General features: G+C 50.2%; 2 protein-coding genes and 1 long non-coding RNA gene across 10 annotated transcripts; 1 reads left to right on the top strand and 2 right to left on the bottom strand.

Annotated features, from left to right (window-relative positions):
• Positions 1 to 13,385: 13,385 nt before the first annotated feature.
• On the bottom strand, positions 13,386 to 31,013 carry Tollip (toll interacting protein). 2 transcript variants are annotated; one of them, XM_059264377.1, is made up of 6 exons: positions 30,850 to 31,013; positions 22,388 to 22,537; positions 21,635 to 21,817; positions 20,392 to 20,544; positions 19,323 to 19,413; positions 13,386 to 13,937 (listed from the first exon to the last, which is right to left on the bottom strand). In XM_059264377.1, exons 1-6 carry the CDS (start codon positions 30,880 to 30,882, stop codon positions 13,723 to 13,725), a joined length of 825 nt encoding a protein of 274 aa, XP_059120360.1. In that variant the 5' UTR covers positions 30,883 to 31,013; the 3' UTR covers positions 13,386 to 13,722. The 2 variants fall into 2 exon arrangements, with proteins under 2 accessions (XP_059120360.1, XP_059120369.1); XM_059264386.1 differs by lacking the exon at positions 30,850 to 31,013 and adding an exon at positions 27,218 to 27,295.
• A 43,421-nt stretch (positions 31,014 to 74,434) lies between these two features.
• Positions 74,435 to 79,495, bottom strand: LOC131898577 (uncharacterized). The gene is made up of 5 exons (XR_009375972.1): positions 78,621 to 79,495; positions 76,679 to 76,791; positions 76,292 to 76,451; positions 76,112 to 76,175; positions 74,435 to 74,546 (listed from the first exon to the last, which is right to left on the bottom strand). It is a non-coding gene; the product is annotated as an uncharacterized LOC131898577 (long non-coding RNA).
• Positions 79,496 to 80,886: 1,391 nt separating this feature from the next.
• Brsk2 (BR serine/threonine kinase 2) lies at positions 80,887 to 135,682 on the top strand. Of its 7 annotated transcripts, none has more exons than XR_009379477.1 (22): positions 80,887 to 80,991; positions 112,775 to 112,869; positions 113,993 to 114,078; positions 115,418 to 115,558; positions 115,884 to 116,000; positions 116,556 to 116,589; positions 116,745 to 116,813; positions 116,930 to 117,076; positions 118,401 to 118,432; positions 118,730 to 118,894; positions 119,092 to 119,189; positions 119,264 to 119,414; positions 121,414 to 121,479; positions 123,288 to 123,348; positions 124,133 to 124,340; positions 124,734 to 124,782; positions 128,032 to 128,155; positions 129,633 to 129,813; positions 129,890 to 129,979; positions 130,173 to 130,267; positions 132,235 to 132,282; positions 133,883 to 135,682. XR_009379477.1 is itself a non-coding variant. In XM_059264341.1 (21 exons), exons 1-21 carry the CDS (start codon positions 80,898 to 80,900, stop codon positions 133,900 to 133,902), a joined length of 2,442 nt encoding a protein of 813 aa, XP_059120324.1. In that variant the 5' UTR covers positions 80,887 to 80,897; the 3' UTR covers positions 133,903 to 135,682. The 7 variants fall into 7 exon arrangements, 3 of the variants coding, with proteins under 3 accessions (XP_059120324.1, XP_059120338.1, XP_059120347.1); XR_009379467.1 differs by having other exon boundaries at positions 123,767 to 124,340; XR_009379478.1 differs by lacking the exon at positions 121,414 to 121,479.
• The last annotated feature ends 4,635 nt before the right edge of the window (positions 135,683 to 140,317 follow it).

Here is a 140,317-nt window from a genome sequence, read left to right as displayed (position 1 = left end):
GCTTGGGTTCCAGAAGTAGGAATGGCAGGAAGGTAGCATGTCAAGAGGGATCCTATATGTGATGTGGGACAGAGACTATCCTAGCTTGACTGTGCAGGAAGGGTACAAGATGGCCTCTAAATGTACAGCAGAATGTGGTCAATGGTGGGACTATGACCTAGGAAGATAAAGACAGACACAGTGGCTAGCTATGGACCCAAAAGCCTCTGGAAAAGTAAGCAGAGGAGCCCTGCTATGGGCTGTGGGATACCCTGCTCCCCGGAAGTGAATGCAAACAGACCCAGTGTGGCAGAGCTCCTGTGCCTGGCGTTGGGGTCAAGGACCAGGCTCCTCACAGATCTGGCCAGTGAAGCTGCCTTTCATATGCACTTGTTGAGGTCTGTCTGGCAGGCAGCCCACTGGGGAAACATGGTCCAGAGACTGATGAGGCAGCAGGTGTGCCGTGGGGCCAACTTCTCTAAGCTTCTCATGATGTGGCTTCTAGGTCAGAAAGTTCCATGTCCCTGTCCTCATGAAGCCACAGCAAAATGTTTCTTCAACCTCTGTCATTCCAAGCACCATCGTTGGAGTCAAGGACATCACTTGACAGAGACACTCTCAAATGTTGAGGTCTTCCATGTCTGGGGACACTCCCGACTAAGGCCATATAGTGTGTGCTGCTGCTGTTCCACTGTACCTGTCAGGAAACAGGCACAAAGAGACGAGGAGCCTTGCTTTAGTAGGAACAAGGCCTGCTCCAGCCAGGGTGGTAGACTCAAGAGTCTACTCTGAAAATACAAGGCCTGACCAGACCCAGGGAAAATCACAGTAAGACACAAGGAACAAACCAACAGCTCTAGGTGCACTTTAAATATATTCCAAGAGGGATTTCTGCCTCCTAGATGGGAGAGTGGGCAACTCTTGCCCACAGACACTGACAAAAAGAAACTGCAACCAATAAGTGGATTGAGTTGAAAGCAGACATCACTCTGAAAGAAAAGGCATTAGCAATACACCAGCAATGGCAGGGCAACCCAGGGGTCCACATCAGGAGGCCCAATCCCCTTCCTTGTAGGGAATGTACACTTAGCTCCTAAGTCACCAGGCCTCTGGGTCCCTGAGTGAGGCAGAGTTCAGTAAACAAAAAGGGATCGAGCACCGGCCCCTCAGATTTGCAGGTAAGGTAGGGTGGTTTTAAAGAAATGACTTAAGATTATTGGTGATAGACCTGAAGTTCTCCCAAAGGAAAGAACTGAAAGGGAGCTGGGTGTGGTGGCACACACCTGTAATGCCAGCACTCTAGAGGTTAAGGCATGAGGAGGCCAACCTGGGCTATACAGTGAGATCCTGTATGAGAGAGAGAGAGAGAGAGAGAGAGAGAGAGAGAGAGAGAGAGAGAGAGAGAGAGAGAGAGAGAGAGAGAGCGCTGGCAGCATGTTCTTGCTGGAGCTGCAATCACCAGGAAGGAAGGGCACTATTCAGCCTGGGGAAAACTGTATCCCACATGCTTCCCTTCTGTTTCCACATAGCCACCCTGCAGCTTTTAAACCGATCTTGGCTGCAGGGTCCTGTTCCCATAGATAGCACAGTGGAGGTCTGCCGTCCACAAAGATGCTGGCGAGTTGTCTTCAAAATTAAATGAGGGGCTGGAGAGAAGGCGCAGTTGTTAAGAGCACTTGCTGTAATTCCAGAGGACTCAGGTTCCATTCCTAGTGACTGCATGGCAGCTCACAACCATTTGTAACTCATTCCTGGGGACCTGACACCCTCTTTTGGCCTCCATGGGCATAAGGTATGCACACAGTACACAGACACACATACAAGCAAAACACCCATACACATAAAATAATAAAAAATTTAAAAACATAAACGAGGGGCTGGGGCATAGCTCAACAGGTAAAGCCACTTGTCATACAAGCCTGGCTACCTGAGTTCAATCACTGGAACCTGCATAAAGGTGGCAGGAGAGAACTGACTCTAAAAATTGTCCTCTGACCTCCACATGCACATGATGGCACGCACACGCCCACACTTACATATACACCATACGCTCACACACAATATTAACAAATGAAAGTTAAAACTAACTAAATGGGAGACTGGGGAGATGGCTCAGTTGGTAGAGGGCTTGCCACATAAGCAGGAGGATTTGAGTTGAGTCCCCAGAACCCACATAGCAGCAGGATTTGGTAGCATGTGCTTTAGTATCAGTACTGGGGAGGTGGAGACAAGAACGTTCCTGGGACTCACTGGCCAGCCAGCCCAGTCTACTTGGCGAGGTCCAGGCCACTGAGAGACCCTGTCTCAAAAAGGCAGTGCCCAGCTTCCTGACAATCCTCCTCTTGGGGGTGCTTGGCATGCTCCTCTTATGGCCTTTGAACTTGTTCACTTGTCCCTGTGGGGCCACTCAAGCGTCTCCTTCCTGCCTAACTTTACACGGTGATTTGAATGAGAATGGCCCCCATAGGCTCATAGGTTTGAATTGTTGGTCCCCAGTTGGTAAACCATTTGAGAAGGATTAGGAGGTGTGGTCTTGTTGGAGGAAGTGTGTCATGGGGGCTGGGCTTTGAGGTTTCAATAGTCCATGCCAGGCCCTGTGTTTCTTCTCTGCCTGCTGCCTATGGATCAGGAACTCTCAGCTATTGCTCCATTGTGGCATTCTGCCTATCTGCTTCCTGTCTTGATAACAATGGACCGACTCTGAAACTATAAGCAAGCCTCCAATTAAATGCTCTTTTATTTTATAAGAGCGCCTTGGTCATAGTGTCTCTTCACAGCAATAGAACAGTGGCAAAGATACTTCTCTCTCCTTCCCTGCCCCTGGTGGAGCAGACCTTACCCAGCCGTGCTTGTGAGCTCACAAGAGTAGTGTGTGTCTCCTTGTCATCCACATTCCCCAATACTGTTTGTGGGAGGAAGGAACAGTGTCCACTTGTTCCCACTGCGCGGCCTTGGGCAGGTCCCCCAGGTACACAAGGCAGAGTTGCCGAGTGCCCTTTCCTGGAGTACCTACCTTCCTGCTTAGCATATTAGGCCTTTGAGACTACCTTGAGTGCTTAGGAGAGAACATATTTGTGGTTAAGTTCAGGCAAAGAATCAACATGACTCCTTTTATTTTTATTTTTGGTGTGTGTGTGTGGATGTGCAGGGGTGTGTGTGTGTGTGTGTGTGCCTGCATGTATATACATGTGTGTGCTGATACACATGCATGTGGAGATTAGTGGTCAACCTTAGATGTTGTCCCTCAGGTGCCACCCACCTTGATTTTTGGAACAGGGTCTCTCAGTGGCCTGGACCTTGCCAAGTAGACTGGGCTGGCTGGCCGGCCAATGAGTCCCAGGAGCCTGCCTGTCTCTACCTCCCCAGTACTGATACTAAAGCACATGCTACCAAATCCTGCTGCTATGTGGGTTCTGGGGACTCAACTCAAATCCTCCTGCTTATGTGGCAAGCCCTCTACCAGCTGAGCCATCGCCCCAGTCTCCCATTTAGTTAGGTTTAACTTTCATTTGTCAATATTGTGTGTGAGCGTATGGTGCATATGTAAGTGTGGGCGTGGGCGTGCCATCATGTGCATGTGGAGGTCAGAGGACAACTCTCTTCTCTCTGCCAGCCACTGAGATGAAGAGACAAGGAACTTGGGCCATGGGGGATGTGGCATTGTCTGAAAAGGTGCAGGACAAATGTGGGGCATGGAATAGGGTGCAGCTGTCAGAGAACAGAAACGTGGACCCAGCACCCGACCCTAACACAGGCCCTTACTCTGACTGTGCTCACAGGATGTTCCCAGGAAGAACTGTCCTAGCTCCCTGCTGTGCTCTGGCACTCTGTTTATTCTTCTACCAACCCATTGCTGATGTCCTGGATCCACTGTCTCCACAATATCTGGCTGACGGTGCCCTGACTCCTGGAACCTTCTTCTCAGCTCCTCCACTGTCCAGCTGTCTGGGTTGCCACCTTGCTGAGCCTGCTCTGTACCTTAGAGGCCAGGTGGACTCTCCTTTTTCTCTGGCATTTCAACTGTCCTGGAGCCTGAGGCACACAGTGACATGGTGAATCATTTATGCATCCTGTGATGCAATGTGACTTCATGCTCTCTGATGTCCCTTTGGATGTCACTGCTCCTGCCCAAGCCTTGTCAGTCCTATGATCCTGTTGTGGTTTACATGTGAAATATTCTCTACAGACTCAAAATGTTCTCTATAGACTCGGGTGCTAATTTCTCAATCCCTAGCAGTTAGCACTCTTCGGAAGGCTGTGCAATCTTTAAGGAGTAGATCTTCAAAGTAAGGCACTGGCTATGGGTCTTGAGGTTTTCCAGCCAGACCTGCTGTCTGCTTGTGACTAGATTCATGTGGCTGGCTTCTTCATGCTCACTTATGCCTCCTCTCCATGATGGCCTTAAGTTACTTCTTGTCAAGTATTTGGTCACAGCAACGAGACAATTAACAACTATGTCTTTTTCTATTCTCTCTCCTGGTGCTTATCCCGCCGTGGTGCTTGGAATGAACTTGTCATTATGTCCTTTAGGGGAGAACCAAAATGGTGAACACTGGCGAGAAATGGATACCACCTCTAGGTTCAGTTCATGGGATGTGAAAACTTATAAAGGATCTACAGAAAAGCCAGACAGAGAGACTTTGGGATTAGGGCAGAGAGCAGATGTAGATACGGTGTTTTCATCTACCCCAAGGGTCAACACTTAGAGAAGATGGGCTTAAAAATCCCCCAAGACAGCAAGATGAAAGCATGATAAAGTCTAGACAGGAAGGTAACAATGACGCTCAGAGCATATGTGAAGCTTAATAAACAGAAAAGTGAGTGCTGTAGAGGAGGGCTTGCCTCCTAACATGTTGACTGTACCAATTCCAGCACAAGGTCACCATGCTTTTCCTAAAGCCTAACTTATCTACTATGAAGTGTGTACATGAATCCTAACAGTAATAGCCTACCCAGAAGTGAAAAGGAAGTGACTGTAAGAAAGAAGATTAAAGTGGCAAAGGTCCTGTAGACGGAACATGGACAGGGGAGAGATGCAGTCCCTATATGTGCAGAGATTTAGAGTACAGTAACATGGAGGCTAAGGCAAAGGATATTTGTAGCTAACTGGATAATGGCCAAGAAATGACACCTGGATTTTGTTTACATATTCTGTCTTCCTGTTGTCATTTTTGCTGTGGGTGATGGACAGATACATGCATGCTAGACAAGCACTCAGCTGATGAACCACACATACTCTGGGGAACAGCCATTGGATTGGAAACTGTGGAGATTTGAATTAGAATGGCCCCCATAGGCTCATATATTTGAATGTTTGGTTCCTGATTGTTTGCAAAGGATGGGAGGTGCGGCCTTGTTGTAGGAGACATGCTACTGAGGGTGGGCTTTGAGATTTCAAAAGCCCATGCCAGGCCCAGTCTCTCTTTCTCTCTGCCTCCTGCCAGCTAATCAGGATGTAAGCTCTCAGCTACTGCTATAGGACCAAGCCTGCCTGCCTGCCTGCCTACTACCACATCTCCACCATAACGATCATGGACTTACCTTCTGAAACTGCTCCCAATTAAATGCTTTCTTTTAGAAGCTGCCGTGGTCATACTGTCTTTTCACAGCAATAGAGCAGTAACTAAGAGAACTCAGAAAGAGGCAGAAGAAGTTAAAAACTGTATGTGCATTAGGAGAAAACATGGATAAATTTCCTTAAAACCTGAAAAGAGAAAACGCTTTCCTAACTGAATAAAAATGTGGAAACAACACAGGGAAAGATTAGCAAACTTGGCAACATACAAAAAAAGAAAACCTTTCACGAAATAAAATCAACAACAGTATAAAAAGACAAGAGATGGGGCAGGCAAAACACCTGCAGCCCCTGCCAGAGTTAATGCCTGCGACATGAAGCTATGGTTTGGTTTTTGTGGTGCTGAAAACTGAACCCCAGGGCTTTGTGCATGCTAGGCAAGCACTCTATCCCTGAGCTACACCACCAGCCCAATGCCTGCAACATAGAAAAAGAAGCTGAGAACAGAGAAGAGACCACAGCCTCAAAGGAGACATGACCTGAGACTGGAAAAGACCTCACACAGGAAAGCAATGTTCCTCAAATGCACAGAACCTGCTCAGTCTTGCTCCAGGTCAGAGAAATTCACATAACAGCTGAGCTGCTTGAGCCTAACAGGGAGCCACAGAACCTAGAGAGGTATGCACATCCCAGGTATATCTTGAGCTTTTTATCTCATCATCCAGGGATCTATCCCTAAGATGGACATGTCACAGCCACACTGGGAACAACAGAAAAGTCCCCAGGAAGAGACAAGACACTACAGCAGTGTGAGTTGCAACTGAAAGGAGGAAGCCTGTATGGTAGCTGGGGTCTTCTGGGCACCTAAGCAAAATATTCAGGAGAGGGAAAAGAGGTGAAAATCTGTGTAGCTTGCTGATACTCAGCACACATTTATCAAGGAAGGACAGACAAAATAGTGCTGAGATGGTACCTATAGTAGGGTATGCCCTGGGGGAGTGGTGAGGAGAATTCAGTCTCTGTGGACCCACCCTTACACTTTGACTTTGAATCAAACAGTAGTTTACATGATCGATACAGAACAAAACCAAAACTAAAACCAAGGAATATTTGAAAACCAACATCAACAAATGTACCTATGTCACCAAATGCACAGCGTATAAAGAAGTGACTTCAAATGGCTTACATGAAGTGACTGGATAGACCCCAGTGAAGCCATGTGCCCCAAGAGAGCTAACTGCAAGGCAGCCTGCTAAGGACCTTGACAGAGATCCACGTGTCCTGAGCTCCCATACTGTTCATACACTACCTGGTCCCTGTACTTTTCTGGCTCACACCTGGGAGGAACTTCCTTAGGGGACTTTGCACCCACATGCTGAACTGGAAATGTCTAGAACTCCTCCCCTAAGTGGTCCTCAAGCCAAGGACTGGCTGGGATGGTCTGTGGTGGTATTGTGTTCCCCAAAATATTGTGCACCCTAATAAATTTATCTGGGGTCAGAGACAGAACAGCCACTAGATACAAAGGCTAGAAAATGGTGGCACTCACACCTTTAATCCTAGCATTCCAGAGGCAGATATCCATCTGGATCCCTGTGTTCAAGGATACAGCCAAGCATGGTGACACATGCCTTTAATCCCAAGAAGTGAGCCTTTAATCCCAGGGAGTGATGACAGGCAGCAGAAAGGTATATAAGGCATGAGGACCAGGAACTAGAAGCATTTGGCTGGTTAAGCTTTTAGGTTTTGACCAGCACAGTTCAGCTGAGAGCCATTCGGATATGAGGACACAGAGGCTTCCAGTCTGAGGAAACAAGATCAGCTGAGAAGTTGGCCAGGTGAGGTTAGCTGTGGCTTGCTCTGTCTCTCTGATCTTCCAGTGTTCACCCCAATAACTGGCCTCAGGTTTGTTTTTATTAATAAGAACTTTTAAGATTCCTGCTACAATGGTCTCTTGTCATGATCTGCAAATGGATCAACTATGTCCCTGCTGACCTGGCTGAGCAGAGTCTTTCTCTGAAGTGGCAGCTTGGTTGGGTGTCGCTGACAACCCCCAACCCCCCGCTCCCCGCAGTCCCTGTCTCTTACTAACTTCTACTGGGAGAGTATCCTTAATAGCCTGGCATTGGTGGCACACACCTTTAATCCCAGCACTTGGGAGGCAGAGGCAGATGGATCTCTATGAGTTTGATGCCAGACTGGTCTACAGAGCAAGTTCCAAGAGAGCCAGAGCTGCTACACAGAGAAACCCTGCCTTGAAAACCCAAAACAAAACAAAAGACTCACCGGCTTGAGTACCTTCTCTGGCGTGCTTCTGGGGATTATCCTAGAGAATAGGTAGTGGCACTGGAATTCTGGGAAGAACCTGAATCCCTCCCAGTCCAGATAGCAACAAGGGCCTCAGGTGCTCCACCTGCAGGTTCTTGAGATCGTCATCTGTGCTGAGTCGGGACAAGATGGACTATGAGGAGGTGCTGCTGGCATATTTCCCTGGCCCATGGACACAGGTGGTATCTTGGCAATAAAACCCACAAGCCTCCCTATGGGGTTAAATATGCTACTATTTGTATTCAGGACAAGATGGTTCCAAGTGCTGGCCAGCGTCTAGGATCAAGAGGCCAGACTAGGACAAAGTACACATGCCTCAATGGGCCTCATTTAAGTTCCTTGGCGGTTGGCTGATGGGGGTACAGCAGGGTGGACACAGGAGTTTGCTGATACAGCAAATGAATTCAGCACTGATCTAGTGTGCTGCTGGCTCCTAGAAGCTGCGAACAGTGTCCCAGGAGAAACCCCAGAATGCTTTATGGATGGTGAGGGGAGAGACCAAAGAACAGGGGAGAGAGCTTTTCTTCATCAGGTCTTGGAGGATGCTTTGCTCAAGAAAGCAGTGAAGAACACGAGGGGGTGAGCTGCCCTATATGGGATGGTCTTTGAAGAGGCATTGCTAAGATCAGGTTCTTCAAACAGCAGGGGACAGCAGGACTCTGAGCTAGCAAAGAAATGGAAACCTCTGTCAGAAGCCCTGAATAAGCTCTAGGTCCAAGGGCATTTCAGGAGTGTGTCAAGCAGGATCTGTGGCAACTGGTCCCAGACCATATAATTTTCAAGGTCAAGTTGACAAGGACATGTACTCAGAACCAAGCATCAACCGGACAGCAGAGGTTGAGGCCACCCTTCTTAGTGGGAAGCTCTGAGTCTTATTCATTTGCAAGCCTCAGGCTGACATGGAAGCATAGTTGAGGGAGAGGCAGGACTCCCTTGAGAAACATCATTAGATACCACAAGGCATTGGGTTTCCAGCCTCCCCAGAGCTGGGTATGCGTGTGGGTCCTAGTGTATGCATGGGGTAAGAATACCAGCTCAAGAGTGTTCGTGCAGACAGGCCATTGCTGACACTGGGATCATGTGGCACACCACTGTGCCCATGCTAGGCAGGACTTTATAGTCAGGTGCCAGGTCTGCTTCTGTCCACCCCATGACAGAACCCTGATCACTTCCCATGACTTTGGATGCTCAGCAGATGGTGTGTACCCATGGCCATTTGGCCTGTTCAATAGGAACTACTGCAGTTGACAGGCCATGCAGAACCCAAAACAGGTAAATCAAGTCCACATTGGGTCTGAAGTAAACAAGAGCCTAGGGTCCAGAGTCAAGATGCTAGGGTCCCTATATAGACCATAACTGAGAGCCTATAGTTGAAATGCTGGAGCCTGGCAACGTATGTGTCTTGCCATTTCAGTAGCTGCTCTGAAAATTTAACATGCTAGCTCACACACTCATCTCCTCTGCTTTGCCTCTAGTGAATCCTGTCTTTCACATTACTATTGCCAGACATTAAATACTATGGCTTTGTGCAGTTTACACAGGGTGGTTTCTTTTGTTTTGTTTGTTTGTCTGTCCTTTGAGCTTCTCTGCAATCCTTGCATCTTGTCAGTGTTCTCCATCACTGTCCTTTTGACATGCTGCCTCCCTCCCTAAACCCTGAGACTCCATGAAGGACCCGGTCTCCTCCACTGGTTTCTAATCTACTCACACAGTGCCTCCTCTGTGTGGCTCCATTTTCCAGCTCATTATTCAGTCTTGACCAACCTATATAAGTGAACTGGTCATGAAGAAGTTCACCTTAAGACTTGGTTTTTACCTCTCAATATTCAATTCAGTTCTTGCCACTGTTGTGTGCTTTTAGTAGTGTGTTGATTTTTGCTTGCAATGGTTTCTGTCCTGTTTTTAAAACCTTAAAGAAAAAAAAAAAAACCAGCATCCATGCTTCAACAGGGATTGAGAGGCATTGCTGCTTCTGCTAATCCCAGCTGACAATTTGCTTCTTAGTGATCCTAACTTTCCATTGCACTCGCATGTGGTCAGTGTTGGATGCTGGTAGGCCTGCATCAACCCCTGCTTCTCCAGAAGGAACACTCTTTTTATTTCTACGCACCTTGGACAGATTCTGGACTACATGACTGTGACCACAACCTAAGACAGCAGGAAGAAGCTAAACCATGAATTCCTGGTGTTCATCACTTGCTTTCTCCTCGTCCCTGTCAGGTCAGCTTTTACCTAGCTTGACCTGGGGATGAGGATCTTACTCTTCTAACATCCTAGCTTGACAACAGTCCCATTCTTGAGCCAAGGCCCTACACTGGCTGCAGGACTGCTATCAAACACCTTGCACCTGGGGCTGCAGACCTGTGTCCATCCACACATGCCTAGCACTGCCTTGTCTTGAGAAGCAGCAAACAGAGGTCAAACCCTCTTGGTCTGCTCAAATCTAATGCGATTTTCACTCTACCCTGAGGGTGTCCCCCACTTCCTGATGAGCACTTAGCGAAGTGTCTTTTGTCATAGAAAAGCTTTTAAGAATACATGCCCCTCATCAGCATCATGTCCAGTGCTGAAACACAACTCCTGTCAGCTGTGTGGAGCACAGAATTAAGGGCTGAGGATCACACTTTGCAGAGTACTGCTTTCAGGATGAGGTGGGAGATCCCAGCCAATATAGCTCACTACCCAGGGTGGCCTCCCCTGTGGTGCTCACTGCTAGGGTACCTTCTGCATCTACTTACCTACTTCAAAGAGTGCAGACAAAAGAGGTCATACCAGCTGCTGCCTCAGCACCTCCTTGCCTCGCCCAGTGTGGAGAGGGGCAGGTAAGTTGGGTGCACCCTACTTGCCTTCAGAGTTTAAAGACAGCTTGAGAAGGATACCACATGGGGACCGATGACCATGTGGAAAGATACAATGGGCCCTCTGAGAAATGGTGGGCACCCAGAATGGCCTGGAGAAGAAAGGTCAGAAGTATAATAAAGTCAGGAAGTGATACTTTCAGAGGAGTCAATAACACAGCCAAAGCACTGGCCTGCTGCCCCCCCCCCCCCCCCCCCCCTGCAGAGCCTGCTTCTCCCTGTAAACACCTATACTGAGTGCCTGGTTCATACAGAGCCTTAGGCTTGTCTCCTTAACCACCTTCAGTGCTCCTCAGCACAAGCCTGTAGGAGATCATGAACAAGGAGTTTACTGGTTCCCTGTACTGGGTTATTGTGGGCTTTGTTAAAAACCACTCAGGAACAAAACGGTAAACATTTCCTCAAGGGCTTTATTTTTCTATTTTATATAGACCACTTATTAAATTAGAAGGCTGAAAAGTAAAAATATATCATATAATCAAAGAAAAATTTGGACATGGACCCCATCCCCAAGATACCCACAGACACAGAGTTCTGAGAACCATTCCCATGAACCTCCAGACAGTGTATCAGATGACACCAGTATCTGTAAAGAGGGACCTGGGAGGGAGAGGGCAGAACCCAGTTGCACAACACTTCTCTCAATTGGATAGGTGTCATTCACATGGTGAGATGAAAGCCAGTGGCCACATCAGACCACAGATGTGCAGCAGGTTACAACTTCAGTCAACCAGCATGTCCAGAGAAGAAAATAGCCCGGGCCATACCCAGACCCATACCCACCCTAGAGCTGGCTTGAGATCAGGGGCTCCAGTGATCATCTTGTGAAACTCTGCTACCACCTTGAATCTTCAAACTTGGCAAGAGCAGCAATGACACCCAGTGAGAGCCTGGCCCCCACCTAGAAGCCTATCTACATCTGCTATGGCTTTGCCTTTGAGCTTCTCCTTCCAGGTCTAACAACTTTTCTTTCAAGAAGACCCAGGATGGGATGGAAGGCCAGGTAAGCCATGTCCTAATGCCTAGGCTCCTAGACAGGCACTGACAAGCAAATTCCAAGACAAGACAGCACAAAACCTAGGAGTGGGGTCTCACTCAGGCCTTATAAAATGTGATCTTTCTTCAATCTATTAAAAAAATAAAATGTTCATGACAAAGGGAAGAGTCTGTGTTCAGCTCAAGTCTTAAATCTGTCTTAAAACCATCATTTTCCCCATTTGAGCAAGCCCTTGCTCAGCCCATACCTCCTTAAAACAGTAGCTGATGCACACAGCCACACCTGAGACCTAGAGACAGGTGCTGAGGTTCCTGCTCTGCAGTGTCTCAAGTCTGCTGGTAACACTAAGTGCACCACTTAAGGAGGTCCTGTCCTGCTTGACTCATCCACCCTGCAAGAGGGCATCTGCTTACCAAGCACAAGGCCACACAACAGTCTAGAATGGAGACTTCCAGTGCCTGGCTGGGTTAAAGTGAGTGGTTGAATCTATTTAACAAACATTGGTCTTTCTTCTCCATTTTGCAGTTAAAAGGTTTAAAGTCCTACAGCTAAAGAAAAGTGCTTGTTACCACCATCCCATGCTCACCATCACCACATACTGCTTTTAGGCTTACAAAAATAAATACTTATGAACAATACATTTGACAAAATGCACCCCCATGGATGACAAAAAGTAGTATATTTTAGCTTACATTAAAACTTAATCTGTGTTTTTAGAGGGGGGAAGACCAAAACTGAAGCACTAACTTTCTTATTTTAAGTCTTTCACAAATAGTTCCAACTTCTAGAAGTTACCTCATGCCCATATTGGTGGATCACATACCTGAAGTTTGGGTGCAAATTCTTGGAAAAACAAGAAGCAACTGCAACGTAAGGCAAAACTGTAACACCACAAACATGTGACAATGCTCCCTAGCTTCTTAATGGTGCCTGTACAGTGTATCAATTCTGAGAAAGCTTTCAAGGTTCTGATTCTTAGGACCAGGTGTCACCCATTCTGTCCCTGAACAGAGCTACAGCCAGGTCATGGGCCCAAAGGTTTGCAATCCAAAATACAATACACAATATCCACTAGACGGGGACAGGCACCTCTGCCTCCATGAAGGTTTAATTTACACATAAGATTTTTATCACTCAGGCCGAGCTACAGTATGGGTTGACAGAGTCTGCTGCAGGTCAGTAGTGTCATGATGCCTGAATGCCTTTTAGTAGTAAACACATAGTACCACATCTGCCCATCTCTCTCGTTCACGTGACTCTGGGCTGTGTGATGAAGGCCTATCAACAAGAACAGCCCCTGGAGTAACAACCACAGTGCTGGTACTAAACAGAAGGAGGTGGAAAAAAAGCCTCTATCAGTGAGGGCCAAGATGGGGCCTGTCCAGCCAAGCACCAGGTCTGGACACCTTCTGCATTCAAGTTGGATTTCTGTGGCTGAAGCCTAGCCAGACAGTGACAGGTGAGCTAGACAAGAGGTCAGACCTGCTGGATATGGCTGAGAAGCGTATCTCACTGGCCCAGGACTAGGTGAGGGCCCAGGTTCAAATACGACATCAGAGGAAAGAAGGAGTTTTCAGCTTGAAGTTCTAAAAATAACCTGCAAGTAAGTGCACATGAGCTCAGTGCACCTTCAACAACCACCCCAGTTAGGCTGAGTAACTTCATGACATCCATCGACTTGGAAGGATGCTGTACAAACTCTAATGTCTTGGCAGGGGCAGCTGCTTTCTGTAAGAATGCTTTCCAGAATAGGGTGAGGAAGGGAGATGCAAGACCACTGGTCTGTGCAGTAACAGGGCCATGCCACCATCACCCAACTAGAGACAAGGAGGAAGCTGTCCCCCACCAACAATGAAGAGGACTGCCTGCCTAGAACCAAAAATCCACATGCATCCCCAAAGTAGGTGGGAAGGAGCGGCACAGATGTCCAAGGAAGGGGTACGTGGATGATCTTTCATTGGAATCTTTTGGGGATGGTGACCCTGGGGAGCCTTGGGTGGGCAAGTCCAAGGGTCAGTGGTGTGAAGCCAAGGGCCACGGTGGGTCTAGGACTCTTCACCCATTTGCAGCAAGGAATTGATGGCAGCATCCTTGTTCCCTCTCTGGGCTTCAAGCACGGAGCGGATTACTTCTCTGTCCATGTTGGGAAACATGTCCTGGATAGCCTTGAGGTCCTCCTCATTACAGCGGGGCTGAGGAGCCACAGCTGGTGGGGGCATGGCCACAGGCATCATGCCAGGGCTGCAGACGGCAGGCATCCCTGAAAACAAAAGATGAAGTTAGGTTAAAAAGAGTGGGGTCAATCAGGCGTGGTGGTGCATGTCTGTAATTCCAGCATTGGGAAATAGCAGGTGAATCTCTAAGATCAAGGCCAGCCTGGTTTACAGAGTGAGTTCCAGGACAGCTAGACAGAGAATCCCTGTTTCCAAAAAAACAAAAACAGTGGGATCACAAAGCTGCAGTGCCAAAGGAAGAAATAATTCATTTGATTTACCTCAAGGAGAAAGGCTACCTTGAGTCTGACTTGAAAACAGACCCAACAAGTATGCCCATGGCAGATGGGCTGGGATATCCTCCTCACCACTGATGTCTCCTCTTCTGATTTATTTCCTTTCTGAACAAAAATCCAAGTTGGATCTTTCCAATCAAAAATTACAGGGAGCAAGATGAAAATTCGGTAACTATATGTACTACTTCAAGAACTTAGGAGACTTGTCACAGATATGAGTCTTTACTGAGAATGGGGACAGCAAGGGACAGCAAAATATTATGCTTGTTACACCCCACACTCCAAAGTCTGCTTGTGTCAACATTCTAGAATTTACTTTCACAGCCTAGCTAAGACATTACAGTAACCATGCATGCATTGTAAGGTAAAGCTACATATAGCAGTCCCTAAACATTAACATTTCAGAAAGGCTACTAGCCTTTCACCATGAAGACAATACACACATCAGAAAGTGCATCAGTCTTCAGCAGCCTAAAGCACCAGGGGAGCCAATCCTTTAGCCATGTGAGCAACGAAAGCCTGCTGGCAGAGGGCTCAGCACTGATGCTACATGGCTCCCTGCACCCTGTGCTAGATGAAGGGGCACAAACTGAGAAACAAAAGGTTTCCTAAGTCCCTCTGGGCCAGGTCTTTACCTTCGTGCCTTTGTCCTGACTGACCTGCACAGGTTACAACCACATAGCCTCACAAGTTAGCATAATGTCATGCTGCTCAGCCTTTCAGTGGTAACAAAGAAGGGGATGGAATGCCACCTTCACTGAGGATAGTGGACTGTTGCCTGGCTCAGGTCTGAGACAGCAGCTTGTTCCTAAAAGGACTCAAATAACCTCAGGTGTATGGATAAAGTGCCTGTGCATACACACACAGTCACTGCAGCAACACAAGGAAAGGTGTATGACTATAAACAGCCCAGGCAGCTCCCTTTGGGTTCTGCTCAGATTGTTCCAACGTTTTTTCAGCCTAGCTGGGTACAGGGAAGAGAGGACTGGGAACTTCTGTAAAACCTATAGACTAACTGCATAGGGTCAGCACAGGAGAGCTGTCTACAGTCATCTGCTCTCATAAACCAGCTCCCTGGGGAGCAGGCCAATGCATACTTCTGGTGCTGGTGTCTTCCATCCTCCAGAGTGGATACCATAGGCCCAATCCAAGTTTGACCTGTCATCATGACTGAGTATGGACTAGTTTATCAAAACTTCCTTAAAGTTGTGAGAGTAGACATGGGGTAACCAGCCAACTTTGTGGGTAAAAGATGGACAGGAACCCTGCAGTACTGGGCCCCAAACGAGGTCCTCTCAGGTTCAAGTGGGTACAGGGAGGAGCCATACAGATGGAAATGAACCCATAGCCCATTCTAAAGCACCATGTTCAATAAGGGAAACTCAGTGACACCATCTTATGATGTGACGAGATTCTTCCTCTTCATAAACAGACACAAACTGATGGTGTAGGACCAATTCATTTCCAACAGCAGGATATTTAGCTACAAAGCACACACTATATAGCCAGTGGGAAGGCACAATTCAGTGAAACAAGAGCCTCTTCACCAATAGAATGCCTCAGAAAACAAAAGCAAGGGAGCTTTCCATTCAAGAAGAACTGGTGCTATAGCATGGCAGCACAGACAGCCTGGGCCCCACAATGGCCTCACAGCAATATCCCAGAACTGACACCAACAGCCAAAGGCCCCTGAAGCTTCCCTTGCTGACTACATGGACTCAGGAGCAGGCTGCATATCATGGGACTTTTCTAAGCTCTCAAACTAGTGGATTCATAAACACACAGATAACTCTTGATCCTTAACCTTCAGCTTCAGCTCTGCAAAAAAGCAGCTGTGATTTTTGAATCCAGAACCTCAGACAGAGGACAGGGTCTATGTTTCCTAATATGCAGAGGCAGCTAGCACTTACTGGCTATGCACTGCCCCCTGGGCATATGGCAGGGGTAGACCAATGGACAGTGAGAACAGGCTAACTTGTGAGTCTCCTCATTCCTGTTCTAGTGCTCACAGACTTACTTCACCCCACTGTCAGGTACTTGAGTGCAGTCCTTTTTCATGCATGGTCTGTTGTGTGTACCTAGCACCCTAAATAGTCAAGGGTGTGAGTCTTTCCCAAGAGAGCAAACTCTGTAGGACAGCTATGGAGCTAATATGAAGCAAGAAGGATCATGTGACTTGACCTCACTTTTGAGAAGTCAGAGAATAGGAATAAAAATGTACTCGGTGAACCGCTGCTCCTGCTTCTGTGGCCTAAGATACTCTGAAAGCAGCCACATAGACCAGATGGCAGCCCCTGTCAGTCTCTACACAGGACACTCCAAGTAATCTTATAGGATGGCTCTGTCATCACAAACATATAGGAATTATAAGAACCAAGCTGGGCATCAAGTTTCAACGAAGCAGTATGCTTATTAACTCTCCCAAGGATTAAGATAAATAAAAAACAAAAAACAATTCAAGAACTTTTCTAGAACTGATTCTCTATTAGTGGACGCCAGGGTTCAGGGAGAAGTGGCTAATTCCAGGGTGGAGGAAGGAAATGTACAAGATAGCCAGAGGTTTCCTGTGTCAAAGTCAGGAAGTTCACACAGCATGTGAGACATCAAAAAGCACACAATTCAGACTGAAGGGCTGGCCAATCTGGGGTCACTAAGTGACAAACAATATAGGAACAAATTATAGCTCAGAAAATGAAACAAAGCTCAAGCCCAAACTGCTACAGCTATCAGTGGACAGCTCAGTCTGACAAAAACACAGGCAGTAACTGTGACCTTGAATATAAGCCTTGAGCAGATACCATGATGTTCTCAAGAAACTGAAAAGGCACACTGTCACTTAACCAAACACTAGGGCGTGAGCAGCAGTAATGAAAGAGAGCAGTTTTCTAAGCAGTATCTGGGTACACCTGGCCAGACAGTGGACAGGGCAGCACAAAAAACTGCAGGGCCCGTCACAGGTTCTGGGAAGACCTAGCTCCACTAGCCCCATGGCCTGAGCTCCTTCACAGAACAAGTGGGGATGAACCTGGCTGCAGTCCTGCAGCAGGTTCCCCTTGGGAAGTGTCCTCACTTCCAGAAAGCATGCTTACATGGGGACAGAGCAGACATCAGAGGCTGGTCTTCAAAGGAAAATATCCTTTTATTTCTGTGGTAGCTTTTCTGTCAGTAGGAGACTGTTTTTAACTTTCAAAATGTACATCAAAAGCAAGGATTAAAGTCTATTTATAGAGGACCCTTCCCTAACACACAAATTCTAGAGCAGTCTAGAGGCATTACAGAGAATGAAGAACAGGGGCCAAGAAAGAGTAAACTGGTCAACAACTTTTATCTATTGTTTAGAAGTAGTTCTGGTGTCAGCAACTGGATAGAAGTTTGTCTCTGTTGCCTCCCTACCCATCTGCCACCATCAAAAGATATGCTCAAGTCCAACCCTGGTGCCTGCAGATGGGCCTTACTTGGAAAGAAGGTACCTTGTTAGGATGAAACCACAAAGGAGCAGTAGAGTCCTTGTTCAGTGATCATATAGGACAGAAACACACAAAGAGGGTGGTAACCACGGGAGTATGAAAACAGACTGGGGAGATGTGGCCAGAAACCAAGTAACGTCAAGAGCTGGAAGAAGTAGAAAGGGCCCTCTCTGGAGCTTCAGAAGGAATTGCGGCCCTTGTTTTGGACTACTGGCCTCAGAAACTGGGGGAAGAGATTTCTGCTGCATGGTCCCACCTGTGACCCTTCGCCTGTGCTACAATGGAGTACCCTTTGTGCTCACTACATTCCACTTGTTTCTCCCTCCTCAGACCTCCAACTCAGGACAGTTCAATGACAAATTTTGTACATACCACTGATGCATTGGACAGAGCACTGATGGTACTACAGTTCAAAAAGAAACCCAGGAGCCACTTTGGGAACCCAACTCTCAGACCTCAGGATCTGGTTCCTGAAAAGGACAGGTCAGGACTCCAGAGGGTACACATTGTGAGACCCCAGTCTCAGATCCCTAAGGCTCTCTCCTTGAAGAACCAACTGTTTTAAGGTCCTGGGTCATGTCCCATTGAACTGGTTTGCTCTCTACTGCAGGCTGTATATTCTGATCTCTGCTGGACTGGTGACAACCTACTCTACTCCAAATACTGCAGAGGCCCAGAGGCCTGTGGACTTACCCTCCCTCTCCTTTGCAGAGTGCTGCCCTTAGTTCCTGCAGGCAGATTTGTCCCAGGCCCAAGGTCTGTCAGGGTTGTTTTCAGGCTATGTGTGGTGGATCTCCTTCCCTAGTCCTTCACTGTCTCCCCTAGCTCAGCTCAGGTTAATGAGTCACTCCATTCTGGCTGTGTGGGACCCTCAGACCCCACACTGATAAGCCACAGTACCTTTGTGCTGTCCCAGCTCTGAGACAACATCCACCCTGAGCACTAGCAACCAGGGACCACGTGGACCAGATCCGACCCAGGACCTCATATTCCCTCTTGCCCTGGCTATCCCCACTGCCTTAGCCTTTGATCTCCTAGGGGTAGCAGGACCACCACTGTCTGCTTGGACTCCAGTTCCTTGGACCCTGACAGAGAATGGGGGGCGAGGGAGGGTGGGACTGTAGTACTGCCCTGCTGCCTACTCTCAGAGCCACAGTCCTCCTGCTGGCTCAAGCCAGGAAGCTGCTATGGTCTCATCTGGCTTGCCCTGTTCTAGTGGGAGGGCCAGTTGGGCACCAGGCACTATGAAAGCCACAGAAAGACTGGAAAAACTTTAAAAATACATAAAAGCCACATCTTGACTTTATGACCTAAGCAGATGTTAGTATTTACATAAGTAAATACTTTCAATGGAAGCCATGTGTTTTAAGATGCAGTATGCCTTGCTTAACAGGAACCAGGTTTTCTCATTCCAGTGACTCATGTGTGAAAATGTACATAGACTACATTTCTACACCTCCAAAAACTACTGGCAACTAGGGAAATTATTAATTATGCATAAATCATTCAAGCATGACACTATGAGTCAGTTTTAGAAGGACCTTCATTTGAAGTAGCCATCTTTACACAATTCTACACTACACAAACTTCATAGGGATGGATGCTGGGCCCCCTGCCTCCTCCAGTCCTACTCTGTCTCAGAATTGCCTAGTGAAGAAGCAGCACACACCTGCAATGGGCACATAGCCGACACCCTGCTGGTACACAGTTGGCATCAGGACCACAGGCTGAGGTGGCATCATCATGGCAGCTGGGAGAGACTGAAACACAAACAAAGAAAAACATGGGGGTCAAGGAGGACCATATCATATGTAAATCTTGTTACTTCCAGTCTCACAATAATAGTCCTAGCCACAGCCCAGCCATGAACACCCAAGAACATGCAGTCCTCAGAAGAATGTAGTGGCCTTGGCCGCTGGTTCCATCTGCACCAACACTCCAGCACACCACTTCCCCTTGGCTGGAAGACTTGGGCTAAGACACAGAACTACAGCTACTGATATGTGAATGAGAACAGGACTGGCCACCAATCTAGTGGAATAAATGAGCTCCAGTTTCAGTGAGAACAAAAGTCAGGGTGTTAACCGCTGGCTTCACATGAGCTTCCACCATTACCACTTTTCACACAAAGCTCACTTCAGGGTCTGTTTTGGAGATTGCATCAGTATCAGTAGCTTCTCACAGAAGTACTCAACTGTTTTGTTAGATTTATTTATTTAATGTGTCTTAGTGTTTTGCCTGCATGTATGTGCATCACATGTGTGCCTGGTCCCAGTGAAGGTTAGATGAAGGCATGGGATTCCCTGGAACTGGAGTTACAGTTGGTTGTGAGCCACCATATGGGTGCTGGGAATCAAACCTGGGACTTTCCACAAGAGCAGCCAGAGCTCTTTCCCACTGAGCCACCTCTCTAGCCCCAGCTAATCTTGAACTGTAGGTGAGCTGGTAGCAAATGGACCTGTGCTACATAAAGTGCCTGTTAAAGATAGGTAACACTAAACACCAGAAGGAGAGACATGCAGCTGATGAGGCCTGCACACAGGGAGCTTTATACTCTCATGTTCTCACAGGCTCGGTAGCAACTAAAAAGAAAAGGCCTGGATGATACCAAGGAGACAATGGAAGCCCAGACCCCCAACCCTGCCTCCCATGACTTCCCAAGGTTCTGGAAGCCATAGCTCCCTCAGGGAGGTTCCACAAACTCTTCTGAGCGTGGTCTCTCCCGACAGTGGACTCACCGTGTAGGACATGACCAGGTTGATCATGCCCTCCTTGTCATCGCCCTGCCTCCCACTCAGGCTATACCACTCATCCTCCACTTGGCCTTGCTTCAGGGACTCAGGGATGGTGATGTGGGTCCAAGCTATGCGATCGTCCATGGAGAAGGCTCTCTGAGGAGGGCAAGAGTGAAGTCACTTTGTCATGGCCCACAATGACCCATGTTCTAGAGACCAGCTTTCCCTATGCTGTCACTCCAACCGGACTCTTCCACCCTCCTCACTGCTCCAGCTTCCTTCAAGGAGATTCCCATTACACCACAATCCCAGACCTCCATGGATCATCTGTAACCTGACCACCACTTCTGCACCTTCTGAGTAACCATATAAGGCCAGGCCAAAGGACAGGAAAGAATCTCTGGGCTGTCATCCTGGCTCAGGGATGGACATTGTCCTCCCCAGTCCTTGTGGCCCTACTCCTAATCCACCAGATATAAACTGCAAGTCTCAAGCCAAGTACGTACAGAAGAGGTAAGAGCTCCAACCCACCATCCACATCCCTAAACCTCCTTTTCATATGGTCCTACTACTATTCTGAGGGCACAGAAGGAGAAAGGAACAAAAACCAAAACCAAAACAAACAAACAAAACCCCCCAAACAGAGGAAGAGGCACAGGGACAATACAAGGGGGAGGCTGCATCCTCCTGGCTGGGCTGCCCATGCCCAACTCCTCTCTGACCTACACTGTTTTCATTCTCTTCCACTTCCCTATGCTCTGGTTTAAGGAGGCAGGTACATGGTCCTTAGAACTAAGCTACCAGGAGATAACTTCAGCCACCTGCCCTGACTGCCCTCAAAAAGCTGCATGCCTAACTGCTGGTATGGCCATGGGACATTGCTGGCAGAGCCTGTGACTCATGCCTGCAAGAACAGTGCTCCCACCACTAGTGGAGCCTGATTTGCTTGAAATTTGACCTACCCATGAACAGCTATTTTCACACTCTGCCCACACTTGTATCACTGGTGATGGCTCCCAAAGGACACTGTCAAAGGAGCTGAGAGAGAAAAAAGCTGTACCTTGTCATTCAGCCACTAAATGCCAGGTGTCCAGGCAGGTCACACCCTGTCACCCAGCCACTAAACGCTAGGTACACAGGCTTGAGCACCAGTAGAGCAGCCTCATGACTGCTAGGCACACTGCAGCACATCTAAATCTATTGGATCCCAAACTTGGCAGACCTGTGACACTGGGGCATCCCTCACCTCATCGAAGATCTCAAGGTAGAACGAGTCCACACCTGGGGGCACCGTGCACTGGATGACCTTGTTCCAGCGAGGGTTCTTGGCACCGTTGTGTGCTGTGGGAGTTTCATAAACAGCATAGCCCAGACGCAGGCGGCAATATGGGTCCATGCGAGTCATGCCGTAATTCTTTGCCAATTTTGCCTGAAATAACACCAAGTTTAGAAAAATGAGGCATCCATCAGCAGAGAAGAAGGGAAGTGCTTACCTAAACTGCTTACCTCACAGGTATTTCCCAGTGTAAGAAAAAAACAGCCTTCAAGTTCACCTAACCACATCAGTAACTGGCTCCTGAACGTGGTGCCAGTCACTGCTGGACTCACACAACTCTGGGAACCTGGCCACACCTGGCAGAGAGCAACTTAGACAAAGTCTCTAATCTATCTGTGCACTGACTGTGTCATCCTAGGTCTTAGAACCATGGTCTGCAGGGCAGTTGTACACCCCAGCTGCTATAAGGGGGTTAGGGAAACTGTCCTCATGGAGGACAGTACCCAGCATGTACCAATAGTAATTGTAAGTACCTTAGGCAGATCCCTGGGAAATCAACAAGTATCATCAGATATTTTCAGGAGTAACTAGAATCAAAAAAGTTCTACTTGTTCACATGGGAAGTGAGTTGCAAAGGCTGAAATGCTCATTCTCATGCCCAAGCACAGTCTACTACCTCTTCTCCTCAGCCCCACCAGTCTTCAAAAGGAAACTGAGACCCACCTGTACTACAGTAATGCTGAGGCGGCCCACAGTGCCAACTGCTCCTCCATACTGCAGCTGTTGGGCTGCCTGGGCATCCAGTTGGATCTGCTGCTGCTGCTGTGTGGGCGTTATACGGAGGAAGTCTTGGGGGAGTTCACCAATGTACACCTTCCAGTGAGGATGCAAAAGAGTAGAGTCAAAGCATGTAGCCGAGCAATCTCACAGTACTATCCTACTTGCCTTGGACCAGTATTCACTCAAGCCCCGTCTAGCTCACCCTCACACCTCACCAAGGCCTGGAGAGTGCTTGGCCTGTTTTTTCACCCACAAGAGTTTCCAGCCAGCCCTCATCTGAGCTTGTTTCCCCTAAAGATGCACATCTTCTTATTCAGGGGGTGCTCAAAGCCCTTGGAAGGTTTAGAACATGTCTCAGTCACTGAAAAGGCTGGCTACCAGGGCTGGAGGGAGACCTGAACGGCTCTGAGAAAATAAAGTTTTTCAAGAAAAATAGGAGAGCAATGGAGAGGTTATCTAAAACTCCTAATAGTGGCCCTAGCTAAGGTTCACATTCTGGAGAGGACCATAGGAACCTACCACAGAGGGAGACCACAGGAATACATGCTGAACCAGGGCTTCCTAGCAAGAAAACACCAATTGGAAATGGCATACCTGCCTGGGGCTCAAGATGGGAGGGCCAAGGACCAGTGAGGGAAGCCTTGGGAACAAGCATCTACAGCTTCAACCAGGGTGACCCAACAGAAGACAGAACTGCTCCTTGCCCAGTGGGTACAGGTCTGAGGGTTACTAGGGGGTAACTACTCAGCAGCATGCCCCTCTGCACCTCTGGGGTCACTCAGTCCATCGCCGGGCTATCACAGGCAGAGGTGTCCTGGAAAGTAGCTGTGGCCAGTAACACCCTCTCTTACCAAGAGAGGCACAGCTCCCAAAGGCCAAAGCCTCTCTGGGACAGACAGCTTTTCCCAAGGCACATCACACAGACTTCCAGGGAGTCTAGGAAAAGCTAAGAAAGGCCTGTGGCACAAGAAGCCAAGAACCAGTGTCTATGGTATACAGAAAACATTGGGTCCCTCCTAGAGGAATTCCTGGCTCATACTTGTGCTAGCTGCAGTGAATGAATTTAGAGGGTGCACCTCCAAGATGCATAACCAGCTTTATCCATGCATCATAAATGGGTTATTAGCAAAACCAGACTCTCTTCAGTCAGGTTCTTGGGGTTAACCTACATAGGTCAAGTTCTCACTTGTCACAGGAACAATTACTAATTGTATGCCACGTATTACAGCTTTAGGGCCATAGCAGGGCACACCTGTGTCTCCTAGGGATACACCCAGGAGGGCAGACAGGCCAGTAGGTATTACAGTGATAGGTCAGGATAAAGGCAGTCATGGGGGCAGCTTCAAACATAGAAGTCAAGAAAGGTCATGTGGAGCAAGTCAGGGCTATATTTTATTTTGTTTCTTTCTTTTTTTTTTTTTTTTTTTTTCCGGTTTTTTGAGACAGGGTTTCTCTGTGTAGCTTTGCGCCTTTCCTGGAACTCACTTGGTAGTCCAGGCTGGCCTCGAACTCACAGAGATCCACCTGGCTCTGCCTCCCGAGTGCTGGGATTAAAGGTGTGCGCCACCACCGCCCGGCTTATTTTGTTTCTTATCTGTCCCCTTCTTGGGACTGGAAGCTTCAGACACAAAAATTTCATAGTATACTCTTCCAGGCTTTCATTAAAGAGAAAGAGACTATTGGGGGTGGGGGACAGTTAAGACAAAATGTGGTTAGAGGTATAGCTCTGTGGTAGAGCACTTGACAAACATGCACAATGCACTAGGTTCAAAGGTTTAATACCTTTGCCCTAAAAAGATGAAATTCAAATGTGCTATTTTTCAATAAGGATTTAGCCATAAAATTATAAATAGGAAAGGAAATTTTTAACAATGCGAGTTTAACAATGTTACTAAAGAGTAGGAAAACAACCTTACGGTAGAGAAAGCTAACTCACTCTGCCTTAGCCAGGTGAACCATCATTCAAGCAAAGGATATGAAAAAACACCCTGAATAATGTATCTTTTCAAAAAACAAAAAACAAAACAAAAAAGGGTAGCTTGAGAGATGGTCAAAGGCAAGGCAAGGTGCTGGGAGGTGCCCACAACAGTGAATGGAAAAGCTGAATCTGGAGCATGGACTGAAGCCAGTTTCATGGCAGTGATAATGGTCTGTGTCACGACAATAGGGGAAATAGAGTGATAAAAGGGGGAGCTTTTTTTCTATAGATTTTCCTTAAACATAAAATTATTCAATCCACAAATTTAGTAGAAAGTTTTGCCTTAACCCAAAGAGGGAGCAGGAAGGGATGGGAAAGACTGCAGCCCAAACTGGACAACAAACAATCTGGTTATACAACCAATACTTGCTGTCCTGGAAGGGAAAAGACAAGCCTGCCTGTTGTTGCAGGTCCCTGATGATTTGTCTAAATGAGGACACCTCATGCTACACCTAAAGGAAGCCACCACTGTTAGCATAGTGAGAAATGCTTCAAGAGAAAAAGGTGAACCCAGGCATCGGCGCAAATTCGATGAAGTCAATGACCGCACAGGAAAATACCATCAATAAACAGTTATTTTTAGTGAAGTTTTAAAATATGGGGCTAATCCTAAAATGCATTTTTGCCATATATTGGTGGTGGAAATGTTTGGCCACATGAAAATGTATATTTTTATCATGGCTTAAGACTTAAGAATATTAAATGATGAATTCTGCCAGCAGACTCACAGTGGATCTTTTTATGGTTTTACTTCAATTGAGTCCAATACTAACAAATGACTTTTAGCATGTGGGTTAAACAATTTCACTTCCAGGCACCAGTCCCACGGAAAAGCTTCAAGAGCGTAAGCATAGGGATGCTCACTCCTTGTGGCCTAGGAAAAAGAAAGAACCACCAAGCAATGTCTGACTTCCCTAGCCAGAAGCATCTGTGTGCCTCAGACTCACAGTCCTCAAAAGGAATGGGGTATGTCTGTGTCCCTAAAAGAATGCAAGGAACCCCCAGGACCCTGTCCAAAAGGAGGGGCCAGTAGGCAGGGAACACTGAGCTTTACCCTTGGCTCTGTGTAGCACTTGATGGCAAGTAAAAGTAGGAACAGGCAGACTAATCTAGTGAATGAGGGCATACAAGATACCCAATCCTTGCATCTGAGGCACAACCTATGGGATTTCCTCACAGACAGAGAAGCAAGTTGTCTCTCCTACGGTTGTCCAAAGGCTTTTGGCCTGCCCAGCATGGAGGACCTGCCTACTAGCATGTCTGGGACAATGTATGAAAAGGCAAGAAGCTGCTAGTCTAGATTTCAGGGAAAAAAAAAAAAGATAGACAAGGACACAGTTACTTCAGTGGGTGAGTGTGCGCATACATGTGTGAGCTGCATGCGTGTGTGCACATGTGTGAGGCAGTGGTACCACCAAGGCCAGAGGGAGCAAGGGAGAATTCTGAAAAAGCACCAGCTCATAATTTAGAGTACCTGTGGCAGCTGGGCAGAGGTGGCTCTGTTGCCTGGTGCCAAGACCAGGACAACCTTCCAGAGTCAGAGATCACAGGGATTCCTACACACAAGACTAGCTGGTGCTGTGTCTCCCTGCAGTCACCACAGCCAGCCCCAATCCCTGCCTTCAATAGGTACAGGGACCTGGCAACTGCACAACCCACCTGTATCCAGCTCCACCATCCCTTTGATGTCAAAGCAGAAATGGTATTCGAAAAGGAGTTGATCAAAGAAATAATCATGTTTTCTGAGAAATGAAAAAGAATCCATAAGGACTCAGTAGATCACTAGTTCATAGTACTTCCCTTGGGCTGGGCCTGGTGCACTCTCCACGCATAAACTTGGCACATCCTCACAAGCCCTGACAACAGTTCTGTAAATGGTAACTGGCTCTCATTCAGAACTGAAACTGCACTTAAAGGCATTCAGTGATTTACACTGAAACTCCAAAGAATGGAAGTGAAGTAAAATAGTGGCTGGGACGACAGCAAGGCAGACTTAGAGTGGACTGAAAAGCTACTGCCCTCTGAAACTCTTCACAGAGCCCCCAGGAGCTATAGTGAAGAACTCTAAAAGATTCTTACTTGAAAGTAAGGCAAAGGGATCCTGACAACAGACACAAAGAGGCTTGGGAAGAAAATGGCACATCTCAGATCTGAACAGCACTGACTACATAAAAACACTGCTGCTCAAAGGAAAGTAGAACCATCACATATGGCACAACAGCACCAGGTAGCCACCTGGCCACCACCAGCTACAGTCTTTGCACAGACTGGGAGAGACAGAGATGCAACCAACTTCAGATCTGCAATACTGTGTGTTGAAATTCCTAAGGTAACTCCCTAGAAAAAAGAAATACACCATACCTTTATCAAACTAGTGAAGAATTTACTACTGAACTGAATTTTTAAAAATTTATGCTTAATAAATCAAAGCAAGAATAGAAACACGTAGGACAAATGGAAGCCTAAAAGTGTTAAAAATATATGTATATATTTATCCTATATAAAATAAAGCTATTTAATAGATTCCAATAGAAACCTGTACTTCTTAGATTTGACTTTTAAGGAGACAGCTGTATGCTGCTGTGGGTAGATCCCTCTTAAACATAAATGTTGAATAAAATGTAAAGTCAAAAAACAAATGAAAGAAAGAAAAACTCTGTCAAATACTTTCTAAAAGGAAAAGCAGAGTAGCCATACTATCATACAAAATAAAAGTCAAGAAGTCAGTGGAGGTCATCATCTGGTAGCCACAGCCTGGTGCAGGGATGTTAACTTGTACCAGGGCATAGCCTCACCTCAGAATCCAGAGCAGACATTCCCAGGGACCCAGAGACACAGGGCTAGTGGCTAGCTGGTGAGCACAACCTCCTCTTGCTCAGGTTCTTCTACTCTGTGAGAATGCATGGACACAGAGGCTGCTAACTCACACAGGAGGACTGAAAACTACCAGTATGTAGTAACACTCAAAAAGAAAGCCAACATACACCCTAAAGAAGTGAACTCTTTCCTCTATTACTAGAAAATAAGAAGCCTGCATTTTGCTTTACTTTAGAAACTGTTTAGGGACAACCCAGACACCTCTGGCTGATGGGAAAAGCTTATCTTTAACAACAGACCCAGTTACCAAGTGTAGAACATATGATCAAATTCAAATATCACCCTTTTGGACCTGGACAGACATTTCAGTGGTTAAGTGCAGTGAGGCTGCTCTTCCAGAGGACCCAGGTTTAATTCCCAGGACCCACCTGGTTCACAACCGTAAGTAACTGTAACTCCAGTTCTGGGAAATCTGATCCCCTCTTCTGACCTCCATTGGCACCAAGAATGCACAAGGTATACTTACATACACACAGGCAAAATGTTCATATATATATAAAAACGAAAACAACAAAACAAACAAACAAACAAAAAACCTGTCATTTCTAATCAAGTCACTGGCTCAGCCACAATTATCAGGGAAGAATAGGACTGATGAGGCTCCAGACAGGCATGGGCATTAAGGACTACCCACAGAATAAGGAGGGGCAAAGCCAGAGCCAGTGGCCTCTGGCAAAGCTCAATGGTTAACCAGCATCTCAAGCAGGACAAGTTAGCGCCTGCTGGACTCCACAGAACACATCTATAAAGGAGGACCTTCAAAATGCCACCCCCTACATCTGATGCAGCCTCCAGCTAGAAAGACCTGCATGCATCCCCACAAGAAGTAGGGTCCTTAAAGTCACTCACTGTAGGAAAGGAACAAGTGTGTGGACTGGGTAGCAAAAGGGGTAATTTCAAAATACCAGCATTTTCAAAAGTGAGATGGATACAGGATAGGGTGTAAAGCCCTATGGTGGCTATTTAGAAGCAAACAAACAAACTAAAAACATAAAATACCAAATGTCCCAGGGAAAAACTTATTCCTTCACAACTATGTGGGTGCTGGCTGTCCTTCTCATACCTGCCCCCCTAAACCCTCTCAACCAAGAATAGAGAACCCTCCTAGCCCAGATGAGAGTGTCCTGCCAGGACACTGTTTGTCAGTCCTTTACCACTCATTAGGGGTGAAGGTCAGCTGCAGAGACAACTGCCCAAGCCTAAGTCCAGGCTCCTGGGATAGCGACTCTGAGCCATGGCCTAACCCACTGCTGGACCTACGCAAAGAAGGCTGCCTTTAGAACCCAGTACTGACCAAATGCATACTTTATCTATGTTTGGAAGCCAGCATTCTGTTTATCTTTAACAGCTCCACAAACCTGAGTATGACATGAATAGTAGAGAAGCACTACCACACTCTGACAGTTCTACTAGACCCTGACAACTAAAAAAACCTTTGCAAATACTAATGAATCCAGAGGCATATGGGTAGGTCATTCTAAGTGAAGTAGCCGTGAAAAGTTGAAAACTGAAAAAGGCATGTACTCTGAGAAATGGCACTCACCAGATGAAGACTCTAGCCATGACCCATGCAGTCCTCCCACACCAAGTCCATACCTTTCTGCTTTCAATGGTTAGGAGCACAGACCTAATGGTGACTGTTATTCTCTGGCTTACATGAGTCACCATGCATAGCTGTGTCCCTGTGTTCCATACTTGTGGCTCAGTGTCCATCAATTGCTATAATACTGTGTCCACTAACACTACAGCAAAAAGTCCTGCATAGCCCAAGCAAAGACTGAGATACGGATAACTGGTGACAATTTCTTAGAGCCCAGACCCAAGGTTACAAGTCATCAAGAGGGCTCCTAAAAACCACTCAGCTGTCTATGTTTATTTATATGACTATGTGGTCCCTAGAACACTGGGCAAGTAGGAAGATCAAACATCAGGACTTGACTCCACAGATTTCGCTAGTATGAACCTCATCTGACACTCCCAATTACTCATCAGAGTAGGTTATTCCAGTGTTGTACACACAGCACCAGAGTTTCCCTCAGCAACAGGCAATTAATGTCAGACACTGAGCTCACCATCAGATGAATTCAAATGCAGCCCAACCACAGAAGTAAGGACACTCTCAGACCACACAGTAAGGAAGGGTCCACTCTGCCTGGCCATCTGTCCACTTGGCAGGGGATATGAAAAGGGCAAAGCACTGGCTCCCTTCCTCTTCTGGCAGCCACTATCAATCTCCTGTAGTTTGCTGAGACACAGTGAGGATGAAGAAGGGTTACTGAACATAAGGGAACTCCAACTCCGGAAAGCTCCATATCAAGTATGACAGTGGGTCAGGAGGTCTGGCTTCAAAGCCCTCCATAAAAGCACCTTGCCTTACCTTAAAGGCATCTAATCAAGCCTGGGGCTTTCTTCAAAATCAGAAAATCAGCCATCTACCCCAAGGAGTTATCTGTTACTTATACACACACACACACACACACACACACACACACACACACACACACACACACACATACACACACACCTGTCAGCTCTGTCTGGGTGAGGGATCTGGGAAACCAAAGGCTTTGTAGACACACTTAATATTAACTTAAGGGAAAGGACAGTGGGGCCATCAGAACTGTGTTCTACTACACACAGCCACTGTTAGCCAGCAACATCCAATCCACACCAGTCTCAAGAGCTACTGCGAGGACATCCACACTAGGGGCAGGGGAGACAGGCAGTATCATGGAACCCAAGGCAACCTTTAGCAGACATCACTGTTGGGTCTCTTTTTTAGGAAAGAACACTGTTGGGCGTTCTCTGCTCCCTTCTCATTTACAGATGAACAACTGAGGCTTGGAAAGGTAGCCACTAGCTGGGCTCAAGAGGTAGTACCATGTTCGCTATAGGTGTAGGAAGAGGAGGAAACTGACACAACTAAGGACTGACTACAAAGTGGCATCTTTTGGATCTTTTACTATTTCTGAAACCAAGGTGACCAGGACATCACTCCTTCTGGGAGATCAAGAGTGTCCGGCTTCACTCCTCCGAGAGACCATGGGAGCCACGACTCCTCTGTTTGGGAAACTAATGGGGTCAGGACCACTCTCCATCTGGGGAAGCAGGAGAGTCAGAGCCCATGTACTTCTGGGGAAGTAAGGGATTCAGGGCCCCTTTTCCACCTGGGGAACCAAGGAGAGTCGGAGTCCCTCTCAGTCTGGGGAACCAAGGAGGGTTGAGGCCCTTCTCCCTTGGGTTGACCAATGGGGTCAGGGTTCCTCTGTGTGGGGGACTAAGGGATTCAGGGCCCCTCTCCATCTAGGGGCCCAGGGGCTTCAGGGCCCGTGAGCATCCAGGGAACCATCAAGCTCTGCCTTCTTCCACCCGCGAGACCCTGAGGACCAGGGTCGCTACTCCGTATGGGTACCCGAAGGTGGGACCTGCGCAGCTCCGGGATGGCCCAGCAACTCTCGAGGGGCCGCGCAAGGAGCCCCGTGAGGGGTGGGAAGAAGAGCCCGATCCCAAGCTCCGTTGCCCCAGTTCGGCCCTCGCCCAGAGGACTCACCGGCCCGCGCTGCGTGCTGACGGTGGTCGCCATGGTGCTGCGGCGGCGGCCCTGTGCCTCGCCGACCGCACAGAGACCCGCCGGGAGAGCCCTTCCGCCCCCACCACAGCCTGCGTCGCCGACCGTTGTCCCGCGAGGCAATCTGCTCCTCAGTCAGCTGACAGTCGCCCCGCCCCGCCCCACCCCGGCAGTCCCAAAGCGCAGGCGCTTCGCAATGGTTGACCCCGCCCCTTCCGGCTGCTCCGCGCACGCGTGCTCCGGGCGCAGGGGCGGGTGGCGGGTTAAGTCTCCCGTGTACGCCTGCGCAGTGGCTCACTCCCGGAGTAGAGTAACCCCTTAAAATGGCTGCCAGGCTGTCTGCGCATGCCTAAGCTTGAGCGCTTCCTGGCGGGCGTCAGTCTGTTCACCGAGGAGCAGGCACGCAGAACAGGGACGTTTATCTCACTTCTGTCAAATCACCACAGCGTCTAGTCACCTGGCTGGAGATGGCTATGAGACCACCACCTGCAGGTGCCTGATCCGCTTGAAGGAAGGTGAAAACTGATGTTTGGCAGCTTGAGGAGAAAGCAGATGGCAGTAAAACCAGCTACCCTCAAGCCCTTGAATTACCCCAAAATGCTGTGGGAGGAAGAACATTTATATTTAAATTTTTAAAAAAGAAACCAAGCTGAAAGAGAGGCAAGAGTGGGCTGGAACACTTCCACCAGTCTTGAATTTGCGAAATGAATGGAAGAGATGGAAGATATGTCCCTAGGAAACCCAGGCCACCCACTCTTGCCGCTTCAGAGCACTCTCCTCAGAAGGACCTTTGGCCAGATAGACTCAGTGTAGTTCCTGTAAGGAGTTTACCCTATGGTGGTCACCAATCTGCAGACCCCCTTTCATTGTGCTACAGTGGACTTGGTACTGCCATTACTCCTAGTACATTTCTTCACTCACACCATGTTCTCTTGTGTTTTTTTCATCTCTAGGACCACATCTTCTACCTCTGTTACCAGTCTCTGCCTTGATATCACATGGGACTGCATCTAGACTGTCCCTGGACAGCTGTCTATTTAGTTCTCACTGGTCTCCAGCTCCTGTCTATTCAGTTCTCACTGGTCTCCAGCTCCTGTTGCCAGAAATGTCATCTCCATGCTGATGAAGCTAAGATGGACCAGGACACAAGACTCAGCACCCAATGTGGCAGACAGAGTTTAAGAGACCCATGATCCCTTCTGTGGTGATATTGTGTTCCCCAATATATTGTGCATTCTAATAAGCTTATCTGGGGTCAGAGAACAGAACAGCCACTTGACAGACATAGAGGCCAGAAAATGGTGGCACACACACCTTTAATCCTAGCATTCCGTAGGCAGAGCTCCATCTGGATCTCTGAGTTCAAAGCCACACTGGAAACAACCAGGCATGGTGACATACGCCTTTAATCCCAGGAAGTGATAGCAGGAAGCAGAAAGGCATATAAGGCGTGAAAACCAAGAACTAGAGCTGGTTAAGCTTTTAGGCTTCTGAGCAGCAGTTCAGCTGAGGTCCATTCAGATGAGGACACAGAGGCTTCCAGTCTGAGGAAATGAGATCAGCTGAGGAATTGGTGAGGTGAGGTTAGCTGTGGCTGGTTCTGTTTCTCTGATCTTTCAGCGTTCACCCCAATACCTGGCTCTGGGTTTGTTTTCATTAATAATACCTTCTAACAATTCATTCTACACCCCTCCCGGTGTTCACATCCTTATACAATCCTCTTCCCTTGGTTATAGACAAAACCTGTGACTTGTGTCTAAAAGTGCAGCAGAAATCCTGTAAGTGGTGTAAGATTGTATCTGGATAGCAGTCTAGGAACTCCTTGTGACAAAGACCAGCTCAAACTGATTGGATTTGAGATGTTCACACATATGCCCTTCAATGGATCCCAAATCCCTCAACATTAGGAGGTAAAACAAACAAACAAAAAACCAAGGGGGAATTGTTATTGAGGAAAAACTTTATCCCATAAAATGCCCCAGTAAGTCCCCAAAGTCAGTTCAGGTGACACAGTCTGTCAGAGCAAAATCACAGCATTTGCTCTACATTGGCTTAAAGCTTTCTAGTGGTGGTAGTCACAAGACAGAACACAACCTAACTTTTTTCGATTACATTTGCTGTAGATAGCACCAGCTCTGGTGTATGTGGGATGTGATAGAATTTGCCTAGGTTACTTTGCAGAAACATGGAAACTACCTCTGTTGTGAGTACTAACTCTCCACTCAGTGGAGAGATGTTATGAGTAACAGAACTTATGGTTTCAGAGGGTTAGAGTCCATGATGGTGGAGCAGAGGTAGCAGGAGGCTGAAGCAGCAGCTGAGAGACAAGCAGGAGACATAGAGCACATTAGGAATGGCATCAGTCTTTTGAAAACTCAAAGCCTCCCTCCAGTAACATACCTCCTCCAATAAGGCCACCCCTAATTCATCTCAAATAGTTACACCAACTGAGGATCAAGTATTCAAACCCAGGCCTATGAGCTCTACCACCTCAAGATTCTACTCAATTCTTCATGTAGACACATAGAAGCTCTGGGAAATGTGTTGTTGCTGAGTACAGTGGCACACATCTGTAATCCAGGAGGAGGATTGGGAATTTGAGGCCAGCTTGGGCTACAAACCAAGGGGGGTGGGAAGCATTTATGTCCAAGACTGCTATGTCCAGTGCTAACTTAGCCATTGGAGCTGGCATGTCTTCTTCTTGCCTACCACAGTGACTCAATTATCTAAGGTTCCATGGCCTTTTAAGGCTCAGACCAAATTTCAAGGCCAGGATGTTTAAGCAAGACACTGATGCTAGCTCTAAACAAAACCGATAACTTCTTGGATTAAGTCAACTAAGTAAACTTCAAGGCCAGAATAATATTTCAGGAGAAGAAAAACATGCCCATGGACAATGAAAAATAACCAAACTTTAGTCTTCTCCAGAAAAATCAATAAAAAGCCTGCTGCTTCCCTAGTTGAGCGAGTAGCCTGACCACTTCTTCAGCTGACATTAAGTCCCTCTGCTCATGAGCTGAAGTCTCAGTAAAGCTTTACCTATCTTGTTCATCATGTTGGGCTTGGTGCCATTTCTTTTGTTTCCATACTATAAGATCCAATCATCTGATGACAGGTGGTAGTTATGCAAACATATAAGATTCTCAAAACCCATTTAGTTGTGTATTTGTGATCTGTGTGTTTGAATGCATACAAGTTTTACCCCAATAATTTAAAAAGTGAGTGACAAAACATCTCCTATGTATTTTACAGGGTTGCTAGTCTCACTTTATTTTAAAGCCTGAAAAATTTATAAGAAAAAAGTAAAAAAATAAATAAATAAAGGAAGGAAGAAACTAGTTGAAAGTAACATGATTGTCCCCACAGTCACTGTTGTAAAATATTTGCCATAGGCTCATGTGTTTAGACATTTTGTCTCCAGTTGGTGGCCCTGTTTTGAAAGGTTGCTGAACCTTCAGGAGGTGGAAGAAGTGGGTCATTGGAGCCAGGCTTTGAGGTTTCTAGCCTGGTCTTACCTCCTGTCCAATCTCTGCTACCAACTGCCTTGCTCTCCTACTGCCCCAACTTCCCCCAACACAGAGTGTACCTTCAAACTGTGAGCTGAAATAAACCCTTCCTATCTTAAGTTTCTTTGTGTTGAGTACATGGTCACAATAATAAGGAAAGTAACTAGCACACAACTTTATAAATCCTTAGGAATAAGGGTTCATCTGGGGGGAAAAAAGGAAAGCAAAGAGAGGTACCTGTGTTCAACTGAAGCACCAGCTGCTCCATCCAAAGAAGTATGTTTTGTGAGAACTAACAGAGAGGAGCTCAAGTTGCTGAAGCCCATTCTCTCTGAATTCATGGCTTAATGTATAAAAAGACCTAGACTATGAAGTGTTTTTCTTTAAAGAAAAAAAAGGATTTTAAAGACTCAAATATTCAGGGTACAAGCAGGTGTCAAGTGTCACACTTAATCATAGTTCAAGGTATTTTAATTAAACATTTGTTTACCAGAATGTAAGCAGGGATTTAAAAAAAATGAGGTAGGTGGGCATGCCAATCCCTAGCACTTGGGAGACAGAAGCAAGCTGATATCTGTGAGTTGATGACAGCCTGGTTTATGTAGTGAGTTCTAAGCCAGCCATTGCTACAGAGTGAGATCCTGTCAAAAAAGGAGGGTGGGGGAAGAAAAGAAAAACAAAACCATGAGGCACTAAGAACAAGGTACCTAGGGATAAAAACAGCTCCAGGCACATCTACTTCCACCTGGAGAGCCAACTCAGAAGGTTGTGAACAGACCAGGGAGGAGTTGGACTTTGGGTAGAAAGGTGTATGAGGACCATGCTGAGCTAAAACCCCAGGGACATTCAGGAGTTCACCCATGACAGGGTGGTGAGGCAGATGCTGACCAGTATTAACTGACTCTCCTTTTATATGATCCAAGCATAAGAAATAGATATTATAGTTTATCATCAATATGAGGTGCACTTAGAGTTGATTAGCATTATAGGAGACACTAACCAGCCCCTCCCTTCCCCTAGCTGGTGCCTGGCATCTCGACATTGAAATTTAGAAAGTTTTACTTGACTGAGCCCAGGATCTGAAAGGGAAGGGGTCAGACTCAAGCCCCAAATTTCTCACTGAATGATGCTTTGTGTCCTAGGCCAATGAAATGGGGAGTTTGGGAGGGGTGCAAGTTCTGACCTATGGAAGAAGAGGACAGGAATATCTAGCAATTGAAGGATTTTAAAAACCACTGTCTCGTGACAAATTGACTTGCTGGCAGAGGTTTTTGCTGGCAACCCTTTCTGCAGAACTATATATTAACAACAGCTTTGTTTTCACAACTATCTTGAATTTGTTATTATCTTATTTCCAACATGGTGAGGCGGGTTGCATCCTTTCTTGGTCTAATATGTTCAGTAAGTCTACAGGCTTGGTTTAAAAAATGTATATGGGTATCTTAGTTAGGGTTTCTATTGCTGTGACAAAACACCATGACCAAAGAGCAAGTTGGGGAGGAAAGAGTTTGTTTGACTTATACTTCAGCATTGCTGTTCATCTCTAAAGGAAGTCGGGGAAGGAACTCAAAACAGGGCAGGATCCTGGAAGCAGGAGCTGATGCAGAGGCCATGGAGAGAAGTTGCTTACTGACTTGCTTCCCATGGCTTACTCAGCCCACCTTCTTATAGAACCCAGGACCAGCAGCCCAGGGATGGCACCACCCACCATGGGCTGGACCCTCTCTCATTGATCACTAAATGAGAAAATGCCTTACAGTTAGATCTTATCAAGTCATTTCCTCAACTAAGGCTCCTTCCTCTGATGACTAACTTGTGTCAAGTTGACACACAAAACCAGCTAGTACACTGGGTATTTGCCTGAATATATGTTTGTGCATATGTATGCTTGGTGTCTGAGGCCAGAAAAAGGCTTTGGGTCCCCTGGGATTAGAGTTACCAGCAGTTGTGAGCCACAGTGTCAGTGCTAGGAATAGAACCCACATCCTCTGAAGAGCAGTCAGAACTCTTAACCACTGAGCCATCTTTCCAGTTCCCTCTAATGTTATTTTAATACACCCTGTGCCCATGTGTCCCCAATCTACTTTGATAAATTCATAGGTGATACTCTTTTACTTGCACAAACAAGTGACTTTTCAGTTTCTGTGTTATAGAAGGTGCTGTACAGGTAGTATTGTTTGTGTATTCAAGAAGTGAAGAGTTTGCCTGTCCATTTGCACTCAAAATGGAGCCAAATGCTAACTGGAAGTGGAGTCACCCAGGGCACAGCCTGAAAGCCCAGGTTCCACACAATATAGGGTAGCTTAGGGCACATAGCCTGTGGTCCTCACTGGGGGATTCTGGTGAACATAAGCAAGTTAGCTGAGCAAGGCCACTGTGTGACAGAAGAATAATTAGTCTGGACACTGTATGTGCTTTTTTTTTTGTTAACTTGACAGAAGCTAAAGTCATCTGGGAAAAGGGACCCCTCAACTGAGAAGATACTTCCATTAGATTGGCCTGTAGGCAAATCTGAGGGACATTTTCTTGATTAATGATTGATAGTGTGCGGGATGGAGCAGCCCACTGTGTGTAAGTCCTGGGTCGGATAAGAAAGCAAACTTAGCAAGCCATGGAAAGCAAGCCAGTAGGCAATGTTCCTCCATGGCCTCTGCTTCAGTTCCTGCCTTCAGGTCCCTGCCCTGCCTGAGTACCTGACTTGGCTTCCCTCAACATTAGAATATGATTGGGACATGTAAGCCAAATAAATCCTTTCTTTCTCAGGTTGCTTTTGGTCATAATGTTTATCACAATAATAGAAAGCAAGCTAAGATGTTGTAGAATATTATTTTAAGGTGTGTTACTTTGTTCATGTTGCATTTGTTTAACTCTGTGAAGCTGTGTTACTGTGCCTGTCTAAAACACCTGATGGTCTAATGAACTGAATGGCTGGTGGTGAGGCAGGAGAAAGGATAGGCGGGGCTGGCAGGCGGAGAGAATATATAGAAGGAGAAATCTGAGAGGAAGAAGTAGAGAGAAGTATCCAGAGAAGGAGAAGGACTCCAGGGGTCAGCCACCCAGCTACACAGCAAGCCGTGGAGTAAGAGTAAGATTTACAGAAGGAAGAGAACAGGAAAAGCCCAGAGGCCAAAGGTAGATAGGATAATTTAAGTTAAGGAAAGCTGGCTAGAAACAAGCCAAGCTAAGGCCAGGCATTTATACTTAAGAATAAGTTGTGTGTGTGATTTATTTGGGAGCCAGGTGGTGGGCCTTCAAAAGAGCAAAAATATCAACAACAACACTAGGACACCATTCAAGCCAAATAAGCAGGCCTTTCATCCCAGATAGTATGATAGTCATGGGGCCAGACTAGACTCAGTCTCATATTTTTTTTTCAAAATGAGGTTTTTCTGAGTAGCCCTGGCTGTTCTGAAACTCACTCTGCAGACCAGGCTGGCCTCAAACTCAGAGATCCTCCTATCTCCACTTCCCGAGTGCTGGGATTAAAGGTATACACCAATACTGTCTGGCTCATATTCTTTTTACATGAGAATTTCTAGAAATCTAATGATAGACTTACCTCTGATTCCTAAGAGCATCCAATCCAGAGCAAAATCCCACTTCCCAAATCCTCTCCGATAAGTACCAATGCTATCTTTATTGGGAAAGGAATAATATTTGTGTCGCACAAAGGAACACATGAAGAGAGTGAAAGAATTTGGCAAGGTGATTTCTTTTTGCAAATAGAGTGTGCCAGAACCCAAACAGGGATATTGAGCACACTTCCAAAAATGGCCTTTGTCTTTTATTCTTGACATAGGGATCATTCCATTGGTGGGAGCTCAACTTCACATTCTGATGCCATTGGCTAATAGATGTAGAGGGGAAAGGGGAAGTTAGGAAAATAATGAACTTTTATTGGGATGACTACTTTCGGCAGAAAAAAATATTCATAGCTTTGTTATTTGTTATGATTTTTTATTTTGGGTGTGCATAGGCATGTGGTCCATAGTATAAAAAGAAGTAACTCCTGGGAAAGGAGATTCTAACCAGCTGAGCTGCAACGCAGAGAGAAGAGGATTCTTGGACCATTGAGCCACCAGCAAGCTATGCAGAAAGCTCCAGGATTGCAGCCTTTGTATTGGAGTGGACTTTTCAGTGATACAGATAGCTTTTGAGTCATCTTTGATCCTTGTAATTCATCACCCATATTGCTGTAAGTAACCTCAATAAAAACTCAAAGTTCACCCTAATTGAACTTTGGTTCCAATGTCAATGTCACTTTGGTCTGTTGTGAGTTCTTTTTCTGGTGCAAGCAGTTGTGTGTGTGTGTGTGTGTGTGTGTGTGTGTGTTTGTGTGTGTGTGTGTGTATTGTGTTGCATCTCCCAAGGTAAAATTTGTCTCACAATAGTGTCTGTCTATCTGTCTGTGAGTATATGCTTGCCATACTGTGTGTGTGCATACGTCAGAGGACAATTTGTGGGAATTGGTTCTCTCCTACTACAATGTACTACAATGGTCCAGGGATCAAACTCAGGTTAAGCTTGGCAGCAGGCACCTTCACTAGCTGAGACATCTGGTTAGCCCTCTTAAAGTCTCTCTTCAGTTTCCATGATATGTGTTCTCCTACACAGAAGTGAGCCATGACTTTGCTTTGCTCAGCTGCAGGCATGCTCTTGGAAGTGGTCAGAGGACTTTGGCATACCCAAGGCTGAAACTGCCCAGTCCTGTGTGTACAGCTTCCAGAAAAGTCAGAAGTGACCATCCCATCCTCTGAAATAGTTTTTTTTGTCATAGCAACTAAGTGGTTTAGCCCATGTCTATTCCATCTATTAGTCTTCTGCTTATGTTGAATCCCATGCCATTACTGAAGGTAGTTTGTCACCATAGAATGCCAGTTCCCAATGTTTCACTCACCCCGGCAAGGAGTATATCCATGTGCTCATCACTCTGTACTAGAATCCCACTCCAAGAGTCTGTTTCCTAGGACCACTTCTGCTACCAATTACTGTGTTAGTTGGGATCCCAGCAGGGAACAGATGGCATACTCAAAAAGATAATTAATGGGGACACTCTGTCCTAGCAACCACAAGTAATGTGCTGATCAAACACCTAGAAAAATCAGCAGATCAGAGAAGCGAGGTCACAGGGCAAATGCCCCCACCAGATAAGCTAGAAAGACAGACAGAAGAAAACAAAGAATTGTAACTCAGCAAAGCAGAAACCACAGGAGAACCTGGCACCCAGTTAATGAAGCACAAGAGGTTCAGCCTGCCAAGAGGACCTGAGATGAAGCTACAAGCTTTGTGAGACTCACTCTCAAGGGCTCTACCAAGTTCTCCCAGGGAAGACCTGAGAAACACCTCCCCAAGCATCCACAGTACGTAGGGAAGGTGTCTGTTGTGAACTATGCCACATGTTCTACTTTTCTTAAGGCCTGCCCCCAAGAGAGACTCGTTTACCAGTACTGACCCAATCAGGGTGTTACCACTCCAACTGACCTGTGTGCAAACCCTGCTCTGCCTAGTTTCCCACCAGAGAAGGAAGACACCCAATTTCAGATCTGTCAATGTCACATAACCTGAAGTTGTGTGGGACCTACGAAGTTCTGATGAGGTTGACATCTCAAAGTCACAAGCTCACTGACGCAGAGCCCTCAGCACAGGACAGGCCTCTTGGCAATGGGTCCTTTCAATATATCATGTCAGGTTTTCCAGTAAAGATCACAGGGCACACTAGAGAGCAGAAAATTCCACCTGGAGAGAGGGGGGAGAGGGAGGGGGAGGGGAAAGAGACAGGGAGGGAGGGAGAGAGAGAGAGAGAGAGAGAGAGAGAGAGAGAGAGAGAGAGAGAGCACAGTCAGATCCAAATAACAGTAGGAATGTTGGAACACTAAGAATGGGAATTCAAAACAACTATGGCTAATACTGGGTTGTAACGGGGGATCAGGAAACATGAAAGAGGGGTGGGAAAGGTAGGCAGAGAAAGAATCAAAAGAAAATGACACACAGAGAAAAAATTATCATGGAGATGAAGATTGCCTTGTGTCTTAGAGTTTCTACTGCTGTGATGAAACAACATGACCAAAACACAAGTTGAGGAGGAAAGGGTTTGTTTGGCTTACACTTCAGCATTGCTGTTCATCACTGAAGGAAGTCAGGGCAGGAACTCAAACAAGGCAGGATCCTGGAGGCAGGAGCTGATGCAGAGGCCATGGAGGGGTGCTGCTTACTGACTTGCTCATCATGGCTTGCTCAGCCTGCTTTATTAAAGAACCCAGGACCACCAGCCCAGGGATGGCACCACCCACCTTGGGCTGGCCCCCCCTTCATTGATCACTAATTGAGAAAATGCATCACAGATGGATTTCATGGAAGCATTTCCTCAACTGAGGCTCTCTCCTCTCTGATGACTCTAGCTTGTGTCAAGTTGATACACAAAACCAGCCAGTACACCTTGTGAGCTCATTTTACTGGGCACAGCAGGAAAACAAACTTTGATCTCTAGGATGGATTGGTAGAAACTTCTAAAGTGGAAAAGCAGAGCTGAGAGGCCTGACTAGAACAGAGGAGATGAACAGAGAGCCATGGTGGCAACTGAGAAAGTGTGAATATTTCTGATGAGGATACCGGGAGAAGAGTAAAGAGCAAAAGGAACAAGCAATCTGAAGCACATGGCTGAGAATTCCCCCAAATCGCTGAAAGATCTCAAACCATAGACACAGCAAGCTCAGGAAACATTAGGCAGGATAAACACAAAACAAAAACCAAAGGGATATTTCCTAAAATTCTTGAAAGAGGAAGGAAATCTTTCACACAGAGAGCAAAGATGATAATTACACACAGCTTTATTTCAGAAACTGTACAAGCAAGAAGACAGTGATGTGGAATAAAATCTCATGCTGTGATTGAGTCTGTGTCCTTAACACCCCTGTCCCACAAAACAACAGGAACACACAGTGGAACTGCCCTGCCAGGAACACTGAAAGAATCTTCATTCTCTTTTTAGCTTAGCTTAGTTTTGAAGTGTTGGGGATCAAACTCTGGTTTGCATGCATGGAAAACAAACACTGTACCAACTGACCTATATTCCCAGCCCCAAAATACTGATGCAAATTCTTGAGATGGAGGAGTGATAAAGTCGGGTGTTCAGACCCATCTAAAGGAAGAACATCAGAGAAGAGACTAGTGAAGGCTAAATAAAAACTTCAGTTTTCCTCATTTTTAGTTGATATTCAGGTTAGGTAAAAGTTGTCAGTCCCAGTGATACACATTGGTCATCCTAGCACTTGGGAAACTGAGGCAGATGGATTGTGAGTTTGAGGTTAGCCTGATCAGAAAGGAAGGAAAGAAAGGAAAAAGAAAAAAGACAAATAAGAAACAAGACCAGTAAGTTTATTCAAATATACTCATGAGGGTGTCTTTGAGGATTTCAGCCTATATGTAATTCTGATGAATGGCAGCAGCCATACAAGGTCGAGAGAAGGATCAGAATTATCTCTTGTAGTGTCTTCACACCACCTGTGAAGCTGTGTTGTGTGAGCTGTAAATAATTGTCTGTCCTGAACTACAGGGCAACCACTAAGAGTTTTTTCTAAGTATAATTAATATGCATTTTAGCTCTTCTCATTGTTGTAACAAATACATAACAGACACAATTTAAGGGCAGAAATAAACTTATTTTGGCTTAAAGTTTAAGGAGATAAGGTCCATCATGGTGAGGGATGGTGGAAGACTCAGTAGTCTCCAAACTGCTCTATAAAATTCAATTTCTCAAGAGGGCTCATATTTATTAGAAATGTATATATTCTGAGCTATCTATCTACCTCAAAAGGGATATATATGTATATGCACACACATGTGCACACACATATTAAAATAAATATTTTAATTAAAAAAACAAGACAGCAATTCCTAATACAGTTGGTCCAATAAATATTGTTGAATTCAGTATCTGTATCATGTTTTTAAAGGATGACCAAGAAGTGATTCATTTGGGAAGTCTCGAACAGGAGCTGAAGTGTTGGGAAACAATGGGTATATTGAAAGTGGAGCCACTTAGTAAGCATGGCAGAAAGGTGCCCAGCAGACTAAAACAACCTGACAGGGCACTGAGGAACAGTACACGTGGAGGTGGAGTTAATGAGGAGGAAGAACGGGCTAGGTGGGACAGAAAGGGAGTTCCCTACCTAGGGAAGGACATTAGGAGCCATCACAGGCACAGTGATGTGCTCATCACAGAGTCTCAGGAATGGAGAGATGCAAACAAAAACGTAGCCCTACCCACATGAGCAGGGAAGCATCTGCCCATACAGGTGACTGGGTAAGATGTCTTTCTGACTAGATGAACCAGTAAAATGATTCCCCATCCAGGTGCTCAGGGAAGGTGTTGCCCTTTACAGGTTGTTGGAAAAGAATATTCTTAGTGTCTTACAAAGAAACAGATGAATCAAGTCAAAGTAACTTGGCAAGGCAATTTTCACTCTTGCAAAAGGGTGCACTAAGATCCAAACCAGATGAGTAAGTACACTGGGGCAGGAAGCTGGCTTAGTTCTTAACACAAGGAGTGACTGTGTCTCGCCCCGCGGGTGGATGTTCAACCTCACAACCTGACACAATTAGCTAATTCACAATCAGCATGAAGAGGAAGGGTGTGATAAAGAGTCAATGTTCAGGAATGTTTAGTACCCTGAACAAACAGAAATGTACACAAGATGGGGAGATCTATAGAATATGGGCCCTTTGGTGGGCTAGCCATTGTCGGTGTTTTTTTTTTTTTTTTTTTTTTTTTTTTTTTTTTTTTTTTTTTTTTTTTTCCGAGACAGGATTTCTCTGTGTTGTTTTGGTGCCTGTCCTGGATCTTGCTCTGTAGGCCACGCTGTCCTCCAACTCACAGAGATCCACCTGCCTCTATCTCCTGAGTGCCGGGATTAAAGGCGTGTGCCACCACCGCCCGCGCCATTATCGATTTTTAAAAAAGACTTTCTCACAAGGTGAACAGGGAAGAGGTCATCACCTCATCATCAGCTACTAAATGTCAAAAGGAATAAAGGAAGGCCTGACAAGTGATGATGATACTCTCCCATCCTGGTGAGCAGAGATGGTGTATTTGGCAGGAAAACTACAAAAGAGGGTATGGTGGAGGTCAGGAACCCAGCTAAATGCATTTCTGCCTTTAGTGTTGACTCTGTAAGGAATTCTGACTTGAACATCAGTAGCTTCTGTGAATTGCCTACAATCTCTTAGACATCTGAATGCTAGTACCAAGTCTCCTACTCAAGAAAATGATGTTCACTATGTTGCCTGCAGAAGTCTACTCTGTCTCCATTTTTGTTTCTATCCCAGGCTTGCAATGGCACAGGTGCCTTCATATTCATGGGACAGTATAGCATTCGGCCCAGATATGTTTCCTGCATATCTTTAGGTTGCATTACTTTTTTTGCTGCTGTAAAAACAGCAGGTTCTCACTACATAGCCCAGGCTGAACTTGTGCTCAAGATCCTCAGCCTTCCCTATGCTGGGGCGACAGGCCTATGACATTTTAGAATACTATGTTCCAGGCATTGCTCTAAGTCATGCCTGTCATCTCAGCAAATGGACAATACAACCCGGCAGAATGTATTTTGGGGTCAATCTGCTTCAAGCTGAGGACACCAGATGGAAGGTGAATTGTTTACAATGTCCAAATCCAATAAATAATTTATATTCATACAACATATAACTCACTACTAAATATCAAAAGGAATACAGAAGTTATAGTTAGATGAATTTGTGTTGTAAACTGACAGCATAAAGGTGAATCCCAAATGCTTCCCAGATTCATCAAGGGGCTCTCAAATTCATCAATAAGAAGAGAAATTAAACAGCATTGAGATTCCACTTGTGTTTATCAGAATAACAATTAGAACAGGAGGAGCAGGGGTTGCGGTGGAGAGGGGAGGCTCTGGGTGGGGGCCAGATGGTATAGGATCTCTGAAACATGATGTAGGCTTGCTTAAGGAAGTCAAAGACACCCCTAATGAGCTCCCTTGGAGTCTGTTCGGTAAACACTCTCACAGGGGCTCACAAGGGAACACACTTCAGACTGTCTGTTGCACAGTTGTTTGTGTAGCAGGAGTTGCTGGCTTAATCATCCCTCTTTAGAGGAATGAATAAGCACACTGTGATGAGTATTCACTATGGAACACTGTGCAGCAGGGAGAAGCAACAAAGCAGATGTTTACAGAACAACTGGCATACTTTTATTTTTAATCCAGAAAAATAGGTTAGGCAGCAGTTTTCAGGGCACTGGGTATCAGGGGAGGAAAGGCAGCTCTCCCTGTGAGACAAGCAGCAAGCAATGAGAGCCCCATAATTGTTTACTGCCTGGAGAGTTTCCAGGCAACAGCACAAAGAAGGGAAACCGAGGCAAAGACTAGGACTCCCTAAGTTGAGAAGACCAGAAAGGCTGGAATTTTCTGGGGACAGAACCGAGGAGGAGAGATCTGCACAGAGAACAAGCAGCAGAGATCTGCAGAGACTCTGAGACTCAGTACAGATCAATACAGGCATCTCATGCAGCTGCCCCAGGAAAGAAATGGAGTTAGCACCCTGAGCTCACAGGGGCAGGAAAAGCATCTCCACCACCAGTCAAAATAAGTAAGAGACCACATAGCTGTCAGGATATCCTAGACGGTGCTCAGAAGGGTAACAGGTCCCTCAGGGACCTGTGAGTTGTTTCACAAAAGAAGATAAAAATTCTGTAAGTTTATTACTAGTTTCAGAGCTTTGAAATACTTGGAGCCAAAATTGATGGAATCACAAGAAATAAAACAAATACCAAATTATATCTGGGGATCTTAACACCCTTCTCTTAACATTCAGAAAAATGTAGTGAGGGTGTGAAGGACTCTACCAGCACCCAATCAACGTTCATAAAAAAATGTCAGTTTATAGATTAGTCAACAAAGGAACGTGTAAGTTGCATATCAAACATTTACAAAAACAGACCATACTCTGGACCAGAAAACAAGTCTGAAATTATTGAAATAGTAGGAAGTATATTCTCTGGTAAAAATGGAATTAAACTTGAAATCAGAGTGTAAGAGAACATGAGAGAGAAGGAGTCTGAGGGTTCAAGAGATGGCTCAGTGGTTGAGAGTGCTTGCTGCCCTTGCAGAGGACCTTAGTTCTGTTCACAGCCCCCATAAAACAGGTAGCTCACAATTGTTTGTAACTCCAGCTCTAGGGAGATCTGACGCCCTCTTCTGGCCTCCTTGGGCACTACACTCACGAACATACCCCCCCACAAAGACATACTCATGCACTTAATTAATAATAAAATAAAATCCTTGAAAATATTTTTAAATAGATCTTGAAATTTCTCACAATGAATGTGGACTAAATGCAACCAAATAACCCATGCTTCAGGGAAGAAATGAAAGAGGAAACTACACAGTCCTTTGTGTAACAAAATAAAACATACAACATAGAATGCTTTGTAGAATGAAGCAGAAGCAGTATTTAGGGGAAACCACAGCACTAGGCATCTACATTAGAAAAGAAGGAAAGCAGAATTCTCTGTTATACCTCAGAAAACCAGTAGAAAATTAATATTAGGTAAGCAGGGGCTGGGGAAAAGGAAACATACAAGTCATAGAAGAAATTAACAGCCAAATCATGCACCCTGAGAAGACAAGTGGAGCTAATATATATCTGGCAGATTGAGAACAAGAGAAAGAAGACACAAGTTATGAGTACCGTCAGCGAACACGGAGACATCACTTCAGCTCCACAGGGTTGAAACTCGTAAGAGATGTCAGGGACAATTTTCCTTGAGTTAAATGTTGAAAAATGAAGCAAATTCTTCATTGCCTCTGTTGTTGTTTGTTTTTGTTTGTTTGTTTGTTTTTAAACAAGGTTTCATGAGGCCCAGTCAGTCTCCTCAGAATCCCTATATAGCTGAGAAAGGCCTTGAACTCATGATCTTCCTGTCTGTACCTCCTGAGTGCTGAGATTACTGGTATGTGCCATCATGCCTGGCTCAGACAAATTCTGTGAAAGAAGTGAATGACTAAAGCTTTCTGAAGTGGGTGGGGGGATAGACAACCTGAACAGCCCTTGCTTATTAAAGAAGTCTAAAAACGTTTCCACTGAGAAACCTCAAACTCAAACGGCTCCACAGGCAAGTTCTAGAAATAGTTTAGAAAGAACACCAGTTCTATAGACTATAGCAGAGAAACATTTTCCAATTCACTTTGTGAAGCCAGCAAGCCAGTATCACTTGTGAACCTAGATGCGAAGGTATTGTGATGGCAGAAAGCAGAAAGGTATATAAGGCGTGAAAACCAGGAACTAGGGCCAGTTAAGCTTTTAGGCTTTTGAGCAGCGGTTCAGCTGAGATTCATTCTGGATGAGGACTCAGAGGCTTCCAGGAAATGGATCAGCTGAGGAACTGGCAAGGTGAGGTGGCTGTAGCTTGTTCTGTCTCTCTGATCTTCCAGCTTTAACCCAATACCTGGCTCCAGGTTTGATTTTATTAACAAGACCTTCTAACATACGTGCTACAGTATTGTTCTGTTATGCTTTCCAGGCACATATGTTTGCTGTGTATTTCAAACTGGTCTCCAGCTTGAGGGCATCCTCTTGCCTCAGATTTCCAAATGACAGATCACAGGTGTGTGCTACTACAGCTGGCTAGAAAAAAATGTTTAACAAAAATTGCCTGGATGTGATGTCACACACCTTTAATCCCAGCATGCAGGAGGCAAGGGCAGGTGAATCTCAGTGAGTTCAAGACCAGCCGTGTCCACTTAATGAGTTCTAGGCCAGCTAGGGCTGCATAGTAACACCCTGTCTCGATAAAATAAAGTAAAGTAAAATAAAATAAAATAAAAGTGTTGAGGGCTGAAGAGATGGCTCAGCAGTTAAAAGCACCAAAGATCTGGATTTAGTTCCTAGCATCCACTCAGTTGGCTCACAATTGCCTGTAATTCCAGTTCAGGGTACCCATTGCACTCCTCTGGCCTCTGAAGGTGCCAGGTATGCACAGAATATATGTATGTATGTATGTATGTATGTATATATATGCAAAACACTCATACACATACAAATAAAAATAAATCAACCTTTTGGAAAAGAAAATCGTATTAAAAATTGCAAGTGTCAATATATAGAAAGGTCAGAACATGATCACAGTGGCATCTATCTCAAGTATGCCAGAGTGATTTTCATCTAAAATCATCATTCAATGTAATCTTTCATATGCTACATTAAAAAGGAAGATAGGTCAGTTCGGACTGTCTCTCGACCATTGCCAGCAGTCTGTTGTGGGGGTATCTTTGTGGATTTCTGTGGGCCTCTCTAGCACTTTGTTTCTTCCTATTCTCATGTGGTCTTCATTTACCATGGTCTCCTATTCCTTGTTCTCCCTCTCTGTTGTTGATCCAGCTGGGATCTCCCACTCACCAAACACCCTAATTGTCGTGCTAGAAACCTCATCCAACTACTGAGGGATCTGGATGCAGAGATCCATGACTAGGCCCCAGGTGGATCTCTGGGAGTCCAATTAACGAGAATGAGGAGGGTTTATATGAGCGAGAATTGTTGAGACCAAGGTCGGATAAAGCACAGAGACAAATAGCCAAACAAACGGAAACACATGAAATATGAACCAATGGCTGAGGGGTCACCAACTGGATCAGGCCCTCTGAGTGGTTGAGACAGTTGATTGGCCTGATCTGTTTGGGAGGCATCCAGGCAGTGGCACCGGGTCCTGTGCTCATTGCATGAGTCGGCTGTTTGAAACCTGGGGCCTATGCAGGGTCCCTTGGCTCGGCCTGGGAGGAGGGGACTGGACCTACCTGGACTGAGTCCACCAGGTTAATCTCAGTCTGTGGGGAAGGCTTTGCCCTGGAGGAGATTGGAATGGGGGGTGGGCTGGGGGGAAGGTGAGGGAGGGGAGGGGGTAGAACAAGGGAATCTGTGGCTGATATGTAGAACTGAATTGTATTGCAAAATAAAAATTAAAAAAAAAAAAGGAAGATAGGCAGCTGAAGAGATGCAGAAAGAACTTTAGAGGAGAATAAGACAAAGCAACCCATGTCTGTTTAGTAGTTCATTTGTGTGTGTGTGTGTGTGTGTGTGTGTGTGTGTATGTGTAGCAGAATTAGAAAGAACACCGACTGTCTGACACTGAGCAACAAACAGTGCAAGTGGTGGTGGACAAGGGACAGTGCTCCCAGGTTGTGGAGCAGGGTGCCAAGGCCACTTCTGTCACTTTTATTCGGGGCAGTAAGAGAGGCCAAGCTCAGGGTAAGCAGACAAGAAAAAGAAACAGTGTGTCCTAACTGAAAAATAACAGGTCCAATTATCTTCATTCACAGACAAAATACATGTGGAAAAACCTACACAACAGTTATTAGAATTAGTGAGTTTTACCAATTGCCAAAATTTAAGAAAAGTAAAAAACACTGTTGCATTTCTGTAGCAGTAATATTCAGAAATTAAATTTAAAGGTACAATTTATAATAACGTCAAAATTACTCAGGGATAGGCTGACCAGATGGCTCAGCAGGTAAAGGTGCTTCCTGCCGAACTTGATGACCTGAGTTCAATCCCCAAGATCCACACGGTGGAAGAAAATTGACTCACACAAGTTGTCCTACAATCACACCCCCCACACAGAGACACAGGATAAATAAATACAATTAAAAAAAAATAAAGAATAAAAAGACACCCATAGACAAGAAAAATATTTGCAAATTATCAATCAGATAAAGAATTTTTATGCAGAATGTATCACAAACTCTTTATACCCAATAACAAGAAAAATCAACAGCTCAACTAAAATGGGCAAAAGATTTGGACTGAAGGGAGCTGTGGATAGTGGCACACACTTGTGACCCCAGCACTGGGGAGGCAGAGGCAAGAAGATCATGAGTTGAAGGTCATTTTCTGCTGGCTGTTCTTCAAGCTGTGGACACCATTCCGTTCAGGGGCTTGGTCCAGCCTCATCCATTGAAGCCCAGATTTGAACTAGAGCACTACATGGTATATGTGGCCACTTCTCACGGGACAGACACCAAACTGCCCACGCTTCCTCCTGTGTCCCTGGGAACTCTCAGAAGTTCCAACCTCCCCATAGCAGAGTTGCTCCTTTGCTTTGGCATGCAGGTTTCTGAGGCTGGTGGCCTCACCAAAGCCATGTCACAGGCTGAATCCTGCCTGTCTCTGTGCTGAAGCCCTGACCCCTAACACCTCAGAACGCAGCTGTATTTGGAGACAAGTTGTAGTGGTTTGAGTGAGGAATCTCCCCCATAGGCTCTGGCATTTGAACACCTGGTGCCCAGTTGGCAGTGCTGTTTGGGGAGGTTTAGGAGGTGTGGCCTTGATGTAGGAAGTAGTCACTGGGGTAGGGCTTTGAGGTTGCAAAGCATGGTACCATCCTCAACTCTCTCTCTCTCTCCCTCCCTCCCTCCATTCTTCTTCTTCTATTTCTTCTTCTTCTTCTTCTTCTTCTTCTTCTTCTTCTTCTTCTTCTTCTTCTTCTTCTTCCTCTTCCTCTTCCTCCTCCTCCTTCCTCTCTTTCTCTCTCTCTCTCTCTCTCTCTCTCTCTCTCTCTCTCTCTCTCTCTCTCTCTCTCTCTCTCTCTCCCCCCCTCCCTGCTTTGTCCGTGCAGTTTAAGACGTGAGCTCTCAGTTTCCTGTTCCTGTCATGCCTCCCCACTGCTATCATGGACTCTTATCGCTCTGGAACCAGAAGCCAAAATAAACTCTCTTCCTTAAGTTGCCTTGGTCACACTGTTTTTATCCCAGCCATAGAAAAGTAACCAATACACATATACCTTTTTAAAATTAATTAATTAATTTATTTATTTATTTTTTGGTTCATGCCTCTTGGTGGACTTCTTCATCAGTTGGCTCTTGTACATTTTCTGCATTGTAAAATGGCCAAGATAATTTTCCAGGACAATGACAGAGGCACAGTCACCACTTGGGGGAGGGGTGTTACAGGAATTCTTCCCCTGAAGAGATGTAAACAACTGTCTACTCTGTCCTTATAGAATAAAAATGACAAACCGAAGTATGATTCGTCAAGAGTCCAGCTTGATGAACCCGTGAGTTTATTAGACTTACATAACGGAGCATGGGTGAGAGGTTACGGGAGTGTGGGTGACCGCAAAGCAGCCACACCACGGGAAAACCTGACCCCGGTACGGATGATGTTCTCTTAGCTGCATAAATGGGGTCCTCGCTTCAGTTAACCTTTCACTGTCTGCATGTCCTAGTACATTCAGAGACCACAAGTCTGGGAGCAGAGCCATGTAGAGCTGGCTGGGAGGTGCAAGAGAGAGTGACTGGGATTAGGTAAGGGTCCAGTGACTCTCCCCACAAGCCCTCTTCTTTTTTTTTTTTTTTTTTTGGTTTTTCGAGACAGGGTTTCTCTGTGTAGCTTTGCGCCTTTCCTGGAACTCACTTGGTAGCCCAGGCTGGCCTCGAACTCACAGAGATCCGCCTAGCTCTGCTGGGATTAAAGGCGTGCGCCACCACCACCCGGCCACAAGCCCTCTTCTATTGGGAGTATCAAAAGTCAACACAATGCTGACCAGAAATGTCCTTTCAACTGTCCTAGCCAGCCGTGGAAGGACAGGCTACAGGGGAATTTTTGCCTCTAGGAGTTGGTCCCAAGAGGATAGACTCATTCTGCCTTTAAATTAAGAAACAAGAGACGCCGAGATGGAAAACTACAACCGTGCCTCTTGAAAGAGTTCAGTGCCCATCTGGGCTGCTGTCTGGGGCCAAGCCCAGGACACACTCTCTCTCTCTCTCTCTCTCTCTCTCTCTCTCTCTCTCTCTCTCTCTCTGCTCTCCTCTCCTCTCCTCTCCTCTCCTCTCCTCTCCTCTCCTCTCCTCTCCTCTCTTTCTTGGAAACAGGGCCTCACTCTGTAACCCAAGCATCCCTCGGACTCATGGCAATCCTCTTGCCTCAGGCTGAGTTCTAGGATTATAGGTATGGAACCACCACAGTCTTTAATCTTGAATTTTGACGCTCCCATTTTTTGTGATTGTTTTGCTTTTGTTTCTGTTTTGAAATTTTATCTTGCTATATAATCTTGCCAGACCTTGTGCTCACTATGTAGCCAAGTCTAGACTTGACCTTACAGCAATACCTCTACCTTGGCCCCCTGAGTTCTGGGGTTACAAGTCTGTACCAGTAAACCCAGCTTTGTGGGCTTCTCGAAAGCATGGGTTTGTCTTGCAGATGGAAGCTTCTGGTGTGTGGGGAAGGGTCAGCGCTTCAGGGTGTAGGGAGAAGCAAGTGGGGGACCCACTCTTCTCCTTCTTGGCTTCTGTATCCTTTTCTGTGCACACAGAGGCCAGGGCCTGTGCGCAGTCCCACAATAAGGTGCCCAGGAGCTTCAGCTCAAGCAAGTTGAGGCCTTTTTTCTTTCAAGGACAAAGCTAGGTATTTTTTCCTGGGTCCTCGGATCCTTTCTCCCCACAGCTGCCTCCACCTAGAAAAGGAGAGGCCAAGAACTCCTGCTTAGGGCTACATCCTGCTGTCCCTTCTTCTTAGGGTTTAGTCACATGGCCTGAAGGGATGGGGTGTGTATTCCAGACTAGAAACACTTCGTAACTAAGAGGAAAGGGGAAGCAAAGATCCCAACAACTTTCTGAGGTTTCTTTAGCAGGCCTCTCTAGGGCGGCTGGGCCTGTAGAGGAGGAAACTTGTAGCTGGTCATTGTGGAAACAGAAAGCTTGGGATAGATGTGGGATGTGGCTATAGGCCTTGTGAAGCTTAATTTTGACTATTAACTTGACAGTCTGAAATCATCTAGGAGACAAAGTTCTGGGTGTGTCTTTGAGGGAGTGTCTAGATCAGGCTAACTGAAGTGGGAAGATCACCCTAAACGTAGACTGTACCATTCCATGGTGTGGTGGTTTGAAAGAAAATGGCCCCCAAAGGAAGTGGCACTATTAGGAAGTGTGGCCTTGTTGGAGTAGGTGTGGTCTTGTTGAAAGAAGTGTGTCACTGTGGAGGGGGGCTTTGAGGTCTCATATGTGCTCAAGATACTGCCCAGTGTCTCAGTTCACTTCCTGTTGGCTGCAAGATGTAGGATACTCGGCTGCTTCTCTAGCACCATGTCTGCCTGCACAGTGCCATGTCCCACCACGATGATAATGGACTGAAACTCTGAAAGTGTAAGCCACTGCAATTAAATGTTTTTCCTTTATAAGAGTTGCTGTGGTCATGGTGTCTCTTCACAGCAATAGAAACCCTAACTAAGATGTTTGGGTTGGAGTTCTGGGCTCAATAAAAAAAAGAAAGTTCCTGACTGTGGGTGCAATGTGACCAGCTGCCTCAAACTTCTGCCACTGTGACCTCTCTGCCATGATGGAATACACCCTCAAACCATGAGCCAAAAGAAAACCTTCCTTCTTAAATAACTGTGGTCAGGTATGTTGTCATAGCAACAAGACAAGTAACTAATATAACCCTCCAGGCTCATCCCAAAGATCCCACAATCTCCCCAAACACACCACCCACAGGGGACCAAACGTTCTAACCCATAAGTCTACAGGGACATTTTACATTTAAACCATAGCACTTTCCTCTGTCCTTAGTGGGGTTTTCTGGATGTATTCTAATAATAGAAGTGTGATGGCAACCAGTGACTTTGCAACTCAAATGATGTGGAAATGACAGGGTAACCAAGCAAATAACAGTATCTGGTCATCTCACAGGTGGCGCTAATCCTGGCCAGTTTCAGGTGGCGCAGCTGTGATACGGCTTGGCGGATACATCAGCTTCCAGCCACCTTGTAGTTTGTACCATTTTCCCTCTGCCTGTCCAGCTTGCCTCACTTTGCATCGATTTTTGCCTGTGGCCTAAGATGCCTGTCCCTTTCTAGTGACCATTAAACTCTCTTGTTCCTTAATTTTTCTGCTTTGTAAATCCTCTCCACCACCTGGAAATCTCTTGCTCATTTGGCAAGACCCAACCTTGGGGGCTGGCAGGACAGCTCGGGGGATAAAAGCACTTTTGCTAAGACTCAGGACTTGAGTTCCATCTCTGAGACCCACAGGATGGAAAGAACTATTCCTACAAGTTGTCCTTTGAGCTCCACACTCATGCCATGGCCCACATGTACTCACATGCATATACGTATACACACTAAAAAATTAAAACATAAAAGATAAAACCAGTCCTGGGTTAAGACTGTCCCCCACAGACCTGGACAGCTTTAGTGACTGGCTGGGACCCAGGCACATGACTTGTGTCTTTGCACCGGTACTGATGTTAGTCATCTTGGAGTCTGTCAGGAATGTCCCTGTTCACAGATGAGCAGATTCACATGTACAGGGCTGAGTAGCTAATGAGCATTTAGCTAACATCCATGGAGAAGAGCTAGTAAGCTGACCCCTTCACACTCCTCACAACGGCGCCACACCCCGCATAACACAGTGTCCCTGCTAGAGCACTAGGACGATGCATGAAACAGTTTCACCTGTTAATTCTGAGAGCACCTCGGGTATGTGGAAAACCACACATTTTCCTCACAATGCTCTAGGTTGTTCAGGTGTGGTGGCTAATACATGTAATCCCAGCACTCAGAAACCGAGACAAGGAAATTGCTGAGTTTGAGGACAGCCTGGGCTACAGTGTAAAACATTCTCTCAAACAAAATAAAACAGCAAGAAAAAAAACAGACAAACAACAACAACAACAACAACAACAACAACAAAAACCAAAGCATTGTGTCTCCCCCTGACCTGTGTGTGTGTGTGTGTGTGTGTGTGTGTGTGTGTGTGTGTGGTCACATGCACGCCATAACAGTGTACATAGAGAGGTCAGTAGACACCTCAGATGTCTATCCTCTCCTTCCTCCTTGTTTGAGACACTGTCTCTCATTTTTTCTGCTACGTTCTTCAGACTAGCCCCCTGAGTTTATGGAACCTCCTGTTTCTGCCTCCCACCTCACATCAGCAGCGCCTGGATTCCAGGAGTGTGTTTCTGTGCCCAGCTCTGTGTAGGTTTAAGGAATCTGAACTCAGGCCCTCAAACTTGTGAGCAAGTGCCTTCTCCACAGAGCCACTTCCACAGCCTTTTCAGACTAAGTCTCTCACTGGCCTGGAATTTGCCAATTAGACCATATTGGCCAGCCATCAAGCTTTGGGATCCTCCTCCTGTCTCTGCCTCCTCAGTTCTGGGATTACAAGTTTACACCATCATGTTTAGTTGTTTTTTTCTTTGTGTGTGTGTGTGTGTGTGTGTGTGTGTGTGTGTGTGTGTGTGTGTGTGTTTACCTGGGTGATGTATATACACTATCAGAATACAGTACCCATGGAAGTCAGAAGAAGATGTCAGGTTCCCTGGAACTGGAATTACAGACAGTTATGAGCTGCCACGTGGGTGCTGGGAACTGAAACCAGGTCATCTGGAAGAATGCTCTTAACCACTGAACCACCTCTCCAGCCCCAATACTCAGCTTTTTATGTGGAAGCTGGGGATTGAACTCAAGTCTTCATGTTCACGTGGGAAACATTATTTACTGAACCAAACAAGTTGAACAGCACAGACAAAGGACTCGGAACTCAACTAACTTCCATGTAAAGTGAGCAGGCACACACACCATGGGAATTAGAACATTCCATCCTGGAAAGAGGTGAGAGGCTCCTAAGACACAGGAAGCTCGGGATGCTGACCACGAGTATAAAACTCAGAAAATGCCACAACTCATGGGCTCACAACTCTACCCAAGATTATACACGATCCCAGTGACCTCCGAGGAGACGGGGTGCCTCAGTGGAGCTGCCTGCAGCTTGTGCTCTAGGAAGCAAGCTTTAAACTAAGTCATTGGTTCACCAAGATACACTTAGGTGGAAATGATTTCTTTGATCTGTCCTTGATGCCCTGTCTACAGTGAACAAATGTTTTGTTCACGACTCCCCAGAAAAAGTCACAACAGAGGCAGGAGAACAGCCCCCACAGAAGTGGGTGCATTTGGCTGTGATTCATGGGTAGTGTGGACTTCAGAAACCCTTGGAAAGATTACTGATAAAGTAGATTGAAGAATGACTGTCTCTGTCAACTGATTGTGGAAGGAAGATGTCCACGATCAACTGTGTCCTATGACCCCAGCTCCATGGAAGAGGACATTATAGACTGGACGGGGAGTGGGGATCCCAGTCCTGGGGTTCCTCCAGCCACCTCCCCTAGGACAACTTGCATTTGATGTTGAGCGCCTCAGAGAATGCTTGCTTCTGCAGGATGCCACGGTGTTGAGCCTGCCTCTTTCAAAGCTCCCTCCTCCCACCCCACATCCATCACTGTTCCCTAGCCTCCTCGCACAATGTTCCTAAATAAGAGAGGAGGGGCCCAGATCAGAAATCAGAAATTCATGGTCCTGTCTGCAGAAACCAAGCCGGGGGGCCTCTAGCGCCACCTGCCGGCCGAGGTGCGCACGTTTCCCCCAACCCCCACAGAGCCAGTGAAGGAGGGAGTCAGAGACCAAGCTTCATCAGCCAGGATGAGGATGGGTGTTTCCCAGCTCTTGAGGTTCCCAGCCACCTACCCTCGTCTTTTCGATTTTCCTGTCTCTGTCTCCCTGTCTCGGTGTCTATCTTTGTCACCAGGTCTCTCCGTTCACCTCCTGCCTTCTTTTTAAAATGCCTTCTATTGATCTTCTGTCCTTCTTTCTCCTGCCCTGGCCTCACTCCCACAGCAAGGAGAGGCCCAGTTCCTGCTCTTCACTGGCACCCTGGGTCCCCTCGTTTAGTACCGAGGCCCTATTTTCAGGATCCGGAGGTTGTCCATGAGGCCAGAGTGTCCCCAGAGTTTAGAGTCCCCCAGTGACTGCTGGCTGTGTGGCACAGTGGGCAGCACCAGGCTGCAATGGATAGCCTTCAGAAGGCTGGCTATTTGCAGCTGTTCATGCGCTGACAGTAACTGTCCCATTTTGAGTCTCTGGACAGAGTGGACAAAGACAGAGCAGTCCCTGAGAGGACAAAGCTGACCTGGGCCCTGGCCCCTGCTTCCATCAGCCCTAGTCCCACACACCACAACTCTATTTTCCTAGGGCACTACCAGGTGTCCACAAGGACCTGGCATCTCAGGGGACAAAGCCAGAGCAGAGAGGAGAGAGGCCATGTGGGAGTGAACAATAGAGTGTACACACATGTGTTGCTGAGGTACATGAGGTGTTCCCTACATGCCTGTGTGTAACTGTGGTCCATGATTAGTCCTCATATACTGTGTAGGTATTGTACACAAAGGGGCCATGCATGCATGTGTGTGTGCATTTCAGGTACGTGTATGAGTATGTATATAGGCACAAAGTATGCGATGTGGATATAGACAAATGTGGTAGAATGTGGGTGTTCGGTTGTGCATATGTATGTATGTGGGGTGACTTTGTAGTTATGTAACACACATACATGTCTGTTTTGTGTGCACATAAATGAATGTGTAGTATGTACTGGGCACATGTGGGCATATAGGTATGCTGTTATCAGAGTGTAGTTGTGTGTATGGACATGAGTGCATTGTGTATGTAGGTGTAAGTGCACACATGTTTATATAGGGGCTTTCTGATTCAGTGTGTGGGACTCTTTTTGTTTCTGAAAGGACCTTGGCTAATGATAGCCACCTACCAAGAGACAGGTAGACGCCACACCCAGGTGCTAAGAGGACTCAAAAATCAGGAACACACCAATTGGGTATGTGTGTGTTGACACCACACCATGACTGTCTCAAATGCTGTGAGTGATTGTCTCTCAGAAGAATGGTTGCCCCGCCTGGGTGGACCACAAGGGGTCACTTCTGATGTTGGTAGAAATACTTTGGTGTGTAATGTGTGAAGGGGAGGTACCAGAAAAACTTGCAACCCTGAAAAGCAGAACGGAAGAAAAAAAAAGCAGAAAGGAAGTTCAGTTGATACAGTGAGGGCTAATGTCTTAGTCATTTTTCTATTGTTTTGATAAAACACCATAATCAAGACAACTTATAAAAGAAAGCATTTAATTTGGCTTATTGTTTCAGAAGGTTACAGTGCATGATGGAGGAGCGAAGAAGCAGCCGAGAGCTCATATTTTGACCCACAACCATGAGGCAGAGAGAGGGGACGAGTCTTTTGAAAACTCAAAACCTGCCATGAGTGACACATCTTCTCGAATACAGCCACACCTCCTAATCCTTTCTAAACTGTTCCACTAGCTGGGGACCAAGTATCTGAACATATGAGCCTGTGGGGGCCATTCTCATTCAAACCACCACAGCTGGAGAAAGAAAAGGGGACAGGAAGTCATAGGTAGTAGGAGCAGATGCCAAGTCACTGGAAATCAGAGTAGGGTCCAGGCCTTAATCTTTACTGAAACTCTTCCAAATTTGAGAATGTTGGGAAAGGGGACCAGAGCCAATATGCCATTTACAATAGACATAATAGAAAATGAACCACAAAACAGGACGGAGAAAACAGAGGTTAGGCAACCAGCCATGAAGCCAAACAGAGAACAACTGTGTTTGTAAATACATATAATAGATGCTCATCTAAACAGCTGGATGTGGGACTAGAGAGATGGCTCAGTGGTTAAGAGCACTAGGGGCTCTTCTAAAGGATCTTGGTTCAGTTTCCAGCACCTACACCATTTGCAGATCCAGTTCCAGGGGGTTTGATGCTCTCTTGTAAACTTTGTGGGCAACAGACACATTCACATACATTCAGGCAAAACATCCAAACACATTAAATAAAATATACATTTACTTAAATGTCAGATGTGGACTGGATCACAGCCACAGATGGCTTATCAGGTAAAGGAGCTTGCTGCCAAGCCTGACAACCTGAGTTTGATCCCTGGAAGCCACATGGTAGAAGGAGAGAATCAACTCTTGCAGATTGTCCTTTGTGTCCTTTGACCTCAACAGGTGAGACATGACATGAACATGTGTGCATGCATGAACTCCCTCTCTCTCCTTCCCTCTCTCTCTCACACACACACAAATACATAAAATGTACTAACAATTTTTTTCTAAAATATTAATCCAGATGTGGTAGTGCATGTTGGTAATCCTGGCTGAAGGAACACAATTGTGAATTCAACTAACCTGGACTATATCACGAGCCCTTATAGCAACAAAACTAAACAAACAGACCCCCCCACATACACACACAAACAGTAAACAAACCAAAAAGTAAAAACTGAACAAGAAAAAGGTGGACATTACACACATTTTACTGCTTATGCCTATAAATTTGCAGCAATTGCAATGGATAATTTGTAAGGCCATTTGGGGTCACAACAGGTTCATTCACTAAATTCATTCCCAAACGTTCTGTGGGACCATCTGACGAGCCTGGCCGACTAGATCTGGGACAGGTAGTAGATAAACATGGACCCCTGCTCCTGAGGCTCCAACTATCTAACATAACAGGACCCAGAGAGGCAGAAAGCCAGGATGAAGGCAACCAGGAGAGTGGAGGGTAGTGACTTTGTCTGACATTGACACTGTGGGAACCTGACAATGGGCTCGGTGAATATCCAAGTGATATATTCTGTCCAAATGAACATAGTGTTCCTAACGCTGTGGACAGCGCCCTCAGTCCTGGGTCCTGCACAGTCACAAACAACAAGACAGAGAAGCACACACAGAATACACATAGGCATGCACACAGACAGTCCACATGTCACACACCCCTATATAAACACAGACATACACATAGATACAGACAGTCCATATGTCACACACCCATACACACATACAAACATACACATAGGCATGCACACAGACAGTCCACCTTTCACACACCTATATACACACATAGATACACAGACAGTCCACTTGTCACACACACAGATAAAATTAGACAACATTCACACAGCCCAGTCTCACACACAGGCCCAGAGAAACACACACACACACACACACACATACACACACACACACACACACACACACACACACACGCCAAGAAAGAAGTATACCACAGGAAAATACCTCAGAGGAGGTGGACACAAACACTCCAAGGAGGTCCACTCTGCGGTTTATGTTAGTCCATATGCCACTTACGCAGGAGGTGTCCCTCCTGCCCCGTGGCTGCCTCCTATGGCCTGTCCCTGCCCCTCCCAAGATAAATGGTTTTCTGGGCTTGGAACTGTGGGTTCTCTACACTTGTGGAAATGCACAGAGCTGCCTTTGTGCTTCCTAAATAAGACACTAGGAACGGGACCCAGCGGAGGATGAAAATAGCAGCTAGTCGTGGTGGGAAGCAGGTTATCTCAGCGCGAGGGCGGCAATGTTAGGAAGTCTATTATTGCACCCAGCCCCACACGCAGAGCTGAGAAGTTCATCAGGAATAGAAATCTATGCCTTAGCGGCCCCGGATGTGGCTCAGAGACCCCCAGCAACGGCCCTTGACTTCTTCCGCATTAGCTGGACAGGGCCAATCCTTACGTCTGAAACGAAGCACAAAGGGAAATTTAGGGAGATTCAACATGCTCAGCTCCAAGTTTTGGACCCATAGCTACAGTGTTTTTCTCTGCTTTTAGTTATGAATTAAATCCTCTCAGACTGTCACGATTTTTGTGCAGTTTTCTCACATCTCTTGCTGGATTTACTCACACGTGTTTGATATTTGGGGGGATATCAGGAACATTGTCTCCACTTAACCAGTGGTTTGATGCCAACATGCAAACAACTGGTTTTGGTCTACCTTGGTTTGAGTTTAGTTTTTGTTGTGGTAGTGGTTGTGGTTTGTTTGTTTTAGACTTAGTCTAATGTAGTTGGGGAGGACCTTGAACTCCTGATCTTCCTGCCTCTATTGCTCAAGTGTTGAGAGTATGGGCATGTATCACTCCACCTGGCCCACAACTTATTTCTTGCACTATTTTTTCCTTTTTCCTTAGTAGTTTCATGTATATGTGTATATCTGAATGTGTGCTGGTGTTTGTGTTTGAGTGTGTGTCCATGAGTATATGAGTGCATGTGGAGACCCAAAGTTGGTGTCGGGAGTTTTCCTCAAGCGTTCTTGTGTCTTTTCTTTGTGCTTTTGGATCTGGCTTGTCTCCTCACTAGCCAGCTTGCTCCAAGAATCCCTGTCTCCACCTTCCAAGACAAATATAGGTGGGCCGCTGCACCCTGTTGGCACTTATGCATGTTCTGGGGACCCAAATTCAGTCCTCTCATTTAAACGGAAAGCGCTTTACCTGCTGAGCTCTCTTCTCAACCTTACATTAATTGTTTTAGTGGCGCAAAATACACACGATGTAAAATGTTCTATCTAAACCGCTGTTAAGTGCACAGCTTGGCAGCAATAGACACCTTCACCTTGTTGTGTGGCCCATCCACCTCCAGATTTTCTACTTCCCAAGCTAAAACTGCTCCTTCTATGCTGATTTTGTAGTTTGCTTCAGTCTGTGTTCCCAAAACCATGGGCCAAGGGCTTGAACAGAAATTCATTTTATCATAGTCTTAGAAACTGGAAGTCAAAGACAAGGATGTCACAGGGATGGCTCCCCCAATGCCTCTCTCTTTGGCTTGAGACAGTGTCTTCTGTCTTCACATGGTCATCCTCCTGCTGTCTGTGCCATGAAATGCTCTTCTGTTTGTGTGTGTATCTCTGTGTGTGTGTGTGTGTGTGTGTGTGTGTGTGTGTGTGTGTGTGTGTGTGTGTGCATTCCTGAGTGTGGGGGCAGTGATGCATGTGGAGGCCAGAGGACAACCTTGGGTATCAGTCCTTGCATTCTACTAGGTCTCTTGTTCCTTGTTGCAGATGGCTGGCTGGCCGGCATACAGTCTTCCAGTGTCTTCTGTGTCTCTGCCTCCCATTCGGCTATGGAGCACTGGGATTATAGATGCATGCTCCCACACCCAGCTTTATGTAGGCTCTGGGGATTCAAACTCAGGTTCTTACACTTGTGTGGCAAGTGTTTTACCCACAGAGCCATCTCCCTAGCCTCTTCTTTTCAAATGTGCTTTATTAGCATATAGCAATTATTCATAAAATGGATTTCATTATGACATTTCATACATGTACATAATTTAGTTTGATCATATCCATCTCATTATTGTCTTTTGTCCCTTCCTACTTCTGCTGATTTCCTTCCTTTTCACAACTAATCCCTCTTCCACTTTCATGCCTTTATTTTGTCCCTGCTGACCCAATGAGTTTCATTAGGGGGGTTATAGAAGCATGAGCACCCTGGAATCCTTTTCTTCTAAAGACCCCAGTTTTGTGGGTCAGAACCAACCCCAGCAACCTCCCTATAACTTCATTACCTCTGACCTGGCCCCACATAAGGTCACAGTGTGCAATACTGGGCTTAGAGGCTGACTTTTCCATGTGTCCAACTGTGTCACATGTGAGAGCAGCACTGCCTTTTCTCTGTGTTCTCCAGAGCCCAGGACTGAAGTCAGGTTCATCATAAGCCTCAGCTCCATTCATAACGTCAGAGATGGCTTATGTGACTCACCAGGGTGCTTGAAGAAGCTACCTCTACTCCTAGTTTTTTTTAAAATGATGAATGAATGTTAGGTTTTATTGAAAGCATTACCAGATCTATTGAGAAGAGCCAACAACTCCTCCCTTCCCTCTGTTCGCACACGGGCTTTGCTGATGAAGTCTCCAAGGGTCCCATGTCCTTGGCATCCTGTTTACTATAAATTCCAGCACAAATTCATCCATTCTCTGAAGCCCATCTGCCCTATCACAATCATCGCTTCAGTTCTACTGATGTGGTGGGTATCAAGGTCACCTTTAGGACCCAGGCAAGGTTGGGGTCTCTCCCATGGGCACAGGGATATGTGGAGGAGGTATGGGGGCTGGGGTTGGTTCTCCAGGGAGTTCTTAAATGCCAGGATTAGAACCAAAACATGGGTTCCTGTCACTTAAAACCTCTCTGGGACGACAATGACAGCTGCTGTGAGCCATGCTGCTGCCCTAAGCCCTGTAGTGGGGACACCTTTAGATGCCTGATAGATATATAAATCACCTGAGTGAATGAAGAAGTATCTCCTTCTTGTGGACAGAAGGACCAAGTCCCATGTTGATGTCAGCTCTTCCCATGTTAATTTGCAAATTCTGTGCAATTCTGGTGAAGATTCAGGACCCAAGTTGTGGGATCAGACACACTGACCCTAAGGAAACACCTGTGTCTGAACAGCCAGGGTAGAAAACTTGTGAGGGAGGCTGGACAAAATGGCTCATCTTTTGCCAAGCCTGATGACCTATGTTCAACCGCCAGGGCCCATGTGGTGGAAGGAAAGAACAGATCTCCATAAGTTGTTCTTTGACCTCCACATTCATGCCATGCCATGCACACATACATGCACACACTGATAAAATAAAATGAAACAATTAAGGAAGAGAAAGGAAACTTGTGAGGGAACCAGATGGCACAGACTTGGAAACTCTCTGCAAACCTCTGGGAAAGATGCAGATCAGATGTTTGTGACAAGGAGGTGCTACAAGTCATGGGCAGAGATATGTTGAAATAACCCACAGCCTTTGAAAGAGAATGTAGACCTGATCCAAGATGTGCTGGGATGTGTGGGGCAGGGAGAGCCTTCAGGAACAGATGCTCCACACACCTTGACATCGACAGGTGCTGGGAAGAGGAGGGCACCTTGGATCTGAGCCAGACTCTTCCAGGAGCGGGACAAGGTGGGGAAGCACTGCTTTTAAGTGGATACTTGAGCAGGTCAGACACTTGCTCTGGTTCCACCACCTCTCTCATGTAGTCCTGCTGAACCAAACTCTTACAAATATCTGTGTTTATTTATTTGTTTGTTTATTCATATTATGAATCTATATGAGTTTATGGGGACCATTTGCATGTAGGTACCCATGGAGGCCATCAGAGAGTGTCAGATCCCCTGGAACTAGAATTATATGAGGTTATAAGCCACACTGTGGGTGCTGGAAACTGAATTCAGATCCTCTGCAAGGCCAGTAAGTGCTCTGCTCTCAAGACACTTAAAACTGAAAACCCACACAAATAGTCGTGGGCTATTTTTATTGACAGTGCATCTCTTCTCTTCTCTTCTCTTCTCTTCTCTTCTCTTCTCTTCTCTTCTCTTCTCTTCTCTTCTCTTCTCTTCTCTCCCTCTCCCCTCCCACCTCTCTCTCTCTCTCTCTCTCTCTCTCTCTCTCTCTCTCTCTCTCTCTCTCACACACACACACACACACACACACACACACACACACACGGATGTACTTTGTAATACATATTGGTCTCCAATGTGTAATCCTCCTGTCTCAGCCTCCTCGTGTTGGGATCACAGACATAGGGTATCATGCCAGGCTTTAATAGTTGGATACTGGCGGTGAGGGGGAATCACCCATGCTCAGCACAGACAAAATTGTTTTCCTGTGCTTGGTTGAATTCTAAATGCATGGTGTAGCTATAGAGGTGGATCACAGTCTTCTTGACTCTAGAGATCTAGATGTTTCCACTTATTTTTCTTCAAAATGTCAGGTATAGTTCTTAGGTCATGGAATTATTTTCCAGGCTAATTAAAAGTATTCATTACTGGGCCAGCAAGATGAGTAAAGGTCACCAAGCCTGATGGCCTGAGACCTCCAGAACTCACATGGTGAAAATGGAGAACCAACTCCTACAAGTTGTCCTCTGACCTCCACATGTACACCATGGCATGCACATATACACACACAAACACCCAAGCATGCACACTATAAATACATAAATGTAATTTTTAAATTTTAAAAAGATTACTTTTTAATTCACTCAAGGTGTGGTGGTGCACACCTTTAATTCTAGCACTTGGCAGAGGTAGGTGGAGCTCTGAGTTGAGGCCAGCCTGATTGACATAGCGAGTTCCAGGGTCACAGTAAAGAGACCCTGTCTCAAACAAACACATACTGCTGCCAGGGGCAGGACAGGCATGGAACTGTCCTGAAGACATTAGCTGTTGCCAGTTTTATGACAGTTACCACAAAGTGACATTGAGCCCCCACTCTCTGTCTCTGGCTGATTTCTAACCGGGCTCAGGACACACTCTCCAGAGCCTTGTAGTGGACCCTTCCCGACCTGGTTCTTTAAGCATAAAGATGGCTAGGAACCTTAGTCAGTGGATCTTCCCTCACTCTCAACAGCTTTGCTGTGGGCCCAGCGTGGGACTTGACCCAGATTCTGCCTTTCTGCCTGGTGGTGAATTAATGCTCCTTTGGAATAAAATGTTTCCATAGTCTTTAGGGATCTCCCCTGCAAACCCCATCCCCTTCACACCACTCTCCACAGCATCTCAAACTCATCCTGCTTCTCCTACTGCAGGGGTTCAAAACCAAGGCCCGGATCCTTCCTGTCTGTGCACATAGGTGCAGATGTGTGGCCCTGTTGGGGTCCCAGTGAGTGTCAGGCAGTAACGTCCCCAGTCAATTCATAGGCAAGGCCCAGTGTGGGACACTGCACCTATCTGGGAAGGGGCATCTATTACTCATTACACACTAGGCCAGCTGAGAGTAGAGAAAATTTGTATCAGCTACAGTGGGGCCCCAGGAGAACTCAGTCCTCGGCAAGCAGGGCTGGGCAGGGTCCAGGAAGGCCTCCCTGCAAGCAGGCAGGGGCAGTTTGCCGTGCCTTCTGTGGCAGGTGGTACAATCTGGGTGGATCTCCAGGAAAGCCAGGAGCATGCACACTTCTGTTCTCTGGGAGGCAGCCTCTCACTGCCTAGCCCAGTGGGGCCCTGGGACTCTGGCTGGTGGATCAGCTGCTCCATTTGGTCCCCACTCCCTTCTCATTAGAATGCAGATGAGGGACTTTCAGGTTGATGATGGATGATGGATGTCAGGCCCCGGGCTGACAGCACAAAGCCCTGGTCCTGGTGGTGGCCCGCACCTGCTCCGTCTGGTCTGACACTGGGAGATAGGCTGCCTGCTGTGGGGGCAGGCTCAGTGGCCAGCTGTTGGCCAGCCTTCTCTTTGTCTCTCATTCACTAGACTGTGGGATTCCACTTCTCTGCGGAGGGGTCTGGCCAGGATGATGGAGTCTGATCAAAAACTGGGTAGCAAGGCTTTTCCAGTAGAGTCACCCGCCTCTAGTCCTCAGGACCTGTCTGTCCTGTAGGAGTCTCTACCCGCTTTGGGCTGGGGGTTTTGGTTTCTGCCATCTTCTGCCCTGTACTTTGTCTCCCTGTTGTTCTGGGAGCTCCCAGGACATTCTGAGATCCTGGCAGGCCAGTCTGTCACTCACGCCCAGGGCGAAACCGACCATCTGCTTGCCTATTGCACTGACCCATAGCTTCAAGAGGGTGAGGTACTATCCCAAGAGGCCAATAACTTTCAGGCAGTTCCAGGATGATCACAATAGGATTGCTGCACTAACTTGGAGGCAGGATCTAGGAAGATAGAAGAGACAGTCCCTCATAACCCCTGAGCCTGTGGAGCCAATATCACCCTTAAGCCTCAGCCTGCAGCCATGCAGGGCTTCAGAGCCATCTCTGCCCTGGCTGCTATGGATCTTCTTCCTTGGCAGAGGGTGAGTATGGTGTCACTCAGGGCTCTGCAAGGGTCCAACCCAAGCCCTCACCTGGAGGTAGCAGATCTAGTTGGAGCATCTGCTGCTTAGAGTAGCTCTTTCATAACCAGTGGAACCCCCACCCCCAGGCTGATGCTGGGCTCACATCCTGCTGGTTTCTGGAAAGGTCCATGGCCTGGGTGTTCCTGAGCATAGGGCTTCCAGGACCATGTTTTTCCAGCTCACATATGATATCCTGGACCCAGCCTCATCCTCCACTCCTTGGAGAAGGACCACTGCCCCACAGGTATAACAGGTTTGGGCCCCCACCCAAGAGTCTGGGTCCCTCACTTGTATTAGCATCCTGATTAACACTGAAGGGTGGTACAGAGTTGTAGTGGGCTATGTGGAGGCCCTGAAGATCCACCTATGTATAGTCGTCAGCATCCATGAGGGCATCTACATGACAGAAGGACTCTGACAGATGTAATCAAGTGGAGGAGTTGGAGATGATACTGTCCTGAGTTAGGGTGGCCCCTGTACAATGTGTTAATAAAAGAGATCAAAGAAGAATGGACAGAAAGGAGGGGGCCATGAGAACACCAAACAGAGGCTAGAGTGATGCAGATACAATCAAAGAACACAAAGAGGAGAAAGGCACTGCCCAGGCTTGGCCACACCTTTCACGGCTCTGGCCCTGGGCCCAGGAGCTGAGCAGTTAAGGCAATTTCTCAATCTCTCTCTCTCTCTCTCTCTCTCTCTCTCTCTCTCTCTCTCTCTCTCTCTCTCTCTCTCTCCCACTCCTCTCTTTGTGCCTCTGTGCTCTATGTGTGTGTGTGCACATGTACATACACTCATGAGTATTACTGTTTATTTTTAAGTGTGCATGTGTGCGCATATATACTCAAAGGCCAGAAGTTAACTTGGAGTGTTTTCCCTCAGGCACTGTGCACCTTATTTTTTGAGACACGGTATCTTACTTGGCCCAAAACTCACCAATTAGGCTAGGTTGCCTGGCTAGTGCGCATGGGGGTCTTCCTGTCTCTATATCCCCAGTGCAAGCGCTTTGATCACCCACACATTTTTGTGTTGGTTTTTTTGGAGATGGTGCCCTGGTCCTCAGGCTTGTGTGGCAAGCATTTTACTGACTGAGCCATCCTCCAGCTGTATTAGTTAATTTTCTGTCACTGTGATAAAGCACCACGGCCAAAAGCAACTTATAGAAGAGTTTATTTTAGGTTTCCAGTCTAGAGGGAAAGTGCATAATGGCAGAGGAGGCTTGGCAGCAGGAAGCTGAGAGATCCATCTTCAGCCACATGCAAAAAGCAGAAAGTGAACTGGAAAGTGGGAGTGAGGCTATAAAGTCTCAAAGCCCACCTCCAGTGACATACTTCTTCTGGCAAGAGTCCACCTCCCAAGGTTTCCATAACCTCCCCCAAATAGCATCACCAACTGGGAACCAATTTTTCAAATATTGAGCCTATGGGGGGCTTTTCTCACTCTAACCCCCATACCAGCTTGGATTGCTCCTGTCTCATTTTGAGCCCCTTTCCTGTGATCATAATACAGTGAAACTCAGGAAGCATGTCAGAAAGCCCGGGCCACTTACACCCTTGCACAAGGCTCTTCTCCAGCAATGACACTGGTGTTTCTAGCGTTCCTCCCATGGGGTTCAGAAGGATGTTGCCTTAGGCCAGCTGGTGACCGAGCAGTACAAGAGATCTGAGCAGTTGTCCAGTCCCTCTTGTGTTCTGATGAGGTGGTCCAGCCACATCACAGGTGAAATACGATCATGCTCACAGAAGAAGGAAGCTCTGACACATGTTAGAGTGTGGATGGACTTGGGGGACAGGTACAACAAAATAAATCAGACACAAAAGACTTATGTACTACAAGAATACACTCACAGGATGTCTGCAGTGCCATCAGATACACAGAGGCAGAAAGCAGAATGGGGAGGGGTGGAGAGGAAATGTTTCATGGGAACACAATTTCACTTGGAAGGATGGAATGTTCTAGAGGTGGATGGTAAGGTAGCTTCATGCTATTGAACTGTGCACTTAAAAGTGGCTAAGATGAGAAATTTTAAACTTATTTGACCACTATTTTATTTTATTTTTAATTTAAAAATTTATTTATTTTTATTTTATTTTATGTGTATAACATGAGTGCCTGGTGCCTGTGGAGGCCAGAAGAGAGCAGAGCATCAGATCCTAGCTGCTATGTGTGTCCTGGGAACTGAATAAAGGTCCTTTGTAAAAAACAGAAAGTTCTCTTAACTGCTGAACTAATTTTAATTTCCAGCCTCTAATTTTAATTTTTTATTGCACTTATTTATTTTATCTCTGTGTGTCTATGTGTGAGATGAAGCCACAGAGTACATGTGGACGTCAGATGACACCTTGTGAGAGCTGGATCTCTCCTTTCACCACGTGGGGCCCAGGGATTGAACTCAGGTGTCAAGCTTGGTGGCAGGCACCTTTACCCTCTGAATCGTTTTACCAGCCTCTAAAGGGACATCCAGGATATTCTTCAACTCCTCTGGGGTGATGTGTGTTGGTGCGTGCTGCCAAAACTCACGATATCGCTTTCATTGGAAGCACTGGCATTCCACTGGGCGTGATGGTTTCTTCTCATTTTAAGAAAAGAAAATGTGATATCCAGGTATGGTGTCACATGCCTATAATCCCAGCACTTGGGAAGCAGAGACTTATGAGTTCAAGGTCATCTTCTGCTATTTAGTGGTGAATTGGGGGTAAGCCAGGGCTATATGAAGATTTGTCTCCTTCAGAAAGAAAGAAAGAAAGAAAGAAAGAAAGAAAGAAAGAAAGAAAGAAAGGAAGGAAGGAAGGAAGGAAGGAAGGAAGGAAGGAAGAAAGAAAGAAAGAAAGAAAGAAAGAAAGAAAGAAAGAAAGAAAGAAAGAAAGAAAGAAAGAAAGAAAGAGAGAAAGAAAGGAGTGGGGAGGAAAGGAGAGAGAGAGAAAAAAAAAAAGAAAACCAATGCACTAGATGGAAAAGCCAGGGAATCCCTATTTGTTACCGGGATGCTCTTCCTTCAGTAAACAATGATGTGTGCTGCACCAATGCAGTCACCTCACAGGAATACATCACTTGTTCCCAGCAATACCACCCTCAGAGGCCCCTTTGGGGACATTAAGTGAATTGTTCACTCAATACCCAGTGCTAAGGTGCACACAGAAAGCGTCATCGAGGCAGGGAGGGCTGGCATCTGGCAGTGTTACCAATACAGTGAGTGTGTGAGCACTGCAGCCCAGGAAGCAGGGCATGACCAGGAAACATCACTCACACACACACACACACACACACTCACTCTCTCTCTCTCTCTCTCTCTCTCTCTCTCTCTCTCTCTCTCTCTCTCTCTCTCTCCAGATGTCCAGGCATGTCCCACAGCCCTTCTCCTTTGCTCCCAAGGCTACATCAGGTCCCCTTGTTCACCTGACCCAGCTTCCTGGAACCTCCTCCACCCCATTAGAAAGTGCCTTGAGAGGTAGGGTGGAGGATTATGTCACTGCATAGCCACCTGCCCTGAGAAATCTTTCCTTTAGCTTTCAGGCAAGTCCCTGGGTCCCTTTACATCAGCAGTCTCTTCCCCAGTCTCTCTCCTTAGTAAGCAACTTGGTCCTAGACACACATTACCTAGCCCCATCACTCACCTATGTCCTTGGGAACAATGGACATCTTGCAGGGCTATTTATTGAGTGAGGCAATACAAGTCAACCTGTTTGAGGAAATTCAGAGTTCTGTTCATAGCATCGAAGTAAGACCCACAAATGGCAAAGTAAAGTGAGAGGTGTTTGGTGCCCCAGGTTTTACACTGGAGCTAGAGGAGACAAAGGGACATGCTCAAATTAATTTAACAGATGGTGCAACCACAAAGTGTACAGAGAGGGGTCTGGAGAGTTGGGCAAGGTTCACTGAGAAACTACTTTTCTGCAGGGTCCCGATCCCCTGCTGGGAGCCTGTGGCTTTAGGCTCATGGCAGGGTACAGACCCAGCCCAAGACTCCCTTTCTGGGATTGGCTGAAGGAAGGCACGTGTGAGAATCAGAATGGGGTGGGAAGGCAGTCAAATATGTAGTAGAGCCAGGGTGGATGGGACAGGGTTCCTCAGTGTGCTTTATGCTTAGGCTTAAGGCATCAGGACAGGAAGAAGCTGGAGGCCTTCAGAATACAAGGGCTGGGAGGTGAGCACAAGGAAAGGGGTATATACAGGGTAGAATACAGGGATCCCTTGTAGAAGGGGAAGAGTGTTTCAACAAGAGCCTGTTGCTGGTGCTGCACGGTGCACAGTCCAAGAACGGCCACGATGCCACTCTCAGTTCCAGTGTTCTCCTGAACTCTGAACTGCTCATCAGGAGGCGACAGTTGCTGCTTTTGAGCCTTGTGGACCTTTAAGCAGCATGTGAGAAAATGGCAAATCCACTGACAGCCCCACAACTACTAGAGGCAGTGTAAGGCACTGAGATGATCCAACTTGTGCCTACGGTATTTGGTTAAGAGTGAATTATTACGTACAGTTAAATCACCGTTGATGCTAATGATAAACCTTCATGGTAAGCATTCTTTTTAATGTTAGCCTTTAAATATGCCAAGATGTAAGGCGTTGGGTGATTTGACTTCCCAGTTGTTAGACCCTTCTTGGGGGTCCTAGTTCCTCTAAGCAGGAACTATTAACAAAGTAGCTCATTGGGCTGCTCTTAAGGTAGCCTGGCTGCTTTGAAATTCCATAGCTGCCTTGATGAAGCTACACAGCAACCATAGCTGCTATGGCTCACACTCAGGCTCCAGAAGACACTATCCCAGCCATGGACAAGACCTGCTTATTTTAGACTTTCCCCATTACAAATTTCAGTGAACTCTAGGCTCCATCTTCACCAAGGCCAGAGGAGGAGCACTTCTCCTAATGGCCCAGCAAGAAGGCCTGTGGTTGTTGTAAACATAATCCTTTATTTGCAGGAAGGATTGTGCTATGATTGGCACAAAGATCCTTGCCACATTCCCTTCTGTCTCTGTAGAAGCCAGATGTTTGGTTCACTTCTCTAGTCTGGTAGGAGACATCCTCTGGCACTGCCTCCTGGTTTTGCAACATTAGGCACCATGCTAGTTTGCGTCCTATTGCTGTGATAAATAACATGACCGAAAGCAACTTGGGGGACAAAGAGGTTTATTTCCCTTTTCAGGCTACATTCCATTGTTGAGAGAATCTGGGAAGGAACTCAAGGCAGGACTCTGGAGGCAGGAACTGAAGCAGAGGCCATGGAGGAACATTGCCTACTGGCTTGCTCCCCATGGCTTGCTCAGCTTGCTTTCTTTTTTTTTTTTTTTTTTTTTGGTTTTTCGAGACAGGGTTTCTCTGTGTAGCTTTGCGCCTTTCCTGGAACTCACTTGGTAGCCCAGGCTGGCCTCGAACTCACAGAGATCCGCCTGGCTCTGCCTCCTGAGTGCTGGGATTAAAGGCGTGCGCCACCACCGCCCGGCCTCAGCTTGCTTTCTTATACAACCCAGCGTCACTTGTACGAGGGTAGCACCTCCTGCAATGATCTGGGCCTTCCCACGTCAATCATTAACCAGGCAATGCCCCACAGACTCACCTAATCTGCCAATCGGATGGAGGCAATTCTTCAATTGATGTTAGCTCTTCCTAGAATCTAGGACCTAAATGCCCCTAGCCCATGTCAACGGGACAAAAGCTAACCAGCACAGACATAATATAATGTGTCACTGGAGAACACTTTTCATGCTAACTTTTGATCTTTATCATTGGTGGAGTTGGCTATTCTGGTAATGTGAGGGTAAAATGGCAGTGCCATTTGAAATGGTGGCAGCAGTCATCCTGGCAGTGGGAGTGATGGTGGTGGCAGACAGAAGCGAGGTGGCTGAGGGGTTCCAAAGAGTGGCTGCAGAACAAATGATGGGGGGCAGAAGCAGCAAAGACAAGGCATGGCAGAAGTGAAGGGGGGAAGGGGAGGGAGGAAAGGAGGGAGGGAGAGAGAGAAGGGGGGAGCACCTAAAGCATAAGCTGAGTTGGTTCAGCAGGTAAAGGTTGCCAAACTTAACAACCTGGGTTTGATCCTTGGGACCCACGTGGTGGAAGGAGCAACTGACTCCTAAGAGGAGTTGTCTTCTAACTTCCACATGCATGCTGTGACACACACACTCCAGCACACGCACATAAAAAATGGAAAAATCTTTAAAGGTTTCTTTCTTTCTTCCTTCCTTTCCTCCTCCTCCTCCTCCTCCTCCTCCTCCTTCTTCTTCTTCTTCTCTCTCTCTCTCTCTCTCTCTCTCTCTCTCTGTTGTTTTTTGAAACAGGGGACAGGGTTTCTCTGTGTAACAGCCCTGGCTGTCCTGGACCTCACTTTGTAGATCCTGCTGGCCTTGAACTCACAGAGATTTGCCTGCCTCTGCCTCCCAAATGGTGGGATTAAAAGTGTGCCTGGCTAAAGGTTTATGTTATTTTTTTTATGTATATGTGTGTATGCGTGAATGTAAGTTTGTGCACAGTGTGCAGCAGGTTTCCATGGAGGCCAGAAGAGTGCATCAGGTCCCCTAGAACTGAAGTTACAGGCAGCTGTGCACTGCCCAATGTGGGTGCTGGGAACTGAACCCAGGTCCTCTGTAAGAGCAGCAAATGCTCTTCACTTCTGAGCCATCTCTCCAGCCCCTAAAACTTATTTTAAAAGAAAGGTAGGCCAGGCAGCGGAGGTGCACGCCTTTAATCCCAGCACTCAGGAGGCAGAGGCAAGTAGATCTCTGTGAGTTTGAGGCCAGCCTGGTCTACAGAGAGAGTTCCAGGATAGCCAGGCCTACACAGAGAAACCCTGTCTCAGAAAACAAATAAACAAAATAATCCAAACCAAAACAAAGAAGGAAGGAAGGAAGGAAGAAAGAAAGGAAAGAAGGAAGGCAGGCAGGCAGATGCTAAAGATAAGAAACTACAGTCTTGCCAGAAAAAAAAGTTCCAGGGAGCTGCTAAGCTGTAGGGTCAAGGCCTCAGACCCCCTTGGTCTGAGAGCTGTAACTCCAGCTGCAATCAAGGGTGAAGGAGCTGACATTTTGGGACTGACATCTGTAACATCAGCCACTGAAACAGCTTGGGGTTACCTGCAGGCCATTTAGGAAGGTTAACACTAGGCCTCCTGCCTCCTCAGCCCACTGCTGCCACTCATTACTGCTGGAAGCTTGGGATTTCACAGCTGCCAAGTGCTGGGGTCACTGAAGGGTAAGGTGCAGAGTAATAAGGCTGTGTAGAGAACCCTAAGTCTCTAGTTTCCAAAGCTTGGAACAGTACACCCTCAGCTCTCAGGGCTCGAGTTGTAAGCTTGGGTATTGTCCTCCCACCCTAGGTCTTGGACACTCAGGAGCCAGGGACTACTTGCACTAGAAGAGCTTTTCCTTACCTGCCCATCGATTTCTATCCATAAGGACCCCAGCCAAATGATTAAGAAAAGAGTGCAACATTCGAAAAAACTTTCCCGGGACTGGAAAATTCCAGACTCAGCCTTTTGTCTCCCAGCTTGGGCCTGCTAGGTTGGATTTTCATACCCTTGAGTGTTACAAACAGTTGTTTTGTGCCACTGTTTGGGAGATCTATTTCACAGCATGGCCTACTAGTTGTTGAGGACACCCACTCACAAAGAGTCATTGGCTGCTTCCTGCCACAGTGTCCTCCACAACACCTCACTCCAGGTCCCCTGTGCTGGGACAGTCTAGTCAGTTAGGACCGAGATTCTGAATCATACTTCATCCTGATCATGGGACCTGTCTTGCTGTCCAGGAAACCAGATTCTGATTTTAAGAAAGATTGTTTTTCAGGCTCAGGGATGGAGCAAGAGAGTCTTTGTGTGTGTGTGTGTGTGTGTGTGTGTGTGTGTGTGTGTGTGGTTGTTTTTGGATCTTTTTGAATGAGAACAGTTGACTAGCTCACATTCTACATCCTTGCCTTGGCACTACACACCCCACAACCTTGAGGAATCTTGTGAATTCATCTATTTTATGCAAACTGAGGTACCAATAGGCATGAGGGGCCAAGCCTCATAGCCAAGGGAGGACAGGAGTGAAGTGGCTGCTATACTCTAGGCCCAGCGTCCCCAACAGGCTTTTTGCCAAGAGACAGAATCTACAGGGTGAGGAGGGGGGATGCCAGTAACATCTGTCTCCTGGGATTCTACCAGGAGCTCAGGAATCCTGTAGCTCCAGGAGCCCTTGGCTATAGCCACCTGATGGGTAGCTCGGGTCCTCTGTTCCCATGTCTGCTCCTTGCTGTAGTCCTGGACCCCTCTGACTAGTCACTGGCAGGCACTATACGCAGCAGTGTCTGCCGCTCTCAACTATGGGGGGGGGGGATAGCAAGCTATGCCGAAATCTACAATCAAGAGGAGTCACAGCATCAGTCACAGGTGGGGGATGAACCCTCCAAACCCCAGGCCGTGCTAGCTTCACAGGGAAATGGAGCGGCTGCTGAAAGTGTCGGCTCCCAGCAACTTCTGAGAGCTCTCAACCAGTAGTGGGTTGGGTCCTGCCTGCCTCCACACACGGCTGACGTCAGCAGAGATGCCCTGGCTTCCAGCCCAGCGCTGTGATTAGGAAAACACAATTCTTAGTATCCGATATGTTTTAATGAAAATAAAATGCTCTAAATTTTCCTTCTGCTCTGCTCTTTGTCTTTGTCATAGGCAGGTCAGTTGCTTCTTTGCTGCTTCTAGACATTGGGGCTGAAAGACCTGTCGGGAGGGGAAATGGGCTGTGGGAAATAGAAATGGGCAGAGCTGCCAAGGAGCACTGGGTGTTTGTCTGGACTATGGCCTGGGGTCACCAGGTTGGGGTTGGAGGGGTGGCAGGAGCCCTAGTCTGTCACCAGAGACAAAGTGTGGCACAGCCAACGACAACCTTAGGCTTGGCAGTGTGCAGTACAAGCACGTATACAGTTGAAGCAGGTGTGCAGGACAGTTGGACTGTGGCTCAGTACTGTGACTCCAGGGTGTAGTTTAGAGTCCCTCTGTTCCTGTGCTACAGCTGGAGAAGCCACCTCAGACCTGTTCTCCTTATAGCCACGACAGTACAAAGGTCTGTCAGGTGCAAATTCATGATCACTCTGTGTGCGCTGCACTAGCCAGGCAGGTCTGCTGGTCATGGCCAGCACTGGTGCCTATCCAGGGAGAAGGTGCTGGTTCTGTGATGGGGCCTTAGGGGAAGCCAGGGAACAGCATTCCTCCACGGTCCTGGGTCTGGGCCCTGGCTTTGCGAAGGACCTAGACACAATTGCTCAGGAGGTGCTCAGGGTGTGTTTGGCATTCACCCTAACACTGGTATATGTTAGGGAAAGGCTCAGAGAGTAGGGGACTCAGAGAGAGAAGGGGAGAGATCAAGTGGTGATTATAGGATCTACAGGGGCAGGGAACCCTGAATACAAGGAGGTACTGTGTAGATCCCAGGCTTCCCAGAGGGTCAGGGCTAAGGAGGACAAGGAGGGACAGTGGCCTCAACAATGAGCAAGTCCCTGGCCTTTGCTCTCAAGATGAGGGTGGTAGGGCTGGACCCCAAAGGATGTGGGAGACCTTCAGCGGCTTCGCTGCTGCCATCATCCCTGAATGATACCACTGAGGAAGTGGGGGACAATGACTACTGAGCAGAGGGTGGACAAGGGTGGAGAGGAAAGTTCAAGCCCTGGAGAACCGCAGGGTCATTGATACCCTCCCCGAGTATGCTCACAGCTGCCCTTTGAAAGGGGGTCTCTAAGGCCCTTATAACCTTATAACCCTTCTAACTGCCTGGACTACAGTCTCTTTTTTTTTTTTTTTTTTTGGTTTTTCGAGACAGAGTTTCTCTGTGTAGCTTTGCGCCTTTCCTGGAACTCACTTGGTAGCCCAGGCTGGCCTCGAACTCACAGAGATCCGCCTGGCTCTGCCTCCCGAGTGCTGGGATTAAAGGCGTGCGCCACCACCACCCGGCCTACAGTCTCTTTGCAGAGGCCCTGACCTGAGGGAGGACTGTGAGTTTCTACATGAGACCTCACTACTATACCCAACCACAAAAGGCTTGACATCTGAGGTGCACCTAGCCTCAGAGCTGCTGTGGGGCTACAGTCACAGCCCAACTTGGTTCCCATCCTGGACCCTGAGGAAGGGGTCAGGAAGGCAGGGCCCTGTGGCTTCTTCACAGCAGGAGTTGGAGGCCCAAGGATCACATTGCTGGGGTGAAACAGGATTCACATTACTCTATGTATGAACAAACATGGGGCAGTACAATGCACACTCTGTAGCCATGACAATCATAGGCAGCTCCTTACTCTCCTGCATCACTTGGAAAATGGTCAGGTCAGGACCAAGAGAGGACTATGGTATTGGAGGTTCCTGAGGAAGGCAGGAAAACAACTGTTATTAAATGCAAATTTCATGAGAGACATCCATTTTGCAGAAACGGAAGCATACCAGCTATTTGGGTATGGAGAATTGATATACAGGGTTACCTGGTGCTGAAAAATTTTTTTTCAAGAAATTGACTCAATGTGCTGAGATGTTGACTTTAATTATCAGTGTTCACCATGACTCTCATGCTCTTCCCTGGAAGCCGAGGAATGCTTTGGAGGCATGTGAGGTGGGAGAAGCCTTGATGTACATCTCTAAACTCTGAAAAGCAAACAGCAATAATAATAAAAACTAAATTGAAACCATAAATAGTCTCATTACAAGCAAGAGCAGGCAGAATGAGAATGCTAGGCAGGGCACCACTGGTGGCTGGCTCAAAGTAGGTCTGTGGCTGGGACCTCACCTTTGCCTCAGAAGCCATCTCATTAAATGAGTCAATACAAGGACGGTTGAGCTAAAAATCCATGGCGGATGAAGGTACAGCTTACCGTTCTGTCTTCCTTCAGCTGTTACTAGTGGGCTGGGATGACTCTATACAGAGAGTGTTTGCTCAATTGCCTTGGACACAGTTTCACTCTTCATCAATTCTTTGTGGCTTGCTCTAGAAGGAGTGGAGGGAAGAGAAAAGAATGCATGCTCCTGGCAACTGTAGTACTTGCATTTACTGCATTTGCTTAATACTGCCACTGCAAACCTCCTTCCTCTTTCCTCCTTCCAGGGTGTGGACGTATATTCTCAGCCTGTCCTCCACTCTGGTTGCCTTACTGTATGTACAAGACAGTAAAGAGCCAGGATGAGGGCCCCCTGGTGCTGTCTCCTAGGGAATGCATTCAGGGGTCTGGGCTGTTTCCCAGGAAATGGATTAGTGCTCTAAACTGATCCAGGAGGCCTTGGAAACAATGTCTCCTTCCCTTACTCCCCATAATCCTGCATCTGGCTCCGGCTTCCCCAACCCTGGCGGTGGGGCCCCCAGATGCCATACAACAATATCCCATGTGCCAGAAAGTAAAGGAGGAAAGGAACAAAAGCACCAATTTTAAAATGTAACTCTCTAGCCTGCTTTCAATTTTTTAAAGCGTGGGAAAATGCACACAGCATCTGTGGTCCTTTTCAGATGTATCCACACGCCAGTCTCTTATCCGCATTTGGAGGGCTGTGCAACCTTTCCCAAGGCCAAGGCTGTGTTTTCTTAGCCTCATTTCCTTCTCGGACAAATGTGAATGGAATAATAGACAAGGTGGAGGAAAAAGTGAAGATAAGTGGGGGTACACCTTCCCAATTGCACCCCACATGGGCCTGAAGCTTGGCTACCTACCATCCCTATGTCCCTCCCAAATGTATCAGCCCCCTCCCAAGTCCAGGCCCCACAACTAAATTACTGTAAAAGCAGTCCCAAAGTAGTGGCTTTGGGACTTATACTCCTCGGTCTTGGGGTTATCTACTCCCACATCTGTCTCTAGGTTAGCCCAGGCTAATAGAAGCAGGCTTAGTCTGCAGAAGTTCTGAGCCTCTCCTGGCATCTTGGTCTCCCTACTGGCTGTTCCCCTAAATGCTCTGTATTCTCTTTCCCTGGGCAGGCAGAAGCAGGCATGGCAGTACGTGCCTGTAATCCCAACATTTGGAAGGCTGAGAAGGAGAGGATCATGGCAAACTTGAGGCCAGTCTAGGGTACATGGAGAGAGCCTGTCTCAAAACACAACCAAAAGAAGCAGGTGGAAATGGCAGAGGAATTTCACTTGGACCCTCAGGCTAAGGGCTCTGGGACCTGCCTGACACTAGATAGGGCAATGGGATTTTTTTTTTTCAAAAATAAGTATTATAGGTTTTTTTCTGGCCTAATTGGCCTAACCTATTAAAATTAGTTTGAAACATTAACTGGGCATTCCTAGACAAAAGCCCTACAGTTTCACAGGAATTCTTTTCATTTATCGCTGGAATCAATTTGCTGCTGACACTCTGTTAAGGATTTTCGTTACTAGATCCTTGGAAGTAGTGGGCTCCACTTCCTTTCTTGACCTATCTTTATCTGGTGTGGGTCCTGGGTTATGTTAAATAATTAAGGACATACTGGTGCAGTGGGAGGTTAGTCTGCCAGAGAGGCCTCCTGGTTTGGACAAGGGCCTCCCTAACTCTGGAGCACGTCAACTTGCTCAATAGCACTGGATCCCTCACAGCTCCTGTCCCCACAATGCAACGGAACAAGTGGGCCCCACTAGCCATGGCATCCACAGTCACAAGTGCCTCTTAGCTGACCATTACTTGGAATGTCCCTCAGTCTCAGATCTGCTCACCCTGGAGTTTGTGTTTGTGATTTCACAAAGATGGGGATAGGGGATACGGCATCTGTTATAAAGATGTAGAATTTAAGGATTTATGGAACAGGTATGGTTGGAACCTGGGCTCCAGGTGGACCTGGCAGTAGAGACTCACTGGGCTTCAAAGCTGTAGGTACCGCAGGGACACAGCTGCTCCTGGAGGCCACATCCAAGAGAAGAGGCTCTACACCTGCCCCTGGAGAGCTTGTTGATTGGTGTTGGCTAGATGCACACACAAAAACGGGCAGCTAGAGAGAGGGGAAGAGACCAAGAGGCAGAGAGAGGGTAGACTGCAAGTAGGGAGAAGCAGTCTTGAAGATAAAAGTTTGGGGGACCAGATGAAGATAGCTACAGACTAAATGCTGCAAAGGCCACTGGAAAGGTGGGAATGTAGACAGGGAGGCCAGGTGACCAGAGGGGCCCCAGTAGAAAAGGCCCTGGCATCGTCTTCCTTTTCTTATGTGGATCATTGGCCCTCCTACTCACCTGCCCATTTCTACTTCTACTGCTCACCTCTGGCCAAATCCGGGTGAATACTCTACTCCAAGGTCCCAAATACTCTCAGGTGTTGCTGAAAAATCACCACTGCCCCTAGTGGTGCCAGCATCAGCCTGAGGCTCACCCTCTGTGATTGCCTGTGTGTCCCCATTAGCAGGCCAGTGCTGCTCATTCCAGAACAACACTTAGTACCCAGTGGCCCTAAATCTACCACTTCCAAAGATCAGGCCAGCTCTTTGAAGAGAAAGCTGTTCTGAGGGTTGGTTCTTTCTTACATTGGAAATATGAACAGGCCACAATGTCCTCACTCTCCATTGGTCTTCCTGGGTAGTGCTGGAAAAAGTGGGCCCCTCTGTAAGTTCACACTGTGACACTTAGGGTGGGCAAGGGCAAGCAGGTGGCTGAAGGAGAAGGTGACATTTCATACCTTGTTGACCTGGAACATTGTTGGCTAATGCAGCTTCCATTGAGGTACACAGGAAGTATAACCCACATCTGGCCCCCATCTCTCCTTTCCCACCACCTCCCACAGCATATCTTAAGGAAATACAAGGGTTTCATGCAAGAAAAGGAGGGTCCCTGTAGGTCTGATTGCCTCCACTGCTGGCCTTAAGGCCATACACTTTTCAGAGGCTTCTCAGGAAACCATGAAACCCCTTGACTCATGGCTTATCTTAAATATAGAAAGGTCTGCAGCTAAGGTCTTGGAGGCACCAGAGGGCCCTGCTGCAGAGTGCCTCAGCTAGAATTCATGGATCCTAGTATACTGGTGTCTACTGGCATACCGCGAAAATGCTGTCCCTTTCTCACGGGAACAGAAACAGCCGGTGGAGAAAGACATCCAGGGCACTGCAGTGCACAGCTCTCTCGCTCCGCATGAAGCATTACGCCTCATATGCAGAACACTACCTGCGTTCAGAGCTCTAGCCTACACATAGCACCCACGCTGTATGCAGAACCCCAACCTAAAAGCAGCGTCTCCACCCGGTCTGCAGAACCCGGCTCGCATGCAGTATCCTCGCCAGCACTTAACATCCCCACCCTGCAGGGAACACCTGTGCCTGGTAACCAGCACTCCAAACCCTCCTGCAGCACCCTTCCATGGTACAACGGCCCAGTTTTATGTACAAAACTCTCGCGAGGGGCGGAAAACTCCTCCCAAAACCCAGGGGTGCAGGAAGAAACCCCTAGACCAAGGCGGCCACATGGACTTCTCCCAGAGGCCTGCTGCCTGCACCGCCCCGGCATTCCTTTTAATGACAAGACCCCCAGCAGATAGAACACGGTCTGGTGGCTCCCAGCCCTGGCGTGGCCTCCACTTCACCCCCACCCCACCAACACCCCAATCTCGCCTTTCCCGGCCCAGCGGCCCAGTGCGCTCTTGGAGAATGGCGGGGCGGTCCAGGCGGGCGGCGCTGATTGGGCCATGCCTCTGATTGACAGCTACAAGCACCACTTGTCACGGTAGCTGCGGCCGGTGGCGCTCGCTCGGGCTCGGCTCGGGCTCGGCGGCACTCGAAGCTGCTCGGCTGCTCGTCTGGGCTCGGCTGAGCGGCTCGGTTCGGTTGCTCGGCGGGGCTCGGCTGCACGGCCGCGGACGGGCGTGCGCTGGGGGGCGCGGGGCGCGGGCCTCGGAGGTGGCGGCGGAAGCCTGGTGCCCCCGCCCGCCGGGTCCTCTCAGTGAGGCAGAGAGGTATCCCCGCGGCCCGGCCTCGCACGGGTGCGGCGGGCGCGGCGTGGGGGGCGGCGGGGGCGCAGAGCGGCGCGGCCCGCCCGGGGGCGCCGCGGGCCGGGTCAGCGCGGACCGCGCTCGGCGGACTCGGGCGCACGGCTGGCCGGCCCCTCCCTGCCCGCGCGCCCGGGCGCCCACTCGCCGGCGCGGGGCCCGGGAGCGATGACATCGACGGGGAAGGACGGCGGCGGGGCGCAGCACGCGCAGTATGTGGGGCCCTACCGGCTGGAGAAGACGCTGGGCAAGGGGCAGACAGGTGCGTGCGCGCCGGCGGCTGGGGGCGCGGGCGGGGCCGGGGTGGGGGGCGGGCGCGCGGCCGTGGGGCCGGTGAAACCGTGCTGACCGGCCGGGCGGGGCGGAGGGAGGCCGCAGAGCAGAGATGCTGCAGGCCCGGCCCGGCGGCCGCGAACAATGGGCGGCGGTGCGCCGTCGTCCGCCGCACTCCTGGGTCCCGTGGTGGAGCCCCGCAGCCCACCGGTTGCAGGCGGGCGGGCGCAGCCCAAGGACACGCGGCGCGGCCTGGGGCGCACGGCGACTGGGGCAGCATGAGCCGGGCCTGGCGGTTCCCGGCAATCCCGCTGCAGGTGCGCGGCCCGGGGCCCGCATTGTGCGCCCGAGCGAGCGCCGGGCCCATTGTGCCACGGGAGGAGGGGGACGAGCGGGCGCCCATCTGCCGTCTGCCACGCTAATAGGCATGCTGCCTGAGCAGCTGCGTCCCGGCCGCATGACCCCCACCTCCAGGCAGCGGCCACCGCCCGGCAGGTCCCGGCCTGGCTTTCCTAGCCCGGACCTCCGGCTCGGATAGGGGGGTGACAGCGCAGGAACCTTAGGAAAGCTGGACAGCGCCTTCTTCTGCACCCAGTCTCAAGCCTGAGCCTCTGCGACACTGGGCTTCCCGCGGGAGGTAGAGGGTGACAGTTCCTGGGCTTGGGCCATACATCCCTGCCTGACGGTTGGAACAGACCTGGGCCTACAGCAGAGACGAACCTCCCCAAGAGGCCTCACTGTCTTTCCCTGGGCAGGTTCCATCTCTGCACAGCTTTCCCCGTAGACCAGCAGAGAACCCGGCTACCTTGCATTTGGCCAGCTTTCTGGGGCGGGCTGGGTTTAGTCAGCCCCCTCATCTGGTCAGCCAGGCGCATTCACACAGTCTTCTTTGTGGGAGGCTGGGACTCAGCCATTTTCTTTCTTCTCCCAGGACTGGCCTGTCTTCCGGCTGCCCAAAGGTCCGACTGGCACTGCTCACATCTCCTTTCCGTTTGGAAAAGTTCCCCAGAGCCAGTGCAGGCTAGGGAGTGGAGGACAGCGGGAGGGTGCAGTGTGGTTAGGGTGGGGGCTTAGGAGCCCTCTAGAAGCACCCCAGGGCTTCAGGGAGGCAGTGGTAGAAGGTGATGTTTCAGAAGAAGGTGGGCCAGGCTGAGTTCCCTTGGAGGCTTGCAACTGTGATGTCACGGAGACAGAGGCACATGGGTTTTTTGAGCCCCAGAAGCTACATCTTCCCACCCTGGAATCAACCCCTAAGCTAAGTAGTCAACACCAAGGCACTGAGCAAGGGGCTCGGGACTGAGGGGAAGGCATAGGCAGCTGGTGTTCTATTGCATTCCGGATATGCATGTTTCCTGGGATGAGCAACTGTAGTTTGTGAGGGAAGGGCCTGGAGCAGCAGAATGCAGGAGGCAGTGAAATAATCTAATTATCGTACCAATAAAACGTTGTTATAAGAAGCCCTGGGCGTGTAAGTGATGACAGTAGTGAATGATGCATGGTGCCTTGTGGACTCTGTGGGTAGGGGCTGGGCTCCCTGTCTTCTCTGTGGCATTACATGGTTGTATAGTTAAGGACACTACGATCGCCAGTGACATAGAAGGACCCTGAGCAGCTTAGCTCCTGGGCCCTCTGGACACACCCTCTCCTGACTTCTGACCAGCAGAGTGCAAATGGGCAGCCAAGGAGACCGCTCATCATGTATGTCTTCCCTCTCTGCTATTGAAAGGTCTTCCTGGTGGATGTAGGGTAGGTCCTGACTGTATTTGCTGGGCCTGACCACATAGCACCAGATGCCAGCAGAATTGCTGTATCTCAACCTTGTGTGTTACTCCTGGATCAGGCAGAGCCAGACTTCTTGCCGGGAAAGCTTGATGGGGAGTGTAGGCCAGACCTCTGTCCACTGCTGCCCTGCTTACATGCTGATCTGAGGGCTTCTCCTGGCATGGCTACATGTCATGGGAACACACACACACACACACACACACACACACACACACACACACACACACAGATGGCTCTCAGTTCCTACCCACCTGCTCATTTCAACACTAACCCTTGCTTCTTTCTGCTTGTGTCTGTCTATCCACATATAAGCTGCTTCTTGGGGCTGTGGATGGGGATAGTCTGCTGGCAGTGAACCTTGGAGCAGTGTAAGCCCAATACAAGAAGATGGACCTCAAGATGTTGCCTTCATGGAATTAGATGGGGTAGAGGGTGTGCGGCTTCTCTACACTTTCTGGAGCATCCAATATGCCCCTTGTTTTGGACCACCCATTGGGCAGTGGCTCAGCCTTGTGTGGGTGGCTTGGGCCCAGTGAGTTTCTTGTATCACTTTTGCTGGTGTTTGGCCTCTGCATCTTGCTGCTGTGTCTGTGGTCATGCAGTCATCCCTCTTCCTGTTAAACTACTCTTGGAGGCCTTGAGTATGTCCTTTGATGATTTATTCACTTGGGTCCAGGTGTTAAGTGACATTGGAGCACTTGGAAGCCTGGCCAACAGAGGCTGTTTGGGAGTTGGGGGCACACCAGGGCCAAGTGTTCCTGGGATGGGAGGGGGATCCACTGGCAAAGACTCGGCAGGACTTTCCCCTGGTCTGAGATGTGTTTTTCCCCAGTTCCCTCCAGACCTGGCCCCTGCAGAGAAGAAAGACAGTCCCTACCTTTGAAGTCACCCCTATAGACTGAATTGGGAGGAGGGATGGGAGATGCTTCAAGTCTAGGTGGTATCAGGAACAGAGGAGGATTGCATAGGCTGGGTAGCCTCACTACTCTGCCTGCCAGAGGCAGAGCAGGGCACCTTTCTGCCCATGCTGGAGCTCTGCCTTCATGGGCTTGCAGCCCAGGAGGGCCTGTAGGACCCTTTCTTTGTTAGGATTTCTATAGCTGTGCTAAAACTCCATAACCAAAATCAACTTGGAGAGTGCAAGGTTTATTTCAGCTTATATATCACAGTCCATTATAGAAGGAAGTCGTGGCAGGATCTTATGGCAAGGCAGGAATCTGGAGGCAGGAACTGAAGCAGAGGCCATGGAGGAGTGCTGCTTACTGGTTTGCTCCCCATGACTTGTACCATCTGCTTTCTTGTACGACCCCAGGACTACCTACCCAAGAGTGGCATCACCCACAATGGAATGGGTGATATCATATTGATCATTAATCAAGAAAGTGCCCCATAGGCTTGTCTATGGGTCAGACTGAAGGGGGCATTTTTTTCTCAATTGATCTTCTGTCTTCCCAAATCTAGTCTGTGTCAAGTTGATATAAAAACTAGCCAGCACAGACCTACTATAGGAGGTGATGCCAGGGCCCTCTACTCTGCAAGAAATGGTCAGTCAGGCCAAGAGAAGGGGATGATTGAAGGGGACTGCCTTCAAGCTTACCTGACTGGGCTCACAGGTCAGTGGATGGTCTGCCAGATTGAGAGACCTGAGATGTCCATTTCACACTGCCAAGTGGCCTTTAAGAGCTCTGATGACTGGCAGGCTGCAGGGGGATCTTGGGTAGAAGAAGCTGTGAGATGGGACAGGTGGGCCAAAGGGGAGATGGGTAGGATAGACAGGTGAGAAGAGAGACAGGTGTAGAGAATCAGGTGAGAAGGATGTAGCAGACCTGTAGGTGTCTCAGGACCAGGAATGTTGGTGTTTATGAGTGGAGGGCAATACAGTGAACAGAAGCAGGAGTGAAGGTGGCTGCTGGGACCGGGTCACGTTTTGAAAGCCAAGCAGGAGCAAGTGAGTGGCTGCTGTGGCCCTATAGATGGGCCAGGCTGGTGAGAGGCTGAGGGAGAAGCTGTGTGGGGCCAAGTCCCAGAGCCCCTAAAGCTGGGTGGAAAGGGCCTGGTGGCTTTTGCAGCAGTGAAGGTGGGTGGCATGTTGTGTCTGGCGATCACCACTCACCAGGTTCTTCTGGCCCCTGCTGTGAGTCCCTCATGGAATTACACAGCCTTCTTCCACATCTGGCTCTGGCCATCTGACCTAGTTGTATAGATGAGGATGCTGTGGCTTCAGAACTAGCACTCTGTTAGAGTTCTACTTATTGGGAACAGGGAATGATTTATCTCCTGCCCAGGGCCTTGTTCAGAGCTCAGATCAGGTGGCATGCAGTTCTGGGAGATGCATGGGCCATGCAGCTGTCCTGCTTCTCTTCTACCCTGCTCAGCTCCTCTCTGCAGCTAAGCCTGGGCACTGCCAGCCCTCCTCCCACAGTTCATACCTGCTCAGGAGTTCCTATTCTCTCTGAGAGATTTTTGCAGTCAGTGGGGCTCAGAGGCCAGGGAAGGGGAGGTGCGCTTGAAGGATAAGTGCTCGTGGTAGAGGTTGGGGAACCATACTGTCCTGGCCCACTGAGGTGGCTCAGAGTGCCTGTGCCCTGGTGCACATGGGTATCTGCCTTGTCATAGGCAGTGATGAAGACCAGAAAGGCCCCTTCATGGACCCATGAACTTCCTGACATGGGATAGGATATGCTTATACTGGAAAGGTACACTATGGGTGCTCACTCAAGGTGTGCTATGTGCCTGCACAGATCCTTCCTTGGTGTGTTCATGGGCCTGAATTATAAGGGCTTTGCCCAGGGCCTGGCTACATACCAGAGCCCTGGTGTAATGGGCCTATGAAGAGTGGGCTTCTAGAGTAGGCCATGTCTAGGTCTCTGCCCTGCTAATGCCCAAGGGAGAACTGTGTCTAGAAGCGGTGGAGCAAGCTGTTCTATGCAGCTGTGCTGAAGTAGGTGCAGGCCTAGCCCCCATTGTAACTCGAAGCAGAATCAGCTCTTGCTGCCGCTCCCCAGGCTTTGTTTCTGACAGATCATCAGGCAGTCTCAGAGGTGAATGCCACTGTGGCCGGCCATAGCCACCACAGCAGTAGGTGGTGGGTGGGCTGAGGCTCTGGGGGCTCTAGGTCCCACCATATCCCTGGCTGCGTGAGGTAGCCAGAGCCCGTCCTTAAACTCTGAGGGTAGCCAGACGTTGTCTGTGTTACTGGTGTGGAGACTCCCCTTAACTTGCTGTGCACTGCTCTTCTCTGTGACTAGTCTCCCGAACAGTAGTGTGAGGCTGGTAAGGCCTGTACGCTACTTTTAGCAGCACCAGCCAGGCCCCCTCCTGGACATAGCCTGTCAAGTGTTTCCTGGTACCCTGGCCATCTCTCTGCCCTAGGTTCTTCCCTGGTACGTGTGGAGTGGGCCAGGGGAGAGCATATCACTTTAACCCCTTCCTACCTTGGTACTCTGCTTCTATACCACACAATGGACAGCAGACCTTCCCCAGGATAGCCACCAGCTTTCATTAAGGGTGGCTCAAGTCACTAGGAAGTCCCATTGTCTGGGCTCTGGCAGAGTAGTGAGGACACCTTCACAGTGACCTAGTTGGTGATTTCTTCCAGAGAGTCCCTGGGGTAGGTTAACACCCAGTTGTACAGGCTGTCCTTTGTGGGCCAGGCCTGGGGGTCCCGTGGTTACTTGAACTTAGTGGAGGCGATTCTGAATCTGAAGGCTGTGTGCTGGCTACTAATTGCAGCAGAAGGGCTTTAGGCCTTAGATCTCATTTACAAATGGGTTTGGGGGTGGGGTTTCCTTGGATCTTTTGTGGGGCTCCAAAGATGGTTATAGTGTCTGGTAAGAGCAAGTAAAGGTGCCTGTCATGGCCCTTCTTGGGGATACTGTGGGAGATGAGGGTCTCTTTGGGCTCCTCTGGAGGGGTCACTTGTTTGCCCTGTACTCTGTAGGAAGTTCATGGGTTCATGAGTGGACTTCCTTGGTTAGAAGTAAGACTTGAGCTCACCTGCTTAGTAGCTAATATGCCCAGCGACCCAGGTCCCAGCCTGACATGGCCAAGCTGCCCACAGGCCTCTACAAGACCTTGCCCAGAGATGCTGGCTGAGCCAGGCTGCCCAGCATTCTGAACAGGATGGAGGCTGGGCTTTGGCTTAGGCTTCAGGGACAAAGCAGGGATTGTGCCAGGGTGGCCACCACTCAGGGCCCAGCCCGCTTGGTCCAGGCCTTGTTCTGTTGTCTCTGAAGGGCCAGTGTTCTGGATCCCAGCAGCTGGGAGCCAGCCCCGCCTGCTGGACAGTATCCTGAAAGTCCATCTGTTTGATAAGAAACCTCCCCTTTTTTGAGGGTGGATTCTGGCATGCTGGTCACAGGCTGGGTCTAGGGTCTTGCCCCAGGCCTAGAGTTTGACATCATCTTCTTGGCTGACTGATCAGTCCATGTAGAGTGGGATAGTGTCTTCACTTCCTAATTGTGTGGGAGGACATAACCACTTTCTCTGGGTAGCCACAGCATCCTTGTGAATCTGACCAGGGTCGAATGGGTAATTTGGGGCCCTTGTGGTTTGGGGATGGCTAGAACAGAGCACAGGGCTGGTCTTGGAGCCGTTGGGAGTCCAGGGTTCATTTGGAGGGTCTCTGGCACAGAAATTCTTTGGCCCTCTTGGGGATAGAAGTGCCTTGGTTGCATTCACCCTGCTGCTGCCCACTCTGGGTCCTGGAGAGCAGGGCTGGCCTTCGCGGCCTTTGGGCAGAGGCTTAAGGGCAGCGTGGACAGCCGCCTAAGGGCTAGTGACGCAGGTGGGGGCGGCTACACGTCAGCTGAGGCTCAGAGCCGTGGGCGGTTTGCGCAGGAAGGCTATGAATGTGGCTGTTGAGGGACCCCAGCTGTCTACAGCCCTCACAAGGGTGAAAGCATCAGGATGGGAGTTGGGGTGGCAGTGCTCAGGGAGTAGGGGCTGATGGCTTGAGTCACATAGCTGTGGGTACTTGAGAACCTGTTCCAAGAGCCCATGGCCAGGGTAAAGCCAACTTGATAGGATTACTGCCACATGGGCTGGCTTGCCACAAGCTCTCCTGGGCTCCTGGGCTCCTGGGCCCCTGGATACTGGTTTTTTTCAGCACATGGCCTCTACCCTCCACAGAGTTCTCTCGTCCTGACCACAAATCCTCGCCCCAGGATATTGGCCAGAGCGGCCACCTTGAGGGTTATTGGTGCTGGGGCTGGGGAGGTTGTCCCTGAGATGGAGTTCTTCATGCTCTGGGCCTGGAGTCCATTGGACAGGTAAGGGTTTGTTCAGCTTCCTCATGTCTGGCCAGGTGAAGCCCCTCCCTCAGGTAAAGAGCTGCAAGCCCCACCCTCAACCTGACTCTCACACACACAGCCTCTGGCTTGTCTTGGTGTCATCAGTGGGCCCTTCAGAAGTGAACAAAGGCCTGGCGTAGCCTGGGCACTAACGGTATATATATTCAGTCAGCATGACCTGAATACCCAGGATGCCAACCCTTCTCGTTTTAGACCATGTTGAGGGCACAGAATTTCGCTGGCTTTGGGGAGTGGTAGTGTCCCTTTATCCTAGCTGCTTCTGGATCTCATATACACTATCATCAAGTCAGTGTTCTGGTCTTTGGAGTAGGGGTGTAACAATGAGATGGTGTCAGGGGAACCTTCTTACATGGGACTGAGTAGTTCTGTGCCTCCCACTGTGCCCAGTGACAACCTCGGGGTCAGCAATATGCAAGCTAAAGGACCTGAGACATGAGGAGAAACAAGATAGACGGGCCTTTCTGCTTGCTCACCCCTTCCACTGAGGAGATTTTCCCAGAGCCCTTGTTGGTGGAGCAGCAGGCAGGGAGAGGTGATGGGATTATGGTCATCTCTGTCTAGCCAAGGAGAGCTGGGCAGGCCCAGCCTCTTGAGGCTCAGAATGGTACCTCTGCCACCTTCACAGGCTCTGGACTAGTGAGCGAGTGGGCTGATTGTCATGTGCCCATGGAGTCTCAAGCAAATCCCTGGATTCCTACTGGTTGGGCTCATCTCACTCTGACCCTGCCTCCAGCATGGTGGGCATGGGGGAAGGGGATTTAGGGTAGCAAGCCATCTGTGGGTCTCCAGCTTACAGGGTGTCCTCCCAGACTCAGCCCTGTGGGATTTCTGTGGATTGGGGCTGTTATAGAAACTGTGTGTGCTGTGCTGGATCTGTCCTGGGTTATGGTTATGGTTATGGTTATGGCATGTCCATGTAGGATGTAGAGGGGTCCCTAAAACACAGTGTACCCCTTCCTGACATTCCCAGCTACAGTCCCCAGCAGTGTCACCCAGTTTTGCTTCAACCCTATTTATTTGGAAGCAAATCCTACCTGGTAATGTCCTGGTGTGTATATCAGAAAGGCAGAGACTTGGAGGATGACAGAGCTGTTACCACCCCAGAAGTAACTCCGGCTTCTAAAGCAGTAGAAGCTGGTCTAGCCCTGGAAAGTAAAGAGCTTTCCTGGGCCTGAACCTCTTCCACTGGCCGCCTGCATTTGCTGATCTGTTGCTCCAGAAAGCCTGGGTGGGGTGGGCCTCTCAAGGGAGAGTATAAGAGTAGCCTCTTACTGAGCATTGGGATTGCCCTAGACCCTACCATCTGTCCTGAGCCTTTCAGTAGGCGAGGGCAGAGGTGTGGGCAGAAGGATGACATCCTAGCTCAGGCCAGGTCTCTCAAATTCCTGTGTGATTGGATGTCAGAGTTGCTGTTCACATATGCCAGCCTTCATATATGCCAGGCAGGGCAGCAGTGCCCCTCACTGCCCACTGGCTCCTGATACAGCTTCCATCTCCAAGGAGGAGGACTTCCATCCAGTCCGAGTGCAGTTCCGTGAGCACCACTAGGGATGCTACATTTCCAGCGGATGGACAGTGGGTGCAGTAGGCGTGGAGCTGGGGTAAGCAAACCAGCCTGCCCAGGCCTCTTGCTCCAGGCCCCACATCCTAGCACCTTTCTTCATGGAGCTCTTGTGCTAACACACTGACTTATGGCCTCTGTGTGGCACAGGAGGCTGTGCCAGAAGCTGGGAGGCAGTGGACAGCGACAAGCATGGTCGTATTGCCTGACATCTAGCAGATGCTGGGGAACTGGCATGGGCATCCCTGGAGAATGTGTGTTTTCATTGGCATTGGAGCTGCTGTTGTAGCAGGCTAAGCTTAGTGCCTGTGAGTTGGGGTTCATGTCTAGAACACAGGTATCTTGGGTATACATACAACTGTGGTAATTTAGAAGAGTACACCTTTCCTCAGCTTGTTAGTCCATGTGTATGGGAGGTGTCAGGGCTCAGGAACCCCTGGAACTATTACCCTTTACCTGAGCAGCCCCTTACCTTACCTGCCCTTGGCTGCTGGGTGCCAGCATCTAGTGACCCTTGCCCACCCTAATTTGCAGAGAAAGCTTTTGGCCAGCCCAAGTGGTGCAGAGGCCTCAAGTCTCTGGGTCCTTCCTGGGGGGACAGCCTTGGGCCTTCTGCTCTGCTGTGGAGCTCCTGTTCTAAGTCTGGCCTTTGCTCCCGGCTAACTGGGAGCTGTCCATCAGGACTGTGCTGAAGTCCACCACTTCTACCAGGTGGGGTTGGGAGAAGGGGGCTTCTGACAGCTGCTGGTCTTCAGTCCCCAGCTTTGGGTGTGCCGAGCTATGTGAGGAGGGACTCGGAGGTCTTTGGTGGACTTCCAGATGTGTCTCCCAGCTGTGGCTTTGGGTTGTGATGGCCTTGGGTCGCTGTTGGGACATGGATCTGGGTATGGGCCAGTGGAAATTTATGTATATTGGGCCTCATACTGCCAGCCCTGGCCTGCCTGGCCTGTGTGCTCACAGGTGTTAGGTGCAGGCCTTCAACGGCCTCTGGAGGAGAACACTTCTCATTGGTACAGACTCTGACATTGACTTCTTGGTGATAGATCCTCCCATGAGTGGTGCTGATTGCAGGAGGACGAGGACATAGCCTTTCACATGAGTATCTTGGGGTTGGGGTAGGTCTACCATTGATGCAGCCTCTCCCCTGCCCTCCCTCCTGGGTGTCTCTTGTTTCATAGTTCTAAGGGTGGGTGGCATGCAGGAATGTGATGGCCTTGGGCAGCTATTGGGGCATGAAGTGAGGAGAGGCTGTCTGTAGGCCAGGCTGGTTCCTGCACCCTACCCCTGGGAAGGGAGGAGCATGGAGGTGAGAGGTTGCTGGTGCTCACTTCTGGCTGCTCCAACCTGGGCCCTTCATTTTCTCAGGGCCAGCCCTGCTGGTTCCTTGTATACAGTATCCATCTTTCCTGCACCCCTCTCAGGCTAACTGGGAGATGGGAATGCCTGGAAACAGGTGACATTTGCAATGAGAGCCCTTGGGGATCTCAGGAGGGGCTGCTGGGCCAAAAGATTGCTGAAGGACCAGCCACTGGGGTGTCTATAAAGAAGCGGGCTCATCTCAGATTGGAAGATTGTGGGTGCCAAGCCCCAAATCTCAGAGGACTTACAGCTAGTCATTAGTGTTACAGACAGTACACAGTAAATGCCACAGGGTGACAGGGTAGTCATAGCTGTGTCCAGTGAAAGGGCTCACAAGCCCACTGTTCTGTCACGTCCTTGGAAGGACACACTGAGGGCCATCCCAAGATGCGAGTTGGAACACTACCCAGTGACATCAGGACCCAGTGTCTGGGGGTGGGGGAAGAAGTCATGCTATAGGCTTGGCATAGGCACTTGGTAGTCCCATTGACCCCCAGAGCTTGGCTTACTATCCTAGACACACTGACAAATGCAGGCAGGAGTGGTTTGCAGAAGTACCCCTACCCCAACCCCTCTCCTGTGTCACACTGCTTTTCTCCTGATACACACACCTCTGGGGCCTATGCACTGCCTGCGTGAACCCTAGCATCATCTGGAGGAGAGGAACACAGAGCCTGAGTAGGTCACTTTGGGGTCAGTAGCAGTTGTTCTCAGGCCCAAGAAGGCAGGATGATGGCTGTCACCCCTGGCTCCACTGTCTTTGGTTCATAGGCCACTGTGGGGACCTCTGCCTTGGATCCTTTGTTGCGATGCTGGGATGACAGTCCCACCAGGGAGAATTCTTGTGGGTCCTGAGCTGATAGGGTACCACTTTCCATAGTACAGCACTCCTGGTGGGGCGTGTGCCGGTCTGATGCTCTGGAAGCTGGTCTCTTGCTGGTAGATACCTGGTTGGGGTGAGGGGTGGGGGGATCTCCACAAGTAGTTGCCAGCCTTCAGGCTCATTCTTGCTGCCAAGGCTGGGTCTGGCTGCCCAGTGTGCTTTGACCCACTCTCTAGATGGAAGCTTCCAGAGCTGGTGCTCTTCCCCAGCCCTTCAGAAGCACCTGCATTCCCTACAACATTTTCCTCCAGGCTTCAGCTACTCTGGGATGCTTGCCAGGGTCAGATGGTTTGCCTCCTGACCTCCAGCACCCCAAGGCCTTCAGGGCTATGGGACCTGAGGTGCCACGGTCAGCTCCTTCTAGCAGGCCTCACTTCTCTTTGCCCACTCCTCTCTGTCTGCCTTCCCAGCTCTGCTCCCAGTCGCAATGCCATACTCTTCCTGATCCTTCTTCCTCTGTCACAGCCTCTCCTCAGGGCTCCCTCTCAGAGCTGTGGACTTCAGAGTGGGTGTATGAGGACAGAGCCAGCCAGATGGCCCTGCCTAGTGCCCGGGAGGCAGACATGGGAATAGAGACCCCACTGCACAGAATCAGTCCTGGCTTCAAGTTCTGGCATCCACTGGGGACTGGGATGAGAACAGGCAGATCTCTTGGGACAAGGTGGCCCCCAGTCTGGGTGACAGCCTGGAGAGGAAGAGGTGGCTGAGGCAGACATAATGCTGGGTTTCTTGGTTGGACACTAGCTCAGTGATACTTGGGGACAGATGCTGCTGTTTGGAAGCACCAGAGTGTGGGCCGGCTAGCTCTGCCTCTCTCCTCTCCCTGTCCTTCCTGCCCGCTGCCCACTAAGCAGATTCTATTATTACCTTACTGCAGATTACTGGCCTCCTGCTTGAGGATGGACAGGCAGGCACTGCTGCGGGGGTGGGGCCAGTGTTTCTGTCTCTGACAGCAGGTGACTGCAGGGCTCAGCGTGACTTCTCTCCCTGACTGTGGCCTCCCATTGGCATTGTAGGCCAGGCATGGGTCCATCTGTCCGTGTCTCTGATAATCTGGGCAGCGTGTCCCCCTGGTGGGGGGAGGGGTCCCTGAACTGTGTATGTTCCTCCAGGGAGGTTGCTTCCCTGGACATGAGAGTAGTACTGGCCAGGCTGCCTCCCTCTCCTTGGCTATAAGGACATACAGGCAACAGCTGGGCTCCTCCTCAGCTTTCTGCTAGTTCATAGATTCTTAGTGGACTGCTCTGTGGATTCTTGCAACAGGGTTAGTTCAGGGCAGCCATGGGGTGAACACTGGCTAAGTGACATGGAGATAGAAGCAGGTGAGTCCCATCTGTATGGAGAGAGTAGATTTGCCCATGCTGGCCCATTGGTGCTCATAGCTGCCAATAGTAACAGGGCAGAAGTTTCCCTGAAAAGATTAAGAATGGAGGCCTTTTTCTGCCTTTGAATTCCTCAAGGGGTTATTAGGATTCTGCTGGTGAAAAGGTCCAGGGTGAGCTGCCAGGGCCTCACATGCCTGTGGAGGATGCTGCTAAGGGACACTGATGGGTGGTTGTGAAGGAGCTGGTGGGATTGGGACATCTCTGGGTTCTGCAAGTTGTCCTTAGTACTAGCTGGGTTTCTGGGAGAACATTTGGGTGGCCTGTCCCTGGGCTATCAGAGGGCCTGAATGATGAAAAGCCTACAGGATGCTCAGATGGGGAGGCCTGGAGCCTTCTGCTTTGGGATGATGGGGTTTGAGGGTGTGTGCAGGCCTATGTCAGAGTCTGTATCCTCGTGTGTGTGTGTGTGTGTGTGTGTGTGTGTGTGTGTGTGTGTGTCCCCTGTGTTTTGCAGTCTTGTGTACCTATGTACATGTCGGCCTACGAAGGTGTGTACAAAGGTGTGTGTGTGTGTGTGTGTGCGTGTGTGTGTGCGTGCACGCGCGTGCATCTATGTGTAGAGCTGGTGTGTCTGTGAAGGTCTGAACTCTCATGTCTGCCTGTGTGTGGGATGACAGTCAGAGAATCCCTGGGGCTTCCCAAGGAAGGCATCCCCAACCTCATCACCATGGCAACCCCATTACCCATCCCTTGGGCACTGAAGGGGTGGGGCCTGGCAGGTGCAAAGCAGGAGATAGCAGCTACAGGACTCAGAGCTCTGCCAGCACATGGGAGCATGGGAATGGATGTCTGTCTGGACTCCCACAGTCAGGCCTGCAGGCTCTAGTGGCTCCTTCCAGGCCCCACCCTCCCAGAGCATTACAGACTGCCCAGCACTGTAATCCTGACATCTCTGCCCTGCCCTGCATGTCCCTCAGGAGCTAGACAGCTGCCGGTTAGAGCTCTGCCACCAGCTGTGTCTCCTTTGCGACATCATGGCATACATGCAGCAGGTGGGAGTCTGCCCTCACCCTCATGGGGGCCATGGGAGTTCCTAGTGTTGGATCCTCAGGTGTGGACATCAGCTCCCCTTCACTCTGCTGGGCTCCACCTGGTCCCTGCTCACCTTTCCACCTTTGCCCTCAACATGCCTTCCAGGAAAATGCTGCTCCCTCAGAACCTTCTCCTTCTGGGGTCTCTAGGCCTGTCACTCTGAAAGCGGCTTGGCCAGTGGCCTAATCACCTGCTTCCATCCCTAGGGAGGGTAGAAGAGCAAGGCTTCCTTAACTAGGACACCAGCTTAGATGAACGGTTCACTCAATTGAATTACTGAATAGATAAGGGATTCATCAAAAATACCTCATTGGAACAATTTTACAGTATTGAATTGCAGAGACCAGTTAATAGAAACGTAATGTGATTACCTGGCACTGTGGGGATTGGAGTGGGAGGTCCCCACCCACCTCTAGGGATGTGCCTCAGCAAGAAGGGGGTTCCTAGAACTGGCTAAGGGTCCAGCATGGATGGTGGAAGTCGTGTCCAGTGGGGTGTCCTGCTAGGTTCCTGTATGCCCTGAAATTTCCAGCTTGATAGTGCTTGTGACCCCAGATAAGGGAGCTAGGGGAAGGCTGCCCAACTCAGGGGGACTGCAGAGGGTTCCCACGGTGCTCCCTAGGGGGAATTGAGGCCTGCACATGGGGTCTTGGACATCCCTTCCTGCTGCTGGGCTTCTGGGGGTGTATATCGAGGTTAACACCTTGCTATGGGTTCTTGGCCCCTCTTCCTCCATGAATGGAAGATATGGAACTGTCCCTCATCCCTCACATAGGGTATTGATGGTAGATCTTGGAGTGTATCAGGGACCTAGACCCTTTAGCTGTAGAGGACCTCCTGCCCACATCCCCATAAGCCTCTCAAACCCTCTCCTTCTGGGACACACAACCTGTAGTCTGCCCCCTCTTGCCAGCATGATGGATTTGTGATACCCGGTTCACAGACCTAGCCTAGCTTTCCTCGAGCCTCCTCCACAGTAGGGCTTACAATCTGCTACTGGGGGACTTCCTCAGTCTAGTCCTTGCTCTCCATTATTACACATGTTTATGATCTTACTCTCAGTGCCCTTGGGGAGGCTCTCCTGCCCATCCTGAATCCTGGCTTTAGGGGGTTGGAGTTCAATGCCTGGACCACATGTATTGTTCACATTAGGGGCCTGGGGCAGATGCTGGGGTAGAGCTATTGAAACCACTATAGAGAACCCATCTTCCTTGTCCCTTAGCTTGAGTGCATCCCTCTTCCCAGAACCCAGAGTCATGTTGTCATGCTTAGATGTATTGGTAGGTGAGGACAGTTTCTCCAGAATCCCATGATGCTTCCTGGGAAGGGCATGTAGAGTCCTTTAGCTCAGGTGTCCAGTCGTCTGCATCTCTTTGGAGAATCACTTGTCATAGCCTTAAGGGTGCTGGGGATGTCCTAGTGAACAACAGACCTTGTGTCCCCATTCATACCAGCCTGTCACTCTTAATATGTGTTTGGATTGTAGAAGTCACTTCAGGGTTCGTGTGGTGTTCCAAGGGCTGGGGTAATGTGCCATGTGGACCAATTTGTGAAGTTGCAGAAGGCAGACCATAGCAGTGATGGAAGTGAGCTATGGTTGCAAAGAACACAAGGACACTTGGGGTGGGGTGAAGGCTGTGTAGGCTTTCCTGATTGACTGATGACTTAGTACATGAGTGCTGAATACAAGACCAAATGAGTGTTTGAAATTCTTGTAGCTGTTGTTAGTCAAGTCTATTGAGAGTGCTATAGGATGTAGGTGAGGTGGGAATGCTGGACAGCAAGTCTCAGGGGGCACATCAACAGTTCAAAGCAGAAGACTGGAACTGTGAAAATCCTAGCGGTGGGCCCAGATCCTCTTCCCACTTGCCACTTACTCGTCATACAGCCTTTCTAGTTTCTGAGGCTCAGGTGTCTTATAGTAGAGATGTCGTAGCCTTCTGCGCCATAGAGTGGGGAGAACTTCAGAGTGATGCTGGGAAGACCCTTAGGCAGCATGCTGGTGGATTGTTGGCTGCTATGGGTCCTGGACAGTTCTGAGTCCCCAGTGTTAAGCACATGCAGGTACTGGATGTCTCCTCTATTCTTTGGACCCTTGGAAGTTTTGTGGGTAGCAGAGATAGAAAGAAGGAGCCATATTCTCTGACTCTGGGGGCTGGTTACCCACACAAGCATTATGCCAGGATGTCCCTGGGCACCCTTTCTTTTGGCTACCAGCAGGTGATGGTACAGCAAGGGAGCTGGATCAGTGGGCAGTTTAAACTCTGTTCATAGGGCTCAGTGGCCAGGGAAGTGACTGGGGCACAGTGGGGGCCAGAACCTAGCCCCAACTAAAGGAGGCAGGAAGAAAAGGGGAGCCTTGGATGCCTTCCTTATCTGCTCCTGTCACCATGGCAACAGATGGAGGTTTGGAAGAAGAGAAGGAGGACTCTATATGAGGTGCCTGGGATTTGGAGACAGGGATCCTTCAAGGATCATTCAAGAGGAAGGGACGTGACCTCAGGACCTCTTCCTAGGGCCATTGACCCCCCCCCCAAGACTTGTGAGTGGGATTTGGAGTAGGACTGAACCTCTTTTTTTAGTGCCTCTCAGCCTGATTTCTGGTTCAGGATGGCAGGTTGGGGAGGGTTTCATGCTCCCAGCTGAATACTGGTGGGTTGAAGTGAACATCAGGCAGAGAGCTTGACAGTGGACATGGCTCTGTCTCTCCCACTCTGAAGCCAGGGAAAAGGCCTCCAAGGGACACCAGCCTCACCTATAGCTGGTCATGTCCCAGGTGTCTCTGAGCCCTTTCTCCCCTCTTCCCCAGAGAGCTTCCCAGCCTCACATGGCAGGTAGAGCTAGGCTGTGGCATACAGCCTGGCTACACTCCCAGGCTCAGGCCTCGGTACTCTGACCTCTTCAAGGCTGGGCTAAGGGTAGGCATGCAGGTTCAGACCAACCCTGCATGGGACGTTTATGGCCTGTGAAAGTTCATATTGGTGCATGAGGAGATGAGAGAGGGAGTTGGCCTGCTGGGTAGGCCTAAACAAATTCCTGAGAAAACAGTGGGAACTTTCACCGTGGGGAGGGAGAACAGCCCTGGCCAGCTGTTGCATTCCCAAGTACTGTGGGAGCTTGGCACTTGAGCTGAGGCCTTGGGCCTGGCACCACCCTCTGTGGGGGAGGGCATCACTGGCTATAAGCCTGGCCTTGGTACCCAGGAGCAACTTGCCAGCCTGATTTGGCTTTAAGAACCCTACCTGCCTACCCTCTGGAGTACTGCCTCTAGCCCCCAGTATGTTTTCCCTGCTGCATCTTCCCTAACAGTCAACGGACTGGGGTATGGGTTCCTTGGGCGAGGCCCAGTAGCAGGCACCTCAGGGTTGGGTTAAAAAGGAAAGGCTGGTATCAGTGGGAAGACCTTTCCCCAATTGGAGACAGTGGTGAGGATCCCATGGTAGTTTCCACCTTGGGTCCAACGCTGCCCACCTGCCTAGTGTAGGCCTTGGGGCCCAGACTACACAGTGATACAATGTCCTACCATGTCTGTGGAGCCCCGGTCACTACCATGTGTCTCTCGTTCTCCAAGGTCAGGTATAGGGCAGGATCTCCTTGGACCCCAGACAGAGAAAAACAGTATATAAGCTCACCTGGTAGCCATCGCATAGTCCTCCACTACATGCCCCTCCCTGCCTGTCACAAGCCTGGCTGGTGGGCTAGCTCAGTCTCCCAGGGAGGATGGTGGGGTAGGTATTTGCCTCACGGCCACCCCAACTCCCACTAAGGCTGGAACCAGTTGGCTATACTGGCTACAAGCACGTCTGGTGGTCCTGTACTCCATTGTGGACAGCGCTCTCTCCAATTTTCAGTCTACTACCCTCAGATGACTTCACTAGGACATGATCGAGGTAAGCACGTGCTAAGCCCACCACCCTCCCTGTTAATCCAGGGAATTTGGCCCTTCCCAGTTCCTGGGTTCTGGTCTGACCTCCAAGACCCCCACAGTAATGGTCCCTGTGAATGTGGTCTTCCCCATATGGAGCCTTTAGAGGGTACTGAGGAGAGATGAACCACCTCAAGAGGCTGTGTGTTCCTACAGGGCCATTCTAGAAGGTCTTGGGTCCAAGTGGGTCCCTTTAGCTTGTGAGGGCCTCTGCCATTGGTGTTGGCAGGGAAGAGTGACCCTGTCCTCAGATGTGTTGGGAAATGAAGGCTATCACCTGCTTCTGTGAAAGGGTGCCAGGCCTTTCCTCTCTTCCCAGAACCCAGAGACTGGGCCAAACAAAGGGGAGGCAGCTGTGATAGGGCCTGAGCTTAGCCCCTCTGGCTGTTCTAAGGTTGAGGCCCCTCTAGCCCCAGGCCTTTGTCTCATGATTCCCAGGAAGTTGCTGCACAGGTGCATCCAAGCATGGCCTTCCTTTCCTGGGCTGACAGTGGGTAGTGGCACTACTTATCACAAAAGAATGTTTGGGCTGACAGGCTGGGTAGGTTGGGATTTAGTGCCTCATTGCTGTGGTGGGTGACCCCCTGCAAGTCTCATGCCCACTTGCAGGGGAAACCCATTGGCTTTGCCTGGTATCAGGGTTGAGATCACAGGGGTGACACAGGCTGGCCTCGGAGCTCACTGAAGCCCCTGGCCTGATGTGGAGGTGGGCTGGGCTCCCTCTGCTGCCCACTTCCTGCCATTCTCCGGTTGGAGAGGGATACGTACAGAGGACTGGGTCCTCTGGGCCCTGGTGTGAGGGGAGCTCTCTGTTGAAAACATCCAACACTAGAGCCCATTTGGAGAAGTGGGGTCGAGGCAGAGGATTAATCTCTCCCCAAGGTAAGGGATCAAAAGTGGTTTCTTGGCCACTTGGTGGAATGTTCCCGTTATATAAATCAACTTGATTGCACTGTTTTCTTATTGCTGGAAGGCAGGAGAATAGGGCAGGTGGAGTGAGGGACAGGGATGGGCAGCAGGGTGGAGTCAGTGACCCACTGGAAGGACACTACTTGTGTGCCTAGTAGTTCTGTGTTGAGACTGATTTTCATAGACTTGGGAGGTTGGGGGATGGAAGCCTGTTGAGTAGATTTTTTTAAATCTGATACTGTGGATGCTTTATATTTATGGTATGGTCCATTTACATTTTCACTGTCTCTGAGGCCTTTGAGTTTCCTGGAGTTCTAAGTTGCTTTTATTTATTTTTTTTCTTTTTGTGGCATTGTTTACCTATTATAAGCTTGATTTTTCTAAACTCCAGGTCCATTTTTGTGCACGTGCCCCTTACCCCTTTGCCTGGGTTGAGCAAGCCTCTTAGGAGCAGTCTCCTTCCTCTAGCTTTGCTCTGTGGCCTCCTTATCCTCACCTGACTGTGGCCTGATGGGTAAAATGCCTCTGGCCACTCCTGGCCAAAATTGCCATTCTCTCCCATCTGCTCAAAGCCTTTGCCAGCCTGTCCCTGGAGGCCTGGGTGCCCAGTATTTAGGCCCTCCAGGCTGCCTTCGGCAATGCGGATGGCATCTGGTTTGACCCCTGCCTCTTCCCTGGTGAGCTCTTAGCCACCTTTCGGTGGGAGATGAGATGGGCAAGTGCAGAGTTGTTAGTACTTCCAATGTGGGGTCCTTCACATTTGATGTCTACCACAGGACAAGCTACCAGGAGATCCCTGTGTCCAGGCTGGGGGAACTCAGGTCCTGCCAGATGAGGTTATAGGTTCCTAGCCCTCCTTGCCCATCCATGGGCTGCAGAGATGATTTCACTCTATCTGGGAAGGGATTTGGGATACAGCAAGGCAAGGTCACGTGAGGTTGATGCTCCTCTCCCTTTCCACATCCCTTCCCTTCCTGGGCCAGAGCCTCCTTTAGTGGGCACTGACCTGGGGGTACATTTTGCCTAAGAACAGGAGGCTCCTGCCCCCTATTTGGGTGATACTCAGGGGAGGGGGGTGCACAGAGGCAGCCAAAGGGCCTCAGGCATGTGAAATATTTCAGGGCTTAATTAATTTAATTTGAGAGATTCCTTTTCAGAGTATGAACAGTTGTCTCCCCAGAGACGTGTGCCTTCCCTAGCGCACTGGTGGGCGTCCTCGGGATCTGTGTGGAGCTTTGCCTGCACCCTGTCACCAGCCTCCCCCAGCACTGGGGAATCCTGACTATAGCCATGGCTTGGAAACATGGATGCCCGAGCTGTGGGGGTGGAGGCTGACAGGTGAGGAGTGGCTGTGGAGGCCGCTTCAGCACCCACAGCTGTGTGGCTGCTGAGGAGAACATGAATACTTTGATGTCCTCAACTTCAAAGTCTCCACAGCCCGGCTGAGGGAGAGGCATGCTCCAAGCCAGTCTGCCTTTGAAGCTGCCCACTGGGTCTGAACACCCCCAACCCAGGAGCCAAATTCCCTCCCCTGTGTGTGCCCCAGGCATCCTGATCCCTTTGCCCACGAGCCTTGCTTTCCAGCCTGACGTGATCTGTTGTCAGGATCAGAAGAGGGGCCAGTCAGAGCTTGGGGGTGAGGAAATCTGAGGGCCTTCCTGGGCCAGCAGCCAGGCTCTAGAACTGTAGTTAAAGTGCCAGATGCTCTTTCTCCAGAGCATTGTCATTCTCAGTGCATGGGGGGGGGGGGTGTCAGATTCTAGAGATCTGGAACCCTGAAGCCCGCCAAACTTGAGCCCTGGAGAGTTAGGGGCTTCTGGTGACTTGGAACACTGGCAACCAGCTCCCAAGGACACCCCAGCTTGGTCCTAAGCAAATCTTCTCTCCCACGCTGCTCAGCTCTGTGTGGTCAGAGACCCTTCCGCCTGGCAGCTGAACTGTGCTGTCTGTGTTGACATCTGATGGCTGCCAGGAGCTTCTCATGACCCCAAGCTTCTTGGGGCCCTCCTATTCCCACCCATGCTGTCCCTGGACTGTCTCTCCAGTGTGGTTGACTCTGGATAAACACATGCTGTCTCCATCTTCTCTCGTTTTTCATTGCTCCTTTGTTCAGGCATGGTAGACACCCTGTGTGGTGACATATTGTGTACCCTAGTAAAGTTTGCCTGAAGATCAGAGGACAGAACAAGCCACTTGATTAAACACAGAAGCCAGGCAGTGGTGGCACACACCTTTAATCCTAGCACTCAGGAGGCAGAGATATCTGGATCTCTGTGAGTTCAAAGCTACCTTGGACTATATGAGATTGATTCAGTCTAGGAGAGAAAACGGAGCCAGGCAGTGGTGGCACACACCTTTAATCCCAGAACTTGAGATCTCATGCCTTTGCTTGGGAAGTCACATGCCTTTCATCCCAGCACTAAGAAAGAAGTGATGTGGTGGGCAGAGAAAGGTATATAAGGTGTGGGGGAGACAGGAACTAAAGCTTTTTGGCTCCCTTTCGGCTAGGGAGCCTTTTCGGGCTGAGGAGTCCTAGAGGTAAGACATGGCAGTGGCTTGTTCCTTTGTCTCTTTGATCTTTCAGCATTAACCCCAAAATCTGACTCGAGGCTTTTTATTAAAAGACTGTTTAGATTTCATGTTACAGCCCTGAGCCTGGACTGAGAGGAAATGCTTGGGACACCACCCAGCTGGAAGCCTTGACTGCTGGTGCAGTGGCAGGAGAATGAGGCCTGAAGTCTTGTGAACCTAGTTTCTGAGCATGTGACCCCAGGTGCTGAGCCTGCTTCCCCTTCTGAGAAGAAGAACAGAGCTTCATGACTAAAGAGGAAGGTGCATGTGAGCCTAGCGTGGTCCCACAGTGGCATTGCTGGGACACCTGGTCGGACTACCATTCTGTCCTCCATGTCCAAGGCTGGTGGTAGGTCTTAGTGCCTCTGGCCGGTGCAAGTGTATTTGCTGGCGGTAGTCATATTGCAGTGAGCAAAGAGGTCTTTGTGAGTGAACTTTTGTGGAGACGTGACCAGGTTTGTCATGAAAAACATACATGCGCATGTGAGCTGAGGTGTCATGTGTTAGCTCATTGGGCCTTCAGACAGAAGTCACTATAAAAGGATTTGGCCTCTCACACCGCAGGGTCAGCAGGGCTGATTTTTGAGATTTTAGGGAATTCCTTCCAGCTTCTTTCTGGTGTTGGGGGGTTGCTAGTAGTCTTGGATACCCCCAATCCCGCTATCTCACATTGGGATAGTGAACTAATGTGCAAAGGTCTTTACCTAGGCCATCACCTATCCCCCATGTGCCCTATTTGAGGCTTGGCACTCAAGATGGGTGCAGGCATCAGCAACAAGTACATGACAACCCCATCTCCACCAAGTCTTATCACCTCCATACCCCCAAGGCTGCCCCCTGCTCTGGGTTCCCTAGCACCAGATGAGTTTCGGTGTAGGGCAAGAGTAAGGAGGGCCAGGCAGGGAGGAGGTGCTCCCAGGGGAGCTCCAGCTCACCCTCAGGACCCTGCCCTCTAAGCAGGTAGCAGAGGAATGGTGGAATCGTCATGAGCGATGGGGCAGGATGAGGAGCCCATTTACTCTTCATCAGTGGGAACTTCACCAGCGTGTAAAAGGGAAGAGGGATACAGAGCTCCTCCACTCTAAAAATCTTGGTATCCAGCAAGGGCAAGAAATGGCCAAGACCCTCCCCTCTCCTCCAGTGTCCATGCTGACTGCCAGTGTCTCTCATCCTTTGCTCCTGACCCTCTGTCCTCTGCCCTGGCCTGAGAGGCCCAGGCATTGGACGGACTGGGATTAGTGAGCAGTGTGGGCTCTTGCTACCCAGGGGGTGCTTTAGCTATGGGACTCCCATCAGGAAGGATTGCGGGGCTTTGGTCACGGCTGGGGATGTGAAGGGGAGCTAAGCAAGCTAATGATGTTGAACCTTGTCTGCAGTTGCTCCAGAAGAGCTCAGCCTTGTCCTACTGGGCCTGGGAAGTGGGGGAGGTGAAAGCAAGTTCAGAGACCACATGGTGAATGGGGTTGGGTCTGGCCAGGGCACTGCCACAGTGAAATGGCTGCCCCCTATGCCTGTCTGCCTGTCCTAGCATCATCTGGAGGCCTTTAGGGACTGAACATTCGTTGTTATTTTATGACTGGTCACCCTGACATTGAATGGCCTATGGTGGCAAACACCATCATTCCCTGGTCTCTGGTGTCAGGAACTTGGGGCAGCTTAGCAGAAGCCTTGGCCTAGCTGCAGTCCCAGCTTAACTGTGGCCCAGCCTTAGCTGTAGTCCTGGCTTAGCTGTGGCCCTGGCTTTTATAAAGGAAAACACTTAATGGCCCTGGCTTAGCTGTGGTCATGGCTTAGCTGTGGCCCTGGCTTAGCTGTGGCCCTGGCTTAGCTGTGGCCCTGGCTTAGCTGTGGTCCTGGCTTAGCTGTGGTCCTGGCTTAGCTGTGGTCCTGGCTTAGCTGTGGTCCTGGCTTAGCTGTGGTCCTGGCTTAGCTGTGGTCATGGCTTAGCTGTGGCCCTGGCTTAGCTGTGGCCCTGGCTTAGCTGTGGTCATGACTTAGCTGTGGCCCAGCCTTAGCTGTGCTCCTGGCTCACAGTCTGATGAGGGTCAACTGGGATGTTGTTGGGAGGTGAAGACCACTCCCTCCATTGCTCAGGGCCAGACAGCTGCTGTACAAGGACCTCATTTCTCTGCAGGAGGCAGAACCCCAATAGTGGCCATGTTTTTGGGGCCCATGGCCCGAGAGGGGCCTGTGTAGGGTGTGGCTCCAACAGGCTGGCTCATTGGGGGCCTTGGGGAGGTCGGCTGGAACAGTGACTGAGTGGGTGAAAGAGCTGAGACCAGGGTGGTTGCTGCCTCCTGGTCTTCCTCCCCAACTCTAGGGTCAGCTTTTCTAGGAACCCATGGGAACCCAGCCAACCCTGTGCACCAGTGCCTCTGGTCTCCTGCTCTGACATGTGGTTGTGTGTATGTGTTGAGGACGTGACCTGCAGTAATAGCTGAGACCACCATGAGGGTACTGCTGGTGCCTGCTCTCTGGGAAGAGCCCGCAGAGTTCTCTCAGGACGTTCAAGGACAGCTGTACGCAGGCAGGGATGGCTTCATCTGCTCTCTGCTGTCAGTGAGACTCTGTGCATGATGTAGAACATCTGCCCCCTTCTGGCGAGGGTGGGAACTTCATTTCTCAGGTGTTTGTCCTGCATTTTACCAGACACATCCTCAGGATTCACCTGCTGCTGTTATGGACAGCCTGGCCAGGGCAAGTTGGACTCTGCATTGAGATCTATTTTCCCAGGATGGGGCCGCCCCCTACTAAGCCCGCACAGGCTGGCTGTGAGTCCCATCTGTCACCTCAGGGAAATGGGAGCCACTGCCCCTTCACACGCCCACAGTGCTGCCTACAGATAAGTGAAGGAAAATGGGTCATCATGTGCGATAGTGGTTGCCCTGGGAGCTGAGCTTCCCAGGGTAGAGCCAGGGGTCTTAAGATAAGGTGCACTTGGTCCCAGAGGCAGGCTGGTCACTTATAGGGGAGGTCCGGTGACCCTTGAAGCATTCTTCTCATGAGCACTAGTCTTAAGCTAAGGTTGGAGCAGGTGCCCCCTGCCGGGCTCTACTGGAACTGGGGGCAGTGTGCTCATCAGCTGACTGGGGCCAGCATTCAGGTACTGCTGAATCCTGCCTGGTGTGATAGGCCTCGCTTGATAAAAACCTCAGAGGAGACTGCTGCCAGCCACTCACACGCTGCACCCAAGCACTAGCTAACTGCAGGACCCTGCCCCCAAGGCTGCCACAGGCCAAGCACCAATGCCCCCAGCCTACTGCATTCAGCACCAAGGACAGCAGTCCAGCTCAGTCCTCCCTGCACAGCCAGGAGGGAGGTAGTTCAGCCACAGCCTGTCCCCTCCATCCTCTGCCCTAGTACTGCATCTGAACACTGGCACTCTGCCCTGGGCAGAACTGACTCCTTCCCACCCTCCGAACAAACTCAGGCTAGGATAGGAGTTGGCAGAAGCCAAGTGGGTCCCCAGGGTGACCTGTAGGCAGATAAGCAACCTCATGGGTAGTAGTGGCAGGGCAGATGCTCCCAAGTATGTGCAGACAGGTGCCCAGAAGAGAGGTGCCCCTTCATGTCTGACTGTTCCTGAAGGCCTGTGGAGAGCTGAGTCCACCAATGACAAGGTTCAGGAGAGGCCAGGGAGGAGACTAGGCAGAGTATCCATGCTAATGACCGTCTGAGAGGATTGGGAAGGGGTGAGCCTTAAGAGTGGCTGGTTAGAGATGGCCTGGGGGATAGGAGAGGAGGGAGGCACTTGGCCTAGGTCTCCTTGGACCCGGCTCCTGGGAGCCCCTGACTTTCCTTTACACTGATCCCATAGTGCTCATGGGGATAGCATGATCTAGGCAGCAACTGTGACACTGGTGGCTTCTGTACAGCCATGCCCTGCACCTGAGCACCACTGTACAAAGCTCTAAGAAGTCAGTACTGTGTGGGACCTGGGAATCTGTGAGAATCATGCCTCCCTGTCCAGTCTATGTTCTTGAAGCATGTGCCCCCAACAACAGGTGGCCCACAGGTATGCACATGTGCCATACCCAGGGTTGTAGACTCTGAGCCTCATGAATTATGGGTTCCCATCTACACATGGTAGGTAGTACGCTGTAACGTAGTAAGGCCTGCACCGAGGCCTACTGGCAGTGAACAGATGGGGCCTGTGTGCCTGTCATGTCATTTGCAAGAGGGGAAGTAGAGCAGTATGGGTAGGAAGGCCTGAGATGACCCTGTGGGAAGGCTGATGGTCACTGTTCCTCTCAGGCTATTGCAGACAGGTCATATCTTGGCTTTGTAAGGGGAGCGACTTGGGGAAACTGGCGTCCTTCACAGAGGGGAGCTGGGGCTGGAGAGCTTGGCCCTAAGCTAAGATCTGTTGAGGCTGTGTACACCAGGAGACCCTGGGGCACTGGGAGCTTGAGGGCCTGAGAAACATGAGTGCAAGTGGATGCAGCTCACATCTCCCTGGTAAGAATCCTGGGGAGGCAGGGAATCTTAGGGTTTCTATTGCTGTGAAGAGACACCATGACCAGAGAAACTTTTATAAAGGTAAACACTTAACTGGATGGCTTACAGTTCAGAGGTTCAGTCCATAATCATCATGGTGGGACATGGTGGTGAGCAGGCAGACATGGTGCTGGAGAGGTAGCTGAGAGTTCTGCACCTTGCACAGGCAACAGGAAGTAGTCTGTTTAACTGTGTGTAACTTGAGCAAAGGAGATCTCAAAGCACAGCCCCTGTCTTAGGGTTTTCTGTTGCTGTGAAGGGACACCATGACCGCAGCAACTCTTATAAAGGAAACATTTAATTGTGGTGGCTTGCAGTTCAGAGGTTCAGTCCATCATGGCGGGGGAGCATGGTGTCATGCAGGCAGGCATGGTGCTGGAGAAATAGCTGAGTGTCCTACATCTTGCAGGCAACAGGAAGTAGACTGACTGCCACACTGAGTGATGCTTGAAAAAAAGACCTCAAAGCCTGCCCCCACAGTGACTCACTTCCAACAGAAGGTGTGGCCCGGGTTAAAGGTGCTCCCTCCAGCCTCAAGGTCTGGATTAAAGGCATGTGTCATCTAGCCTCCTCCAATGAGACTACACATCCTCCAACAAGGCCACACCTCCTAATAGTGTCACTCCCTATGAGCTTATGGGGGCCAAATATATTCAAGGTACTACAGTCCTACAGTGACATACTTCCTCCATCAAGGCCACACCTCTTAATAGTGGCACTCCTTTTGGGGGCTATTTTCTTTCAAACAGCCACATTCTACTCCCTGGCCTCCAAAAACTTGTAGCCATATCATAATGCAAAAATGTATTCAGCCCATAGTTTCAACAATGTTTTAAAGTCTAAAGTTCAGACTCTCTTCTGAGATTCATGCAATCTTTTAACTGTAATGCCCTATAAAATAAAAAATAAAAAACGGATCGCATACTTCCAACATACAATGGCATAGGATATACATTACCAATACAAAAAGTAGGGAAGGGAGCATAGTGAGGAAATGCTGGATCAAAGATAGACCGAAAACCAGCTGGGCAAACTCCAAACTCTGCATCTCCATATCTGATGTCAAAACGCTCTTCAGATCTCCAGCTCCTTTTAGCTTTGCTGACTGCAACATACTTCTTTCTCTTGGGCTGGTTCCAGCTTTCCTCGGCAGGTATCCCATGACTCTGGCATCTCTAACATCTTGGGTTCTCCAAGGTAATCCAGGCTTCAACTTCACAGCTTCACACAATGGCCTCTCTGGGCCTCCATTCAGGGGCATCCCTGACACATGCCTGGCCTCAGCAGCTTTCCTTAGTTGGAGGCAAAGTCCATAGCCCCTTTCTCCTGTCCTTAACTCTAAAGTCAGAACCACTTGGCTGAAGCTGCCAAGTTCTGCTGCTTACTGGGGCTGGAACATGGTCCCCTAGTTCAATTACATCTTCACCAGCTTTCTGTTTTCCATGGATTCCTTCACTGCCTAAGCACTTCCTGGTGCTCCTTTTCTCAAATTTTATATTTTGTGATTTACCCTGATCAGCTTGCTCTTTTCCATTATAAATGTTCATTAGAGTTAACACTAGTTACCACACATTAGAGTCTATACTAGGCTGTTTTGAGATTTCCTCTGCCAATGTAATTACTCCAAAACTCTTCATTTTAGTCTCAGGCAGACTCTTCAGATAAGGGCAAAAGGCAGCCACATTTTTTCACCAAAATACCACAAGACTAGTCTCTAGGCCACAAACTAACAGTCTTCTTCTCTGAAACATCTTGATCCAGGCCCCCACAGTTCAAATCACACTCAGCACCACTGTCTTCCATGCTCTTACTAGGATGGATCATTAAGTACCACTTAAATCATTTAACTGCTTTTCTAATCCACAGTCCTAAGGTCCATATTCCTTCCAACAAAAGCATGTTCAGGCCTATCACAGCAATACCCCAGTCCTTGTACCAACTTCTGTCTTAGTTAGGGTTTCTACTGCTGTGAAGAGGCACCATGACCACAGCAACTCTAATACAGGAAAACAAGAAATTGGGGTGGCTTGCTTACAGTTCAGAGGTTCAGTCCATAATCATCATGGTGGGACATGGTGGTGAGCAGGCAGACATGGTGCTGGAGAGGTAGCTGAGAGTTCTGCATCTTGCGCAGGCAACAGGAAGTAGTCTGTTTCACTGTGTGTAACTTGAGCAAAGGAGATCTCAAAGCCCAACCCCACAGTGACACACTTCCTCCAACAAGGCTACACCTCCTAATAGTGCCACTCCCTTTAGGGGCAATTTTCTTTCAAACCACCACAGGGGGTCACTGTCTTGAGGGTCGCACTGGGACCTGGGGAACAAGCAGAAGGTTGCAACCATGTGCATTTTCTAGGTACCCTGGCCCACTGTGGCAAGACTGAGGGAAGGGACTGGCAGAAGGAGGTTATAAGTGGACCATGGTTTCCCAGTTGACTTGATGCCTCTGCAGAAATGTTGTGCTTGGGATCCAGTTGGGTGTATGATGCAGCCCTGAGCTCTGCTTGCTTGTCACTTTGAGGTGAACATCAGTCGTGAGACATGCAGGCACATGCTGCATCCATGGTTGCTGATGCCACTCAAATGGACATTCTGTCTGTCTCGGGGAAGGACGTCTCTGGAATGCCACCTCTACCCCTCCAGTCCCATGGCTATGGCCTGAGGTGTTGAGAGATACAGAAGGCCCCTCCCCGGTGCTGATATTGTCACCTACCTAGTGTACACTACCCGAACCACAGAGCAGCAGGCCATTCTGTGGCTGCCACTGGACAGTGAGAAGTGTTCTCTGACCATGGTCCCCCAGGGCTCAGAGAATGCTGAGGTTGGGGTTTTCAAGAGGACCACGATCTATAAGAGAGTCCAGCAATGGCAGGTCAGGAGGGGAGAGACACTGGATCCCAGAATGTGTCCAGTGCCCCCAGGTACTTGGCCATTAGCCAAGGACTCCTGCAGGTTCATAGGGAGCCAGATCTGCCTCCCAAATGAGGGCCTCATCCTCTTCCATCTCCTCTGCCCAAAGTTATCCCTGGGGTATCCTTGAAGATCACCTGGCTTGATCCACAGTTAGGCTTATTCCTTCCTCTCCCCAACTGAGGAAGTGATTCTTTGGGATCACTGGAATCCAGAGGGCACAACAGCATACCAAGCTGCTACTCCACATCCCCTAGAAAATGCCCAGCCCACATGGTAGTATCTTGCCCCAGTTCTGTTTAGCTGGGTGGAGGACAGGCATATCTGTTGCCCTCACTCTGGCACAATCATTAGCCTCTGCCTCTAGTGAGGGTCAGCACTGCTCAGAACCCAGTCACCATGTGCTTCCTGGGCAGCTGGGGGCCCAGTCAGGGCCTGCCTAATGCCTGAGTTGACCAGCTACAGTTGCATACCTGCTTACCTCCCCTGATTTCTCTAGCCGGGCTCAGAAGCCCCGGGTGCCTGTGGGTAGAAGTAGCTCTAGAAGGGCCTGGGGCCTTCATACCCATACTTTTGAAGCCTGGGGACCCTCCGTAGAGGCATGGAAGCCCCAGGACCTTTGAACCTGCTGCTGCCCCTTGCAGAAGCAGTGCAGTTGGAGCTGGTGGATCCTCATGCTTCCAGCTCAGCCCCACCCTGGCAAGGCCCCGTGTAATTATCTGTGACATGGTATACTTTCCCTTTCTATGTGAGGCTGCATCTGTGTGAAGACAATAATTACAGATAAAATCACAATTGGAAAATAAGCCCCAGCGAGTTAGAGGGCTGGGTAATGACGGGTGATCGTGGGCTTCCCGCCAGGAAGTCGCTTGTCCCCGAGGCTGCAGGCCAGACGGCTGGGGCTTCTGAAGGCATACTCCCTACTCACTGAAACAGGAAGGGGGCAGAACTGCTCCTGACCCAGACATTTCACCCCAGAAGACCCCCATTTGCCCTTTTTTCCTGAGGCAGGCCCACACTTTCCCACATGAAGACAGGGAGGGAGTGGCCTAAAGCACCAGGAGAGCTTTACCAAGGAGAAGCATTGCCATGCTGGGCTGTGCAGGGTGTGTAGGGATATTCAAGTACAGTGGTGGATGGGAAGTGGGCTTTCTGTGCACACTGGAAGCAAGTGGAAGAAGGTGAAGGGAGGGTCCAGGGTGGCTCCCCTGAACCTTAGCCAGACTGTATCTAGAGCTACCATTGTACCACCCATTCCCCTGAGCAGGGATTGTGATCTCCTATTCCCAGGAAGTCCCTAGACAAGACTTGGGGCTCAGGGGCACCTTGTTCTGGTAGCCTTCTGTCCTCTTGGCTTTTGAAAAGCCAGCTAGGTAGATGCCACAACCCCAGTTCCCCCTACCTCTAAGGTGGGGCATGATACACAGCTATGCTTGACAGACTTTGGAAATCACACTGGATGGAGATGACAGCCTTGTCTTCTTAATATTTGATGCCCACTCCAGTTTAGTACCATGTCCTTCCTGAGGCAGGACAATACTTTTCTACATGCCTCTCATGGTACCTGTTACCTGGCTGGAGAGTGTGTGTGAGTGTGAATGCATGTATGTGGGATTGGGTGTGGGGTATGTGTGCACATTCATGTGAGGGTGAGTACATGGTGAGCATGCACATAGGTGAGATGTGAGTGTTCTGGTATATGTGCACATACATGGGAGGCTGAATGTGTATGCCACCTGTTTGTGAGGGTGAGTACATGGGCATGTACATAGTATGTGACTGGATATGCATAAGTGCATTGTGGGGGGGATGGGTGTGCACACAACCATATAAGGGTGAGTATGAACATAAGAGTGAGGAGATGAGGCATGTGCCATATCTGCCAGGGCCCAGCATGTCATCCGTGAGGTCATTTGGTAAGCATCTCATGATTTAGCCACACTATTGGTTAAATGGCTTCTGGGTATGCTTGCCAGCTGGATTGTGATGACATGGAACTCCTCTTTTTGAGACTCTGGTGTTCCCTGTTCCTCACATGCTGAGCCATCCAGTCTGCCGGAAGGCTGGGCCTACCTGCCTGGAACACATTTAAGGATGCCTGTCATGCTCCTTCCTACCCACCAGCCCTGCTCTTATTCCATCCTTGGGCAGAACATGGCTTTTTGTCCTCTGAGATCTCCTGAGGGGACACATTGTTTCTGGGTCACTCTCATCTCCTGATTTGCCTTTGTCCTTTGCAAGTGGATCTTGTAGGTTTGCAGGAGCCCTTCCTCCTGGGGCAGGAGGCTTTTATCACTTGTCATACTGTCCTTCCCCATTTCTCTTGCACCTACAGTCTTGTTTTGGGGACTGGATAGTTTTACCAAGTCTTAAGTACCTTCTGACCAAGTGCAGATGGCCTAATGCCTTGGCCAGTGCCACAGCCCATGTGGTGATTGATTGAATTATGGATAGCAGGTTATCAGTACCTTGCCCTCCTGGCTTTCTCTTTCTCCCCAATCTGAGCAGGAATCACACTGGATCAAAGACAGCCAGCAGGAGGTACCAGAGCCTATGCCAGGCTTCCCTGGCTAAGGTGTCCCACCATGGCCAACTCCTAGCCTGGGCTCTCACATGGCAGCCTGGGATTTTCTCCATCAAAAAAACCACAGTACTGCACTTAGACACCCAGGACCCCAGCTCCAACTGGGTTCTGAAACTACATCTCTGTTGTGACCTTACACAAAACATGAACTGTCTTTCTACACATTTATCTGTTTCGTGTTCATTTTTGGCCCATTTGTATAATACTGCCATGCGCACGTGTGTGTGCATAGATGTGCACATGCACATGTCTGTGTGTATGTGTTTTCTTATCAGTTTTCAAGAGCCCTTTGATTTGGTTAGGAAATTAATCTTCCGTGGAGAAGGGAGATAATGCCCACATCAGAAACGCTTCCTCTAGCCCCACTCTACCTTTCCGCTGATTTTGCCCTGCACTCTTCTCATGTCCCCTGCTGTGGCTCATTCTGTTGGGACAGTATCTGGACACAGCCTGAGTTGAAAAGAGCAGTCTCTGCCTCATGGCTGCTGATCTTGGTCTAGCTTTGCTTCCCACTGACCATCATGGGTTCCAGAGAAGACCCCTGCTACCTCCTCTAGCCTGCCTAGCATCCATATGTCTCATGAGATTCCTCCAGCTCCAGGTACCAGCCTCAAGATAGGTAGACTCCTCCATGGGGGGGGCATGTCTAGGGACTGGGCCTGACAGGGCTCTGGGGGCACAGGTACAGAACACTATCCCTGCAGAAGTCTGCAGGTGAAGGGTTTTAAGTAAGATTGTGTTAGAGGACAGAGCGACTCTGGACTCAGAGCATGTTGCCTCTTCAACATGGGATGTACTTGGCCTGGGGGAAGGGCTCTGGTGACCTGGGAGAGGGACAGTGGCACACGGAGACCTCAGGTTTCAGGAGGGATCTGGTTTTGGTGCAGCAAGCCGCTTTTCCGGAACCATTCTGATCAGGGAGTAAGGTGGTCAATGGCCAGGGTTGGACAGGCTTGGGGACTGCAGGACAGAATGCAGAGCTCCCAGACTGGGAGGTGGTCCCTGCTATCTAAGCCTGGGGTGATGTAGAGCTGGGGCTAGAGTCTGGCCTTTCTCCCACAGGCCTGGTGAAGCTGGGAATCCACTGCGTCACCTGCCAGAAGGTCGCCATCAAAATTGTCAACCGTGAGAAGCTCAGTGAGTCGGTGCTGATGAAGGTGAGGCAGTGGGCTGAGGCAGAAGGGTCACTGCCTGGAAGGATGGACCTAGGTATCTGGGACTAGCATGGGTGGCCTCTGTCTTACCCCTTACCCCAGTTAACCCATGGGATCCTGCCCCATTCTGGGGGAGCAACAGCAGGTTAGCTCCTGGGCTATTCCATCCTCAGGAAGGGTTCCATTTGCCTTGACTATGTTAGCCTGGAGAACAGTTCCACAGTGGACAATGACATGCTGGAGCAGCGGGCTGAGCCCTAGTTCTCTGATTAGAATGAGGACGTGCCCCTTGCCTCTGAGACCCCTCCTGCCATGACCAGGCTATCCTGAAGAGGGCTGGATAGGCTCTAGCTCCTGGTGTGGAGAAGCTGAGAGACCTGAGTGGGTGGCAGTTGTAAGAGAAGACACCAGCTTAGGTGGAGTGGAGGACTTTTGGCATTGGAGGGCTGTCCAGTTTTGAACTGGAGACACGTTGGATGGATATATTCCATGGCACAGGGGCCCTGAGATAAAGGGCAGGGTTTTGGTTCTGTGGGCATTGTACACATGGGACTGCATGGGAGTTAAAGGCTTTGGGGACAGAGAGGCCTATGAGAGGTTAGTGCCTACTGGTACCTTCTCACTGCCATTGCCTGTAGGGCCAAGGTGGCTGTGGGCAAAGCTATACTCACCAGAGTTCTCGAATTAAGCTCAGAAACAGACCTGGGGTAGGCACTAGAACAGACTCCACCTTCGCTTCCAAGAATGGTGACATCCTGGAGCCCATAGAAGAGGGACCTGAGTTCTTACGCAGGGCCTGTCACACAGTTCCACATCCTGCATGTGCGTGCAGTCCTCCGTACACACAAGCAGCCCCCTACACATATACACACTGAGCAAGCACGCTCACCTGCAGCTCTGCTCTGGTCCCCACTGCCAACTTATGCAGAACCCCTGGCCAAGGCATTTGTCCTGGCATCTGCTCTTCCCTGCAAGATAGCAAGATCCAAGCTGCAGATATCCCTTCTCTCCAGCTCAGCCCCAAATGCAACGTCATAACCCTAGGAGACAATGCATGTAGGCCACTGGAGGGCCTGTTTCAGTGGGCTGTGGTCGGCTGCAGGGCAGTGACAGAGTTTCTCTGCAGGTGGAGCGAGAGATTGCCATCCTGAAGCTCATCGAGCATCCACATGTCCTGAAGCTGCATGACGTCTATGAAAACAAAAAATATTTGTAGGTATTGCTGGGCCTGGAGAGCTGGGGAGGCCAGAGGGGGTGGCTGCAGAGGCCCAGACTGCTCTTGCATTTGGAGAGCTGGCTGTGTCCGTGTTGCCATCCAGCTGAGGAGGGGCTAGCCACAGTGGCCACAGTTTTCATTACCAGACCTGTGGCTGGTGCTCCTGGGGATCTCCAGGCTGTTAACTTGAGGCCAACAATGGGGAGGGCTTCCCTGGAGGAAGATCTGGGTTCTAGGGCCAGTAGAGCTTGTTCCCTCCTAATGCTGTCCCCTACTGAATAGCCCCTCTGTGGGGATTCATCAGTCTTCCAACTCCCACTGCCCCACAAGGCCCAGGCTCAGTGAGACATCCTGGGAAGAGGGTGGAGCTGTAGCTTGCCAGGGCCCTAAGGAGGCCAGCAAGCAGGGCCATGAGTGAGGCTCACTGGGCAGTGCATGGAGGGTGAGTCTGGCTGCTCTTTTAGTTCCTGTGACCAAATACCTGACAGGAAGCAGCTTGAGGGAAGAAGCGCTTATTCTGGCCCTTTTGAGAGCTGAGGATGTATGGTGGGAGTGAGCAGGGCATCAGCTTCCACAAGCCTGGGGGCTGGGCAGTTGATAGTCCTGGACCTCTATGACGGTCAGGAGGGAACTGGGGAGGGGCCCTGCTGAGGCAGTGCCGAGCCTCTACCTACCCCTGTGTCCTCCAATGCTGGGCCCAGCACCACAAGGCTTGCTTACAGGGCTTGGGACCCCAGGTCAGCTGACTACTGTCAGCAGGTCCCACCCCAGCCTGGCTTCCTGTCCAGTACCACTGATGCCTGTCACCAAGTGAGATGGCGCCCATCTCTGTCACTAACTGTCCTTTGTTCCCTCCCTCGGGGGTCTTGCCTTCCCCAGGAGTTTGTTCCATTCTGAGTCCATCAGACTACATCCTGTGCAGCCCATGTATCTCCTTGGTCACCTCTTGAGTCCTGTTACACAGCTGAGATCCTAGGGGGTCTGAGATGTAATTCTCCAGTTGCCCACACTTCCCCTCTGGTTCTGCAGTATAGCAAAGACCCGAGGGACTGGTACAAACTGGGCAGGGAGGAGATGGCAGGCCCCGCTGGGTCAGCCTCACTCCATTCTTGGTTTCCACACGGACCCTCTGCCCAGCTCCGGGGGGTCTATGTGATCTTCCCTGGGACCCAGCTGCTTGGTGTGAGAGCCACCAGGAGCCATAGCAGGTACCCTCCTTGGAGCCTTGCTCTGGGCCCTGCACCAGGCCTCTCTGACGAGGCAGCAGGAGGGCAGGCGGGGGCTATGTACCAGGCCATGATGCTGGCACTGATGTCCCCCTGCCCCATTCCACAGATACCTGGTGCTAGAACACGTGTCTGGGGGAGAGCTGTTTGACTACCTGGTGAAGAAGGGACGGCTGACCCCCAAGGAGGCCCGCAAGTTCTTCCGGCAGATCATCTCTGCACTGGACTTCTGCCACAGCCACTCCATATGGTGCGAGCCAGGCCAGGCTGAGTCAGGCCTGCATCTCAAGAGGGCAGGGGGGCTCCTACAGGCTTCATCTAGGAGGCATTGAAAGGCTGCCAGGAACCCACCTGTGCTTCATCCCTACGGAGGGCAGGAGGCCACCTCATCCCTGTCCCTGTCACCCAGACCAGGAAGACCACTTAGTGTTAGCTGCCAGTATATTACCTACCTCGGTCGCCACCAGCCTGCCTGACTAACAGGAGTTCAGAAAGGGGAGCAGTCCCTATCAGGGAGCTTCAGTGGGGAGTGGGTACAGGGCCTCATTTCAGCTCACCTGGGTCTTACTCCCCAGCCACAGAGACTTGAAGCCAGAGAACCTGTTGCTGGATGAGAGGAACAACATCCGTATTGCAGACTTTGGCATGGCATCCCTGCAGGTGGGAGACAGCCTGCTGGAGACCAGCTGCGGGTGAGTGAGTGGTACCCCACAGGCCCAGGACATAGCCCTGGGGGGCAGACACCATAGCCATTGCTGCCCAGTCTGGACAAGCTTTGAAACTGGCCTGTGGCTTCGGAGCTACAGGCTATTTTGGTGGGAAACCCTAGGACTTTCTCTCCCAGCACTGGAGCTGGACTGAGGGCAGGAGGCATGACCCCTGTCCTTATAGTAGGCATGTGGGGACCCTTTGTCTGGCACCAGCATCATCTTTCAGTGGTGGGATCTGGGGGAACATCTCATTGGGCCTTCTCTCCTGGGTCTGGATAGATGAGCAGGTAGGTCTGAGCATAGCAGTCCCCAGACTCCAGACCTCCATCTCCTACCAGAGCATACAGGGTTATTTAGGTTGGGGGGACTTGGTCTCAAAGCCATTCATCTTCCTGGGGCCAGACCAGCAGTGGCCTGTAGACCTCACATGCAGGCTTCCTAGGGCAGGGCTCACATGGAGGAAGCCTCAGGGAGGGTGTAAAGATCTGGGCTGTGCACCCTGGCCTCCTGCCCCCTGACCTGCTGTTTTGCCCTTAGATCCCCACACTATGCCTGTCCGGAAGTGATTCGGGTAAGCAGCCACCGGGGTCCCTGTGGTGGAAGGTCCCCTTATCCTGTTACTGCTGGGCTAGTCACAGCTCAGCTGCCTTCCCTCAGACCCAATCCCCGACTAGATACCCCCCACCCTGCATACTGCCAACACCTGGCATTGCCCTCCTCCCACAGGGTGAGAAGTATGATGGCCGCAAGGCAGATGTGTGGAGCTGTGGTGTGATCCTGTTCGCCTTGCTGGTGGTGAGCCCCACCCACCTCACCTACTTGTTCCGCTCCCTGCTGCTCCCCACACCCCCTCTCCCTTCCCTCCTCCCGTGCTACTGACCCATGATGAGTGCTGTCCTGCTTACCCACAGGGGGCTCTGCCTTTCGATGATGACAACCTGCGGCAGTTGCTGGAGAAGGTCAAGCGTGGTGTGTTTCACATGCCACACTTTATCCCACCAGACTGCCAGAGTCTTCTGCGTGGCATGATTGAGGTGGATGCAGCTCGGCGCCTCACGGTGCGTCCTGCCTACCCCTCTGCCCTAGCCAGAACTCGGGTACCCTTGGGGAGCCAGGCCCCTCTCCCTCCTCTTGTCCCTTCTTCACACCATCTCTTGGACCTGTCCCTTCCTCAGACCGCCCTGTACCGGTGGGGCCAAGCTTCCATCTCTAGCACTTGCTCGTGGGCACTTTAGGGAGAAAATATCTCTGAGGGTGAGACTTCCCACCAGGGCCTGTGTGTGTGTGCTGCAGGCATACCACATGCACAGTGATGTGAGTCTGTGCCATGCCAGATGGACAGGCTCAAGTGTCGATCCGTGTTTGCTAGCATGTGTGCCCAGGTATGTGTGGGCAGAGTGTGCCCAGCTGTGCATGAGGCTGTGCACAGCTGCATGTAGAGTGAGTGCCCGTGTGTGTTACTTATGCATATATTTGTGTGTATCTAAGTGGTGGGGGAGAGTGTGTACCCAGCTTGGAAAGCATGTGCCCAGCTGTGTGCAGGGTGAGTCCTCAGGTGTGTGTCACCTGTACAGCAGTATGTGGGTGTCGATGTGCATAGGTGTGTGTATGTGACTGTGCCCAGCTGCATGCAAGGTGAGTGCCTATGTGCGTTATCTGTACATAGCCGTGTGCGTGCCCAGGTGTGGGGGGCCTGTACCCAAATCTTAGGAGCACATGTGTGGTAGATGGCGGGTCTGAGCCTGTGAGTGGTTGGTTCAGGTGAGCCCTGGAGAGTTTGCTGCCCTTTACTGCCATTCTGCCCCTTGGACATCCTTGTGGAATGCCTCCTGGCAGTGCCAGCCTCATAGCTCCATCAGCTATGGGGTGGGCAAAGGTGTGAGGGAAGCCCCAGCAGTTGGTTTTTAAGCCACACAGCATCTGCCAATGTAAAGGAAGCAAGATGCCTGGTAGGCTGGCCTTTTCTAGAAGAGATGTTTTCTGCTCTCTCTCGCAAAGCAAGTTATCCCTGTCTCTGAGCCAGGATGGAGAGAAAGGTGTAGTGGGCTACCTCAGCCTCCTGCCCACACCTGCACCCAGCCCCTCCCAGCCTCCTGGCTTTGCCTCCTGGACTGGTTCCTCACTCATGCCCTCTGATCTGGGAGGGCCCAACCAGGCAGGGTCCCAGGGCACTGCTTGCTTCCTTGCCTCTCTTCTCCGTGGACCCTGCCCCCCAGCCTCTCCTTCCCTGGCTTTACTTCCTCTGCATCTGGGGTGGAGTAGGGGTGCTGGCCTGGGCCTCTGGGATGCGGCCCCTGCCCTGCCTCCTGTTCTCCCGCTCTGGCCCCCTACCTCCTAACGTGGGCTCCCCCGGTACTAACCCCTGTTTCTCTTTCCTTGTAGCTAGAGCACATTCAGAAACACATATGGTATATGTAAGTAGCTTCTCTGCCCACTAACGCCTGCTTTGCCTGTTGCTGTGGCCTGCAGGGCCTGATAGGAAGGGGGGAGGGTGCCAGCCAGCTCGGGGCTGCCCTAGCCTCACTCTCGGCCTCCCTGAGCGGCTGTTGCAGGATACAGGAGGTCTGCAGGGCTGGGTGCAGGGACAGCAGCAGGACTTGGGCTCACGTGAGGGTGGACCTCCTACCCTCCTGGCCACCTCAGGGTGGGTGGAATGGTTTCAGAATGGGCCAGAAATGAGTGACTTCTGCTGGGTGCCCTGTCGTCCACAGAGGTGGCAAGAACGAGCCAGAGCCGGAACAGCCCATCCCACGCAAGGTTCAGATCCGCTCACTGCCCAGCCTGGAAGACATCGACCCTGATGTGCTGGATAGCATGCATTCGCTGGGCTGCTTCCGGGACCGCAACAAGCTGCTGCAGGACCTGCTCTCTGAGGAGTATGTTGGAGTGGGGGTAGGGCTGGCTTAGTTACTGGGCTCCATGCCCCAAGCTCTAGCTGCTCTAGGGAACATCCTTGTTGCCCCCCTGTGGACCCTCCAAGGCAGCTGGCCACAGCCAGAGTCCCTGCAGCGTCATTATCAGGCACCCCATATCACCATATGCCCACCCTCTTGGCACCTCTCACCTTCTGCAGGGAGAATCAGGAAAAGATGATCTATTTCCTCCTCCTGGACCGGAAAGAACGGTATCCCAGCCATGAGGATGAGGACCTACCTCCCAGGAATGAGATAGGTACAAAGCTTCCAGCCTACCCTGTGCCCCCTGTTCCTGGCTTTTGGCTCAGCCTGACCCCAGTCTGCACACAGACCCTCCCCGGAAGCGTGTGGACTCCCCAATGCTGAACCGGCATGGCAAGCGGCGACCTGAGCGCAAGTCCATGGAAGTGCTCAGTGTGACAGATGGTGGCTCCCCAGTGCCTGCACGGAGAGCCATTGAGATGGCTCAGCATGGCCAGAGGTATGTGCCTGCCCCTGGGGGCCCAAGCCTCCCTCCTTTGCCCTGGCCAGGGCAGCATCAGGTTCTTAGCCTACTACCCTTTCTCTGGCCTTGCTTGTCTCTGTCCACTATCCCTGGGATCTGAACTGAGGCCACTAGAGTGGGTTGGAGTTCACTGTGCTAAGCATGCTGGCTGGCTGGCTGCATGGGCTGAGCTGGGCTGCACTGGACTGAGCTGACTAAGCTGGGCTGGACTGGACTGGGCTGGACTGGATTGGATTGGAATGGGTTAGGCTGAGCTGGACTGTACTCAACTGACCTGGGTTGGGCTGGACTGGACTCAACTGGACCAGGCTGAGTTGGGCTGGACTGTTGTGAAATGGACTGGGGTGAGCTGGGGTGGTCTAGACTGAGCTGAGCTGGCCTGGACTTAGCTAGGCTGGGATAGATTGAACTGGTCTGGTCTGGTCTGAACTGGGCTGTCCTAGACTAAACTGGACTGGCTGAGCTGATCTGGGCTGAGCTGTGCTAGACTAGAACGAGCTGGTCTGTACTGAGTTGGCCTGGACTGAGCTGGTCTGGTCTGGACTAAGCTGGGCAGTCCTGGGCTAGGTTGAGTTGGCCATGACTGAATTAGACTGGACTGGACAAAATTGAATTGGGCTGAGCTGAGCAGGGATGGACTGGACTAGACTAGGCTAGATGTGCCTGGCTGGTCTGTTCTTGTTTGAGCCGGGCTGTGATGTGGTACAGCTATGTTCAGAGCTCCTTGCTCAGCAGGCTCGTCCCTCTCTGGTGCTTGGCTGTCTCTGATCTATAGTGAGCTGGGCTGTGATGTGGTACAGCTTTGTTCAGAGTCCCCTGCCTGGCAGGCTCGTCCTTCCCTGGTGGCCAGTAGCAGTGTTGTGGGCAGGATGTACAATTCAGGAGAGCGATGAGTAGAAGGGCACTTAGAGCCTGCCAAGCCTGCCCTGGCTGAGTGGAGCTCCCTAACAAGCAGGGCTTTGGGTCATCCTTGAACAGACCTGGAGCTGGGAGATCCCACAGGCCCTGCCAGCAGAGGTCAGCATTGTACTCTGCACACAGCACCCACCTACAGTTCATTCTTCCTGCTGGGAGCTTGAGTGCTGAAGCAGGCCAGGTCTGCCCCTGAATTTGTCAGGAACTGGGAGCCATGAGGTGGCTAGGTAGTCATCAAGATAGGATTTCCTCTGCCTTGACTCTAGGGTACTGGTATTTCTGCCCCACTAGGCCCTCCCCCATGGATCTGGGCTGACTCATGCTCTGGCCTCAAAGTTTCCCTCCTTGAGAAACTTCTTCCAACTTTCCAGCCAGCCATGGCCCACAGCCCCCTCGGCTTCTGGCAACAAGGCGGGACAGCAAGGGTCCCTCTTGGCCGTGTTCTTACCTAGCCCTTCTCTGGGATCCTGCCTCTTGTGGATATGCTTCACTTCATCAGGACTCTCCCAGTAGCTCTAGTGCACACCATCTGCTCGAGAGATGGTTGCCTCTCCCTGGCCTCCCTTGAACCCCAAAGGGTAGCTGAGGGCCAGAGCTCAGCCCTTCCAGCATCTAAAGCCTGAGTGAGCTTCCCTGGCTTCTAATACACCTTCCAGGCCTAGGTGCTACAGGGTGGGCTCATCAGTGGGGTGGTGGCTGTCTCCAAGGGAATATGGAAGATCCTTTGTCCTGGCACATCTAGCCTGCTTCTGCTCTGGTTTTACCACTTGACACCGGGCTCTGATGGGACCACTGGTTGGGATAAGGGATCCTGTGGCTGGTGGTGAGTCTAGATATCCCTAAGCTTGGCTGGCTCCTTACCCAGAAGGTCACCCAGGGCAGGCTGTGCTGTGGCTCCTGTCCCCTTCCTCTCTCTTTATCTCCGTACAGTGGCCTGGGGTTGGCGGGCCATGCTTGGAGGGCTTGCTCGGTGTGGCCAGGCAGCACATGGCCCAGCAGCTGACCTGCATGCATGTGGCCAGGGCAGTAACTCTGTTTTCTCGCTTTGTTCCTGCTATAGTAAAGCAGTGTTCAGTAAAAGCCTGGATATCGCTGAAGCCCATCCCCAATTCAGCAAAGAAGACAGGTATACACCCTGCCCATCCATCCTGTCCTCCCAGCCCCAGATGCAGGACTCCTGCCTGAACCAGGCAGACAGAGGTGGGCCTGGAGGCAGGGCTTTACTAACAGACACTTCCACCTCTCCTTTCTGGGAATGGAATCATCCACCAGGAAGAGCCTGGCCAGCTATGAGGAGGCAAGGAGGGGTGGGGTTGCTGGGGCAAGGCCCATGGCCAGCCCAAAGCAGAGGGCCACATACTCCAGGTTTGCATAGGGCCAGGACAGGGGCACAACCCTGCACCCTGAACAGACCCCCCTTATGGTTACAGGCCTGCTACCCCGTCACTCTTTTGTCCAGACGGCCTTGGGTGCTCTTCCCCCAAGGGCTGGCCAGTTTAAGTGACTGAGTGTCCAAGCCCCTGGCAAGTGACAACAGGCCAGTAACATCTGCTGCCCACTCATGCTGCTGATTGATTGGGCCACATCCTGTTGAGCAGCACACTGCCCCCTGTACCTGCCTGTGCCCCTTCCTGCTTGCCTCTTGCCCACCTGGCTGTCCTCAGGGCTGGAGTCATCTTTCCTACTTTGGACGAGCTGCAGCTCCACTGCAGCATTGCTGGACTGAGGAGAGGTCGATATGGCTCCCATGCTTCCATCTCAGCTTCCCTTCTTCTTCCCTTGTGCCCAGCAATGTGCTCCTATCTGGCATGGTGGGATCAAAGGCCTAGGCCTCACTGCTCATGCCTGCATCCCCTCTCCCATCTCCTGGTATGACCATCTCCATCTTCTCAGGGCCTGGCTCCTAGCTGTACACCTGGACCTTTGTCCCAGTAGGGAGCCCTGGTACCACTTTGACCCAGGCATGCTGCCCTGACCATGGGTCACCAATGTTTCTTGGGTTCCTTTAGCAGTGGGTGGAGAGACTCGGAGGTCATGGACACAGGGCTCTGCTCACAGGTGCTCGAGGTGAGAGTTGCCCAGGCAGGAATCAGAGACCCATTGTGTATAGTCTGGCTCCTGGTGGGCAGGCCGGGGCAGTGCAAGCTGGTCTAGTGCTCTTCTGTCCTCTTTCCTCCTGTGGCTGTACCCCACCCCCACTTTTCCCACCCAAGATGGCAGGTCCCACTGCCAAGGGTGAACCAGTGCTTTTGTGTCCTTTCATGGTGAGCTGGATGGAAGGCCTGGTCTCTGACCTGCAGAGCAGCTGTGCTACCATGTTGCAGTGAACACACAGGGCTAGCACCTGCCCCTAGCTATTTGCAGGCTAGGTCTTCAGCCTGGTGGGGTAATAGTGGGTTAAGATGAAGGCTGTGGAATGGTCCTGGGCTTCTCTTGTGGGTAGCGGTGGATGTGAAAGGACTGGGCAAGTGCCCAGGTAGTGAACCACATACTGGACGTTGTACAGTACAGCCTTGGAGAGGCTGGACTTGGGTACCAGGGTCATGGGATGCATGAGGCTATATCTAGTTCACGGGAATCCTCTATTGCGTGTCCTTGCACCTCTGTCCACACAGTGTCTATGGACTGCTGTTGAGAGCCCCTTAGTACCTTTTCATGTGCCTGGTCTGGGGTCGCTGGTGGGTGGCCTGGGGTCGCTGGTGGGTGGCTCGTCTGAGTGGAGAGGAGCCCCAGGAACCTTGGCTGGATACCGATGGTGACTGCCAAGGTCAGCAGGATAATCCCTGACACAGCTGTGCCTCCAGAAACCTTTCTGGGCATGGTAGGAGCCTTGGAGCTCTGGGCCAGTACCCCAGGCCTCCTGAAAAGGCTACCTAGGGGACAGGAGCTTGGAGCCCTCTCCTGCTGAATCAATACTCTGCTTTGCACCCCCAGGTCTCGATCCATCAGTGGTGCGTCCTCAGGCCTTTCCACAAGTCCACTCAGCAGTCCTCGGGTGAGTGACTACCCCACCTAAGCCTTAGGTTACAGGGCTAGCCTCAGGAAATAAAAAAAAAAAAAAGGAGCCCCAGCCAAAGTACCCGGGGGTGGGGAACAGGGCCTCCACAGACTGGGAAGTAGCCCCCCTCCCTGCCTTGCACACAGGCCTCCTTTGTGGGCACCCTCCTGGCTGCTTTTCTGATGCTGGGCGCTGGCTAACTGCATGTTCTTTTGTTTTGTGTTGTCCGTTTTTGTGTGTCACTTGTTTTCTTTTGTGGCAAACCCTCCCCTTGCCTGCCCCCTCCCTCCGGTCCTGCTTGGGGTCCTGCTTGAATGATTTTGCTGATCCTGGCTGCTGTGTGTGCATGTGGGTGGGGTGGGCATGGGCTCCACTTCGCGGTCACCCCTCCTGCCCCTACTCTGCGCCACCATAGCCTGTTAGGAAGTTCGTCCTGCCCCCTCTGCCCCCTGAGCTTCCCCATGTGGCCTGCCCCCCGGCCACTTCCTCGGAGCCTGAAGCTTGTCGGAGTGCCTCTCGGCCGGGACACATCCTCTCTCCACAGGCCGCCCTGCGGCCCAACCCCAAGACTCAGACCTTGCCGTGCAAGGCCAAGCTGACTGACAAGCCGCTGCAGGGCACCAAGTCCAATCCGCTCCCGGCCTGCACCCAGACCCGGCCTCCTGGAGCCAGCCTTGGCCCTCCACTGGCCCTGTCCCCTGGGCCCCCGACCCTGCCGGCCCCTGCTCGGCTCCTGCCAACTGGGACTGAATCAAACGCCAAATCTGTCCCCACCATACAGGTGACCCCTCACCCCTCACCAAGGGGTAGTCCCCTTCCTACCCCCAAAGGGACGCCTGTCCACACGCCAAAGGAGAGCCCAGCTGGCACACCCAACCCCACACCACCATCCAGTCCTAGTGTTGGAGGGGTGCCCTGGCGGACACGGCTCAACTCCATCAAGAACAGCTTCCTGGGCTCACCTCGCTTCCACCGCCGGAAACTGCAAGGTTAGCATGGATGTGGGGCTGGTTAGGTGGTGGGATCTGCATAGGGGGGTCCTGCACTGCTGAGATGGAACATGCTTACAGCTGGCAGGTCTGTGGGCCTCTCCACAAGTCTCCGAGTCTGCCCTGTACCCTCTCTTGTCCCAGGCCCCATTCTGTCATTTTCTGAGCAGCAGTTATGTTCAGTGAGGCCTTTTGGGTGGTCAGGAAGTCTATAGGTCCTGGCCTGTGGTGGGGCCAGTTCTCTGCTCAGGGGGCGGGGTGGGGGCGGGGGAGGTTGGAGAGGCACAATGGGATTTACGCACCAGAGCATGGACAGCGCACTGGGCCAGGGGGCCAAATGGACACAACCTGCAGCGCTCACCCAGCCTTGCCCTTGTCCTTTCCTGTACACAGTTCCCACGCCAGAGGAGATGTCCAACCTGACCCCAGAGTCCTCTCCAGAGTAAGTGGCTTTGCGTGAGGCTGGTGAGAGAGAGACCTAGGATCTTTCCTGCTGGGCAGGGGTAACCACCTGAGGGCTTTTGGTCCCTGGCCTGAACCCCTTGGGTCTGACCTAGCCCATGAGTTTTTATGAACTTTAGGTCCTGTCCACATGAGGAATGCCAGTGGTAGACATGTCCTCTGAGGAATCTGAAGTTGGCTAGAAGCAAGTGACTGTGCCCTGGCCTTCCCAGGAGTCTAAGGGATCACAGGGATGGTTTGGACACAGGAGAAACGGGATTGTGCTGAGGAGAAAAGACAGCTACAAGATGTAGGGCCCAGGTAGAGCACCAGTAGCCTGGTTGGCTTGTGATGCTTGCGGAGAGGGAGAATTGGCAGAGGCCTGGGACAGACAGAGTACCTCTACCCTTCAGCTGGAGGAAAGGGAATATAGGTGGGCCCAGTGTTGCCACCCTACAAATGCTGAATGCCCGTATAGTGTGGCTTCTTCGTGTCTTTCACAGTGGCCTCTCAGTAATCACCTCCTTGGTAGCTACTGGTGTGAAAGTGTGAAAATGTCGTGTGACCGAGGTGGGGGGAAGCATGGCGTATATCATTGTAGCTCTACAACCTCACACAGTGGCCAGATAAGAAGAAAGGCCTCAGTTGTGTTGCCAGTACTCAGTAAGGACCTATTGGAGGTTGCTTGCTCTGTGCTAACCCACTGGGAGCAGTGTCTGCAGAGGTAATTGCTGTGCAGGCTTTTTGTCCAGGTGGAGGTCAGAGGCGCCTGCCCTGAGGTTCTGGGAGCACAGGGCCATTTTTGCCTAGGTTAGGCCTTTATGTTGCTCTGACCAAAGGTTTTGGAGGTATACTTATAAATACTGTTTTTTCCCTAGAAAAGTAGAAAATCTGTGACTAGCTTAAGGCCAGTGAGAAAGGCCTTGGCCTTCCACACCACCTCCTCCTTGATCAAGATCCTCTGGAAGCTTTGTTCTCACCCTCCCCCAGCCCTGCACAGTGGCCCAGGAGAGCTAAGGTCTTAGCGCCCTCCTTTTCTCTCACAAGCCAGTTCCTCATTGGTCATGGCCTCCACAGAACTATAACCAGGAGAGGAGAGGTAGCTCAGGAACTGGCTCCCTTGGTCATCCGTGATCTCGGGCCAGCTGGCTAGAAGCCGTGGGAGCTGCAGCAGTCTATAGAAATCACTCTTCCAGAGCCTTTCCCTCCAGAGCCTTCAGCTGTTAGCTGGGGCCCACTAAGCTGAATGATTTTTGCCCTCTGACCTAGGTAGGCCCTTCTCTCATGCAGCCCACACCCAGAATTCTGTGTGCCCAGGCTAGCATTAGGGCCCAGCAATATGGACACCAGAGCTCTGTTATGGGCTTTGTCACCCTGTGCCATGCAATCCCCTCTGATCCTCTGGCTTTTTTCAGACATGGCCATGTCTCACATGCCATACCAGACAAATTGCTTGCACCTATGATTTTCATCCAGAAGCTCTACCTGTGTTTTTCCAGAACCACATTGCTGGTCTCTAGACATAGGTAGGGCCTGCCCAAGGGACATTTACACACAGGACTGGACAGAGCTGACAGCTGAAGCACAGAGGGGCTGGGGGGGGGGGTGTCTATGTCTGCTACAGAGGCAAAAGACCCACCCCAGAAATGAACAAGGTGGCAGTCACACAGCCAGGAAAATCTACACTCAGCCTAGGTGAACAGAGGCCTGTGCTTCCCAGCACAGATATTCTTGTTCATGCTAGCCACATGCTAACCCTGTCCCTGAACACCAGTGTGCTTCTGTGGCCACTTCCCCAGTTTCCAGCCTCTGAGTCACTGATACAGGGATATCTCTGGGGGTGCTGACTGTGCCCCCACTGCAGCTATACCAGGCAGTCGAAGTCTGCCTGGCCATGTTGCCTGGGAGTTGCCATGAGTGAGCCTGCAGCTCGCCCCCCCCCCAACCCTCCAAACCCCCACCCCAGGATCTATGGAACAGGCATCTAGCAATGACTTGACTGGACATCCTGCTTTCTGTTCTCAAGGCTGCAAGCCAAGTGTCAATGGGCTGTGGTGGTCTCTAGGGCTAGGAAAGAATCTCTTCCAGTTGCCCATGGTGGTGGCTTGGGTTGGGGTCTCTGCAGATGTTGGTGGGAAGCCTGTCAGCAAGTTGGTAAGAGCTTCAGCTGTGCCTATGATTAGTTGGTAGGGCCCTGCATGTGAGGCTGGGAAGTTTGATATCTGCCTTCCATCCCCTTGGATTGCCATTTCCAGCCCCTGAAGCCAAAGGATTCTACATAAGAGTCAAGTATTCACAACTTAGGAGATGGTGTATACAGCGAGGAGTGGCGCAGTGGGCAGGGGTGGTACTGGTGTATGCTGGCCGGACAGCTGAGGTCAGCTAGGCAGTAGTGGAGTGGTGGCCAAGCACTATGTCAAGCTATCATGGGAAGAAAACAAGTCCTGTGGGCAGTGTATGCCAGACCTGGATGAGGCTGTGGCTGTGAGAGCTCAGGGCAGGGCCTTCTGTAACTGACTCTGAGGGTCTGCCAGGGATCTTATTCCACAAGCTGGGGTGTGGAGCCACATAATCTTTACCTGACCCCAGAGAGCCCCACCAGACTCTGTAGCATGCACCGGGAACATTTCTACCAGGAAGCTGGAGAGCATGCTTCTCCAAAATTTAGGGCCCAAATCGAGGGTGAGACCTAGACACTCTCCTGTTCCATGCTCTATCCAGTGGAATGTCCAACAAGTGCCACTCAGACATCTCTATAGGAGTCAAGGACTTGTGGTTGGGTGTGTGTTGGGGTGAAATTTATAGTTAAGGACATAGGATTGGGGTTAGGGTTGTAGGGTGAAGGTTGGGACAAGAGGTCCATGTTAAAAACATGGAGTCTGGGTTAGTGACATAGGGTTCAGGCTGAGGATACAGGTCTAGGTTTATGGATATTGGGGGAAGGTTAGGGGTTATGGTTAGGGAAGTTTGGTGATGGTTAAGGATTTTGGTTGTTATGGTAAAAAGGTATTTGGTTAGGTTTTGTCTTGTTTGTGGGGTAAGTTTAGAGGTGGGGGTTGCCCTTAGTGTTGGATTGTGGAGTTGGGGGAGTGGTGTGGTCAAGTTAGCATTAGGGCCACAGGGCTGGTCTGGGTCGTTGGGAGCACCAGCACTGCTCTGCAGTGGAGGCTCTACTGCCCCAGCCCCTACGGAGGTTGCAGGAATGGACCAGGCATCACAGTCCCATCATCGCAGCCTCTGCTCTGCCTAGGCTGGCCAAGAAATCGTGGTTTGGGAACTTCATCAACCTCGAGAAGGAGGAGCAGATCTTTGTGGTGATCAAGGACAAGCCCCTGAGCTCCATCAAGGCTGACATCGTTCATGCCTTCCTTTCGGTGAGGTTACAGCAGAGCCAGGTGGAAACCCTCACTCATGGGCCCAGCCTCCAGGCAGACCACAGGACCTCTCACTCCCACTAACTCTGGACACCCACCTGTCCTTATGTTCTTCTGCCTGGACCACCACTGTCTACCTAGGCCTTCAACTTGCTGGGAGCTGCACAGCACCTCTGGGAGTGGGGAGCTGCCTGTGGCTGGGGTGTGCTGGTCTTCAGGTGAAACCTCCCTGAGACTGAGGGTGAAGCACAGGTAGCCACATAAATTAAAAAGAGGCTGTGAGCCTGTGGGATCTGTGTGGGTTCTGATAACACCCAGTTAACATCTAGAGGCCCAGAGTCTGTTTCCCATATTATTTCCTGATTTGAAGTCTGTGACCTCCTGTCGCCCCCAACCTTCCTGAAGAGACTGGGGTTCTCAGAAAACATGGGGCACCTCTATGTTCTAAGGAGCAGAAAGGCACCTAAAGACTGGAGATGAGACTTTCCAGCCAGGATATGAACTCCCAGAGTACCCTCAGAATTGACTCTGTCCCTCCTGTGTAGGGCTGCCTTATGCTGGGCTGGGCCTCTCTAGGACTTTCCTCAGCTTGTACCTCCCACCCCAGGACCTCAATATGCTGACTTTGGCCCAGGGAAGTCATCTTTCCAATGGTTATCCATCAGAAGGTGCCTGCCTTATTCCAAGATAGGTCCTGCTCCAAGGTGCCCTTGCCTTTCTGCCCTAGAATCTTCAAACTACTATATCTGTGGCTACAGTTGAAGGATTTCCTTGGTCCCCTGGGGACAGCTGAGAATGTCTGCTGGAGGACTCAAACCAGGGAAGGCCATTCCCAATAGAGTGCTCACCTTGAGGTTGGCCAGACTCTTGGCCTGCTGTGTCTCCTTAGCACTCCTACCCTTTGACCTGAGTCTGTCTCTTCCTCACTTCCACCCATTACACCCCTTCACAAGGCCCCTGGGTCACCAGGCCAGCCTGGGGCCCCCAGCACTTCCCCATGGTGGCTAGTCCTGTATACTGGGGTGACCCTCTCTGCTTTCTAGTTCTGCTCTTGCTGCTGTCAAGTGCATGACAAGTGCATGTCAAGTGCAAGTGACCAGTCCTCAGGGCTGTGGACTCACACACAGCCCACAGCCACAGAAGGCCCATAGCTTTCCTGATCACTACCGTGATGCTCCGCTATTCCTGTCCCTGACTCAGGGTTCTAAGGCCATCTAACCCCTTCCAGTTTAGGGTTTTCTGTGGGAAACCCAGGAGAGAGGCTAGTGTACACCCTGGCTGGCTGAGCAAGGGGGCTCTGAAGTTTCTGTTAGTCTTCTGTTGTTATACTTGGTTCTTAAAACTGGAGATGACTTGGAGGGCTGGGTTTGTGTCTGGTGCCCACATAGTGCTGGCTCTTCTGAGGTCACCTCCCCAGAGGTCCAGGAGTGAGGCCTGCTGGTAGGCTGCGCTCACGTCCAACCTGTGCACACTGCAGATACCCAGCCTCAGCCACAGCGTTATCTCCCAGACAAGCTTCCGGGCCGAATATAAGGCAACAGGGGGCCCAGCGGTGTTCCAGAAGCCAGTAAAGTTCCAGGTGGATATCACCTACACTGAGGGTGGAGAGGCCCAGAAGGAGAATGGCATCTACTCAGTCACATTCACACTGCTCTCAGGTAAGCCAGCTCACTTGGTGGCTATGTTTGACCCTCACTGGTCCTGCCAGTGCCCTGACTGCCAGTCTTCCCCCAGGCCCCAGTCGCCGCTTCAAGAGGGTGGTGGAGACCATCCAGGCCCAGCTGCTGAGCACTCATGACCAGCCATCAGCCCAGCACCTGTCAGGTGAGGTGGGGGCTTGGCATAGCATCTATGGCTAGTGCTGCTTGGATGGGAGGTATGAGGACTGATATGGCCTCCTACTCTGACGGATGCCCACCTCCCTGCCCTGAGCAGTGCTGCACCCCTCAGGGAGCAGGGCCCCTCCCAGGGCATGGTGGGCTGCATCACACTGAAAGGCGCCTCTTGTCCACCGTAGAACCACCCCCGCCAGCGCCAGGACTAAGCTGGGGTGCTGGGCTTAAGGGCCAGAAGGTGGCCACCAGCTACGAGAGTAGCCTCTGACGCTGGCAGGTAAGGTGTCCGGCCTGCTGCCGGGGAGGGGAGGGGCTGCGGGCAGGGCCTCCTGCAAGAGCCAGGCTTGCCCTAAGAGGGGTGCCCTGTGGCCACTCACCTGGCCTGGCTCCGGACAGGCCTGCAGGCTCAGCACCCAGGCAGCTAGACATGAGGGCAGCCTGAGCAGGCTCTGGGAGTAGGGCCCAAGGCCTTAATCCTTGGGGCTCCCCCTGAAATGCCCTACAAAGGCTGGGACTTGCCACCTCCATGCCACTGACCACCAGAGCTCTGCCTTAAGCAGGATGGGGTCTGAGGCTCTGGTCCTAGCATGGTGCTAAGAAAGGCACCTGGGCTGCTGGTGTCTATGGGAGGAGGTAGTGCCTGTGTGTCTGGCCCTATGCATAGGCATACACATGGGACCTGTGTGTCAGAATAATAGCTAGGATAGAGTCCGGGCTATCTTTTAGCAAAGGGACAGACTGATGGATGGTGTATGGCATGGGGCTACTTAGACACTCTTGAGAAGTCTAGAAGAGATGGGATGTGGCTCGGGGCCAGCTTCTCTGAGCCCTATTCCCAGCTTACTGTCTCCACATCTGGGGCCTGTTAGAGTCACTTCGAGTGCGTGCATGCGTGCGTGCGTGCGTGCGTGTGTGTGTGTAGGTCCTTTCCACCTGTTCCTCATCTCATTCCATCCTCATTCCATCGCCTGTAGATGTGCTCCCAACATGGGCCTTATCATCTGGCAGGCGGGGCTGGAGCCCCAGCAGCCCTGGTCTCATTCAGCTGTCCACTCTTCTCGAGCAGGCAGGGCCAGATGCTCCTGTAGGCACTTGTACTTCAGTCTTGTCTTCCTGGGGCTTTAGGCCTCCATCCTGGAAGGAGGAAAACGGGCTGGGGAATAGCAATAGTAGTGGGAAACTGAGGGCAAGAAATGACAGGCAGTGTCTGAGGCAGAGGCAGCCCAGGGCTGTTTAAGGCAAGTAAATCCAGGGTCTAGCATGCGCTGAGGTTCTGATCATGGTGACCACTCAGACACTGCAACCCTCCTGTACTCCTGAGTATCCTCTGAGATGTTCTGTCATAGCCCTACCCAGTGTCATGTCCCAGGTGTTGCAGGGAATATGGTGGGTGTGGCCTGTACACAGGACCCACCCACCAGTTCTACTCAGTCAGCCCTATCAGTGCCAGAACCTACCTTAGAGACTGTTGGGCACCACCCACTCTTGGATCTCAGCTTGTGCCCCTGATACCTTCCCATTGTGTCCCTGTGTCCTGGGCCCTTGTCCCGTGAGCTTGGCTCCAGAGTCTAGCATGCTGAAGTGGGCAGAAATAGACCTCCGGGATACCTGGGGACCATTCAGACAGGGACCCCACTCAGGGAGAGGAGGCTGGGAACGAATGAGTAGGCCCAATGGACATGCCCCATCCAGGTCTTCTGATGTCAGCAGGCCTAGCATAGTGGGAGAGATGGGTAAATGGGAGCCAGTGGTGGTGAGGTACAGGCACTGTACAGGTGGCCTGTTAAACAGTGCCAGAGCAAGAGGCTTACCCAGCCCAGGGGAGACAGGCCCACAAGGGGGAAAGACCACTTCCAGTCTTCTGGCTTTGGCTATTGGAGGGTAACCATCCACCATCTGCCTGGCTCCCACCCAGTTGTAGTCATAGGCCTACTCTGACCTAGATCCTAGCTCTCAGCTCTGCTCCTTCCAAACCCAACACTTCCCTGGGCCTGCCTGTTTTCTCACCCTGTCTCTGCAGACTCGGCTCCCCTTTCTGCCAGCCAATATTCTTAGGCCCTCTCTACTCATAGCCCTGCTCTTCTATGAGCCCCAATCCCTCTGGACTCTGTTCACCCCTGGCTCCAGCCTTCTCAGGGTCCTGCCCCCTCCCACCCTGGCTGGCCACAGGTTGCCAACCAGCCCCAGGTAGCAGGTGGGCAGCCTGTTTACTGTCTCCCTCCCTCTTTCCATTCTGTGCTCCAGACACCACTAACTGTATGGAAGTGATGACGGGGCGGCTTTCCAAATGTGGTAAGAACCCCTCATGCTCACTTGGCCCCCAGCCTGCCACTTCCACTGCGTGCCCCCACAGCCTACCCTGATTAGTGCTGTCCCACTGTCCCTGGACTGTCCTGAGTCCCCTGTGTATGCACAGGCAGTGGACTACCCACCACCCCTGGGCCCCATCTTCTACCAAGAGTGGTCTTAACCACTCACTTCCTGCTGCCCATTTCTACAATCAGGCCAGGCTGAGGAGGGACTTCAATGCTCAGAGCAGGAAAAGGTCTTTGTGCTTGAGGCCCACAAAGGTCCTATATGTAAAAGCACTGCCTATATGTAGCACTGCCCTGGAGGGCAAGTGGACACCTGTCCATAGACCATGCCAGTCAGAAGAGGAGGGGTATCTAGTACTGGGCTCAGATTGGTGTCAAGTTAGAGAACAGAACTGAGGGATCCAATTGGCACAGCTGGGTAGTGAGCACAGGCCCAGGAGGGTGGAGGGTCACCCATTACTTCTGCCCTCCAGGACCAGAAACCCAGCTGTGGCTGCCTGTCCCCAGCTCCCTGCCTGCCCGCCAACCATTCATCTTGTCTGTCTGCTGCTAAGCTGTCTGTGCTAGCCAGGGCCAGGCTCTCCCTGTATGCTGCTGGTCACTGGCTCTGGCCACCCTTTCTGAGAGCAATCATTACCCACAGAGCAGCAGCCAACCCCAGGGTCTGACTCAGCCCTGGTCTTTCCATTGCTCTTTCTACTCCTGGGGTTGGCCAGCTTACGTGACACTTGGGAAGGGAGGCCCAGGGCCTTCAGAGCTACACTGGGTGAGGGAGGAATCTCACTGCCAGTGCTGGGCCTCAGTTCTCAGAAGCAGCCCCCAGGTCCCATGCTACTTTGAAGGTATGGAGGGTCCAAGGGTCTATCCCACAGCCAACAGCCCCTCCCACTGCATTGCTCCTGGCACTAGGGACCCACTGGCCGCCTGCCCACCCTGCTTGCTACCCGCCTGTCCTTGCTCTGCCATTCCATCTGACTTCATCTCGTTGGGTTTTTCTTTCTCTTGTCAAGGCCCCTTCGTTCATTTGTTTGTTCTTTCTCTCCTTCCCTCCCTCTCTCCCCTCCCCCTTTTTCTTTTCTTTTCTCTCTTTTTGTCTTCTGTTCTGTGTACCCAGGCACCCCATTGAGTAACTTCTTTGACGTAATTAAACAACTTTTTTCAGACGAGAAGAATGGGCAGGCGGCCCAGGCCCCCTGCACACCCGCCAAGCGGAGTGCCCACGGCCCCCTGGGTGACTCCGCGGCCGCTGGCCCTGGAGGGGACACCGAGTACCCGATGGGCAAGGACATGGCCAAGATGGGGCCGCCCGCCGCCCACCGTGAGCAGCCTTAGACACTAGTCCCTCCCCAGCACAGCACAGCACAGCACAGCACAGCACAGCACTGACTGTGGCCTTCTGCCGCCCTGTGTGGACCAGGCCCCACCTGCCTGCCCAGAACTTGTCTCAAGCCTGGGAGGAAAGGAGAGTGGCCAGGGCGTGGCCCGCAGGCTGGGCTGCTGGGCTTGCTCTCTTTTCTCTCTTGCGGTCTGTCTCTGCCTGTCTCTGACAGCATCGCTTGTTTCCGCTCTGATACCAGGAATTATCCCGAAAAGTTAACATGTCACCTCCACGAGGCCATCCTCTGTGCTGCGTGTGGACACTGGCTGACTGAAGGCAGCTGCTGCGGACCACCCTCCTCCTCCTCCTCCTCCTCCTCCTCCTCCTCCTCCTCCTCCTGCTGCTGCTGCTGGGCAGAGAGGCTAGCCCACTGTCCACCACCTCTGCCCGTTCCCTGGCAGCTCTGCATGGCCCAAGGGAGGAGGGCCTGACTCCCAGGGGACTCTTCTTCTAGCCCAGCCACCCTGGACTCCCAGTGACCAGACCCTTGACAGGGATAACCTGTCCACCATCTTCCAGGGTAGGGGACCATGGTGGGTGAAGCAGTGGGAATGGATTGTCCTCCACGCCACATCTGGAGGCCTCCTGGGCCACTCACCTCGCCTTTTCACACTTTGGCCTCACCAGGGCCACCTCTTCTCATCTGCATCCATTGCTCCACCTTGTCAGGCTGCAGAGCTCCGGTTGTGATGGTTCTCTCGGGCTGAAGTGGAAATAAGAGAGCTGGGTGCTCCAGAGCTGCCTGGGCTGGCCAAGCTGTGGAGGCTGGGCTGAGACCAGTATTATTTATTTGCTGTTTTAATTTATTGAGTTTCTTTATGTCTCTGTTCTCTGTTCAGGGAAGGGGGAGCAGCAGCAGCACCCTCCTGCCGTCTGTCTGTCTGTTCTGTCTGTCTGACTTGGGCAGGGTGTGTCTGGAGCCCAGGTTCCCTCTAAGGACAGAGCCGTTGTGGGGCTGGGAACGGTGGGGAGCCAGCCAGTGGATGCAGCACTGGCAAGCTACTGTAAACTTTAAAAGAATTCCTGCAAGATATTTTTATAAACTTTCTTTTCTTGGTTGTTTTTGGAAAAGGGCGTGGGGTCGGGCCGCTGGGGCAGAGCTAGAGTTTGTGTTTCGACTCCTTGCTCTTGGCTATTTCTATACACATATACATATATATATATATATATATTTAAAGAACGATGTGGTTAGCTCTGTCCCGGGTTGTTTTATTACTACTTAGCAGCAGCTCCAGTTCCACACGAGGGCTCAGGATACAGGGCGTCAGCTTGCACTGGCCAACTGTGCCTGCTTCCCAGAGGTACTGCCCAGTACTTCTCTGCTGCACCAGGCTGAGGGTGATCTTGGTTTGGTGTCTGAGCGAGAAGGCCCTGAGCTGGCACCCTACTCACACACAGGATGGCAGGGGTACCTCGGGGCTTTTTAAAAATTAAAATAAAAAAGTTAAAAAAAAAATCAAAGCCAGAAATGGAGTTAGCAATGTGCTCTGCAGTGGGTTCCTCCTGGAGGTGGTGAGGGCAAAGGGCCCACACCACTGCCTGCTGCCCACTGAAGCCCACCTCACTTCCCTCATCCCCAGCTTCTGTCTGTGTTCCGTTCTGTCTGGCTGAGCCAGTCCCTCCCAGCTGGCCCAAGGTGCCCAGCGTAGCAGCAGGAGGGGCCGGGGGGCAGGTTTCATGCATGCCTTTGCTCTTCCCCTCATGTACAGATTTTAATGCTTCTATTACATTCAACCACCATAGGCTGGGATTCCCATACATAGGGCAAAATCAAACACCTATAACAACAGCAAAGCCACGCAGTACAAGTGGGAAGGAACTTATCCACGGAGTCAGGATACTGAAAGCAATACCTCTTGTTAGCCTTCCTCTTTTGTACTTTGGACACACGCGGACTCGCAGACATCACAGAAATGGACAAGCCCCATCTGGTGTAACCCCTGTCAAATAACTGTGAGCAATTTCAGTTCTGGAACAATAAATTCCTTCCATAAAGACACATGATGCAAGGTCTCCGTCCGGGCTGGGTGGGAATGGGAAAGGGCACAGGATGTCTGGAAGTGGCTCTTGTCCCCAACTTGTACCTGTTTGGGCTGTGCTCAGGGAAGAGGTCCACCCCTGGAATGGGGTCTGTTAAACAGACTAGGGTGTTGCCCTAGGCTTTTCCACCAGGGATGGGTTTCCTGAGAACCAGAGCTAGGGAAAGAGCAGTCTAGAGACAGGCTGGCAAGGAGCTCTGCCAGGAAGATACTACAAGTGACAGGAGTGCCGTCTTCCTCATGGCAGTGCCAGTGTCACCCCAGGTATGCCTGAGGTCACCTAGCACTTGGGCTTTCTCCAGGAAGAGAGTCCCTACCATACTCCCTGTAACCAGCCGGGATGCCCCGGCCTCATCACTACCTCTCTGTTGCTATTATATTGAGGACAGGTCTAGTGCCATGTCTTGAATGCCCAAGAGCCTGAGGCTGGACAATTCTCAGGAGTCTGAGCAAAGTGTCCAGCCCATGAAGCTGTGGATTTGGCACAGGTGCCACACTGCGTAGTGGCAGAGCTCTACTAATAGCACATTGACAGTGGGGGCTGATAGTTCTGTCTTGCACTGTAGGAGTTCACAGCATCCTTGGCCTCTGCCTAGTAGATGCCAGCTTTCTTCTACCCTTTTGGAGCTCTCTGACACTACTATGTGTCTCCTGGGGGTACAGTAGCTCCAAATGAGGTCCTGCCCTGGAGCTGAGGCCTAGTTAACACATAATCTTACCAGAGAAGTCTAAGAGCCATTTTTGCCTAGCTTCACTGTGACCTAAAGGAAGCAGCTCTGCAGAATCAAGCTCAAAACCCAGGACAAAAAAGCAACAAGGTAAAGCCAGGGTCACCCTTTGCTGAATTCTTGATGTTCCTGTGCCCTCTAAGGAGTAGGGTACCTAGAAGGCACTTGGTGAGGACAAGGGACCAAGCTCCTATTTGAGCTTTTCAGTTAACTTTAGCTTGAAATGTAGGTTTAGATAAGGATTTGATCCAAAGGTGACTGATTATCTTGGTCTGGGTGCTAAGATGTCTTCCCATGGTCCTGCATCTGCTTTGCTAAGAGCAGCAACCCACCCAGCCCCATGAGATCTTCCTCCAGCTGGCCCACTGGTCATGTAGTCTACAGTCAGCCTTGGTGGGCACTAAGGATGCCAGCTTACCTCACAGACCCAGCAGCTTCCCATCTGCACACTATTGCACCCCCAAGGCTCATAAAGGAACCTCCTACAATCCCACTTCTGACTGTATATACGGCAAAGCAAGCTCAGCCCATTATTCATATAAAAAATAAAGAGGAAGAGATTGCACCAGACTCGGCCTTATGCAGTTCACACTAAGTATTAAACCCACTGGTCTGCACATCATTCTGAAGAAATTAAGATGAGGACTACCAAAGAGTAAAGAGAAGGCCTCTAGAGGCCAGCCCATCTCAGGACATAACTTGATTGTCCCGAGACAGCAGGAAGTGTGTAGGTAGGATGGGTGCCTCACCCGACAAGTGAAGCACAACCTAGCCTCTCAAGAAGAGATGCTCAAAAACCCAACCACCTTGGTGAGCCATCTCAGGCTTCATGCTGCCTTCAGCTGAGCATCCTGAGAGCAGAATGGCACAATTCCTTGGAGAGACAATGGGGCCTCAAAGTCCTACAGGTCAGCTGCAGGGTGGGCTGTTGTACAGCCCCGCCAGCACCTCAATGCCAGCTCACTACAGACTTCCAGCCTGGCTGATGGCTCCTTGTCAGGTATTCCATTCTCCTGTGACCCAATGCCCACCCCTCCACTGACACCATTCTATACCCACTAGCCTAGGTCTCTTGATGAAGTTTAGTAAAGAGCAAACAGCAGCCAAGTGCCAGGGGATGGTGGTGGTCACCAAGGGTGTGATACCTGAGATACACAGCTGGATTGACAGGTGAGGGAAGAGTACTCCTACCTGGGGAGGCCACCCTGGCACTCCTGGGGTTCCTGGGGCTCTGTATCCCTTAGCTCAGGGCCTTACCACTGCCTTCCAAACAGGTGCTCCAGACTGAGTCACTGTGTTGTTGCCTCTAGTTCTACTGGCTGATGTCCCTCCCACTGTTATGGACATTGTCTCAATAAGGGCCTGGCTTATTGAGACCTCCATCACCATATATCAGCTGATTACAACCTTCATTCTACCTATAACTTTATGTCCTCTCAGTGCTAGATAACATTAACAGGTTCCAGGGTGAGGGCCTTGGCATGTTTGATGTGAGAGGCATTATTTTCAGTCTGCCCATAGGCCACACTTAAACTTCCATCCCGTATGCAAAATACTCATCACACCCCAAAGTCCCAACTCATCACAAGCCAGGCCTCATACTGCATCCTCTTGAGTCAAAAGAGGTTGTTATGTGTGAAGCCGTAGGAGTGTGTGATCTATCCTGAAAGTAATCTTTCTACACTTGCAGGCCAATACAAAGTCGTGCACTCCCAGCTACAGAAGGACAAACAGGAAGTCAGTGACAGGCATCCTCTATGGCTCAGGGGTCTAGCCCTGTGCGCTGCCCAGTTTGTAGGAAAAGCAGCATCCACTACTGCACTAGTTAACTTCCCACCTGAGAGCTTTCTGACTCAATAGCCTTTTGTTTCATCCCATCTCAGGGCTTCTGATGAGATGCACTGTTCAAGAACCTTGTTGGACTTCTGTGTCTATCACAGGACTCACTCCCTAAGACAAAGGCTTGTCCACAAGTCCTTCACAAATAATCTTTGCTCTACTTTCAGCTTTTGACCAAAGGTATCAGTAACTGCTGTTGAACAGACTAGGCTAGCCTTTCTGCCTTGCTGAGGTACAAACACAGGGCTGCCCAGATTCATCTGGGCCCTATCTTGGAAGTATATTTTCCTGACAATGAAACTTGAGTGTCATTCGTCATTCACATAGCCTGTGTGCTTCACAGTCATTAAGTGTTAGCTCCCTACTGGGCTATAGCTCTTTTGTCTTCTTCCCCTCAGAATACACATTGGCAAGACCATGCTTTGCCTTTCATGCTGTTTGGAAACCTCTGGCAGATGCTCAAGTTGCCTGCTTTCAAATCCTGTTTCCCACACAGCTGTGCAATAGCTCAGCTACCTTCTGTCACCACATCTCATCTTTCATTCCCAGGAGCATGTGTTTCTCCTCAGCCCTCACTAGCAGTGCTGCTCACATTTGTATTTCCACTTCCCAACTAGTCACAGCAACTCTGAGCATTCTCAGGGATGGAGTGGGTTTTCCTGGCTGCACCCTTTCCTTCACTTCCCGACCCTCACTTGGTAGCAGCCACTGACAGCCATACTTCTGCTACCGTTTAGGGACCTCTGGGCATTCCACATGTGCCTTTCTATCAGCAGTCAGCCTCTATCTGTTGCCCCAGGTTGGTTCAGCTTGAGCTGAACTCAACTTCACCAAAGGTTGAATCCAAGGACTGCCTGATAGATCTGCTCCCTATACAGATGACAACACCATGGAGCAGGGATCAAGGAGACAGCAAGGAGCCATCCACATGGTGGAGAGCACACACAACTGCCCCGTGTGCCTTAGAGCATGGAAGCTGGAGAGCATACACAACTGCCCCGTGTGCCTTAGAGCATGGAAGCTGGGCCCTAGCACACAGCCCAGCAGATGGCAGCCCTTACCTAGATGTCCATCCCTTCATGGATACCCTTCCAAAGGTTGTGACACCATGTACCTGGAGGTCCTGCCACTCTTTCCTATCAGATGTACCCCACACACACACACACACCCCCCACAAGGAGGTGGAGGCATACCACTCTACTTAGGCTCTGTCTCAGGCTCCTCACAGCAGCTCCAGCTAGAAACCCATCTTCCTAGCAGCCAGAGCTAAGGACTCTGTCTGCACTGGGTACCCTCCCCTCCACCAGGTGGCCAGGGCTTTGTTCCCTGGGGAGCCCTAGTCCAGCTTCCTGTACCTGGGAGCTGAGGAGAGGGAAGTCTCACTTAGTCAAGCTCCACTTTGCTCCTGCTCTCCCTTGCCCCCAGGACTCTCCAGTGGCACTTTCAGCCAGCTGAGGTCCCACCACAGGATCCTATAGCAGTCCTAGACATACAGTTGTGTGGGCACCCTGTGGTTTCCACATAAGGGGTCTGGCTGCGACAGGAGATGTGGTAGGTAATACCCAGAGGCAGAGGCTCAGATAGTCTGGTGGGTTCTACCAGGAACTAAGACAAAAGGCTTGAAGTTGGTCCAGGGAGGTGTTTTGTTTTTTTGTTTGTTTGTTTGTTTTTAACAGGAGCTCCCTGTGTAGCCCTAGGTTGGCCTCAAACTTAAAATCTTCCTGCCTCAGGCTCAGAAGATGCCTATAAAGAGGGAGTAGGACCAAGCCGTGAAGACTCCATGTACCTGGAATTTTCTGGTAATCATTAGATAGGGGCAGATGGCTGCTGAGAATGTCAGAAAGTAGGTGGGGTTGGTCAGGTGCTCACAGGAGCTAAATCACCAGAGTTAACAGAAAAGCCTCCAGTCTCAAGTTCAGCCTCCCAGGGGCTGCTGAGGTGCAGTAAGTGAAGAGGCCAGGCGAACACCAAAACCCAGGAAGGCCCCACCATGTAAAGGAAACCTGTCGGGGCACAGCAGGCAGGCTG

Source organism: Peromyscus eremicus, chromosome 1 (assembly GCF_949786415.1).
Source record: "Peromyscus eremicus chromosome 1, PerEre_H2_v1, whole genome shotgun sequence".
NCBI lineage: Eukaryota > Metazoa > Chordata > Mammalia > Rodentia > Cricetidae > Peromyscus > Peromyscus eremicus.
Note: the sequence above shows the minus strand (reverse complement) of the source record. Positions and strands in the feature narration are given on the sequence as shown.

Bases quoted from the DNA above. Each gene is read 5' to 3' on its own strand.
- Tollip (XM_059264377.1), bottom strand. From the start codon at position 30,882: ATGGCGACCACCGTCAGCACGCAGCGCGGGCCG. The intron at 20,545-21,634 runs GTGAGGGATGCC...TGCCCTCCTCAG, and splicing joins ACCTTGAGATCTTCGATGAG to AGAGCCTTCTCCATGGACGA. The intron at 19,414-20,391 runs GTGAGTCCACTG...TTTGTGTTTCAG, and splicing joins ACCTGGTCATGTCCTACACG to TCTCTCCCAGCTGCCATGAT.
- Brsk2 (XM_059264341.1), top strand. From the start codon at position 80,898: ATGACATCGACGGGGAAGGACGGCGGCGGGGCGCAGCACGCGCAGTAT. The intron at 80,992-112,774 runs GTGCGTGCGCGC...TTTCTCCCACAG, and splicing joins GCTGGGCAAGGGGCAGACAG to GCCTGGTGAAGCTGGGAATC. The intron at 132,283-133,882 runs GTAAGAACCCCT...CTCTGATACCAG, and splicing joins GGGGCGGCTTTCCAAATGTG to GAATTATCCCGAAAAGTTAA.